Raw genomic sequence first — 144,179 nt, 5'->3', positions numbered from 1 at the left:
ATTTATTTTCAAATATGTCGTCTGCTATTCGTCCCTCTACAACTTACTTAGGCGTTGGGTCAACTCTTTATATGGAGACGCCGACTGTGACAGATTTAGTTCTAAGTAGTTCGAGGTCACTTTGGGACACCACGTCTGTCATCTTAACCTCCATGCCATCCACTGTTGCGATGACGACTGAAAACTCGCTGCAGTCCTCTACGCTGATGGATAGTGCAAGTTCTGTGGTAACAGAGGTGATATCAACGACACTGACCAATACAAACCCAGGCGGAACTTTAAGTAGTACATTAACCAGCAGTACGTTATCGCCTAAGCCGGAGTTCAGCTCGTCATCTGACGGATTATTTACCACATCAACTACACGTGTTAATACACCTGTCTATAACTCCACGCATCATGCCTCTACCATTACAACATTAGAGACGTCATCACTCGGAACCAGTCATACAGAACATGTGACTTCTCGTTATTACTCCTCATCCTCGTCGTCCGTGGTTTTAGCTCCAACCAGCAGCACTGATGCTGGTATGACGTCATCAGTGATGTCTGTGACACCTGATCCTTCCTTAATCGCAGAATTGGACAGTCTTCGGAACAAAGTCCAAGGTTTGTAAAACTACAGTTGAAATATTATCATTGTAGGACGAATGTCAGAGAGGATATCACGTGAAATTTTCAAAACATATTTAAATCAAATATGCCACAGTGTTAAAGGGAATTGCAGTTTTATTTACTTCCGTATTTATTCGTTTTGGTCTGCTGTTACCCATAATACTGTTGGCTCACCTGTGCAAGTTTTACCTGTATAATTATAGGCGTGTAAGGAGACACAGTCATGAAAAATTATCAAGAATGTCAACACTTAGTTTATGTCGGTTATCCTGACCCATTTATAAGAATTTATTAAATAAGCTCCAGCCATGACCGCCTAATACTACCGCCATTCTCGCTACCTCTATCTCCCACCGCTTGTTTACCTGTGTTTATTTTTATGTGGATAACATAAGTATGTAAGTGGAGTCGTCCTTTTGTGAGCGTTAGGGTCGAAGGCGTCGTAACACAGCCTTAAAATGACATAGCATTCTGAAGTGAATAAAGCATGAAATTTGTCTGTAACATAACACGGGATTGTGGTGATTTAATGTGTTACTACTGCTTTATAATTAACTATGATGTACTATTTGGATACAAAGACTTTGTAAACATTATAATTTTGTCATTATATGACCTACTGGCATAAAACAATTAAAGTAACGTTTTCATTCTCATTCATGAATCTAATCGGACCTACCAGGAAGTGATCAGATATAAGAAATGCTATCAATTAATGGTTCATTTCATTACAACATCAATTACATTGCCCTCCCACGTGGGTTTTCCGCGGGGATCCTACTTTTGTTCCAGATTTCGACCCCCGCTTTAAATATAGATGTTGATATAAGAAATTAGGAAAGTTAGAAGAGTCAACACTAAATTTTAAACAGATTTTGTTGTTTGTAACAAACTATACAAATTCACGATATTTTAAAATCTTTTTATTTTACAGAATTAGAAGACTCCAATAATGGCTTACAGACTGCTATAATTGTGCTTGCAATAGCGTTGGCGGTTATCCTACTGATAATCCTCGGATATATCTTTCTACGTCGAAGGTAGGTCCTGGTCTGTGTTCATAGTCCCAAGGATGTGATCACTGAATATTGTTTATTGTTCAACTACGTCATATTTGTCAGTACCTGAACCTTTAGTGTTTTAATGTTTTAGTTAGAAAATAAGACAAGTTAACAAAGTATTCAAAATGAAATATCTTAAAAATATAGAATATCACATTATCATAAAATGCATAAGGAAAATACTAAAATATGACCAGGTATTCTGGGAGACAAATGTCTCTTGCTTTTTTGACACGCTAATTATGATCAATCCAAATGCATGCACTAATTTCACATTCTTAAATGGAAATGCATTTAACAACAACGAAACAGGCATATTACCGTGTCTGTGGACATAGCATGTTATCTGCTGTCATCAAACGCATAATGAAAGGAGCTGTTTCACTGTGGCCTGTTGAGAATTTTTGTCATTTGTTCTTTCTTTTTAATTTATTTATCTTAGGGAAACAGATGTTAAAAATAATTACTCATTAAAAAGTTTATTATCACATAGAAATGTAGTCACACATAAAGCGTAAGTAAATTGCACATGAAATTCTGTGACGTAGTGAAAAAACACCGAAGTCGTATTGGGGACTCGTTGTAACGTACAGTGCCTTGTGATGTAACGGGTCCGATTTCCTATCGATACATAAGTTTACAAATAGAATTGTATTGGTTCATACTGCAGTACTTATTACAGGTATAATTGTTAGAATCGATCATCATGGACCAAATATCGATCAGCCGTAGAATTATACAAAGCTTAGTCTGAAATGCATTGATACCAGACGTCGATAGCTGGTGAACAAACGACACAGAATATAAACGGACACAGACTGACAAGGACTATGCTAAAGATTTAACCATCGTATTGGTCTTTCCAGGAAACATTTTATTTCCTTGTGTGATTTGATCTTAGATCTTCCGTTCGGTACTCATTTAATGCTCGAAGATTGTTTTATACCCGAGTCCTGTTGAGAACGTGATACAAAAACCTCTGGATTGACCAGGATTAACAAGGCGGATGTCCTCGATGAAACAGCTTTAATAATGTTCTCGAGGGTTGAGACTGAAGATGGTGAAATATTGTTTTTCTTTCTGACCTTGTTAGATATGTTTTTTCTTGTTCCAATGTTTCGTATCATTGACATGACGTCACAGATATACATTTGAATCCCCCCTCTCAACATTAGTTAGCGATAAGGAATATTAAAATCGAGAAAAAGCGGATAATCAGGATGAGAAAAACCCTTCCTTAACTGTAATACAGTTTTCCAGAATTGATTTAGTGTTATACGCAATGAATTCATAATATTACTAAAGGGTTGCTTTTCATTAAATACCGTTCTTTACATTTACCTTTGATAACCACAGATTCCCTTTGTCTTTGACGACGCCCTGACAGCAAAGTAGTTTCCAAGGCGAATGATAAGTTCATACTATTATTTGCAAATACAGTGCATACTTATTATGTCACATTACATATAGATGTATAATTGCCTCTTCACATTTAAACCACGTAATGAAAATATAAGTAATGAAAAGACTTATAAACACCATGTGTAAGTATTGATAATATATACAAAATGGTTGGTAAGTTTCATCTATAGACTGGGATGATCAAATAGACAAGCTTGTAACTAGGCTTTGTTTTTGATGTTGCAGGCGAGCGGCAAAACGAAAAAAGAACAGATTTGCCGGCATCGACGCTGATCTCACTACACCTGTGGTAAGCAAAACGAACCTTTCAGATATCAATAATTGTGTACAAAAGCAAATGACGTCGTTGTTTAACATACATCGGTTTCGTCTTTTTTTAATTAGAAGTAATAATAATTATACCATAGAATGGGATACGTTTCCATCCAGTTGTTTTATCATTAACGTTGAACTAATTAACCATTTTCCTTGCCTTACATGTGGTACTTTTTCCCCTCAGATTCAGCGCCCCAAGCCGTCCTTTGGTTACAGAGATAGTCAGGACGTGTCATTCGGCGGTAGAGTCAGTACAGCTACGCTGGAAGAGAGTGGAGAAATGTCGACATTAGGAACATTTTCTACACTTCCCAAGACTGGAGTACACAATAACAATATGGATACGCCATCTTAGTTCTACTGTCTAACCCCTACAGATTGGAACATATACTAGACCTTATGACGTGTGATCAGTTTAATGATGAAGCCACATTTTAAAGGCAAAAGTCAAATCATTTATCTTAATAAACGTAAATCAACATGTGATGGTAAATACAAGTGAAGAGAAGCACCATGGTCTTTATTCAGTGTGAGTGACGTGTTAGAGTATACCGTTACATGGAAGACAGAAGAGTTCTAATGATCAAATGGTAATTATCTTGTTACAATTTTCACGTGATACCTTAACACAGATTTATGCTGTCCTCTACTCGCCATATAGAGATACAAATCTGGGATACTTTACGCTTCATCAGTTTCTCCTCAAGAAATAGAGAACATGTAAATAAAGTGCTTATTGGGCCAATGAGGTCTCACAATATCCTAGAAAAGAAACTAACTGTGCCATTTGTTTCTGCAAATGTGGACAAATGTATTTGGAGATAAGTTTTTCATGGTGACATGATAAACATGCCGTGGAATAAGTATTATCCGGGACGTCCCTGGTATTATTAAGCTTAATGGGCTATTATTTTCTTGCTTCACGGAGATAAATAACTATGTGGATTACACGCTGAGAAGTACATGGAATAATGAATATATTAAAGCAGATATCTTTGTGTGATAATGTACGAAGCTATCCGGTTGTGTCTATACTGATATATGCATTATTCAGAGCTAATGTATGTTGAAACATGGTTGTCAGCGTGATCGCATATACAAGGTTGAAGTATTGTTTTAAAGACCTGTGATGTTGCCATAACTTACTTGCCGGTATGTGTGTGATTGCCGGAAACCTCTACACAACATATATACCTATAGAGTACCTTCTTAGTGACTTTATTTATGTATTTCAATGTAAAGCGATATTTGATATTAACATTCTTAAATATAAGATAAGAAAGCAAACGAGGAAATTGTCCATGCTCAACACTTCATTTTTGTTACTAATTTTCTTTTCGTCCAACACTCCATACCAAGTTCAACATATACCCATGTATATTATATACCGATACTACATTCAATAACTACATAGTTTGGCTCATTACGTCAATGTAGAACTATACGATGAAGTGTGTGACTATTAAAATCACTTAAGTAGCATGTGCGAGTGTAATTTAGATTGGAGAAATTTCATGATCTAATCCTCGATATAATCTGACGTTTGCCCAAAAATGGCGGCCATCTTTTCGGTTTAAGCAAATGATCGACATTAACAGTAATGAAATGAGAAATGTATTATAACGATATGCTAAGATGTGTCATCGAGAGTACGATATTCTTTGTGACATCTCCTGATTCGCCTTGTCTCCGCTTGAAGTAAGTCTGTCATTAATTTCAGATTGTCGATAAGGAGGATAGTCGTTACAGTAGGAGATATTCTCAATCCAGGGATCTACTTCCGTTTGCCAAACGGAATATTGTGATATTGAATATCACAGCTAAATGAAATAATACCACAATGTATTGTCTCCTACCTTTACTGGATATTACATATATAGAGAATGATACATAAAGTCCATGCTTTATTTGAAAAAACACTGTGACAACTTCAGATGAGTCTCCCGTCATGATCTCTTGCCAATACCTCTCTACGGTATCTGTTGTTTTATAGATTTACTTTGTTGAACAAATACCTTTACCATTCAGAGATCAACATGACGAATTTCATGTATGTATACTAGAAATCAATGTAAGCAACAAACTAAGACAGTCCGATAATTCACGCACAGAAACATTTCAAGTCTTTTCATATGTCTACATCAGACCCGAATATAGAGACAACTTAACTGGAAAGTGGGCGTAGCTTCTACGTCATCAGTGGTGGAAAGGGGCGTTTTTATGGCTGAAGAACATGTGAGTAATCGTTTCGAACAAAAAAAATGCAGTTCTTACTTTTTGTCGAGTTTCATTCATATTGAGAAAATTACTTCACTTTTGGAATCAAATTATTTTAGAATGGAAATAGTATGTTTGTTTTCATTCTGGGGATTAGATGATGAATTTTGTCGTTTTAACACGAGATGAACCAAAATTGATTATCTAATCTCTAGTACATGTATACAAACAAGCAAAATATCCTCAAATTAATACGTGTTTGAATGCAATACGATAGTGATAATTTCATGTCGGTGTAGCATTGCAATTAGTATTACGTGTGTGAGTGTAATATTGTAGCAACAATTACGTGTGTGAGTGTAATATTGTAGCAACAATTACGTGTGTGAGTGTAATATTGTAGCAACAATTACGTGTGTGAGTGTAATATTGTACCGACAATTTCATGTGTGAGTGTAATATTGTAGCAACAATTACGTGTGTGAGTGTAATATTGTACCGACAATTTCATGTGTGAGTGTAATATTGTAGCAACAATTTCGTGTGTGAGTGTAATATTGTAGCGACAATTACGTGTGTGAGTGTAATATTGTAGCGACAATTACGTGTGTGAGTGTAATATTGTACCGACAATTACGTGTGTGAGAGTAATATTGTAGCGACAATTACGTGTGTGAGTGTAATATTGTAGCGCCAATTACGTGTTTGAGTGTAATATTGTAGCGACAATTTCGTGTGTGAGTGTAATATTGTAGCGACAATTTCGTGTGTGGGTGTAATATTGTAGCGACAATTACGTGAGTGAGTGTAATTTTAGGCGACAATTTCGTGTGTGAGTGTAATATTGTAGCGACAATTTCGTGTGTGAGTGTAATATTGTAGCGACAATTTCGTGTGTGAGTGTAATATTGTAGCGACAATTACGTGAGTGAGTGTAATTTTAGGCGACAATATCGTGTGTGAGTGTAATATTGTAGCGACAATTTCGTGTTTGAGTGTAAAATTGTAGCAACAATTTCGTGTGTGAGTGTAAAATTGTAGCGACAATTACGTGAGTGAGTGTAATATTGTACCGACAATTACGTGTGTGGGTGTAATATTGTAGCGACAATTTCGTGTGTGAGTGTTATATTGTAGCGACAATTACGTGTGTGGGTGTAATATTGTACCGACAATTACGTGTGTGGGTGTTATATTGTAGCGACAATTACGTGTGTGGGTGTAATATTGTAGCGACAATTTCGTGTTTGAGCAGTGTCCTAGCACAAAACATTTCAATCTGTATTATCATTTTTGTCATCCTGCCTTTATCTGCGTACTATTTGTCTGTGTCTGCTGTATTATAAGATGTCTACTGTATCATAAGACATTTTACTGTATAATAAGACATTCTACTGTATAATAAGACATTCTACTGTATAATAAGACATTTTACTGTATCAAAATACATTCTACTTTATCATAAGACATTTTACTTTATCATTTTAATACATTCTACTGTATAATAAGACATTCTACTGTATAATAAGACATTTTACTGTATCATTATACATTCTACTTATCATAATACATTCTACTGTATAATAAGACATTTTACTGTATAATAATAATACATACACATTCTACTGTATAATAAGACATTCTACTGTATAATAAGACATTCTACTGTATAATAAGACATTCTACTGTATAATAAGACATTTTACTGTATCATAAGACATTCTACTGTATAATAAGACATTCTACTGTATCATAAGACATTCTACTGTATAATAAGACATTCTACTGTTTTACTGTATAATAAGACATTCTACTGTATCATAAGACATTCTACTGTATAATAATACATTTTACTGTATCATAAGACATTCTACTGTATCATAAGACATTCTACTTTATCATAAGACATTCTACTGTATAAGAAGACATTCTACTGTATCATAAGACATTCTAATGTATAATAATACATTTTACTTTATCAATAAGACATTCTACTGTATCATAAGACATTCTACTGTATAATAAGACATTCTACTGTATCATAAGACATTATACTGTATAATAAGACATTCTACTGTATAATAAGACATTCTACTGTATCATAAGACATTCTACTGTATCATAAGACATTCTACTGTATAATAATACATTTTACTTTATCATAAGACATTCTACTGTATCATAAGACATTCTACTGTATCATAAGACATTATTCTGTATTATAATACATTCTACTGTATTATAAGACATTCTACTGTATCATAAGACATTCTACTGTATAATAAGACATTCTACTGTATCATAAGACATTTTACTTTATAATAAGACATGTATCATAAGTCGTTTGATGTATTATAAGAAATTCGTATTTATTATAAGACATATGTTGTATAATAAGACATTCTACTGTATCATAAGACATTCTACTGTATAATAAGACATTCTACTGTATCATAAGACATTCTACTGTATCATAAGACATTCTACTGTATCATAAGTCGTTTGATGTATTATAAGAAATTCGTATTTATTATAAGACATATGTTGTATAATAAGATATTCTGCTGTATAATAAGACAATCTGCTGTATAGTAAGACATTCTGTTGTATCATAGGGATTTATTCTGTATCATAAAGACTTTTTGTTCCATGAGTTAATTTGCTACGGATAGGACTGTTCAAAACAGAAATAAAGCACATCTTCAGCTGATTTCAGTTATGTACGTTTCTTTACTTTTTATGGGATTAATAACTTAACGTTAATTTTTGAATAACAACGATTATTAACGATGACTGATTATGTCGGATGGACAGCGGACAGATCGACTGGTGACGGAAAGAAAATGAAGAGACAAAGCAACACTTGACGGACATAGAAAGGGTTACGGACGGACACAACTGTCATAAAGAGTGATACATTACAAAAAACTGAGGGAAAGGGACGTATTGGCACATGAAATTATTTAATAGGAAACAAATTTAGCAAATCCCTGGAAGTTATATATTTGGAGAAGAAAAAGTCAATCCTTAAACCTTTAATGATACAACTTTTTAATTGTTTTTGAATTTGTTACTTTATATCCATAAGGCTGATGGCGTGCAACTCTTAAATGGATTGTATAACTGACCGAATCGTCTCGACGTCTGATTTAGGGCTAGAAGGAATGTGTACGACCATGCACTATTATATATCTAGTCGGCTAGGAGAGGATTTGTGACTGTTGTCACTGGTCATATATTTAGTAACAAACAGATGCATTTCTGAACAACCCTATATAAAGAGAGTACTTATATAGGCTTTGCCTGCTGTCCAATCATCGTCTTATGAAAAAAAAATGAAATTGAAATCTAATAACCGTACTCTAATGATAAACATAAACCTATAAGTCAAATCTTATATCTCTCTTGTATTAGATTTATATCCGTTTCGTAATTAAATCACGTGTAAAGTCTTTGTTGCAAAAAAAAGATACATTTGCATATAAATATCGCCTATTTCTTCCAATAACCAATTCCTAGATTTGTATATACTTAGCGACAAATGTCTCTTTACAGCATACCTATTACATAAAAACCGCTCATTATCAAACAAAGCTATGTAATCGATTTATCAAAACATCTTATTTTCTGCAATGAACCACGTGTTCTGTCTGCAAATGTGTCAAATATATTTGGGAGTTATTTTTCATTTGATTACATGTTTATGCGCGACACGTGTTTAAGTTTAAAGATATCGTGTCAATCCACCTATCAAATCTCCAGACCAAAATACAAACACATGTGGTGTCATTGATTATAACTCGTCGAACAGTCTCTCAATTATACCGGAAGTAACCCAACACGTGCAGTTATACATCTCGGATTTGTATAGTGTTTATATAGAATATTGATCTTAGTTTACTTATGGGTTAAACATTGAAATAAAACGAGGATGTTTACAAAGTATTGATGTGAAAGTATGTACCATAGATAAACAAGACACAGGTGGCGAACAACATTACTTTAGTTCTAACCTGTAAATATTTCCTGACTGCCTTCAGTTAGTTTTGGGTGTCTATGTTATGTAGTGTCGGAATGAAATATTATGTGTAAGTAGAGTTGTACCCTGTAAATAATTACTGGCTGTCTTTATTTACAGTTATTTACGGTCTGTTATGCCGTGTAGAAATGAAATACTGTGTGTATGTGGAATAAATAAAAGAACCTATACCTTGTATATGCAGTCTTTACAATGAATTTTATAGCTTCGTTGTAAGTCGAGTATCAACAATTAGTTTATAGACGGATGTTAATTAAGACTTACTTACACGACAGGAAAAAATTCGAAAGCACCGAAAATCATTTTTAAAAGAATAATCTTTGTGATAACTCTTGTTTCCATGAGTTCAGTAGGTAGCGGATAGTCACTTGTTTCTACATCAAATACTGAAAGTAATGTAAAAATCAAATTCAGAAACATTATGGGGTAAAACTTTTACGGTCGACATAATGATTTCATCGAGTGTTAGTATGCCTTGGTGTTACATTGGTGTCCATCTTGTTTGATTTGAGAATTTTGCTTACTTGGATTTACCAGGAAGTGGAATACGCCTTCTCTTTTGGAACACCTGGACTTAGTGTCATTGCACTTTTTCATGAGATTCCTGTTAATGTTTCATTTGTTTATATTTGGCCCGTTTCATCGGATTTGTGTTTGAGTTATGGCTCTGTTAACATATCGGCATTCTCTTTGTGGTATTTCTTGTGACAGACAACAAGAAAATACACGTATCAACATGTGTATTCTATAATAACCTTTATTTATCCCGTTATCATAAGGTGTGTACTAATATCTGTCAAAAATGTGTTCACTACATATGTATTTTGAATGCATGTTACCTGCTCTTTGCTTATGCTATATGCAAATGTAGCATGATCAAAATGTACAAATATATAATATATACCATTTACATGTCGTACAGAATACACGTGTGAGCGCAGAATACACGTGTGAGCACAGAATACACGTGTGAGCGCAGAATACACGTGCGAGCACAGAATACACGTGTGAATGTAGTTTATGCTACATGTATCATTATAAATATGCCTTTCCAAGGAAAGACAGACAAAGAAAATGTTTTTAGGGTTCATAATAGTGTTTTACAACCCGTCCTTATTATTAGTCTGTGTGATGTGTCTTTTTATTTTCATTGCTGTCTAAGACACTTTCGAAATGATTATGATAGTTAAAGACACCTGAACTGTTAAATTTGTAGCGCGACTTATAATTAGAGAAAGAAATGAAGGAAATGCCACTCTCGTACATTTATTTTTACATTTTATTTATCCATGAAAGAAGGAAAGATAAAAGATTCATTTTTGTCTTTGTGTACTCAAGAGTGACTTGGTATGATTGTTTTGCTGTTCAAGAGAAATACCCATAATCTATAGTAAAGTATGTCATTGACCAGCTGTACTAAACACTGTACCCCACACGAATACACTAACTGATTCTTAGCTAGGGTACTTCACAGCATTCTAAATTAATGGGTTAATTCTTCGTCTGTTTATTACAATTAGCAACATCAATATATCACTCCTATATACAGCGTGCTAAGTTTAGATTATGTGAGTATGACGTGGAACAAGACAAGAGACTGTAACATTGGTAATGGTATTGAGAACAAAATAGTTTTTGTTATTTTATAAATGTCTTTTATATGATAATGTTAGAGAAATGTAACTCGATAAAATGAAACAAGATATGTAGGACGTTTCTGACACACTTCAGTACATGGGTTGAGAGATGTAGGTTGATAAAAAATAATGGGGAAGTTTTACTGTTGTCAAGGAGATCTCTTTGGGAAATCTTTCATTTCCTTATGTGATAAGAAATTGAAGTATTTGTTTCTCGTTGTAATACATGTTTGTACCCCTTTTTTCACGTGGAGAATGCGACGCCACCTAAATGGTTTACAAAGACATATATGTCGGGTTTCGTTGATAAAAAAGAAGACGTTTATTCTTCCGGAACACATAGTCATATTCTGCTTGCACTTTTTGTTCGTATTTTGCGTAATTTGTATTTAATTTGACTTTGGATCAGGTTTCCGGTGACATGTAGGAATTTTTTCTGAGATTATACGACGATAAAACAGTCATAAGAAGTAAGGAGAGTTGCCTTACAGTCAGTATAATCTAATACTTTTGTCAAAGCGTTGTATACATTTCTATATGTTTGCCATAAAATTATTTCTGTATTCAGAATTGTGTAATAAATATTTGATTTCAGTTTAATTCAACTGATCTGGCTATAATACTTGTAACTTTTCCCGAACACACCATCGGTCCCCAGACTCGACGAGCTGGATTAAGAAGTCGAAGGGAGGTAAATCGGTTTGTATGAAAATGGACAACTATATCTGAATTACTGGCCTTGACACTGTTAAAGACCTATCACACTGATATGTCATACCAAAGTGATAGATATCATTATCTGAATTACTGGCCTTGACACTGTTAAAGACCTATCACACTGATATGTCATACCAAAGTGATAAATATCACTAATATGTTGACTTTATTTAACGTTAAGACTCCGTGACATTGGAATACATGAATTCGTGAACGATACATGAAGGTTCCAGTAGATTATTCAAATTGTTACGTATATCGAATGTGATAGTTATTAATTTGTAAGCTATTTGATAAATGCAATATTTCTCCTATGTTGATATATATGAATGTTATGAATATATCAGAGTGAGTTGACCATCGGGTATGGCCATAACATTTCTTGGTAGAATTTCGAGGTTTATGTAAGTAAATTTACGGTAATGATATATATAATCGATAATGATTTGATTTATATAAAACAAATAAGTAGAAATATCCTATACATGATATTATTATTCATAATAGAGCGTATTTCATGTCTAACAGCACTTGATTTTAATTGCCTTATTGAGAATTTTCCATTTCTGGATAGTATCTACCTGCATTTCTAATCAATTATATGACATTTATATATCGCGGTTAATTCAAGAACCTGTTCCCATTATCACGATTGTTCGTACAAAAAGTCGTCAACTTACGGACAAATTCGTAACACGGGGTTTCAAAGGATGCAGGGTGATGGAAATCATGGGGAAGTTTTAGGGTCGTCTTTAAGACCTCATTGAGAAATATTCTATGTCTTTGTGCGACATAAAGCTGGACATTTTTGATGCTCGCTAGTCTGTCTGTTGGTTCCGTTGTTGCATACCATGTTCTCTATCAATCTTAGTCTGTCTGTGGGTTCCGTTGTTGTACATGTATATCTTGTTCTCTTTTGATCTTAGTTTGTCTGTTGGTCCCGTTGTTGTATATCCTGTTGTCTTTTAATCTTAGTTTGTCTGTTGGTCCCGTTGTTGTATACCATGTTCTCTTTTGATCTTAGTTTATCTGTTGGTCCCGTTGTTGTATACCATGTTCTCTTTCAATCTTAGTTTGTCTGTTGGTCCCGTTGTTGCATACCATGTTCTCTATCAATCTTAGTCTGTCTGTTGGTCCCGTTGTTGTATACCATGTTCTCTATCAATCTTAGTTTGTCTGTTGGTCCGGTTGTTGTATATCCTGTTGTCTTTAAATCTTAGTTTGTCTGTTGGTCCCGTTGTTGTATACCATGTTCTCTTTTGATCTTAGTTTGTCTGTTGGTCCCGTTGTTGTATACCATGTTCTCTATCAATCTTAGTCTGTCTGTTGGTCCCGTTGTTGTATACCATGTTCTCTTTCAATCTTAGTTTGTCTGTTGGTCCCGTTGTTGTATACCATGTTCTCTATCAATCTTAGTCTGTCTGTTGGTCCCGTTGTTGTATACCATGTTCTCTATCAATCTTAGTTTGTCTGTTGGTCCCGTTGTTGTATACCATGTTCTCTTTCAATCTTAGTTTGTCTGTTGGTCCCGTTGTTGTATACCATGTTCTCTTTCAATCTTAGTTTGTCTGTTGGTCCCGTTGTTGTATACCATGTTCTCTATCAATCTTAGTCTGTCTGTTGGTCCCGTTGTTGTATACCTTGTTCTCTATCAATCTTAGTCTGTCTGTTGGTCCCGTTGTTGTATATCCTGTTGTCTTTCAATCTTAGTTTGTCTGTTGGTCCCGTTGTTGTATATCATGTTGTCTTTAAATCTTAGTTTGTCTGTTGGTCCCGTTGTTGTATACCTTGTTCTCTTTCAATCTTAGTTTGTCTGTTGGTCCCGTTGTTGTATACCATGTTCTCTTTTGATCTTAGTTTGTCTGTTGGTCCCGTTGTTGTATACCTTGTTCTCTATCAATCTTAGTCTGTCTGTTGGTCCCGTTGTTGTATATCCTGTTGTCTTTCAATCTTAGTTTGTCTGTTGGTCCCGTTGTTGTATATCCTGTTGTCTTTAAATCTTAGTTTGTCTGTTGGTCCCGTTGTTGTATACCATGTTCTCTTTTAATTTGAGTTTGGTTTATGACTATGTTGGCGTGTTGATATTTTCTTGTTGTTAAATTAAATTTTGAACCCAATAATGAACTCCTGTAGTTAAGGAAGAACAGCACTACATTTCAATATCCTTCTTTCCTTTCTTGTTCTGCTATAAGTTCAAGGACCTTAAACCTTGTTTTGAAAACATATCTATAGGTTGAAAAGCAGATAGCTACGTACAAATAGATGTTACTGTGTTCTATACATATTTCACAATTGTTAGTGCCCAACTATCTTATTTTATAACACGTTATAGATGTCTGGTGTAGGAAACATTTAAAGAATAATACAAAAAGAAAAAGACCAAGGGTTCCAGAGAAGTGAGCGTCTTCTGCTTCATCGGCGACACCCGCTATATCAACTTAGGCAATAAAAGTACGTACAAATCTATTGATTTTCATCATCGCATGAGGAAGATTTACATGTAATGTCACGCTCCGAAATAAGAGCAATCATGGAGCGATCTAGCGTACTCCCCAACATGATGACATGAGGAAAGTTTCACTCTGCACTAGGAAATGGAATGCCTCTCAATGAGATATGATATTGGATGAGTGTTATAGGGTTGGATTTCTGATTGACCTACAAGCCTTTAGTTAAATATCAACAGTAAACACATATTCAAGGAAACAAAAATGGTACGTGAACTTGTAGATAAAATAGCAATACATGTAGAAATACATCATTTCCGTACTCAGAAGACACATTTTCACTAAAAATTCTAAAATATTTTACTTGTAAGATGTCCTAAGTATCATAAAAAGGATTCAGTAGTCTAAATGGCCTGGTCCTATTAACTTTACATCGAAGCTGTGTCTTTCCCCATTTCAATAGTCTAAATGATCTGGTCCTATTAACTTTACATCGAGGCTGTGTCTTTCCCCATTTCAATAGTCTAAATGATCTGGTCCTATTAACTTTACATCGAGGCTGTGTTCTTCCCCATTTCAATAGTCTAAATGATTTGGTCCTATTAACTTTACATCGAGGCTGTGTTTTTCCCCATTTACGTAGTTAACCCTTCACATAATTGTACCGAATGACCCCGAGATATTCTGTCTTTTACGGCCTTGATAGACAGTTATGTTTTTAAGTAAGTGTATATCTATATCGGCATGTGGGGTTAATAGTTACGGATCCATCAAATTTACAGGGAACAATGCGTGCACGCCCATAACACGACCGACCCCTACTGCATAAATACGAAGATAAAATAGCGTGGTGACCGAAGCATTATTACCTCTGTCCTCTACAATGAGTTCGGGTAGGGATATGGTAAGTCCTACCTTACTTTCCACCACAATGACATTTAGACAAGTGGACATCTGATATAGGAATATTTTTTGGGAACGTTAAACCCTCTTCCTCTTTGGTTATCATTCTGGGATCTCAATTGTACTCATGCATTTATATTAGAAAACTTCGTTCGCATATTTATATCGGTATAATATCATCGGTCCGGTGACGAAACACGGGGAGGTGTAACTACATCATGTTTTTTGGCAGCATTATCAATTCTCTCTTCTGGTATGAAGTGTACTTCAGAAATCAGCCGGAAGCATTTGTGTTTAGAGACGGACATTTCAGTGTTCTATACGTAAGCAGTGTATCAATATAAAAATAGTCGATTCCAGTCTTACAAGCTCAAAATCAAACTGTTTTACCCAGTCAACCGATAATGGATTTGTTTAGGTTTTTTAAACTCTCATTGTGGACACGTGTCTATTGACAATGAACGTTAAGATATATTTACTCTAGAAATCGCGGATATATTTCAACCATATTAGTCATGACTTATGTCCATAAACCGCAGATTTGACATGTGTCACTCATTACTAAATTGTAACTTTCTTTCACACTTAGGACGCGACAATAAATGTGTCGTTTTCTTCATAAGGGATTTCTGAGAGAAAATCGCAAAAATAAAAAACACAGTAACTTCCTCCTTTCAAATCGCCAACAATATCCCCCTATACGTCATTATCATATTAGAAAGATATTTGAGAGTGGAATTACAAAAATATTGTCCAAAATTGGATGTCAGTCAATTTTCAAAATTGTTAAGCAATGTTGAGCTCTTAAATAAAAATGAAATTTGATATTATCGTTTTTTATCTGGTATCGTTATATAACATTTTCACGAAAGGAGGGTCGGTTTGAAAAGATGATCGCCCCGAATATAACGATGATTGTACATTACTCACTTCTAAGTTACTTTCTAAGGTCTAACTTTTCATATATATCATTACCGGAACACAATTTTAAAAAAATCGAAATTTTGATCACTCGACATTCACGCGTCCTTAAACTGACTTCCTTGGCAACTTTTGTTTTAAAATCTTCTCATCAAAAAGCGTGTCTTCATCAACTGTAGTCAGTACCGATCGATACCATTGTATTGATCGATGGCACGTGCATTAACCCTGATTGAATTTCCGATTAATACACGTAAGTAATGTATTATTAAATGTATCGTGTATATATCTTACCAATATTCTTCTTCCTGTTTACAGGTTTTCGGTGTGAGAAAGTCCTTACTTATCTTACATTTACAAGTAATGGACTTTACCTAGTATTAGCAGAGACGTATATAACACATATATATGTCTCTAGTATTAGCAGAGACGTATATAACACATATATATATGTCTCTAGTATTATATAACATATATATATATGCAGAGAGAGACGTATATAACACATATATATATGTCTCTTGTATTAGCAGAGACGTATATAACACACATATATATGTCTCTAGTATTAGCAGAGACGTATATAACACATATATATATGTCTCTAGTATTAGCAGAGACGTATATAACACATATATATGTCTCTTGTATTAGCAGAGACGTATATAACACACATATATATGTCTCTAGTATTAGCAGAGACGTATATAACACACATATATATGTCTCTAGTATTAGCAGAGACGTATATAACACACATATATATGTCTCTAGTATTAGCAGAGACGTATATAACACACATATATATGTCTCTAGTATTAGCAGAGACGTATATAACACACATATATATGTCTCTAGTATTAGCAGAGACGTATATAACACATATATATGTCTCTAGTATTAGCAGAGACGTATATAACACATATATATGTCTCTAGTATTAGCAGAGACGTATATAACACATATATATATGTCTCTAGTATTAGCAGAGACGTATATAACACACATATATATGTCTCTTGTATTAGCAGAGACGTATATAACACACATATATATGTCTCTAGTATTAGCAGAAGAATGACTGACGCTTATTTGTTTACACTGATACAAAATACACACAACTTATATCTGTTCCCTTGATGAGGAAAATTTAAATACAGTTAGACTGTTTCACATTTAATTTATAGCTATAAACTTATTTAACAACACTTGCGGACATGTTATTTTAACTTATCCGAAAACCTCCTGTTGGCACGGATGTCCACGCGCTAGGCATCTCATCAGTGTCAGATATCCGATGTCTTACTGTGGATGAAAACCGGAGTACCTGTAAAATCCCACGTGGTCAGACAGGTAACCCCTACCTTTTCAGGTCCGTTCGAGAAATCGAAACCCGCGGACCCTGGACGTCTTGGTGAAAGGCGAGTACGTTACCACTGCGCCACTCGACCATCCAAAGGAAATTTTTCTGCATCTTTGACAATTTCAATAATTCACAGAGTAGCCCATACCATTCAATTGTGTATTGTGTGTTATTCAGGAGCTAATGGTTAACTCGACGCTCTACCGTGGGAGGAAGACTGTAGGTTTTATCAGGAGAGTGACTTCTGCATGCAAGCTACACAATTATTTATGTTGTTCACACTGGCATGCAGACATAACCGGCTGGTAATTAGGGGGTCAAATAGATCGCTGAACTTTTCTGGCAGAAGTACCTTGTGCTGCACTAAACATAGGCCGGAAGTAACGCGAAGGGCTAATATAGGTATTTTACTGTACTGGTAACATTTTGTTCCTTTCCCGAATACCCCTGTCGTCCCGAAAAAGTTCTGAGAATGCATATCCGATATCATTTTTCCACTGAAATTTAAGAAAAGACAATTTCATTATAATATTTACTATCACTGCATTGGTTGATGATACTGTAAACCCTAGCTTAAAGATCATATAAAAATAAAAACACCTAACAATAACGACCACCTCAAAGTAACGACCTCCTCAAAGTAACGACCACCTCAAAGTAACGACCTCCTCACAATAACGACCACCTCAAAGTTACGACCTCCTCAAAGTAACGACCACCTCAAAGTAACGACCTCCTCAAAGTAACGACCTCCTCAAAGTAACGACCACCTCAAAGTAACGACCTCCTCAAAGTAACGACCACCTCAAAGTAACGACCTCCTCAAAGTAACGACCTCCTCAAAGTAACGACCACCTCAAAGTAACGACCTCCTCAAAGTAACGACCTCCTCAAAGTAACGACCGCCTCAATAAAAAGACCATCTCAAAATTAAAACCACTTGATGTCCTCCCGTAAAAATCCCCTATAAGTCAATACGCTTCACTATTCAGACAACCTCACAATTAAGGCGAATTTTAAACAGTCCAAGCGACCAGTTTTGCATCAATTATCGCCTCATTAATCAGACCTACAACAACCAGTTACTACACGTCACCAAGCTACAGATGTACTGGTGAGTATTCTATTGTGTACGGGTGTCATTTGTCAGCTGGCCTCTATGTGAAAATTAATGTAAGTTTATAAAACTTCAGTTCAGTGACAGAAGATATGGACAAATGTGTCTGTAGGCGAAGTCTGCCTGCTTTGCCATGCTCTCTATTCAGACCATCCCGCTTTAGGGGTATATATATATTTTAGCCTGGAACAGTCAGAACATTGTTTTATATTTGCTATACTAACCGCAATTTTTCAGTCTGGAATTTCATCGACTTTAATACATTAAGTATATATTGTTTATTGGTGTGAAGTTCACTATTAAAAAGAATGGCTATAGTACCCACTATTGGACGATCCTCAAGCTCGTGATTGCTGTAACACAATATCTATAAATAATCGTTCCGATCTTCCCTAAGGATGTTTCTGACCAAATATCATCAAAACACCTTAAATCTCAACAAAATGATTTTCAAGTTAATTCCCCCTTTAATTCCCCATTGAGGCCCTGTCCCTCGCACGACCCCTCTGTCCCTCTGCCCCTCGCATGACCCCTCTGGCCCTCTGCCCTTCTGTCCGAAAAGGCCAGATCCACTTCTACAGTAATGTAATTGTGCAAATAAGAGCTAATTACGTACACATTATACACATGATATGCATGTAAATACACGAAAGTGCAATTGACTGGCTGTCTTTTAGGTTCCGTATTGGTCGCAAGGGTTATTTTATAAGTGATAGTAATTAAATGTGATCGGCCATATGGATTATGTTATAGAGTAGCTAATGTCTATATTATGGCCTAACAGAAAGACGCCGTCGGGATAATAAGGCATTGTGACAGGACTGATTAAAACTCTGTCGATTATCATCCGCATGACAGCTGAAAACAGCCAGGAGAAGGTCATCAAAGTATGCCCCATGGGCCAGGTAGGTAAGATTGCAAACTTCCATTGTTTGTAGCTTATTTTTGTCACCTTTAAATTTGGCTTAAAGCATAAATCCTGTCCAGCGATTGCGCAAACCACAACACTGTTTGTAAGGATAGCTATTTCTACAGGGTATTGTAAGAGATAATCCTATTTTTTAATCACTGATCGTTTAATGTTAGTCGGTAAGACGAGAGGCCCGCCGCGGTCTATTTGTTGTAATGACCGTGTTGGTATAATATATGCAATATAGCTTGTCGGTGGCGATGGATTAGCGCATTAAGTACCAGGCGACAGGTCCAGTCCAGTCGACACTGATCAGTTAGTTACCCAGATTGGGAGGTCGGATTCGAGAGAACTGGATACTTCCCGCTGCAAAACAACTAATAACGGTAAGATTTTTTTCAAAAAATCTCAAAAGGAAAAGACTTTAACAATAGCATTAACTGATCACGATGCTCTTCCAAATAAGTCATTTTATTTTTAGACGGCATTCGACTTAAAATAGACTTTTCCAATGTATTTTTGGATATGAAACCCTGTGTGTACTGGTAAAGCGCATGGTTTGTCGTTGATAAGTGAACAGGCAATGTTTCGATCTAATTAACAAATATAGTAGCACGCATCCCCGCAAGAGAACTATAAAATATCCAGGGTTCCGTGTAACGGCGCCACACGCAACAGTCATTGTAGACGCTGCCTATTCACTAATACATCTTCTTAAACATTATAAGTAGTGAAACAAGTATTTGTTTTACAGCTGATGTCCAGACGGTGCTGTCCGCGAGTTCTAAAATCTGATTGAAAGGACGTTACATTGTGAATTAGTCTACAATACAAAACTGTCGTTCTAGGAAATGTACTAGTTTCTTGTGTCCCATGATGTGACGATAATTCCTGTTTGCTGGATTAAATTAAGTGTTAACGAGCTTCCACCCGTCACCATGACGGACCTGTGTTTGTTGTCGCCATTAAAGCGGAAGTTCATCGAGAACTGGATCCACGAGGTGACGAGGAGTTACGCGGACGGTTCTATCTGTCGGGTCGTTCTCAGCTCTATCGCCTACGACCCAGACGACAGAGAGGAGTGTGCTCGTCCAAATGACCACAGCCTACAAGACAAAATGATCCGCATATCGACAAACGATAAACACAAAAAACACGTGGATTATACAACAACCAACAACAATCGAGTGCAACAACTTCCGGCCGTAACATTTTCGTATGTTAATGCGGACAAGCATAAAAAACATGATAACAATGGCGTTTCTATGTTCGGATACGAAATGTACAACGACAAAAATAGGGACAAAAGCGATCAGCGAGATGATAACAAACGATTTATTATCGTCGACCCTCAGATGATTAACCCTTCCGGTCAGTCGTCAGTCATCCGGAAGTCCGTGACGAAACACCACGAGAACGAAACCCAACCGACTCGAGTAAACAGGGAATCTTCTTTCACATACAGGAAAGAGTCAAAGGAATTTTATGCCAAGTGTAAGCTTCATTCAAGTAACAGGAATGGTTTTGTGATATCTCGGTCTAACTTCCGGAATCAAGGTACGTGGAAAAATCACAGTTTTCTTGATTTGCCAATAAGATTTAGACATGATTCTCAAAAGGCCACGCGAGCTTCTCAACTGACACTTAACTCCAAAGAGTCATCCGCCATGCAGAAGACTGACGGAAATGGCAACTCGAGAAGGACTGAAAGTCACAACCCAAAAATGATAACAACAGCTGTATGGGCGTGGTGAAACCATATTAGTATGATAGCATGTGAGTTGACTCAATGACAGTCACGTGTAGTTTTTTGTGGTATGTCTGTCTTTTAGTGCCGTTCATTATCAAATGCCTGAATTTTTGTGACAGTGCGTGAAGGGATTTAGTAACAACACATGCTAAACGTATAATTAAAGACAAGAACATTGCGTTATATACCCTAGCATGCAACGAACATTTCAGTATTACGCTTGAGATATACAGTAATGCTTCAAAATCAGGAGTTCAAATCACATGTAGAAATTATTGAACTGACACTTTGTTTTATATACAAAGAGGTGTGAATAACAGGACGTACCATATATGCTGAACGTGTTTAGAGAATACATGGTTAATGTCTAAAAACATAAGCTGTATTTTGACGAGGATGAAGAAAGACACTTTTGTCTGTCTGTCCCAAACCGAAATACAGCTTATAATTTAAGACACTGGCCATGTATTTTATTTATCCTGCAACACAAATTAAAAATCAGACCATCAAAACTTCAACAGTTTTGTTGAGAAATCTTTGTTTACCTGACATTGACGTTACGCTGAATTTTGTCTGAAGATGGACGCTCCGCACACAAATATATATTCAAAGTTCATCGGATATAACAGCGATTTTATGAATTTTCATGAATCAATTTATTCCCTACAACATGTAAAATCGCTTATTTCAACAACTATTCATATTTCTGAAGGCCATATTAAAGTAAATTTTGTCGAATTACCGCACGTGCTGAAGTACAGATGTTTTCCGTAACTGCCGAATACAGCAAAACTATATGTGCAGGTGTATTCCGACAATGGCAATACTAGATGCAGGATAAAGATACTTAGTACAACGATGCCAATGTCTAGGATGGAGAGTGACACTTTCGGGTTCGTCTATTTCATCTAATTTCACATTGGTTCTCATCATATTTGTTGAATAAGGTTTTATGGGCAGCATTTTATTGTCATTTAGATGTTCTTCTAATCAAATCAGTTTGTATCGTATCGAAGAATAAAATATGTGTTAAAGAGCACCACGACTTTCTTATGATGACCGGTCAAGACCATCTCGCAAATCTCGTTCCCTGGACCTTACGGTCGACAGAGCGAGGAGCGACAACGCGAGGCGAGGGAATGAGATCGCGACGGTGATCTTAGTCTGATCTCGCTTCCCTGCCCGCTCTAAGGGACCAGGGAAAAAAGATCTCTACGGCGAGGGAAATTAGTCTGCTCTCGCTCCCTCGTCTGGCGTTGTCATTCCCTCGCTCTGACGACCTAAGGGACCAAGGAAAAAGATCTCTACGACGAGGGAAATTAGTCTGCTCTCGCTCCCTCGCCTGGCGTTGTCATTCCTCGCTCTGTCGACCTTAGTGTCCAGGGAGCAAGATCTCTATGACGAGGGAAATTAGTCTGATCTCGCCCCCTCATTCGGTTGACCTATAGGTCGAGGGAGCGATTGCGAGTTATATCTTGTAGTGTTGCTGTAGAGCAGTAGAGTTATGATTTAAATCTTTGATTTTAAAGCTATGACTTTAACCTAGTTGTCCTAGCTTGAATATGACCAGTTAATTAGACTCTGTATGTTTAATTAGCTTAGTGCTCGTATCACCAGTTATGATACATACTTTCATCCTGTTGTGATGAAGTAAAACACTTGTTGCGATGTCACCAATTATTACACTTTGATATCAATATAGAAATATTATCAACTATTGTAACTGCAGTGTTTCTGATTGGTGACTAACTTCAATCTTTCGAATGTTTCCTGTCATTTCGTTCTATTCACACGAAATCATTTTACGGGTGGTTTTCGGGTTTTTTTCTTCACACGTGTAGGTCTGTAGATCGATATAACCATATGGCGAGAATCTGTAGGATTTCACCCTTAAATTTCGTTGTATTTTTGTTGCTGCATACATGCACAATTTATTGGAATATTCATTTTAACTGTGTTCATTTGATATTTACGAGGAGATGTGTATTTGAGAATTCCATGCTGTTTGACGTACTACCAAATGAGGCGGTATTCCTTCTTGGGACAGGCCATCGTCACGTAATGAAACAGATAATTAGTATGGTCACGTTAAATACATTATGGTCTCATTAAAACAAATGATTAGAATATAGTTGGTTTTCAGTTCTGTGTGTCAAAGCATCCATACCTCAGCAGTTAGAAGTATAAAATATCTGTTTGTTGAGCTCCATGGACTCTTAATTGTTACATGTAAATTTCATGTGTCAAGTTCTATCTATATTAATGATTACCGACAAAGACACCCTTGCCAACACGTTGCTAATTTTACTTAATCTTGTATGTTAATCCATTCTTAAACTCACCCTTGTCAGCTATAGCGCTTACGACAGATACGTAACTGTATTGTAGGTAGGTAGGTAGGTATGTAGGTAATACCTAGAATTACACCTGCCTGTCGTAAGTAGGTATAATACAGTAGGATAAATTACTGTATCAATGACTTAAAGAAACCGACTTAAGTAGAATGGACCTGTAAACCTGATTACAACTGAATGTATATTTTGTATAGTATTAATTACTTTCTACCTGCCGTGAACGTCGTGTACAAGAACGCCGAGAGGTGTTAGTACATTCAGTAGGCGACAAGTTAGGGATATACATTATCTTAACTATCACGATTATCTCCCTTCCATCTATGTATATATCTGTAATGTTTGTTGATGTAACAATGGCCTTTTTGGAATAAATAATGTAACTTGGATTTCATATTCAACCACACAGTACTACATGTAAGATTTTAAAAAATTACAGTATAAATCCATTATTGATCAAATTTTAAACAATTCAATACACGGAGACCTGTAAGACAACAGGTGTTAATTTCCCTCTTACTTACAGTATCAGTAAAGAGTAGGGCTTTGGCAAATCGATTAATTAACTAATTGATTGATTAATTAATTACACCAACATGTTACTAATTTGATTCACAAACCTTCCATATCAGGCATTGCCCAAAGCTACACTTTCAGTACGTTAGGTATTTTTTTTTCACAGTAGCATACACAGATTTTATGTAATATCCGACGTTCCGAAGTAGTTCTCTTCCGCATATTAAGTGTCTGGATATAACCTTGCGGCTGATATTTATGGATGAGGAGCTGACGTTTTCGCTTCAGTTAAGTTATGCTTTGGATATCAGAGGGTTGGGAACTTGTATCAAAAACACCACTAACATCATGTGTGTAACCATATCATGGTTGTGTGTATATAATTGTTAGTTTACCGTCAGTATGTGTGTTACCATATCATGGTTGTGTGTATATAATTGTTAGTTTACCGTCAGTATGTGTGTTACCGTATCATGGTTATGTGTATATAATTGTTACTTTATCATCAGTATGTGTGTTACCATATCATGGTTGTGTGTATGTAATTGTTAGTTTACCATCAGTATGTGTGTTACCATATCATGGTTGTCTGTATATAATTGTTAGTTTACCGTCAGTATGTGTTACCATATCATGGTTGTGTGTATCTAATTGTTAGTTTACCGTCAGTATGTGTGTTACCATATCACGGTTGTGTATATATAATTGTTACTTTACCGTCAGTATGTGTTACCATATCATGGTTGTGTGTATATAATTGTTACTTTACCGTCAGTATGTGTTACCATATCATGGTTGTGTGTATATAATTGTTAGTTTACCGTCAGTATGTGTGTTACCATATCATGGTTGTGTGTATATAATTGTTACTTTACCATCAGTATGTGTGTTACCATATCACGGTTGTGTGTATATAATTGTGAGTTTACCATCAGTATGTGTGTTACCATATCATGGTTGTGTGTATATAATTGTGATTTTATTGTCAGTATTTGTGTTACCATATCATGATTGTGTGTATATAATTGTTAGTTTACCATCAGTATGTGTGTTACCATATCATGGTTGTGTGTAGATAATTGTTAGTTTACCGTCAGTATGTATTACCATATCATGATTGTGTGTATATAATTGTTAGTTTACAGTCAGTATGTGTGTTACCATATCACGGTTGTGTGTATATAATTGTTAGTTTACCATCAGTATGTGTGTTACCATATCATGGTTGTGTGTATATAAGTGTTAGTTTACCGTCAGTATGTGTTACCATATCATGGTTGTGTGTATATAATTGTTAGTTTACCGCCAGTTTGTGTGTTACCATATCATGTGTGTATATAATTGTTAGTTTACCGTCAGTATGTGTGTTACCATATCATGGTTGTGTGTATATAATTGTTAGTTTACCATCAGTATGTGTGTTACCATATCATGGTTGTGTGTATATAATTGTTAGTTTACCATCAGTATGTGTGTTACCATATCATGGTTGTGTGTATATAATTGTTAGTTTACCGTCAGTATGTGTGTTACCATATCATGGTTGTGTGTATATAATTGTTAGTTTACCATCAGTATGTGTGTTACCATATTATGGTTGTGTGTATATAAGTGTTAGTTTACCGTCAGTATGTGTTACCATATCATGGTTGTGTGTATATAATTGTTAGTTTACCGCCAGTTTGTGTGTTACCATATCATGTGTGTATATAATTGTTAGTTTACCGTCAGTATGTGTGTTATATAATTGTTAGTTTACCATATCATGGTTGTGTGTATATAATTGTTGTAGTTTACCATCAGTATGTGTGTTACCATATCATGGTTGTGTGTATATAATTGTTAGTTTACCATCAGTATGTGTGTTACCATATCATGGTTGTGTGTATATAATTGTTAGTTTACCGTCAGTATGTGTGTTACCATATCATGGTTGTGTGTATATAATTGTTAGTTTACCATCAGTATGTGTGTTACCATATCATGGTTGTGTGTATATAATTGTTAGTTTACCGTCAATATGTATTACCATATCATGGTTGTGTGTATATAATTGTTAGTTTACCGTCAGTATGTGTTACCATATCATGGTTATATATAAGTGTTAAACTTTCTGTAACCAAATAGAAGAGGTCAAATTGGTATTTTGTTGATCTGCCGGTCACACTGTATTTGTCGCATTAGTACATGAAGTTTAATAACTTTCTTACTTGAATTCAATGATAATTAGGCACTGTTTCATTCACAATGGCGATGATAGGAATTACATTTTGAATTGTTCTTTTGTGCGCGATCATTAAAATGAAACGATTAAACAATACACAAAAATAATTGATAAGTAAAGCCGACCAAAACCATGATCCCAAAAGAATGGTGAGACGAACACTCTGATCCGTGGATAATTCCGTCCTCCCTGCTACCTCTTCATACATGTATGTCCCAATACAGATATCGCGTTACATCGTTTTGCATTTGGTTGGATTATAATTCATTCCTTTGTTGAAATACTTTAGAATAGAGTTAATACATTGATTTATATGGTAAGTAAATGTATTTGATATACAACTACCTATATAGTTGGCACAATCTACTGTTTACTAAGTTTATACTTGACTAACACATAATTCCATTTTAATTCTTTTGTTAATCATCTATTCTTTTGATAGAAAATAATCATTAAGTCTTACGATTGATGAATTGGGTGGTAACACGAGTATACAAGGTGAGAGACAGGCACTGACATACACTTTGAAATGAAGTCTACCTCTAATTTAGTTACGGGATCTTATGAAGGAAAGACTGTCTCATTGTTATGGGAGTTGTCTCCCTTGTACCACAATTAAACACTTTCATTGAATTCGAATATGTAATATGCGATTCGTTACTTTACCAAATCTACCCGATTTCAACCTCGGATCCAGCATTTCGGGAGAGAGGGCGGACATTTTTTTAAACTGAAAAATGATTTTTTTGTTGAGGAGAAGGGATGTATTGTTTTTGTGTGTGTGTGTGTGCGTGTGCGTGTGCGTGTGCGTGTGTGTGTGTGTGTGTGTGTGTGTGTTTCTAAACGTAATGAACTTGAGTGTCATGCTGAAGCTGTTCATCCACTTTTCATCCATGACCCGAAGACCACCTATCCTTAAATACTCCTGTTATTGCTATTACTTGGGATGTGATCGAGGTATCATTCTCAAATTGTGGGTGCCAATTTGGGCCTTCTGGCCTTTCTTTAAAAAAAAAGATACTGTGACGTTAAGCAGTCGTGATATGATACATGTATGTAATGAAGGTAAAGTCGGAGGCCTTTCCGAGTTATAGAGGGTAAAGCAGGGTAAATTTCATAACTGACCCAATTTCGACAAAACTACAATTTCTCAGGAGTCTGAATTCATAAATGAAAACATGACATCATAAATGGATTTTTCTTGTGTGTAATTAGGCATAAAATAGAGCATATCTTAAGCTGTTTTAAAACTTTTCGTCCTTAGGCTATTACCAAACACAGAATACAACATACTGTCGGTAAAAGTATTGTGACGTCACAATACAGGTAACTAGTGAGCGATACAGTGACAGCGTGTGAGGTATAAATACGAGAAAAGAGTACGTGTTTGCTAGAATCGAGTCGAACAAAAAACTGAAATGTCACATGATCAAAGAGTTAGGTTTAGTACCAACAATAAAATCTATATTCTCTACCCACTACTACAAACATCAATTCTAGGTCTACAGTTTGATTTTGTTGTGAAAGCTCAGCAAAGATAGGAAATAATGGCTTCTCACTGAGCACCAAAGTTTTCTACCGTGGAAGTAATCATGGCATACAGGTGTTTGTAAATGTACCTAGTCATACATCGACCTGGTAAATATTGTTGAAATGAGTTAGGAATAAATAATAATTTGCTCTCCAGTGATATAACCAGAGATATGTTTATTTCTCTCGCCGTAATCAATCAATATAAGGAGAACCTTATCAATTTGTTATTTGTAGACGTAACCGATTCTGAAAAGACATGTTTGTTTGTGGAACCGTGAGCTTGGATGTCTACCATCAGTCACTGTTCGCTGCTCAATCCTGGCCATCGAGATAAAGTCCATCCCGTAGATCTCCATGATCTCCCGCAGAATTCTGACAGACGTACTTGAACCCACCATTCCCATCGCTCTGCTTAGAACACTGGCTCCCTGGCGGACAATCACATAATACCTGTAACAATAAAAAAATTCAAAACATTTGTACACTGAAGTTTTCAATTGTAAATATATCACTTTGAAGACAGCCTAACGTCCACTTAAGTCACCAGTTCTTATTACATACTAACTCAGGAACATATCATTGGTCTCATGATATCATAAAAATTGTCGTGTCATAACCAGGTTCTCACATCATAAATTAACGCTACGTCATAACCTAGTTTTCACATCATAACACGCTGCTACGTCATAACCTGGTTCTCACATCATAACACGCTGCTACGTCATAACCTGGTTCTCACATCATAACACGCTACTACGTCATAACCAGGTTCTCACATCATAACACGCTATTACGTCATAACATAGTTCTCATATCATAACACGCTACTACGTCATAACCTGGTTCTTACATCATAAATTGCTACTACGTCGTAACAAGGTTCTCACATCATAACACGCTACTACGTCATAACCTGGTTCTCCCATCATAAATTGCTACTACGTCATTACCTGATTCTCACATCATTACACGCTACTACGTCATAACCAGGTTCTCACTTCATAAATTGCTACTACGTCATAACCAGGTTCTCACTTCATAAATTGCTACTACGTCATAACCAGGTTCTCACATCATTACACACTTCTACGTCATAACCAGGTTCTCACATCATAAATTGCTGCTACGTCATGATCTGGTTCTCACATCATAACACGCTACTAAGTCATAACCTGGTTCTCACATCAAAACACGATTCTAAGTTATAACTTTATTCTCACATCATAACACGAAACTACATAATGATCAGGTTCTCATATAATAACATGAAAATACTTCATAATTTGGTTCTCAAATTATAACACGATGCTACATCATAATTTGGTTCTCACTTTATAACACAATGCTACATCATAATTTGGTTTTCACATCATAACACGATGCTACATCATAATTTTGTTCTCACATCATAACACGATGCTATATAATAATTTGGTTCTCACTTCAGAATTTAGTTGATCATGTCATAACTTTGCTTCTTCCATCAGCTTAGTTTATCACGTCGTTCTCGCGACAAAAAATTCTAATGTCAGAATATTTTCGTAGTTTATCACGCCATAACTTTATTCTTAGTCGAAAATTAGTGTCACATATTTTTTATTTCATAATCCAGTTCTTACCTAATTCAATCTAGTAAATAACACCTGTAGTCTAGTGACTGTTTCATTGTCTAATATTCTCCTCCAAAGTCTAGCTGTCACGTTATAGCTTTGATCATAGTCTCTTAGTCCTCGCTGAGTTTATCACCTATTTGTCTCTTTGTAATCATGATCTCAAGTTATCACCTATTTGTCTCTTTGTAATCCTGATCTAAAGTTATCACCTATTTGTCTCTTTGTAATCATGATCTAAAGTTATCACCTATTTGTCTCTTTGTAATCATGATCTAAAGTTATCACCTATTTGTCTCTTTGTAATCCTGATCTAAAGTTATCACCTATTTGTCTCTTTGTAATCCTGATCTCACTCCATGAATTATTTATCACTTTTCAACCAAGATGTCATTTCATAGCCTAATTATAACTTCACAACCCAGTTTTTGCTTCATAAATTATTCATCAAGTTTCACCTTAACCTCATTTCAAGGTCACGCGGTATATCCTAGCTCTAACCGTAACCTATCTGAGAGATTGCTACTTAAACAACAATAACAATAATACATTTTTACATTCTTTATTACACTAGATAACAGACTATACAAATATTCGTTTGCTGTTATTGTTTTTGTATGACAACCTACACATTGACACATATACACACTGACACATATACACACTGACACATATACACACGGATATCACCATTTTATTGTCTACAACAATCTACACACTGACACATATACACACTGACACGTGTACACACACAGATATCACCATTTTATTGTCTACAACAATCTACACACTGACACGTGTACACACACAGATATCACCATTTTATTGTCTACAACAATCTACACACTGACACACATACACACTGACACATATACACACTGACACATATACACACGGATATCACCATTTTATTGTCTACAACAATCTACACACTGACACATATACACACAGATATCACCATTTTATTGTCTACTCAACAATCTACACACTGACACATATACACACGGATATCACCATTTTATTGTCTACAACAATCTACACACTGACACATATACACACAGATATCACCATTTTATTGTCTACAACAATCTACACACTGACACGTGTACACACACAGATATCACCATTTTATTGTCTACAACAATCTACACACTGACACACATACACACTGACACATATACACACTGACACATATACACACAGATATCACCATTTTATTGTCTACAACAATCTACACACTGACACATATACACACTTACACATATACACACTGACATACACATTGACACATATACACACTGACACATATACACACATATATCATCATTTTATTGTCTACAACAATCTACACACTGACACATATACACACAGATATCATCATTTTATTGTCTACAACAATCTACTCACTGACACATATACACACAGATATCATCATTTTATTGTCTACAACAATCTACACACTGACACATATACACACTGACACATATACACACAGATATCATCATTTTATTGTCTACAACAATCTACACACTGACACATATACACACTGACACATATACACACAGATATCACCATTTTATTGTCTACAACAATCTACACACTGACACATATACACACTTACACATATACACACTGACATACACATTGACACATATACACACTGACACATATACACACATATATCATCATTTTATTGTCTACAACAATCTACACACTGACACATATACACACAGATATCATCATTTTATTGTCTACAACAATCTACACACTGACACATATACACACAGATATCATCATTTTATTGTCTACAACAATCTACACACTGACACATATACACACTGACACATATACACACAGATATCATCATTTTATTGTCTACAACAAAATACACACTGACACGTGTACACACACAGATATCACAAATGAAACTAAAGCCTCACTTAGGAAGGAGTTCACAAAGAAAATTAATTGTATGATAAACTTCTTGCTGTCTGGTTTGGACAGTATTTTTTCAGCTGCGGTGACTTCAGTTGGCACTAAACTGGAATCTCAGTCGCCTCCATTTCGATGTCCACCACGTCGCCAAAAATGTGCTCGTGGTGGTACCCTTGAGTAGTGTCCTTAATTTACCTCCAACAATCACCATGTAATATGATACCAGGTACTATATCTTCTGTTTTCAGTGATATGACTTCAAGTTTAGTCAAAACTGCTGGCTAATCATGATGTCTCCCGGTTCTTTCCTGGTGGACAAACATTATTCACGAGAGGAGCTACAAAATATGAAAATAACCTTACAATACGGTGATCAAAATATGATCACAATATTAGATATCATATACTGAGGTATAAATAAGCCTTACATTACTGCATTATAAAACACTCAGGTAGCAATGCGAGCGACAAGGTCTGTAAGCAATTCTCACGGGCGTACACGAGTGAACTCGGTAAACATATAATCTATTGATGCACATTGAAACCAAACTTCCAGCAAACACATTCTAATTAGCCAATTACATATACACTTGGAGAGAGAAGAAAAAGATTGTTAGTGTACTCACCATGACTGTTATTCACGCTTCTTCAAAATAATGGCACCTGCACTTCCATGCCACGTCTACCATTTACAAAGCTGGGTAGACTGTTTACTATGGAAGCCCCGAGCTCCCAGTTGTACAATCGCGTGTAACGCAAACATAAATGCCCGTAATTACGACACTCACTTCATCTCCATGTCACTTTGTAACCTATTTATCACTTTATTACATAATTATCACTGTATAATCTATTTATCTCTTTATAACATAGTTATCACTTAATAATCCATTTCCACTTCTAAGCTATTTATCTCTTCATAGCCTGTTTCTAATTTTAAAGCCTGTTTATCACTTCATAACGTATTCATCACTTTATAAATGATTGAATCTTTGGTTGTCAACATTTTCCTTAAACTTGGTGCAAGCTCTTCCAACATACTATACCTATGTGAACTAACTATGCCCCTCTGTTGGCTGACTTTTGTTTTCCATACGGTCATAAAGACATTGCAAAGTCGTTTAATTTGACTTTCAGACATACTGATTACGTCTTGTCCTATAATAACACGATATTGACCACGTCCATTGTATATACTTTCTAGATTTGGATATCAGTGACACGACATACTCTTCTATATAAGTTCTCATTGAGAAATATTATACTTCTTTGTGCGATATGAAGGTTGACGTGTTTGATTCTCTTCAGTTTGCTTGTTGATTACGTTGTTGTCTTCCTTGTTCTCATCTGAGAACGTAACATTACTTACTTGGATTGACCAAGATTTACTTGGTGTTGTCTATGCAGTAGAAGTAGCTTTCCCTTCCGGAACACCTAGTTTTATTTTCCTTGTAATTTCTCAGGAGTCTTCGTGTAAATAATTTTTTGTTCGTAAGTTGCAACAGTTCTCACTTTTAGGTCTGGCGTTATAACCTAGATCTCACTATAGGTCTGGCGTCATAACCTAGTTCTAGGTCTGGCGTTATAACCTAGTTCTAAGTTCTAGGTCTGGCGTTATAACCTAGTTCTCACTATAGGTCTGGCGTTATAACCTAGTTCTAAGTTCTAGGTCTGCCATTATAACCTAGTTCTCACTTCTAGGTCTGGCGTTATAACCCAGTTCCCACTTCTAGGTCTGGCGTTATAACCCAGTTCCCACTTCTAGGTCTGGCGTTATAACCTAGTTCTAAGTTCTAGGTCTGGCGTTATAACCTAGTTCTCACTATAGGCCTGGCTTTATAACCTAGTTCTCACTATAGGTCTAGCGTTATAACCCAGTTCCCACTTCTAGGTCTGGCGTTATAACCCAGTTCCCACTTCTAGGTCTGGCGTTATAACCCAGTTCCCACTTCTAGGGCTGGCGTTATAACCTAGATTTCACTTCTAGGTCTGGCGTTATAACCCAGTTCCCACTTCTAGGTCTGGCGTTATAACCTAGATTTTACTTCTAGGTCTGGGGTTATAACCCAGTTCCCACTTCTAGGTCTGGCGTTATAACCTAGATTTCACTTCTAGGTCTGGCGTTAATTCTCACATCATAGTTTGGCGTTAACATGATTCTGTTCCATGATCTACATGAGGACTTATATTCACACAATTCAGACAACGATGTACAAGGATCTCCTTGTCAGTTCCGTTACACTGAAATAAGCACGCATACATCTATATCAATAGAAAAGTACATGCATTGTATAGTTGATGTTTTATCAAACATGCACCACTTTCCAAACATTTGTTTTTAGCGTAACAAAATATGCCAGTATTTCAAAACTAATAAAACTTTTATATGATAACGGTGTTTTCATATTAACTAATACTGTTTTGTCAATATGTAATTACAGCTGTCAAAATGTAAAGTAAAAAAGTCCCCGTTGGTGACTCTGTGATGAGGACTAAGCGACATCATTTTCTGGGTAATGAATTACACTCAAATAAATATATACGTTTTAATAACTATCTAGAGTTGTACGGACGCCCGGTTAATGTCACGAATGTACAATGCAACTAAAAAATCACATTTCTTGAAAAGCTACTTGTGTACCACGCAAGCATGGAATCAAATTGTATTCTATGATAATAGCAACACTGAAACTTTGGAATACCAAATCAAAACACTTTATGGGCCATCAGAACACAAAGGACACTTAATTAAACTACAAACAAAAGAAACTGTGGCCACCAATACAAAAACAAACAATACAACAAAGAAGCACGCGGACACCAAAAGTAAGACACTATAAGAGGGAGCCATGAAACCACGAAAACATAAGGAAACAAAGATTAACCAACAAAAAGAACTATGGGCACAACTGAAAAGGAGGCAATGAACAACTGTTGTCGTGAATACAACAAACAATGTACAAAAAAATACCCACAAATTAACACACGTAGCCATAAAGATACATTTAAGGAAAATACTTTAAAACATTACATGTTTCAAAAACAAAATGAATACCAATATGTCATCAGAATCATAACTCAAACTAGTATTCCATGAAAACAACGCAAATATACGACCACTTGAAAAAGATACAAGCGAATAAGGCCAGGTGTACAGGAAGAGCAAACATCTTCTTCTTCAAACGACAACACTCATAATGTCAATCTAGCCCATTCCATGTTCAAAATATCACGTTCCCAAGTGAGAACGAGGAATAGGACATTTATAATTAGTTCAATGATACAAGGCTATCTATTTTAAATTGATGAAACAGCATGTCAGCTTGATTTATCTAGTGATGCATAACCTCACATTCTCATCATAGACTATTATTTACGTTTGAACTTTCCTTATAAGTATATGACAAAAGACGATCATACTTTTATTGACAAGAGAATGAAAATATAAATCGATATTATACAACATATTATTACCGTATATCTTTCTGAACAGCTTGCAAGACTTTTTTTCGAGTAGGGGGTAAGTTATATAGAAAAAAAGTTTCGTGTTACCAGAGTACTAACTGTGATTTGTTACATTATACAATAATATTCATTACACGTAAGAGGACATCTGTCACCAAGTCAGTGTCTGAATTAATTATCGAACTCATGAAATGTACGTTCTTAAGATTAATCATGGTAAACTGCCTCAGAACTTTACTTGACGAGTAAGTGCACAATTGCAAAACAGCATGCACTTCTTAACAAGATCATGCAGATCGTCGGTATGCCCAACAATAAATGTACAAGCCAGTTAAATATTGATAAATGGATAGATAACCCATCTGTTGTCGTGGTGCAAACATGACAAATGACCACAAGAAAGTTTTTTGCTGCTAAATTTGTCAACTGATCTTTCAAAAAAATCATTGAAACATTATGAGATACACAGACTAGTTTCAACTCTTAAAAATGTTAACTTTGCTACACCAAAATAAGTAAATACCCAAGCTTAAATATATCTATATATTGATAACAATGAAGCTCCTTTCCTTATGTAACAGATGGAACATGTTCACTAACAAATATCATAATGTAGCTGATACAGTATCATTTTTTCATATGAACTTGTCGGCTTGTTTTGTTTTAAATCAATACCATATGTCTGTTTTCTATTCTAGTATGTGAATGATCAATGTAAGGATGTATGTTAAAGTTAACAAGAAACAAGATAAATTTAGGCTCTAAGCATCTCTGACGACTCATATAAGGAAAAAACATATATGACGCATTTGATTAATGTTTTGTATTAACAGGTGTTATTAATTTGTGTGACTTTAGTACAATTATACGTTGTAAATTGATTTTTTTTCTAAATACAAGTTTCAGATTTGCGTCGCTGGACTAGTATTACTGATTCCAAAGCTTCCTTAATTATCACATTCTCTACTTCAAAGTCTGCCTCAGGCTCTTTTGAAATATTCAAGTCGCTTCTGCGAAAACCTTCCCAAGAATAAATATACTTTCAAAGATTCTGCCTCTTGGCCTCTTTTAGGCGTCAGATTAAGAATTCCAAATGGCGCATTCATTGTCGCCTGGTTTTAAACAGGATATTCTCTGCTTTGCTATTTCCTTCCGCTAAGAAGCATAACAATGTTTATATACAAAGACTAAAGAAGTCTTCATGCTTACACGTACTTTAATGACACAACAGTTCTCAGTCAAATAATAATTAAAGGCATAATAGTACTAATAAAAGTATAAATGGCACTAATGTGTCTACAAACACGTAACTACACTTAGGTGTAAACAAGATAATGTTAGTGAGAGAAACGTGTCTACAAACACGTAACTACACTTAGCTGTAAACAAGATAATGTTAGTGAGAGAAACGTGTCTAAAAACACGTAACTACACTTAGGTGTAAACAGGATAATGTTAGTGAGAGAAACGTGTCTACAAACACGTAACTACACTTAGGTGTAAACAAGATAATGTTAGTGAGAGAAACGTGTCTACAAACACGTAACTACACTTAGGTGTAAACAGGATAATGTTAGTGAGAGAAACGTGTCTACAAACACGTAACTACACTTAGGTGTAAACAAGATAATGTTAGTGAGAGAAACGTGTCTACAAACACGTTATTACACTTAGGTGTAAACAGGATAATGTTAGTGAGAGAAACGTGTCTACAAACACGTAACTACACTTAGGTGTAAACAAGACAATGTTAGTGAGAGAAACGTGTCTACAAACACGTTCTTACACTTAGGTGTAAACAGGATAATGTTAGTGAGAGAAACGTGTCTACAAACACGTAACTACACTTAGGTGTAAACAAGATAATGTTAGTGAGAGAAACGTGTCTACAAAAACGTAACTACACTTAGGTGTAAACAAGATAATGTTAGTGAGAGAAACGTGTCTACAAACACTTAACTACACTTAGGTGTAAACAAGACAATGTTAGTGAGAGAAACGTGTCTACAAACACGTAATTACACTTAGGTGTAAACAACATAATGTTAGTGAGAGAAACGTGTCTACAAACACGTAACTACACTTAGGTGTAAACAGGATAATGTTAGTGAGAGAAACGTGTCTACAAACACGTAACTACACTTAGGTGTAAACAAGACAATGTTAGTGAGAGAAACGTGTCTACAAACACGTAATTACACTTAGGTGTAAACAAGATAATGTTAGTGAGAGAAACGTGTCTACAAAAACGTAATTACACTTAGGTGTAAACAGGATAATGTTAATGAGAGAAACGTGTCTACAAACACGTAACTACACTTATGTGTAAACAGGATAATGTTAGTAAGAGAAACGTGTCTACATATACGTTATTACACTTAGGTGTAAACAAGACAATGTTAGTGAGAGAAACGTGTCTACAAACACGTTATTACACTTATTGTAAACAAGATCATGTTAGTGAGAGAAACGTGTCCACAAACACGTAACTACACTTAGGTGTAAACAAGATAATGTTAGTGAGGAACGTGTCTACAAAAACGTAACTACACTTTGGTGTAAACAAGATAATGTTAGTGAGAGAAACGTGTCTACAAACACGTTATTACACTTAGGTGTAAACAAGATAATGTTAGTGAGAGAAACGTGTCTACGAAAAGATAATTACTTTATTGTTAGGTTTTCATTAAAACATCATTTATGACTCAAAAGTGTCAACAAAAAAGTATCATATTTAGCATACAGAGTCGGCGAAGCTGGTAGGTTATACCTGAGAATTAATGTCACTACATGTAGCTGAATACATTTTTATATCGTGTTGTTTAATTACACATAGGGCAGATGCAGCAGCTGGATGACCACATGACCCAAACGATATTTTCGTTATATTGTTTGATTTTAATTAGATTGTGGCATGTTTTGATTTGAATCTATAACAATACCGCTATATTGTGTTGAGCGTCATATCTTTTATATGAATTTATAGATTTCATTATTGTAGGCTTGGGTCAATGAAAACGAATTTCTCTTTCGTTCTTCGTAGAAAATCACAGATTTTAATTATTATAATAATTATTCTGTTGCTTGGATACTGGACAAAAGACACGCAAGTGAATAACGCATTTTAATACAAGTAAGATTAAATAGAGCCATACAATACAACAAAACTGTATCATACAGCTGGTTTGTCCTTCTAGGACTCGTCAATGATGCTACATCATACAGCTGTTTTGTCCTTCTAGGACTCGTCAGTGATGCTACATCATACAGCTGTTTTGTCCTTCTAGGACTCGTCAGTGATGCTACATCATACAGCTGTTTTGTCCTTCTAGGACTCGTCAGTGATGCTACATCATACAGCTGTTTTGTCCTCCTAGGACTCGTCAGTGATGCTACATCATACAGCTGTTTTGTCCTTCTAGGACTCATCATCGATGCTACATCATACAGCTATTTTGTCCTCCTAGGACTCGTCAGTGATGCTACATCATACAGCTGTTTTGTCCTTCTAGGACTCATCATCGATGCTACATCATACAGCTGTTTTGTCCTCCTAGGACTCATCATTGATGCTACATCATACAGCTATTTTGTCCTCCTAGGACTTATCATTGATGCTACATCGTACAGCTATTTTGTCCTCCTAGGACTCGTCAATGATGCTACATCGTACAGCTATTTTGTCCTCTTAGGACTCATCATTGATGCTAATAGCCTAAATTTTGAGACAGACGAGACAACTGAAGAAAAATTTCAAAATGAGACTGTTAAGGCCTATGAGTCTCTTGTTGAATGTTGGATTATGGTTATGTTGACCTGAATCTGGGATAGATAAATGTTTTAACTTAGTTCAGTACTTGTTAGACAATTGTCTTGTTTTGCCATGATCTATTTTCTACACAATTGATTTCATTAAACAATCTTTTGTTTAGAAAAGTAAAACGTATAACATATATATCATATTTAATATTTCTATTTCTAATACTAATCTTGGATAGGGTTGGTTGTACTTGGTTTGCTGTGCGCAATAAGTTTAACGGCTTATATGTCCCTAATTGTCACAAATACGTATACGAATTTAGTCAGAATTTGAAACTAGCATACAACAGACGTTGGGAAGTCACATAACGTCTTGATTACAAAAAATGCATCAGATCTTGTTTTTAAAGTGCATTCATCCCCAATCATGTACAGTAATCAAAGTGTAATTATTTTGACACAATTCTGGCGCAAAAGCTATAATTTTTAAAAAATGACAATTCAATATGAACATATCAAAAGAGAGGAACATTTAGTATTGTATAGCTATATCGCTGTTATATCATATTGCACATAATTGATAAAACGAACATAGTGTTTAGTGCAATGTCATTGTAACGACATCTGGAACCTAAAGTATGACGTAAGTATATACATGATACATCAGATATTATACCTAATGGGAATTTTTCAGATTAGATAAGGACAACAATGATTTCGGAACTTCAGAACAGAATCGATCGATCCCGTTGAAATGGGTTTTTTTTTTTTTTTTCTTATTTTGTTTTTTTTAGGCTAAACGTACTCAGTACGCATAGCCTATTGCGACGGCCTTTCAGACAAAATTTACCAATCCTGGCCTTCTCATTGGCTGAAATATCGAAAAGAGTTAGAGCCCTCTAGCGGCAATTTTCAGCTTAAATAATGCCGCGATCTTTCAAATCGCTATTTTAAAAGCATCCAAAATAAGTTTATATTTTAATAACAATACGATTACTATATATTTCAAAAAAAGAAGCACAGTGTGGTTGGACTATTGATAAATTTTGAACAATATATTTTACGGAATTCTCGACATGACGTAAGCGTACAGAACACGGTACGTGCAAGTTGATAAGAAGCTAGTCTGCGGGCTTGGTTTGAATTATCAACTAACACTTATAAACAAACAAAACTTTCAAACAGAACATCAATTTTGTTTTAATCCTTGTCGTTGTGGCAAGATCGTCTTAATATATAACATCACTTTACCTCATTAGACGTCATCGAATTGGGCTGTTCGTTCCACGCGCACACCCGCCGATATGACACTTTTTCAGGTTTTTCACACCCACCGCCATGACACTTTTTCAAGTTTTTCAAGATAAAAAGTTTGCGCTTCGTAGGCAAGGTACATTTGGTGCTCATGATTTATGAATGATATGTTTTTAATACTGTACTGATCATGATGTTGACTTTGTTATAACTTATATATTTTGTCTTTTAGTTTTATTTGATGAAGGTTGATTGTGCTGATTTCTCAAGGTTTGTTAATGTGTATCAAAGTTCCTTGAAATGAAAATATTCCTTCAAACAAAGCGCGTATAAAAAACCCAAAATATTCATGTTTATAATTATCAATTAACTAGAACGAAATATTTACATAACAAATTTATTCATTTAGCGTGTCATGGTGACATTATGCTTTGGAGATCAGAAATAGTAGTAGCTATAGTGAAAATATTGTAAATTTTGTATATGTATGGAAGTCTGGTTTAATCTCAAAGAACTCTGTCTTTATAGATATAATGACTGGAAGAAAAGTCTAACCATGATACTTCATGGAAGATAGGCATTAAATACATTTAATGTAATTACTTACACTTTAATCTATCTGAAATGCTGTGTACACCTTATCTACTTTCCTCAACTACAAATATAATTATAATAAGTAAGGACTATTACTTTGCAATACATTCAAAATAAAGAAGTAGGTATAAAGTCCTTCCGATTTGTTTAAATCCTCATATTGATAGGATAGTAATTGCAACATCTTGGGTATTTCAAAGGTTCTATTTAGTCAACTTCATCATAGAGCTATTTATCATTTGGCTTATTGGCGATAAATATAGGGTTGTGTGTATTTTGTTATTTTGTTTTACCTATTTTGATTTGTTCACATTATTGTCGTCAAATTTGAAATAAGAATTATAGATATAAAAAAAAATAGCCTCTGGTTCTCTTATTTCAATAATTTTTGCATTCCAAAGTGTAGGAGTATGGGGAAAGTAATATAGCTTAGCGGTTATTTGTGAACATTTTTCAATACGTTTAGCCTCTCAGTACTTTCAGTACTTTGATTTTTTTATATCACAACTTCAGGTTATGGACGTTTGACGCGGTCGACATAGTTTTGTGATTTACTCTGTGTTGACTAAATGATTCACTAGTTATGGTAAACGTCAATAAAATCATCAATGAAATCTTAGCTTATAAAAAAGGAAGAAAAACAAAATGTTGCGCCATTAGTAACCCACCAGTATTTCTTTGTTTGTCTACATCTATTTGTTAAAGAAAAGAATTTTTTTTACAAATAGGTTGATTCTGATTACATAAGGAGACAATTTCTGGTATGTGAAACAATTATTCATCCCCCATCCTAAAATCCTTGTTCGGCTTTCTTTATAAAAAAAAAACATATAACTAAAAATTGGGGAATGTGATCGTGTTGTTTGTATTTGAATTTCATGAGGAATGGATTCCCTGACTGCTTGACTAAGCATTCAACAGTTGTTTACAAAAATTAGCTGTGGGATGAAAAACACTTTGCCCAAAAGACAAATTAACCTTCACACATGGGAAGCTTCGTCGCATTAACCCTTTAGTCAATAAAAATATCAGACATTAACAGAAATCAGTTAAATTTTGTTTTAATATCATTTTAACGTTATATTACACAATTATGTTACTGCATGTGTAAGTATAGTGCTTTCATTCTGATAAACCCATTTCTAATAAGAGAGGTAAGCATTATCTACTAGAATTAACCGAGAAGCTATTATCCTTGTCTCGGTTTCTTTCTCCTTTTATTGTCCTTATTATGTGTAGTAAAAATCAAACTTCGTTAACGTGTCAGTACTTTCTTGTCTTTGGTAGTATTTAACTTTTACACAATTAATTGTTTAAACATCACTACACTTAAGTGCTATTTGATGCCATCATTCAAACAATCCTATCAACACATTTAAAAAGACTATATCTATTAAACGCGTTTTAATATAACCACAAGGATGTTCAAATCAGAGAACATACGTTACCAGACGAATAACGAGTTCACGAAAAGAAATGTTAGTTGAATATTTTTCCATAGGCACAGGATATAAAGTAATTTGACCTTTTAATGTTATTTGTTTTTTTTTAAACAAAACCATAACGATTTATGTAATAGTATTCAATATTCCCAAATTATCGAGTATTTAATACGATTATTGATAATTATCAATATTTCATATGGTAGTCTTACAACGCCTTTCCGCAAGGTATCTGTAAACACCCACTCAGATAGAGCCAGGAAAGACAAAAAGATATCATTATGTGTAATATTTAAATACAGTATGTTTCAGACTTTGATACTGATTTTAACATTTACAACATCTGGAAAATTGTTTATGTTCACAAAATATAACAGCTTTTTACATTATCAACACACTGAGAAATAAAAGTTGTATAGTCAGTTATACCTAACACTTGTTTATCTTTACCATGTGTCTAGTTTTACATAAGATTATGTTGTCAATAGTTCAGTATCTATCCTATTTCTGTGGTAAAACATCTATGCAAATCCTTCATCATGATGATTCGCTTGCATATTACTAACATAGGAATAGATTTATCATGAACATTTAACATTGTAATAACATGTGTATAATTAAAATGTATATGTATCACCATGAAAGTATATATACAAAAGAAGCAATGTCTAAATCATTGTGTTCATTGATAAAGTTGAAAATGCACTAAAAGTTTCCGTATTTCACAACATTAGAAGTAAAGAATTAGCTAAAATTATTCAAAATAGAAATATTACATTTGGAATCATAGAAATAAAGACCCCCTTAAATACATTATAATCTATATATTTTAATCCTATAAAAATAGATTGATGAAATTGCACACAGCCATCACAATTATTCGTCCAAGTAATGTGAAAAATGTTAATGATAAAGACTCACAGTTTCGGTATTTGTCTCATATTTCGTCTCTGTGACGATACCTTGGATGAGTGGTACCAAAAGAAGGATTAAGAAGATGGTGCAATAGGTCTTCATGACGACCGAGAAGAGGCGACTTCGAAGTAGGTATCGGATGTACTGTTGACTCTCTTCAGTTACTTGACCAAAGTTACACCTGTCACAGGAACTTGATGGGATTTATATTGACTATGGGCGGAGAAATCAGCCGTAAGACAACACGTCTCACATGCTAGGTATGGATCAAGGGGACGGGCCTGGAGTCCGGTCGACATATGGTACAGGCCAGGTATTATACTGTGGGCAAATGTGCATACATACATGTTTGTCTTTCTTGTTGACAGAGAGGACTCGGAGACATAAGTTGATTGAATCTATTTAATCTTTTGTCTTTCTTCATATTTTTCTTTCTTGGTTTATTACCATTATAAAATACTTTTGTAATATCAAAAACGATCAAAGACCTTGTCCATTCATAAATTACATGAAAGTATTTATAATGCATGGTATAGAAGAACAGAGTATAAGATGACTTGATAAAAAGAGATATATCTATAAATTACAATGCCTAATTGAATAGCATAGACCATTTTACTGTAACTCTTAGATATGGTTTCAATTTACCAAATAAAACAGCCGTCTCTGATATCCCGCGTACTTAAGCTTTAATATATCCGAGTTTACTAAACTACAACTTATCTACACCTTTCTAACTCAGTGGAGGCAGTCATCAATGAAACGGCCTTTATCTTTGAAGATTTGGTATTTTATAATATCCGAGTGAAAAAGCTAGCATTTCATAGGAAGTTAGCAATCGTAAACGGAAAGTAAAGTTGTATCGTTATTTAATCTCTGCTTTCAGGTTTTTGTTTGCAATGCTTCACTTTTGCATTGATCTGGAAATCTCATCATACCAGGCCTGTTACAAAGATGAAAGGCTTTGTCCCAAAACTGGATTGTCACAAGACACCTCTTTGACAACAGGTGAAAGTTCAAAGTCACATCTCTGTTACAATAGGAAGAAACCTTTGTCCCAAAGCTGGATTTGTAAGAATATAACCCTGTTACAATATCCGAATGTCATAATTCTGGACTTGTCACGAGACAACCCTGTTACAATATCTGGATGTCATAATTCTGGACTTGTCACGAGACAACCCTGTTACAATATCTGGATGTCATAATTCTGGACTTGTTACAAGACAACCCTGTTACAATGTCCGGATGTCATAATTCTGGACTTGTTACAAGACAAACCTGTTACAATATCCGGAGGTCATAATTCTGGATTTGTTACAAGACAACCCTGTTACAATATCCGGAGATCATACTTCTGGACTTGTTACGAGACAACCCTGTTACAATGTCCGGATGTCATATTTCTGGACTTGTTACAAGACAACCCTCTTACAATATCCGGAAGTCATACTTCTGGACTTGTAACAATTAAGACGCCTTTGTAATAACAGAAGTAAATCCTTGCTTCAAAACTCGACATGTCCCAAATCTTCACTGTTGCAATAGGAGGAAGGTTTTGTCATGAAACACGGCTTTTCACTACCAGTATTACAATAGCTGAAAACTCCTACTACAGGACATATCGATAGACGCTTCTGTTACACTAGGTCCGCTAGTATGTTCTTCAACTTTTCTTTCTAAAAGTTATGTAAGCTGTCATTTTTCCATAAAGTTTTTAATGTGTTTTAACTAGATTATCAGTTCCTTTCTGTTCCGTTAATACGTTCATGTGCCGTCAGTTATACTTCCCTGTCGTAAAATTGGTTCTACTTTCTGTCGCTATTGAGGGTTACGTTATTCTCTTTCTGTAACATACACTTGTAAATTACTTATCATGCTAGCCAAGGGTGTTCATTACGATGGTCCCAATTTCTAATACTATTAAGTAGCGACATTAGGTTATCTTTACCTAGTCATTTAGTCAGGTTTGATGTGCCTCATTTATGTATCAATATCAAAGTTTTAAATACTGCAATATATAGAACAATATATACCGGAATAACTTTGATTTCGGTAGAAAATGCCAAGTACACAGATTTCAGAAGGAAAATGTTTTCTTCGATTGTGTTATATCTTTGAAACTACCTGGTATGTTTTTACCATTCTATAGCGTTAATCGGAGCTATTGGAGGTGGCGGATTTTGTTAATCTCTCTGTAACAATAGACGACATTTTTGCTATAGGTATTGTCGTAATGATTCTGACAAGCTGGCGTGAATCGTTCATTCTAATATGGTATTATGTTGTCAATCTCAATGTTTGTTTTGGTCTATTTGCTGTGTCTGATATAAATTGAGCTATAACTTTTTGATAGTTTTGGTGATCCGGGACCAGACAACAGACCATATGGTGGTTTTGCTATCTATCAACATCCTAGACAAAACGATCGGCTGATACCAAGTCCGTGACTTTCGTCAATTTACAGTGTATGATTAATTTCTAATTATTATCGAACGCAGCTTTCTGCTGCTGTGTGGCTGGTAAGTTATCGACTGGCATTCCAAGACTTGGTACTTAGTGTCAAGCGGGATTTCAACAGGTTGAAGATAATGAGACAAGTCATACTTTGATGTATGAATACATACAGCTGACATTTGTCATCCTACATGTCTAACTCTTATTGTATAAAAATATGTGTATAACCTCAGAAAGAAGAAATATCTAAAGCTGGAAAATCGAAAAAAAAATCAATTCCGATAAACACCATATAAAATGTTTAAGTTCGTCATCAAATGACGTCAGTAACCTACTTTATAATCAGTTATCAGCAGTAGAAATGAGTGGACAGTCGTGCGAGGCAAATTTATAGAAGCCGTGTTTAAGCGACTTTAAATTGTTGTAAGTGCTTCAGTACATCAAACTATTTCAAAACAGTAGCTACATTGTCCTCTGTCTACTTACATTTACCCTGTTATATTGATGTACCTGCGAGCACCATTGTGGTTCTATATGCCCGACATTCCAATGAACAACATTGATGGCATAAAGATAATTACATGTGTAGGTTCTTATAAAAAAAACTACGTAAGGATGTTGTGCTTTTGATGTGCTGCAGATTTAAAACAATTAAAAACAAGGTTAAAACCCAAACAAAAAGAAATTATCTTGTAAGCAAATAATTTTAAGAGAACTTCCCCCCTCGTTTTAGGTGATTGAGGTATTTACGTGGTGCATTCCTGGGCTATGATACCTTCAACGTATGATAAATGCGAACTGTACCAACATATTGATGTAGTGTTGTTAGCTTACCGTGCTTAAGAGTAGAGTTTTCAAGGATAATCCAATGCTGAGTTTCATTTGGTTCAACAGAACAAGATATTCGAATGCTTGTTTCAAAGATATTCTGTATCATTATTAGACGGCGAAGAAATCAAGAAATTCTCCGATTCATTCTTTTCCAGTTTGCTTTTACATGAGTGTGCATAATGAACAGACTTGTCAGTTGAACATGGATCACAGTGAGAGTTTATAAGGAATGTTTTTAGGCTCAAAACGTACTCAGTACGCATAGCCTATTGCGACGGCCTTTCAGACAAAATTTACCAATCCTGACCTTCTCATTGGCTGAAATATCAAAAAGAGTTAGAGCCCTCTAGCGGCAATTTTCTGCGTAAATAATGCCGCGATCTTTCAAATCGCTATTTTAAAAGCATCCAAAATTAGTTTATTTTTTAATAACAATACGATTTCTATATATTTCAAAAAAGAAGCACAGCGTGGTTGAACTATTGATAAATTTTGAACAATATAATTTACGGAATTCTCGACATGACGTAAGCGTACAGAACACGGTACGTGCGAGTTGGCGCCATAATGAGAAGCTAGTCTGGGGGCTTGGTTTGAATTATCAACTAACAGCACTTATAAACAAACAAAACTTACAAACAGAACATCAATTTTGCTTTAATCATTGTCGTTGTGACAAGATCGTCTTAATATATAACATCACTATACCTCATTAGACGTCACAAAATTGGACTGTTCGTCCCAAGCGGACACCCGCCGATATGACATTTTTTCAGGATTTTCACATCCACCGCCACGACAATTTTTCACGTTTTTGAAGATAAAAAGTTTGCGCTTCGTAGGCAAGGTACATTTGGTGCTCGTGATTTATGAATGATATGTTTTTAATACTGTACTGATCATGATGTTGACTTTGTTATAACTTATATATTTTGTCTTTTAGTTTTATTTGATGAAGGTTGATTGTGCTGATTTCTCAAGGTTTGTTAATGTGTATCAAAGTTCCTTGAAATGAAAATATTCCTTCAAACAAAGCGCGTATAAAAAAACCCAAAATATTCATGTTTATAATTATCAATTAACTAGAACGAAATATTTACATAACACATTTATTCATTTAGCGTGTCATGGTGACATTATCTAATGCATTGGAGATCAGAAATAGAAGTAGCTATAGTGAAAATATTGTAAATTTTGTATATATATGGAAGTCTGGTTTAATCTCATAGAACTATGCCTTCATAGACATAATTACTGGGAAAATAGTCTAACCATGATACTTCAAGGAAGATAGGCATGTAAATACATTTAATGTAATTACTTACACTTTTATCTATCTGAAATACTGTGTATACCTTATCTACTTTCCTCAACTACAAATATAATTATAATAAGTAAAGACTATTACTTTGCAATACATTCAAAATAAAGAAGTAGGTATAAAGTCCTTTCGATTTGTTTAAATCCTCATATTGATAGGATAGTAATTGCAACATCTTGGGTATTTAGGTTTTATTTAGTCAACTTTATCATAGAGCTATTAGTCATTTGGCTTGTTGGCGATAGATATTTGATTGTGTGTATTTTGTTTATTTTTTTACCTATTTTGATTTATTCACATTATTGTCGTCAAATTTGAAATAAGAATTAAAGAAGATATAAAATCGCTTAAAATTAAGAAAAATAGCCTCTGGTTCTCTTATTTTAATAATTTTTGCATTCCAAAGTGTAGGAGTATGGGGAAAGTAATATAGCTTAGCGGTTATTTTTGAACATTTTTCAATACGTTTAGCCTCTCAGTACTTTCAGTACTTTGATTTATGTATTACAAATGAAGAATGTTGATACATGTTCCATAAACAAGTGTACTTGACGATCACCAAAATTACGAAATTTATTGATTTACTGGTCTAGTGTACCTCCCGTCTTGATTTTGACCTATTTTTCGATCACGTTGGTTTATTCTCACACCCTTAGCATCACTGACTATTCCTAGAAGGACGTTACAGCTCTACATGTATGTTACAGTTTGGTTGTGTGTTTGGCTCTACCGTATCAAACTCTAAATTTGTAACAAAAGGTGTGATTCACTTATGTGTCTTTTGTACAATATGTGTATCGAAAGCTGATTTTTAAGCTATGGTTTTAGTAGAATAAATCAACATTATCAGAATTAATCTCAATTATATGATCAATCTCAACATTGGAAACAAGTAATGCCTCTGTCATAGTAGGATTATAATTGACTAACCACTTATCTGGGCAAAGTCTAACTTTATCTAATTCATTATTTATCGTTGTTTCAATGGTTTTAGGAGTTATCTGAATAAAAAGAAGTGTCGTCTGTATTTACTACTAATATTATGTTACTGGTATTACATGAACACCAAAGTTACCAGCTATATCCTTGATATATAGTATGAATGAAAGGGGGCCTAATACCGAGCCTTGAGGAACTCCGGCATTAGTAGATTTAACTTAGGATTTAGTATTGACAACTTATGTTGTCTAGCACTAATATAATTATCTAACCAATTAAATAATTTACCCGAAATACCGTTATTTCTTGGTTTCACCTTCAACACATTGTGCCACACAAAATTGAACGCTTTCGATACATCACAGAAAACTAAACATGCAGGACGTTGCTTTTCTCTCTCTTAATTTTCACAAATATGGTGAAATATATGTAAGTCTATAATTTGATTCACTGCTGATTAATAAGGATGAAAACCAGATTTTGATATCTATATATTGGGAATGTTCTAATAAGTGATTATTAAAAGATTTTAAAATTAATAGTTCGAAAACTTTCCCGACAGTGTTGAGTAATGATATTGATCTAGAATTCGAAACTTCATGTTTACCCACCTTTTTAAATAATGGCATGACTAATGTTTTTCCACTGTTTCGGAAAATACTCGTTTCCAAAGAAGTTCTAAAGGTAGGAGATAGAGGAAAGACTATGGATACGTCTGTATTTTTAAAAGTTTTATGGTTAATTAGGTCAATACCCACAGCTTTCCTAATGATTAACGATTTTACAATGTCAAGGTTGTCCGTTGAAAGGTACGTCAGGTATGGTGGCGTCCGTCCTAATTAGATTCTACAGCTGGTACGTCAGGTATGGTGGCGTCCGTCCTAATTAGATTCTCCAGCTGGTACATTAGCGTTTAAATCGTCGATAGTAATTTTTTTAACAAAATAACCATTAACATGTAAGCCTTACAGTCATCTGTTATTTTAATTTGCTCAAATTCATTTCTAAGATGTGGTATAATATATAAGATTTTTAAAAAAAACAGTAATTTGTCTATTTTTCTTATCTCTCGTCTTCAATTTGAGTTAAGCCAAGATTTTATAGGCTTTACTGTCACTATTTTTTCTGTTTACACTCCCCAAAGATAAAAGAAAAATTGGATGTAGACACTTGTGTGGATTGCCCGTGAAAATTGGTCCTGCTAGTTTGTGAGGAGAGGAAGCAGGGAGGAATAGATAATTAAGATAATGAAGTTTTCAACAAGTATGGAATAAGTCACAGGCTGGGGTATTTGGCATTACACTTGGTATAATACAGAATAAAAAAACATAATATGATATTATACGACATTTGATTGGTCAATAAAAAAATAAAGCTAGATAATATTTTTTTCAAAATCAGTCTGATAATAACCATCACTGTTCATGGAAATGCATCATGTCAGTGATCATAGATTTGCTAGTCAAGTCAAAGTCTTCATAATTATAAAAAAAATATCATAAATTTAAAATCACAATTTATGATGTATCAATTATAATTAGATATCAGTATCACGCGCTCTCAGAAATACCATCATTTTGTTTAAATGATCACAAAGTATTTAAGTACCGGTACAAAGGATGATCATAACGCAATGATCATGTATCTTATTACAGATCAGGATGGTGTTTAAATGATCACAAGGTATTTAGTACAAATAATGATCACAAAACAATTTTCATACTTCAACTTTGCTGGAATTTCATGTCAGTTCTTACTCAGTTGTCATTTAGCATGTGAAAAAATCCGTACAAAACGCCTTTATTTACAAGTTGAAATTGAAAACAATCTAGATCACCGTTTCGTGTCGATAAAGTAACGCCATGTACCTCGCACGCGCAATGACAAAGCATTGATCCAGTGATCGACTATTTTTATGTGTTAAATTTTGTTTTCTTTTCTATATTTGGCGACAGCTTGAGGTATATAGTTCCCAGCCAGTAACCTTGTAAGATGACCACAGCACGACGTTATCATCTGACTATTGACCATCTTGTTGTTGAGGATATTCAGGGCTCTTGTTTATAGAATGTTAAAAAATAATGATTAATCCTTAAATCCTTGAATTCATCTAACTGTTAGTTGTACGATATGAGGGTGTGTGTTGGAGGGTGGAGGTGGAGGGGGGGAGGAGTTGGTGGGGGGGGGGGGGTTGCAATTCGCTGCCAATACTATACATATATATCGATATTCCGGTGTGTATTCTCAGTAAAATTGATTTGTTTTAAACATATCTTTTTATATCACATCAGTAGCAATAGGATTGGGCACATGTTTTACAACTTATATAATGGCCTTTCCAAACATATTAATGCACACACATTATACTTACACCGTGGCAGAGAGAGAGAGAGAGAGTAGGAGAGAGAGTGAGGAGGGGGTAGAGGGGGAGGGAGAGGGAGAGATAGAGGAGGGGGGAGAGAGGGAGAGGAGGTGTATAACACATGATTTATATGTTGAGAATACGCTGTACATATGTAAAATATTTCTTTTAGAAAAAATATAGTCTGTGTACACTCCAACGAACAGCAACAACAAAAAATGATATCAACACATAAACACACACAGATTGATATTTAAACTTATGTAAACGTCAAATCGGACAACCTTTCAGCTATTTTGTTATTACATCAGCTTTCGGGTTTTTCATTTCAAATTATCTGACGAGTTTGATAAATCCTATATTGCATACACACTAATATAAGATTCTATGAATCATTTTACCTTTATTTCTGAAAAATAAGAGAAAACTTATTTTCCTATAGTTATGACAGACTTATAGTTGTATAGTCTATAGTTTAATGCTTGTTTGAAAGAAAAACCTTTTTACAAACTGAATGAATGCTCCTAGAGCATTCTTGATAAGTTTGCAAAAAAAAGTGTTTCCTTCACACCACACCAGCATGAAACTAAAATAGCTTCCTGTTAAAAACAGCATGTCATCATAATCCAAACTCACAGTCAATAAACTCTAGCAAAATATGAACAAAAGAAAGATTTATTTGGAGACTCCTGAAAAAGTACCAGACGTATATGTAGGCGTATTCAGCTTCATCGACTACACTCGCCATGTAAATCACGTTCTCAAATGATAAAAAGATATAAAACAACGAAACTAGCGAGCATCAAACACGTCCAGCTTCATATCGTACAACGGAACCAACGGGCAAACTAACGAGCATCAAACACGTCCAGCTTCATATCGTACAACGGAACCAACGGACAAACTAGCGAGCATCAAACACGTCCAGCTTCATATCGTACAACGGAACCAACGGGCAAACTAACGAGCATCAAACACGTCCAGCTTCATATCGTACAACGGAACCAACGGGCAAACTAGCGAGCATCAAACACGCCCAGCTTCATATCGTACAACGGAACCAACGGGCAAACTAACGAGCATCAAACACATCCAGCTTCATATCGTACAACGGAACCAACGGGCAAACTAACGAGCATCAAACACGCCCAGCTTCATATCGTACAACGGAACCAACGGGCAAACTAACGAGTATCAAACACGTCCAGCTTCATATCGTACAACGGAACCAACGGACAACCTAACGAGCATCAAACACGTCCAGCTTCATATCGTACAACGGAACCATCAGGTACACTAACGAGCTTCAAACACGTCCAGCTTCATATCGTACAACGGAACCAATGGACAAACTAGCGAGCATCAAACACGTCCAGCTTCATATCGTACAACGGAACCAACGGACAAACTAGCGAGCACCAAACACGTCCAGCTTCATATCGTACAACGGAACCAATGGACAAACTAGCGAGCATCAAACACGTCCAGCTTCATATCGTACAACGGAACCAACGGACAAATTAGCGAGCATCAAACACGCCCAGCTTCATATCGTACAACGGAACCAACGGGCAAACTAACGAGCATCGAGCATCAAACACGTCCAGCTTCATATCGTACAACGGAACCAACGGACAACCTAACGAGCATCAAACACGTCCAGCTTCATATCGTACAACGGAACCAACGGACAACCTAACGAGCATCAAACACGTCCAGCTTCATATCGTACAACGGAAACATCAGGTACACTAACGAGCATCAAACACGTCCAGCTTCATATCGTACAACGGAACCAACGGACAACCTAACGAGCATCAAACACGTCCAGCTTCATATCGTACAACGGAACCATCAGGTACACTAACGAGCTTCAAACACGTACAGCTTCATATCGTACAACGGAACCAACCGACAAACTAGCGAGCATCAAACACATCCAGCTTCATATCGTACAACGGAACCAACGGGCAAACTAGCGAGCATAAAACACGTCCAGCTTCATATCGTACAACGGAACCAACCGACAAACTAACGAGCATCAAACACATCCAGCTTCATATCGCACAATAAAATAGAATATTTCTCAATGGTTCGCGATGACGACCGTAAAAGTTCCCCGTAATTTTCATCAACCTGCATCATTTGGAACCCTGTGTTGCGAGCATGTCCGTCAGTTGACGACTTCACGAATCAGCTGCGACATGTAAACACTATAGGCTGGGGATAGCAGGGGTTGACATCCAGATACGGAAAATTCATAAAAGGGAAATTGAAACCATCACGTTTATCGTACAGCTTGGTGGGAAAATGTCCATCTTTGTTTCGTTTCAGAAAAAGATCGAGATAAGCGGCTAATGTAGAAGAGTCTGTCGTGTCTTTTGATTTCCAGCTGATGGGTATATACGATGGACGTGTTTAATAACTTTCGTATAAGTGTACTTATAGACGCCAACAATATATCTAAATATAAAAATTAAACGACATTTTAAAGCTCTTCAATAAATTCAGCCTCATATGAAAATTAAAACAAGTCAGCCATTAGAGGGACACAGGAAGTTCCCATAGGTGTGCCAATAGCCTATTGGAATACCTAACCACGCTACTCGACGAATATAGATAAAAAAAAACTCTTTGAAATCCACACACTACTAATTCCGCTTCTTGAGTAAATATTATCAAAATAAGACTGTAACACATGTTTGATAGTACTAAGAATGGAGGTAAGTTGTTTTAACAGTGGGTATGGGTTCTTGGGAAGCTTAGGAATCCAACACAAACGGGGACGGTCTGTATCTTTATCATTAAAAGACATGCTTGGCCAGTAGGTCGTCTTTGGAAGAAATGTATAGATGGGGTATGTATCCATGGCAAACTTGATTCTGCTCATATACCAAAGCTAATAATTACTTTCTTAAATAGGGTTCAAAAATCAAAAATGACACATCAATGTATAAAAGAGTATGTATGATTTGGGTCAAATTTGGCCCCCTCTTCAAATTTGATGAAATACCTATATTGAGTAAGGATAGTAACGTAATTAATGAATTGGGCGATTTTAGCATGTTTTCTTTCTCGGCGCATGCGTAGCGGCACTTCAAATATAGGTGTCACACCAGTATTTTTTAAGAGAAAAATGACACAAAGCATTACAAAAAGATTCTGTAACTTTTAATTATCATACAAATATGCTGCTTAATATTGATGTAATTAAATCACTTATGGAAGTTATCAACTAATGGCTTTTGCTAGCAAAGGCTTAAATTAAACTTTTAATATATTTACATTTGGTACCTTAGCAACGAATTATATCACATACCAACGGCATGGCTATAAGATTTATTACTGGTAACAACATTTTCTATCGTCCGAACTTGTGAAATGAAAACAAATCATAGCATATGTGACATAATTATATGGACTAACTTTTTTTACAAAGGTATTATAATGCAAACATTTGGGAAGTGACAATAATTTCCCTAGCAACAGAATGTGTCGCATAGCAACAACAATACCTTATATTGATAACAACATTTTCTTTCCAGTTTCAAGATTTTTCTTCTGCTGTACTTAATGAAAACAAAATATTTCTCATGTTTTCAGTAGCTAAACTTTCTAATAAAGGTATCACAATATAGATATTAGAGTATTGATCAAAGTTGGTGCCCTAGCAAAGTATTCTTACACATGGCAAGAATATGACCTAAACTGTTATTTTTTTTTTATATTGTTTCACTGTTTTTTATTGTACGTTATTTAATGAAAACAGATCATTATCACTTTACATGGACTAACCTTTTCTTATGAAATATGTATAATATAAACATTTTGATACAGATCAAAGTTAGTACCCTAGTTGAGTTTATTTTAGCACCTATTTCTACACATCGATACGATGTCATTGATTACTGGATAGAAATGGCCGAGATGTGCTGTCTCATATAGTCTGTGCGTTGGAAGTGACCTGTCCACCGGGCGTACGCTTTCATTACACATACTTAATTAGTTACTTGTGATGACGAGAATGTTATTTTTACTGTTATTTGCTAGCACAAATACAATAGGTATAATTGGTATAAGGATAAATTAGACACCTTTCTGTACATGTACAATACACACATGCATACACTTTGTACACCATTTAATTGATGCAAAACTTGACCTAAATACACAATGCTATTTTAGTGGAAGGGTTTCAATTTCATATCATACGGGGTATACATGTACATAATACATCTGCACACAGTGCAAGGGACGTAACCTTTCTAGCCAAGGTAAAATGTTTTCAGAACAATACCGCAATTTAAACGGTCATTAACAAGTGTATTGACATGCCCATGGATGAGTGTCAAAGCGGGGGTGGGGAATACATCACGATATCCTGAATGTCGAAACATGACAACGCAGGGGCGAGAAAAATATCATTTCTATTTGACAATATATGATGTGTTTTAAATCAACCTTGCAAATTAGATGACTGTATGTATAATTTGAAACAAAGGAATTCGAAGGACACTATACAAATATTGTATCAAAATTGATTGATTAATTTACCATGAGGAATTCATTTTGGCAAATGAATTTTTTTTAAACAACAAAATTGAAAAAAAAATCCTTTGTATTGCTGCTGAACATCGAATCTGTTTCCTTCAAATTAAATCGATACATTTACGTAATTATTTATATCTAAATTACTGCAACACACAATGGTTTGTGTGTATTCGAGAAATATAGACACTTCACTTCTTGAGAAATGTGTTTGGCTCTGAAAAGAGCCGCTTTTAGGGCGAGAAACTCTTATACTCGGATATACATAATATATTGAAACGAATACTCCCTCGTACCTTGTACATGTAGCAGACGTCATCATTTGTAAGGTCTCATGCATATATCAAACAACAAATCTGTTCTGCTGAATTTGACCTTAATGTCATATTTTGATTAAATAGTTATCATTTATATTATTTATCTTTATCAATGTACATTCTGAAAATCAAGAGCAAATTTGATTACATTGAAATAGTTAAGCCCCAAACGTGAGTAAGGGTTCTCTCTTGGGGTTAGGTTTTGGGTTACATAATCTGTAAAGGATTTATTCATACGGATAATGTTAATGTGGTGGAATTCATGGACAGATGAAACAGGCTAAATCTGGTAGTTTCTTCAAGCTCAATTTGAGTAGAAATTGAAATATTACTCTATGAAATTGATCTCTGACTTCTGCAAGGCTACTGCTTACATGTGATCTAATCTAAAAATAAATTAGGGGCTTTCCTGTTCTGACGTCACAAGACAACATGGCGTCCACCTTTCACTTCAGCAAGGAAACACCCCCAGATACAGTTTTCAGTGATATACAGATGGTTAACAAATTTCAGGATGAGGTACGATGGTTTCACGTGATATCTACATAATGTTTAACATGTAAACAGAGGGTCTAACACATGATTACTGATACAATGCATGAACGAAGAAAAGGGGCGGCATGTGATCATGATAGTGTATCTGTATGGGTATATATACATAATACCAGATCTCACGATGTACATTTTATTTAAGTGATATACGGCAATACGTTTGTAATCATATGTATTAAAGGAGCGAGTCGGTATGGCATAGGGTTGTTCATAGTGTTATATCAGAGACGTATATATCACGACTCTGGTTATATACAGCGTCTGTCACTATTCTGATGGAAGCATGCTTCTTCGGATCAGTTGCATTAGTAGAGAGACAAGGGTTCGATCCCTGTTCCTGTTAGAGCACTGCATTTCACACAGTTCTTACATATTGGCCTTCAACGAAATCACATGTTTTTTGGTACAATTAGAGTATCAGAATGAGCTTTAGGAAATCTCATGGAAGAACAAGTAAAAGTAAATTAAAAGGAGCTGATCATTGTGGCTTGTACATGTCCATATAATGTTAGATAGGCTTTGTCATTCAGCTGATGGCTGGAATGTGTATTTTGCGTTGTTATTCCACAAAAGCCTCCATAAAAACCCTATGGGTTGTGTTACATATGATTATAATTAGTCTTGGACTGAGATTTAGGAAATCTTATTCTTATATTGACAATATATCATGTGTCTTCTTGTATAATCCTTATATTGACAATATATCACGTGTCTTCTTGTATAATCCTTATATTGACAATATATCACGTGTCTTCTTGTATAATCCTTATATTGACAATATATCACGTGTCTTCTTGTATAATCCTTATATTGACAATATATCATGTGTCTTCTTGTATAATCCTTATATTGACAATATATCATGTGTCTTCTTGTATAATCCTTATAAAAATATACTGTATATAAAACGGTGATTTAAATCATTTTCGTGTTGTTTTGAATTTGCATGGATTCTAATGAGGATATAATTTCTTATTTTTTTTTAGCAATTCTGTCAACTTGTGGAATACTCTCTAGAGTTTCTTGCTGATCCAGGAAAGGTAATTTAAAAGTCTTCTTAAACATTAGTTACTATAACAGTGAAATTCAAATCACACTGAAACAGTAGTATGGAAACTCAGTCATGCAGTATTTGTTGAATAGTCATTGATATGTTTCTCAAATCTGAAGACATGCATGATTTTCTGAAATAAACATCTAACATTTGTTCATAAGACTTGAATGGAAAACTCAATCCTGCAGAATTCAGATGTTTTATTCTTGATAAAGTTTAATATAAATATGTGTATGCTCAAGATTTTGTTTTAAAAACTTTAATGCATTATAATTATGATCTACACTTTTCATTAGCACTGTGTCTTTATTTTGGATACTGATATAAGTAACTACAACCACATATAAGTCATTACAGCAATTGTTTATGATGTTCATAATGAACTTAAACTTATTTGACATGCAGTCACAAAAATTGATGGAACAGTTGGGTGAATTTGCTGAGAGCAATGGAGTTGGGGCCTCCGCACTGAAGAATGTCTTTAAAAGTCTACTTCTGGTACCCAACAGTAAGTATATAAATATCATACCTGTAAAATGAAAGCAAGATAGTGCCTAACAGAGAATTGTGCAACATATGTATGTAGGCCACCATGAGATGGTGGGCTAATCAAATTGCCCAATGTCAATGTTCTATCTATCTGTTCTCTGTCCATAAACAATTTTTAGCTCACCTGGCCTGCAGGGCCAAATGGAATAGGCCAATAGTGGAAATAGGGCAAATTCTTTAAAATCCTACTCCTTCTGTAGAAATGATTGGATATGGCCCAAATTTAGCCTGAAGCATTGTGTGGGGAAAGGGAAATAATTTTGTATAAACGGTATGTCTCAGCCCCAGGGTTGGGAGGGGCAGGGCCTGATGTCATAAATAGGACAAATTATTTTAAACCCTATTTTTCCTGTGGGAAGGATTTGGTCTGAAGTGTGAATAGTTTGGCTGACCCCATAAGGACTTGGGGTTGTGGTTCATTAGGAAAATAGATATGTTTTGTTGTTGTGTGCTGGGATATTTAGAGTTTGTGTTCCTTTAGTTTCGATGAAGCAATTTCAGCCAAATCTATGTGAGCAATACAGGCCCTATGGGTCTCTTGTTGTTATTGCTATTTTTTAAGAAGTACTGGATGGATCTCTCTCAAATTTCATATGCAGGTTCCCCTCCTAGTTATGTCTGCCTGATTTTGGGACTGATCAGAAAAAACAAAATGGACGACAGGTGTCCATCTTGGATTTACAATGAAACTTTGTTATCGCTATTTCATGAGAAGTACTGGGTGGATCTTTCCTAAATTTCATACATAGGTTTCCCTTTGTTCCATATTTGTGCCCATTTGATTTTGGGTCAGATCAGATAAACAAAAATTTACCGACAAACAGCCATCTTTGATTTTAACAGATTTTGATCTCCATTTCTTGAGAAGAACTTGATGGATCTATCTCAAATTTCATATGTAGGTTCCCCTTCTTCACTAGTTGTGAGTGCATAATTATGAGACTGTTTTAAAAAATAAAAAAAATTGACAGACGACAATTTTCAATTTTTGTGAAAAAAGATTGTTATATCCATTTCGTAAAAGTACTAGATGCAACTATTTAAGATTTCATCTGTAGGTTCTTCTTTGTCCTTAGTTTGATTTAGGGAAAGATAAAAAAAACAAAACAGCTGACAGGCGACCATCCTCGATTTGGCAGTTAAAGAATATTATTGCTATTTCTTCAGAGAAATATATAGATTTTGTATGAGAGGAAGGAGAGAAAGGAAGGGAAAAGATAAAACTATTTAAGAACAAATAAAAAACAAACAATGGTGGACGTCAAGATCCTTCTGGGATCTCATGTTGATTTGTAAGTATTTGAAAAAATACAATTTGAATTAATTTTCATTTGACAGGTGCCCTGAAGAAGAGTCTAAGCCCTAGTCAGCTACAGGAAGATCTTGTCAATCTAGGTACATACAAAATTATGTGTGACAATCTGAAACATGTGTTTCATGATTTCAGCACAGTTATGACCATTTGTATATGTTTAATGTTGTCAGAAAATAGAGTTTGAAGACTGTGAACTTTCAATTATCTATTTCATCATTCTTTTATATCCGGAGTTCTCTTGAAACATTTGTTAGTGCCAGAACAGCTAATCTTAATCAATCATGAACAGACAGGTTGTCTTGGTACACAAGCAGTAAATTCAGCCATTGGGATCTATTTTAAATGATTGATAAAAAATGATTAACAACACAACAATGCCCTATTATGTACGCAATATGCATTACTTTCCCGGTGGTTGACCCAGAAATCTCTCTTTCTTTACCTATTAATTTGCTTGTTCCCTGTTACTTTGGTCAATCTGATGGAATCATTTCGAAACTTCTGGATAAAAAGTCAAAAGCGAAACAAAAATTGATGTTATTAAGATTGGTACAGTTGTTGTCTATTTGTAGCCTGTAGTAAGTACATAACATTTGTTGTTGGTTCCTACTTCAGGATTGTCTACAGAAAAAGCTAATTACTTCTCTGATCAGGTAAGAATATCTTATTTGACATAGCTTAAGTGACCTATTGCCATTGTCTTTTGTCAGCTTCTTCTGAAAAAATAACTCAAATACTTTCAATGAAATTTTGCTGAATCTTTCCATGGTGTAAGTTGACCTGGGAATTATACATGTATGGTCCCAATTCCCTGGGGCCTATGGGAAAGGGTTTTACATTTGCCTTACATGTCCAATGTAGTTGAAGTTATCATATTTTGTCAATAACACGGTTTCTATGGCATGATACAATATCAAAAACAACAGTATTACAGAAGTGAGGGGAGTGTGAAAAGGCTTTGTGCCTCTTGTTATGGATGGAGTGATTGAGACAAGTGTATTGTTTAAACATTTAAGCCAATCACAGGCATCTCCCTCATGATCAATTTATGTTGTTACAGTGGAAGGCTAACCTGGCTGCACTCTCTCGCAGTGCCCTTGGTCAGACCCTAATGGTCAATCAGTTACTGGACATGGAGTGGAAGTTTGGAGGTGAGTATGTATGTGATGTCACCTGGTTATACAAAACTACATTTGACAGTTGTAAGTATAGCTGTACTGTGTATACAGTTATACAACATCTATCTTAACATGTATATATCATTTGAAAAGTCAGTATGAAATAAACAAGTTACACATGTATATTGATTTTGGTCATGTAACACAAAGTTACACATGTATATATCAGGTCAGTCCCAACACCAAAGTTACACTTGTATTTATATCAGGTCAGTCCCAACAACAAATTTACACATGTATATATGAGGTCAGTCCCAACACCAAAGTTACACATGTATATATCAGGTTAGTCCCAACAACCTGTATATATCAGGTCAGTACACATGTATATATATCAGGTCAGTTACACATGTATATATCAACAACAAAAAGTTACACATGTATATATCAGGTCAGTCCCAACAACAAAGTTACACATGTTTATATCAGGTCAGTTCCAACAACAAAGTTACACATGTATATATCAGGTCAGTCAGGTCAGTCCCAACAACAAAGTTACACATGTTTATATCAGGTCCCAACAACAAAGTTACACATGTTTATATCAGGTCAGTTCCAACAACAAAGTTACACATGTATATATCAGGTCAGTCCTATACCAAAGTTACACATGTATATATCTGGTTAGTCCCAACAACAAAGTTACACATGTTTATATCAGGTCAGTTCCAACAACAAAGTTACACATGTATATATCAGGTCAGTTCCAACAACCAAGTTACACATGTATATATCAGGTCAGTTCCAACAACCAAGTTACACATGTATATATCAGGTCAGTTCCAACAACCAAGTTACACATGTATATATCAGGTCAGTCCCAACACCAAAGTTACACATGTATATATCAGGTCAGTTCCTATAACAAAGTTACACATGTATATATCAGTCAGTCCCAATATTAAAGTTACACATGTATGTATCAGTTCAGTCCCAACAACAAAGTTACACATGTTTATATCAGGTCAGTTCCAACAACAAAGTTACACATGTATATATCAGGTCAGTCCCAACAACAAAGTTACACATGTATATATCAGGTCAGTCCCAACACCAAAGTTACACATGTATATATCAGGTCAGTTCCAACAACCAAGTTACACATGTATATATCAGGTCAGTCCCAACACCAAAGTTACACATGTATATATCAGGTCAGTCCCAACAACAAAGTTACACATGTATATATCAGGTCAGTCCCAACACCAAAGTTACACATGTATATATCAGGTCAGTCCCAACACCAAAGTTACACTTGTATTTATATCAGGTCAGTCCCAACAACAAAGTTACACATGTATATATCAGGTCAGTCCCAACACCAAAGTTACACATGTATATATCAGGTCAACAACAACAAAGTTACACATGTATATATCAGGTCAGTCCCAACACCAAAGTTACACATGTATATATCAGGTCAGTTCCAACAACCAAGTTACACATGTATATATCAGGTCAGTCCCAACACCAAAGTTACACATGTATATATCAGGTCAGTCCCAACACCAAAGTTACACATGTATATATCAGGTCAGTTCCAACAACCAAGTTACACATGTATATATCAGGTCAGTCCCAACAACAAAGTTACACATGTATATATCAGGTCAGTCCCAACAACAAAGTTACACATGTATATATCTGGTTAGTCCCAACAACAAAGTTACACATGTATATATCAGGTCAGTCCCAACAAAGTTACAAAGTTACACATGTATATATCAGGTCAGTCCCAACAACCAAGTTACACATGTATATATCTGGTCAGTCCCAACAACAAAGTTACACATGTATATATCAGGTCAGTCCCAATACCAAAGTTACACATGTATATATCAGGTCAGTCCCAACACCAAAGTTACACTTGTATTTATATCAGGTCAGTCCCAACAACAAAGTTACACATGTATATATCAGGTCAGTCCCAACACCAAAGTTACACATGTATATATCAGGTCAGTCCCAACAACAAAGTTACACATGTATATATCAGGTCAGTCCCAACAACAAAGTTACACATGTATATATCAGGTCAGTCCCAACACCAAAGTTACACATGTATATATCTGGTCAGTCCCAACAACCAAGTTACACATGTATATATCTGGTCAGTCCCAACAACAAAGTTACACATGTATATATCAGGTCAGTCCCAACACCAAAGTTACACATGTATATATCAGGTCAGTCCCAACACCAAAGTTACACATGTATATATCTGGTCAGTCCCAACAACCAAGTTACACATGTATATATCTGGTCAGTCCCAACAACAAAGTTACACATGTATATATCAGGTCAGTCCTACTTTCAACACAGCCAAAGTTACACATGTATATATCATAAATGGAAATTAATGAGAACATGAGTTACACATTTGTTGTATATATGGTGATAAATACAGGCAATGGTTACAACAACACATATATGTTACACATGTATATATCAGGTCAGTCCCAAAACAAGGTTACACATGTATATATCTAAGTCTCTTTACACATGTATATATCAGGTCAGTTTTCCCAACACCAAAGTTACACATGTATATTAAAACAAAAAGAATATATTACTCATAGAAATCACAGTAGTTTTTATATATTGGATCAATTCTCTGCATTTTATTTCACGCCATAATTCTATCCAGGAAAATTACTTCCCCACAATTTAAAAGGAAACAATCTTTATAGTAATCACCATGTATGTCTGTTTCAGAGCTGACATTACCTCAGTTTTACTCATTCCTCCATGAGATGGAGAAGGCCAAGGCCAGCCTGGAGTATCTTAGCTGATTAATGTGAGAGTTAATTAACAACACAGTGTTCACAGGAACTGATCGGGAGAAAGCCTGTCTGATTGGGAGAAAGCCTGTCAGACATTCATTCATTATACTTAACTGATGTAGTGCAATCAGCATTACAACTACATCATATAACATATGTCCTAGAAAATCTTTGAAAAGTGAAAATACTTCTTATTAGGTACATAAAATCCCAACAGAATTACAATAAAATCATTTCCCGTCTTGTCTTAAAATATAAAGTTTCAGATATACATGCATGTCAATGTGTAGCCATATTGAGGCTTTAATGTCAGTTTATGGAAGGAGAGTGTTGTTTGTGTTTCCTGTTGAAATAATTGAAAGCAAAAAGGTAGTATGTATACATTGTGTAAAATTGTTGATATATTTATATATTGTGTCCAGAATTGGTTGATAAATTGAAGATTAACTTGTAAAATTACACGCCTTGTTCATTCTTTGTTATTAAATTGGTATTAAAGTATGTAAGATTCAATAACTTGTAAACAACAAAATTGCCAAGTGCAAAGTATTTGGCAATAAATCACTCTCCTTGTACATTTGTATAGACATCATTTGATACCAAAACCAAAATTTTAACAGAACACAAAAATTAATATGATAAAAAATCTCTTACGATAAAAAATCTCTTACGATAAAAAATCTCTTTAAAGCTGTATTTCAAAAGATGCAAACTAAGGAGTACCTGTGAATTTAGTTTTGATTCTAAAAATGTGTGCCTTTTCCCTCAAAACTATTGGAAGATTCTTCAGTTGAATTCAGCTGTTAATTGTATGGGTAGATCCTTGTGTAATTATCCACGTACTTGATTCTGATCTGAAATATTTTCTTTTGTTACTCCAGTAAGAGGATAAGCGTAGATTTATTTTCACAGTAAACATTCACAATAATCAATATTCTCAGCATTGGTTAGAAAAGAAAATACATAGACCTTATAAAACCCATTTAATACAGGCGCGTAGCTAGCCTATAAAGAATGGATTCAAAATAATCTAGGGGGGTCAGGGGGCATGCCCCCCCCCCCCCCCCCCCCCCCCCTTGAAAATTTTGAAAGAAATGGTGCAATTTGGTGCGTTTTGGGGCCTCCGGAGAGCTTTCTTGACCAACGAAAATCCATTTATTTTAGCATAAAAATGGAGATAATAGCTTTACTTTCGTTTATTTCAACTAGTCTACATTTCACAGCAAGTCTAACTTGCGGCCTTTGCTGGCCGCAAACTCGTTAATGATAATATCAATATCTATTTCCATGTGTCTGTAGGCGTGCAACAGGGCTAGTCCAGACATCCGTTCTGTGAGCATCGTTGATCTCATGTAGTTTTTAGGCGTCTCATGATACTAAACTGCCTCTCGGCGGTAGCGGTAGACACTGGCATCGTAATTAGTACAACTAGACAGGTGAAGATGTCTGGATACAGAGTCTTGTTCGTAGCCTTCAATGTGTCAGTAAGATTTGAGGGTTTTGTCCCCTCCAGCTCCCATCTTACTTTCCATCGAGAAACCTCATTTCGGAAGGCTTCCCGATCCCCACTGAGGTCACTCTCATACTCCTGGAAGATGGAATCCTCGTGATCTCGGCTGAGCTCAGGAAGAAGGCTTGGGATGAGATATTGAGCCTTAAACCTCTCATTGCTGGATACAAGACGGTCTTCTAGTTCCACAACTAGATGATCAAGAAATGGATAGAACAATGCTCTTTTCCAGTATTCCGAAACAGAGTCGGCAGGCACATTGCCACGGTGCTGTTGGCGTCGAGCTGTTCTAGGCTTTGAAGGCTCGACTCCTTGGTCTTCTGCCATGGCAACTGCTTTGTCGTAAAGCCCATCCCACACAGCATCATCGGCTCTCTCTGCACGAAATATGGCTATAAGAACTCGACTCTCCTTGGCTGCTTCGATCAAGTCGATATTCTGCTTCTGTAGCAGCTTGTTTAGAGGCATAACACCCTGGAGGACGAATTCAACCACAACTAGAGAGATGATGAAGTCGAACCCAAGGATACTGCATCTGTAGCTCCGTGCTTTTGAGTCTCCCTCTCGTTCTAGCACCTCCAGTGCACTTACAATTGATGTGTATGCAGCTTTGAAAGTGTAAAGTGCGTCAGCCAGACTAGCCCATCGCGTCTCACACAGACTTTGAAGACGTGTTCTCTTCTGCATCTCTTCCTGTGCCACGGGATCGTTGCCAAGCTCCTCTTTGAAAGCTAAAAGACGTTTGGCAGAGTACTTGAAAGCAAATCCGATTTGTTGTACTGTGTCCAACAAGTTTCTGACGAGTGCCTCTTTACAGGCATGCACAATTGACAAATTAAGGCTATGGGCTTTGCAGTGCACATACATTGCTTGGGGAACTACTTGCTGGACCCGAGCTTGCACACCTCGATGACAACCAGACATATTACTGGCCCCATCATACCCTTGTCCCCTCATCTTGGAGATGTCTAATCCTGCGTCCCGCTGCCGCTCAATAAACTTGTTAAAAAGAGCCTCTCCTGTTGTAGATTCTGCTTGCACAAAGCCCACAAAGTCTTCACGCACGTCCTGTTCAGTTTCAGAATAATATCTTACACACATAGCAATTTGTTCCATAGTGCTCGCGTCAGTAGCTTCATCTGCAAGAAATGAATAACAAATAGCATCGTTGCACTGCTGAACTATCTTGCCTTTTATGTTATTTCCCAACAAAGTGATTAATTCGTTTTGGATCATAGGCGAAGTGTAAGTAACCTTAGATTTAGAGGACAGGTGTGTTTTCAGGATTTCATCCCTGTTGGCCTTGTCTTTCAACAGGACAGTAAAGTTACTATTGTTGTCATCATGACCTCTAAGTGGAATATTTTGTCGACAGCACAGAATGATGACCTCTATAACAGATCTAAGCACCTGTCTATTTTTAGCAACAGTTTCGACTTTGTTTCTCGACAGTTGTGCTGTAATGCTTGCTTGTTTCCCTTCGATGATTTTCATAAAACCACTAGCACTAGCGCAGCAGCTATGATGACTCGAACCAGGCTCGGTATGTCTCTTGATGTACTTTCCAAGGTTAGACCATTTTGATACTGGGGTATTGATGAATGTTTTCTCCTTTGGAGATGAAGCACCAAACAAAATACAGGGAGCACAATACACTGAATTCTCGGAAACTGAATATCGAAGCCAGTCATACTTCTCTAGCCAATCTACCGAGAACTGACGCTTCGTTCCATACTCAATACTGAAATAATAAAATAAAGAAATAGTGTACGAACTTGAAATGGAACAATTTTGCAACCAAATACATAGAAAACCAAATACATAGAAAATACATAGAAGCAGGGAAGCAAATGATTCCATTTTAATAGTATATATCTAGTATCTTACTAGTATACTTATGATACTGGTACTTCAATAACGTTTTCAGATATATGAGTATATTCACTATACTTTATTCGTCTTAATTATATAGTAAACATGTCATAGCGCGCTAATATAATTATAATGGAACCAAACATCGAACAAGTGGAAGAAGCAGACCGTTTACAATCGAGTGGTAAGAGACGGGCTTGCGTCTATTTTCCCACATGTACCACTCACAAAAAGACCTCAACATAAACCATCGATTTTGAGACCTCGGGACTGTGTTTAGAGATTTTAACGGTATTTTTCTATACAATACTGGTTGACTAAACTACAATTTTCTATTGATCTGCAACCGTTATAACTTCACATCTTTAAATCAAATTAATCAGAATCAGTTTACCTTGACGGAAACTTAAAAGTTTTGGCCCATTCTTTGTTGTTTTGCAGCACTTTCACATTTATCGAGTCATCTGAAGCCTTTGTTAACCTTGCTGGATCAGGATACAAGTCATCGGGACTGTACGCAATCCCCACGAGCTCATCTTTATCTAAAGTCATAGGTTCAGGACCCTCCTTCACACCAGACGTACCGGGCGCTATAAATATACATATGGAATACATATGACGATACTTGGACAAGTGTTAGAATTTTTGGTGCATAAAATTGACTATAGAATCAATTTGATTTCGAATATTTAAAGCATGGATTGCAATGAATGTAATGTAAAAGTTTGAAATCATACTGTCCTTGAATCTTGAAAAGTTTAAACAAAATTAAAAGTTACAATTGTTGTCATTATTAACTATACATGTATAACTTAACATGTACTGACTATTGTTTGTAGCTTTTTATGTTAAAAGCATGTTAAAGTAAACATACATGTACTAGGCTCGGTTGCATCGGTGCCTTTTTCAGACAGCCCAGTTTTTGGACCTACGCTGAAGAAGCTGTCAATTCTCTTCTGTGCCATATTTCTTGCGTAATTAGAACCTGGAAGAATAAATTGTGGCTCCGTACATGTATGAGATCGGAATACTTTTACCTTTATGCGCTTCCGTAGATGAAAAAAATGACGAGCGTTGTGTTTACCAGAAATGTTTTTTTTCATAAAAATTCCATGTATCAATATAACTAATCTACCAAGAAGGAACTATTTCAAAAATGCAGAGTAATACGACAAATGCACCAGAATTTTTCACATTTGCATCATGAATTCACTGATTCAGGTTGGTTAGTTCAAAATGTTGTCAGTCTCGCTAGAATCGGTTCACAGACATGGTCAAACATGTCATTACTCAACAAACAGACCGAAACAAATAAACACTAGGCATACATAGTAACATTTTAGTTATAATTACCTCTTTTCTATCGCTGATTCTGCTGATGACTTCTTTAAGAACTCGATGTAAACATTTGTTTACATTTCGAAAATACGGCGCGTGCAAACTTCCGACTTTGAAGAGCTGCAAAGGCCGACAACTTTTAAAAAAAAAATACTACGGTATGGTGTACGATTTAGGCTATGTGATTTATAAAGTATTCAGTGTGGTAATTATCAGATCTGGCGAACGCGGCTGAATTTCAAACCACATTTTTTTTACTAAAAATTTTTTTTTGGTCAAAATAATGTGGATTCAGCTGCGTACTCGCGTATAGGCAGCTACGCGCCTGTAATACATGTAACTATGTAAGCTTATTAGGGTCGGTTTTGCTCCTTTGCTCTTGCTTTTTCACAAATAAGTAATAATGTGCATAATCATCTTCGTTTTCAAATGGCATCAAATGGCATTTGCGAATCAGATACAATATGTGTCATGATCAGTGAGTATATAAATTATGGATATTACCGTTTGAAAGCAGAGCTTACCTTCCGGTGTTACGTTGGTCCGCCATCTTGAAAAGACTTGTCCATCGCACGATCACGACAGTGTATATGATAAAGTTGAATATAATTGGGCTCTACTGTATATGCCTTGTTTGACACTACTGTATCTAATTCTAAATTTGTATTAAAAGGTGACATTCACTCATATGGACCAAACAACATCGGCATGCGTAGTCTCAATTAGGAACGTGACGTTATTTAATTCATTAAGATAAACATGACAGGTGTCGTCGATGAAGCAGAAGACGTTTTCTCTTCTGAAACACCTATTCTTTTTTCCCCATGCAGTTTTTCAGAAGTTCTTTGTAAATATTTTGCCCTGGTTTTATTGAATTTTGCTTTGAATTATGGTTCTATTGACATGTTGGTATTTTGTTGTTTTTGACATGTAAAACCATTAGTTGAGGATGCAGGTTGTTGCCAGTAATTACCACACTGTTCCAAACTGAGAACACGATAAAACAACGATGGATTCTATCTTCAATTGCTTGTTGTCGATATCATTGTTTTCGAGCAAGATGTCAGCAACTTACAGATACACTCACGATATTTGAAAGATTTACATTGAGACTCCTGGAAAAGAACAAGGAGAATTCGATCATGTATTCCGAAAATGTTAATGAATATTTGTAGACCACTAGATTTGTTTATTTTCTCGTGTAGCATATGTTAAGTAAATTGGAAAAAGAATATTACTCAAAGGAGACAAAATAAAACAAATGATAAGTTCCGTTTAATTTAGTATAACATATTGGCATTTTGAACAGATACACTTAACAGAATAAGCATTGACAAACCATATAATATTGTTTAACAATAACAATTCACAAGGGTTACGTGTAAACAATTGCCTCGTCTGTTAAGTCTTATTAGTAATCTTTAAGCAATATTTATGTATTTTTATTCTCAAAATGAGACATTTCCAGTTTTATTGTATCTATAGTATGTCTTCACTAATTTCTATGTGTAAAATGTATTGTTTAGAAAAATAAGACGGCTTGTTTACAAAATTAATACTGATGGCCTTCTCGGCTTAGACGTAATACAATAACGAAATGGGTGTCTTTGTTTTGACAAAGCAGTTTCCACTCTAGACGATGTGGAGATACTAACCATCTACGAGTGTGCTACTGGGTGTTATCGTCTCTCTGTCGAAGGCAGGGTTGATATGCGCGCTGCCAGTCAATTTATTGCTCAAGGGAAGGTATGTTTACCAAAAAGAGGAAAAGTTCAACAATGACATACTAGTGGTTAGAACACTAGTCGGTATGATAAAACCGTAAAGAAAGTCAGCAACTCTACCCTGGGAACGACAATATTCACAAGTCAGTACGGTTTACAGCATGATGGAGACCAATGATATGCAAACACGTAACGCAATTATTGAACCCGGTTAGAACTCAAAGCATTGTCGTAGGTTTCAAAGCAGAGCTACTGTCCGGTAATATACTGCGCCTGAGCTGATTTATGAACATCAAAATCAGTTCAAATACCGATAAGGGGTTCGGTAGAGTTTATGTAACATAAGACCAACACTGAAATGGATACTATGGAGTCTTGGAACACAGGTTGACAGATTGAGACATGCTCGATAGGAAAATCAAACAAAACTTGTCCTCGAGGCTCTTGGATTGTCCAAAAGGACGAGGGCTTACGATTCTGAGTGGATTACAGTCGTTTAAACAAGGCATTCCGGATGCATACCGCTTTCTCGTTATGACGAGGCCTGTGGACCTGAACTGTTGACAGACAGATCGATAGAAATTTGAGACAAGGACATGGTTTTTGAAGTTCACAATCATGCCCTTTGGTCTGGCATCCGTTCCCGCAACGTTCGCGAGATTGGAAAAGTCACACATCTACCTAGGTTCATTGATAGTCATTATACCGTTATATTGTTTGACAAAAAGTATTTACAGGGAGGTAATTTTGTATAGACGGCTAATTTATATCATGATATGTGTTTACACTGTAGCAATTTATAAAAAAAAATGTAATTTTTCGTTCGTTTGAAATAAAAGCAGTTTATTGCGCATTGACATTGGAAGTGTTGCCATTTTGTTTGTAACGGATTCTAGGTGTGGACTGTCAGATAGACTTATAACAGACTTAGTAATCTCGTGTGTTATGGTGATAATTATATTGTGGCAAATTACATGTTTAATCATAAATTTGTTTTTCTTTAATTGATAGCTTTGTAAAGTTACTTATTCAAGTCCAGCCAAATCGAATATGTCATCATATTGATACCGATGGTGACGGGCGGCCAGTTTTGTTTACAGCACCTAGGAGATATCTAGTTTTTTTCCTACTCCGATCGGTTCGCTGTTAAATGTAGTATACTGTCTCTTATACTATATATCTACGAGAATTACTTTTTAGTGGACGTCTCACATTGACCACACAATATGTATTCATACGCGTGTTTAGCCTGATATAGTCCTATCTGGTTTACATAGAGCTAAACGGGAAACTGAAGGTAGAATGGAAATACAGACATATTGTAAATAAACCAATACAACATAAATCCTACAATATCAATTCACATACTTCAAATAATTGTCACGTGATAAATGAATCCTTTAACGCCGTGTTACAGCTACACCGGCGATGTTGTACCTGAACATGGTATGTAACTGACATTAATGTCTGTCATCACTAGCTCCTCGTGAATAATCATTGTATAACAACATTTCAATTTAAAATCTTTGAGTGATTTTCGGAAAGAAGACGAAAGTATCACACACACAAAGAAAACAATTGTCAGATTTCCACACTCCATGATATTTGATACTGTGATAGCGTACGTAAATCCTTGAATGAAATCAACGTTAGTAAATAGGGTTACCGGTGTAATGTACATGATCGTATTGACGACTGCAGAAGGTAATGAAAGGACAAGATGCATTGAAGACAGACCAAGTACAATTTTTGTATTATCAAATGATATTGTCTCCGCTTCCGAGTTTCCGGTTGGTAAAGAATGTGTGCAAAGCCCTCTTACCAAAAGAGTGGTCAGAAAAAGTAGAATGAAAAGAGGTACAAACTTAAAGCAGCAAGCAGATAGCCAGTTCCATACCAGGAAACTGTTTAATAGAGGGACGCAAAAGCCGTGTTCGAGTTCATAGGTCCACATGGCATGTATGCTGACAACTATCACAGCTATTGAAATGATAACTAATGCGATTTTTGACTTGAACACTTTACAAAAGTTTTTAGCGGTGTGTGGACGACAGACATAAATATATCTATCAAGCGCCATGACTACTAATATCCAGGTCTGACAATACATTATCATCCTGTACCCGAATTCCATTACACGACAACCAAAATCTGACAGATTTTCAGCTTCGGGTTGACGAGCCACCTGGGCGATCCATGGGCCAGCGTGTATAAAAATTAATATCAAAGTATTATCTACAGAATAGGCAGCTAGGTAACATCCAACCGATAGAGGTCGCCTCCGATGATACACTATTATAGTCACAATGTTCCCGATTATTCCTGTTACAATTAATACAGGGAGTATGTAGAAAGAGATCTCCATTTCAAGGTGCTAAACAGACGACTGGTCGAGAGCCGCGCTAGTTGTTAACACTAGCTAGTACCTGTTTACTCTTCGTAGTCACTGCAGTGTATCAACCAATCACAGCGCCTCTAGGTTGTATAACATCTTTGGTCATAGCAAAAAATGAAGCAATGATCTTCTTGACATTGAAAATTTCGAAGTTATGTGTTTGAATTATCAAATGTGCAATTTGTATAGCATTGCTAATCCATCGATAATGTATTTAATGGTAAAGAGTTTTTTTTATTTGAATTTTATTTATTTTATTTTAATATGTCTTTTCTTCAACTCTGTCTGATAGTATGTGTTTTGTTTGATTCATTCTATCTTGGAGTCTAATGGTCGTTTCTGGATAATCTTACACATACTACACTTTTGAAAATGTTATAAGGTTTTCCTATAATCTAGCCTGGATTAATTAAAAAGTCAAGGTTTAAGGATTATTGCAAAGTAGCAAGGACAACGACGACTGATACTTGTTGCTGAATAAATGTCGGGAATCGCAAATAATTGAACTTAAAAATGTAACAATTTTCCAGTTTCCAAATTGCCCATCGTATATATCAGATTACATGTTGAAGTCATCTCTTTTTTTTAAAATTTCAAATATAGCATAAAATTTACCTTTAAAAGAAGACATCAATCACCGACGAAACGTCATAACATTGGGAACGATAATAATTACCAGAGGAAAAAAATCACAGAAAAGACTTGAACATTTACCACGAAGGGCCAACATCTCCAGAAACGAAGTCAACCATTACCAAGAAGAGACACCATCTCCAGAAAGGATGTCAACAAGTACCCCGAAGAGACACCATCTCCAGAAAGGATGTCAACAAGTACCAAGAAGAGACACCGTCTCTAGAAAGGATGTTAACAAGTACCAAGAAGAGACACCATCTCAAGAAAGGATGTTAACAAGTACCCAGAAGAGACAAAATCTCGAGAAAAGACGTCAAAAATTAACTAGAAGAGACAACATCTCCAGAAAGGGCGTCAACAATTACATAGACGAGACAACATCTCGAGAAAGGACGTCAACAATTACATAGAAGAGACAACATCTCAAGAGAGGACGTCAACAATTCACTAGAAGAGACAACATCTCAAGAGAGGACGTCAACAATTACATAGAAGAGACAACATCTCGAGAAAGGACATCAACAATTACATAGAAGGGACAACATCTCCAGAAAGGACGTCAACAATAACATAGAAGAGACAACATCTCGGGAAAGGACGTCAACAATAACATAGAAGAGACAACATCTCGGGAAAGGACGTCAACAATTACATAGAAGAGACAACTTCTCGAGAAAGGACGTCAACAATTACATAGGAGAGACAACATATCTAGAGAAGGCGTCAACAATTAACTAGAAGAGACAACATCTCAAGAGAAGGCGTCAACAATTACATAGTAGAGACAACATCGCGAGAAAGGACGTCAACAATTACATAGGAGAGACAACGTCTCTAGAGAAGGCGTCAACAATTAACTAGAAGAGACAACATCTCCAGAAAGGGCGTCAACAATTACGTAGACGAGACAACATCTCGAGAAAGGACGTCAACAATTACATAGAAGAGACAACATATCGAGAAAGGACGTCAACAATTACATAGGAGAGACAACATCTCGAGAAAGGACGTCAACAATTACATAGAAGAGACATCTCGAGAGAGGGCGTCAACAATTACATAGAAGAGACAACATCTCCAGAGAGGGCGTCAACAATTAACTAGAAGAGCCAATATCTCGAGAAAGGACGTTAACAATTACATAGAAGAGACAACATCTAATTGTCGGTAAGGTATTCCTAAATAGTCTCTCCCTGCTGCCGTTTTGTTTTGATAACTTAAAGACTCTTGTAAGCTACAATATCGATGTCTCTATCTCTCAAATAATCCCACAATTCATCTTAAGTTTCCTGGCAGTTAGCTTGGACTATTTTTTGGAGCACACATCCGAAAAACTTCGTCATGTATTGGTTAAACTTTACAACGGAAATTTCATGAGTCCTTGTGTAAGGTACATTGGTACATTGCAATCAGTATTTTTGCATTATGTTCAGACAAACTTTCCTATGCTTTTCTAATCCATTGCTACAAATCTGGATCTTGGAAGAGGGAGGATGGATATCTCACTGTGGTAGACATTGGGTGATGGTCATCTTCAGAATCACGTAGTATGATTTCGTTTGTTTACAGGCAGACGACGAAGTGTCAACAAAAGTAGTTCGTTAAGTACTTCCAAACACCATTTGGAAGGAAGTAGGATATTAAGACCGGGAGTTTACGAAAGGCAAGCGAGTCATTTTATGGGTATTTCAACATAGACCACGCCTTTATAGAAGTTATAGGATATTTATAATGGGAAAAATGAGAATGATGGTTTAATTAAAACCCGTACGTATGGGTTTCCTGCTCTTACATTGATTAAGGCGTGGTTCACGGTGCATTTCACAAATTATTCGGTATCATAAGTAACGTGTGTCGCCATATTATTGTCAGCACGCTATCGGAGTTGAACATACCCATTTTCATATCGCAAATAGATTAGACAGGGATTGTTATTGTCAGAAATAATGGTAGATTAGTAGATGGCGAAGTAGTCGATGAACAAACCGCAGGAAGCCGCTCAGTGAATGCAAACACATTAATTATCTACGTATTTCATAATTCATTTCTTTATGAGATCGGTGATCGCATGACGGTGCCAAGAAAATTGAGAAAAACACTGACCAGAAAATGAAAAACATTCCGCATAATAGCTTTTAGGATGTAAGATATTTTTATTCTTGTTGCTGGACAAAATGTATTGTCTTTATGGATATTTTTTCATTTTACAAGCAAAAATGACAAACGAAATTTGCGAAAATGTTATCTTCTCTGGAATCGAAGAAAACCTCATGAGATGTTTTATTTTTCTGCTGTCCGCAATGAAAAATTCAAAATTCAATTTAGCTCTGTAAAGTACTTCTTAAGAATGGTCATCAGTGCTTATATTCTTGAAAGAATCGATCAATGAGTTGTAAGGTTAGTGTACTGATTTATTTCCCTATATAATGTATGTAATGTGTCCAGCTCAATTTGGACCAATTGTCCCTTTTATAGCTATGTCGCAGTGTTTACTTTCAAAATTTTAATACCAATGGTTGAGTTATATTTTTTTCAAAAAAAAAAAAAAAAACCAAAAAAACAAAAAGCAAATACTCAAAGTTCATCAGAGTTAGTTGAAAATGTCTCTTTAATCACACTCTGCAAATTTCTGATGTTTTATTTTATTTTAAGAATTCTACATGATTTAATGAATATTAATTACAGTGTAGCGTGGTATTGTGGAGCATGGGGAAAAGAACCGAGGTTAAAATACCGTAATGGTGAAGTGAAACATTATGATGAAATGAACAACAACAATGATTTGATTTCTTTTGATTGTTTGACTACTGGGACAGTTCCGGTTCCAGTCAAGTTACTATTTAAGTAGTAAGGAAACTACATGCCTGGCGACGGGCAGAGTCACAGAGACGAAAAGCCATCATCATCATCATCATCATCATCATCTTCATCATCTTCATCATCATCATCATCATAACACGTCCTGGTGTAAGATAGAAACTGGTGCAGAGACATGCCAAGACAAATCAGAAGTTTGATGTTTTTTATTTCTTTGTTTATTTCTACATGTACGGAACATCCGAGGGAAATATTTCTCTGACACTGTGGGATACATACAGTAAATCGCCAAAACATTTATAAGGAATACTGCACTGCAACAAACATCAGCACACTGGACCAAGATAAAACTTTCCAATTTACACAGTTCTTAAAATGAAGTTTACACTTTCTAATAAATAAATAAAAAAAAATATACAAAGCTATTTGATCACTCTGATCATGTACAGCATTTTTTTTACAAACTTGCATGCAACAAAAAGATTGTGCATTTTTTGTCACCAACAAAACCTTGCACAGATATTGAAATAAACCACATTATGTAGGATTTTGCAAAGTGATTGTGTTGTAAACATAACACTAGTTTTATCATAGGTTGATTGTTATGTATGCTAGATTTGATGTGAGATACAGACAACACAAAAATTTATCTTCTTGCATCATTTCGATTTATATTTTTTGATGTTTGCGTAGATTTAAATGACTAGACAAATTCATATGTATTTTCTTCATTAATGATAGACGTCTTGTCGTTAACTTCATAATACCACAATAAATTTGGTGAATCTGTTTTATAAATTACGATTTCATGGAAAACTTCAAATCAGCTTCATTTAAGACCTGAGAAAGTGTTACAGCTACATTTAAATCTACAAATCTTATGGCTTTGGTTGTACTGCATGTGTATAAATAACAATAAATAGATATAGGAGAATCATCACTGGTTTGGCATCAAGGTGAATATAAATTGTTCATATTGAGGAACCTCCACATAAAACACTTAACATATTTAAATGACAATTGTTTTATAATTAATGCTGGTATTGTTTAATAAAGGAGAATATCACAGTGTGTTGTGTAAATTAGAAAAATGGCATTTTTATAGAGATATATATATATAAAATGACTTGCAAACACATGTGCTCATGTAACATTTACATACTCTCAGCCTATTGGAACAGAACATCAGGCAGGTCAATAATTCAATATATAGTTACACATGTGTACTAGCAATATTGTGGAAATAGCATTGTTTACTAGACAAGGAAATAATTCTGTAAAAGAAAATGTAAATATATATTGTAAAAATAGATTCTCTGTAAAAACAATGAGAACAAAACCATACAAACACACACCATGCCCATACACAGAAATATCAGAGTAGAGCACACAAAAATGGGTGTAACCATCTTACCCTGTTCATATACTAGTTTACTCTAGGTTCTTTTCGTAACAGAAAAATCTTTTAAAAGATATTCATGTTTAAGGTTTGAATAATTCAGAGATCACAAAACATATTTATATAATCAAATTTCATAATTTATGTTTCATAAATCGAGATAATTGCAAAAATGTAAAGGTTTGATTTTTACCTTGGGAAATTTTACTGGTTCATATTCAGATACAAAATCTCTAAGATTAACAATGGGCTTTTAAAAAATAAATGAAGCTTAAGTGTCTTATACAAATTCAGTTTTCAGATGTAAATACTTCACATGCATTGTAAACAACGAAAAACTAATGCTTAAGAGCCCATTAGTGAACAAATCTCTGGAAACGCAATTGTTGTTGAACTCTTTTAACGGATGTTTAACCTCCTAGATAGTGTCAGGGAAGGACAATTTACTTGAGACAAATTAAAACATTAACTGAATTTTAAAAATGGATAATTTCAAGGAGAAGGTATGAAATCTATACAAAGTGTCATATTCTTTTCCCATGTTGTAACATTTCGAACGTAGACTGACGAGTCTATCAATCAACACACACACACTATGCAATTGATTTCTAGTAAGCATTCAACAATCTGACATTGATTTAACAATTACAAAATTAAAGAACAATGCATAATTCTGAACACACATCACAATGATAAATGAATGTAACATTCTTGCAAAGTACTGTACACTTAAATAGGTTGTTACATTTTTATGAAATACTTAAATGAAATGTACAATTTATCACAGACTTCTTCCCAAATGAGTCAAAAGTACCCAACTTTTTATAGTTGTGATCAATCTTTACATCTAAGTAAGCTCCTTTATAAATCAATGCAAGATATATACAAAAGTGATGACTATATCATCTTATAAAAAGGAAAACAATCATGAATTCCACATATCACAGAAAAGGCACTTTAATGAAGTCATGATGGGATTGCTGAACCACATGAAAATCAACAGATGGGACCTGATGGTCATCTACAACTACCAAAGGGAGAATACTCAATACAGTATGATACTTTCTTAGCACGGAGAGCTATGTCTGAGTGATGACGATACACCTGCATTCCCAAATTAGGAAATCTGTCAGCAAGAAGTTGTTCTTCAATAGGTGAAGGTAGGGGAAAATTTGTCTTCTCTTTTGGCCTTGACACCAGCATGTATCGACTGCAATGAATAACGAAAACAATTAACAACAACTTTGACACAGATGTATATTTCTAAAGGAATATTTGATTTGAAAATACTTGCAAACATTTGGAATGGATTAATTTTCTGATTGATGAGTTTAGCATTATTGGATTGACCAAGATTAACATGGCGGGTGTTGTCAATGAAGATACCCTCCATTACATTTGGATTTATTCTCTGCGTACTTTATGATGATTATCTGTGTAAATATTTCTTTTGTTCATATTTTGCCATAGTTTATCAATTTGGGGTAAGAATATGTTGACATGTCTATATTTTCTTTGTTGTTGAAGACTTTTAGGCTGTAGGTATATATAATCATTATATCCTAGCCTGTATTTACCTGCACTTGCTGGGTATTGACCTGCTAGTAGATGGTCTGTATGTCCTACTGGGGTTTCGAGGGTCAATCATTTTCGGCTCCACGTTAAAGTCAACAGTAGAACGCCTTGGTGTTAACTTTACAGGTGGGGGTCCATTTTTCCCCATCACAAATCTAAGGAAATGGAAATATTATCATAGCATTTATGACTTTTGTATGCTTTACTCAATGTCAACCAAAACAGTCATCAATATTCTGAGAGTGCTAATATTACCATGACTTTCATATTTCACTACTTCAGACATATCATTCACTACATACATTCCAGTTAACTTGAAATCAATGTAAAACAAGCAGGGCCAGATTTATGACTAACACCATATCTTTCATGATAAGTGGAATATCCCACAGAACTCGAGCTCATTCCTCAATAAATGATATACTATCAGTCCCTGTCTTGTCATAAGGTTCTGTTTCCCAATTTCTTCTGATTATATCCATGCATTTACTTTCACATTGTTCTGAATGTATATCATAAAACAATTTGAATGGAAATATACTGATCAATATATCAACTCACCTAAAAGGTTTCTCTGTTTTCAGTTCGGTCTTGTTGGCGACAGTTGGTGGAACAGGAAAGGGAACAAAAGCTGTGTGTGGCCGCTGAGGAATGGACTGGGGGGGAGAAGGAACAGAACGCCAAGGTGGGCCGGGGCTGTGTGTTCCAAGGGTGGACAATCTTTCTAACTCTCTTTTGGCAGCAACAGCATAAGTATCTGATCGAGTTGTTTTTGATCCTACAAAGTCAAGTAATGCAGTTAAAGTGTGAAATCTGTTAATTTATATATCTTGATGATTGCAACTTGCAAATACTATACATTATAGATATATATAGTTTCAAAGAACCTGATCCTAAATGTTAAAAGACCCCCCGCCCCCTCTGCTATTAAAAACCTACATGCAAAGAACACACCTTGAAGCCCTGTGTCATACAAACCTTGGTACATTTGGTCCTGTGTAGGGTCATCTGTTATGACTTCACGGCTGGACATTGACCTCTTGGCACCTCCTCTCTGGGACTCCCAGGCCTGGCGTTTCTGGGCAGCACTCTTACAACGTAACTCCTTCTGCATTCGCAGCAACATGTGTCTACAACCAATTTAAACACATAAGTATTTAGACAACATAAGAAGACATGCAGCCTATTCTAGGTACAGGCTAATCTACCTGGTACCACCTTTGATATTTAAAACCACATTTGCATATTGTTCTAATTTTAACAACATTTTTTAAACATTTTTGTGTTTTTACAAAGCAATATTAAAATTTGAACACTACATCAATTTAGATTGATGAAAATAAAATGGATGTGTAAAAATGTCAAAATGTATTGGTAAAATGACGGCAGAAAGAACAGATCAATGGTGCTGAAATGTTAATATACCAGTTAGCTTTGTTATCAACTTAAGTCACAAATGGCTAATACATTAGCTTCTATAAGGAGATTGTATGTATCATTGTGTAATCTCTTTAGTGTTATACCAGCATGTCATGTACAAAAATCAATGAGATTATGTCTGCAAATCTAAATTATTCAGATAAGAATTTTTTAAAAAATCGATGGATATGCATAAAACATGACATCAGTAATAAATTGATGTGCACACACCTTCCACATGGTGGTGACATGAACATCAAAAGTTACAATCCTTTTAAAACGTGATGCTAAAGTGTTTAAGAATTTACTTTGATATATGTTTATGTGATTCCACTTCTGTTCATAAATATCAAGATATGCAGATTTTTGATAAAACATACAATATTCCATTTGTGCCATAAATCAGAAGAAAAAATATTTGTATAAAATTATGTTATCAATCATATCCACACTTTCAGATTTCTTTTACATCTTTTTTATTATATTCCAAATGAATAAAATCAATATGGCAATAAAAATTCTGATAGAAAACAATTGAAAGAGGACATTTCAAAAGTAGTATGAACATTGCTCTTGGCAGGGTAAGCAGAAAAAACCAAAGACAGGAAGTGTGATCCCCGCTGTATAATGTAGCGTCATCTTGAACAGCACTTAAGTATATAAAGTTATTGATTTTACACCATCGACGACTAGACGTAATTGTTATTTGGTCCAAAGTGTGTATATGTACAAGAACAACACACTTAACATGTAAGGTGGGCCAGGTATCGATTGAACCTGTTCTGATGTCCATTACTGCCTGCTACCATGGGTACAAGGACACACAATTATTTTGTCAAAATTCAATGAGTATATAGTTCTGTAGAAACTAGACGATAAACATTTGAGTATGATTTACTGGACATTAGAAGGGACACCTGTTACCTGGTCAGCTTAATTGTCACCATATCGATGATGACTTCATGAGTGTTATACACACTAAATAGGATGAAATAATGATGTAACATTGGTTATGGAAGTTATTTAATGATATAATTACACACTCCCTTTAACATGGTATATTATGTCATCACTGCTATTTGTTATTATTTTTTTAAATAACTGTCCATTTACAATAATGATAATATGTCATCTGACTACTGAAATCAATAACGGTCTCACACATGGCTATAAATACAAGAATCACCATTAACAGCTCTTTACTTCCTCTGTCAATTGTTTTGTTTTTAATAAAATTGATGTATGTATTATTTTTAGATTATTTCTGTGTTCTCAGCAGTAGTTCTCCTGTCTTTTAATCCTGATGCCTCTCCCAGTCTTTATAATACATTCGCTAATTCAGTTTATTTGATTTCATAAAGCAAAGCATGTGCTTCACTTGCTTTTTTTAAATAAATACCTAAGAAAATACAAAAGTAGAAGTGTATGGTGTTAGTGCACCTCTCTGTCTGTATTTTACCTGATGTTTTTCACTGATTTGACTTTAACTTGTCTTCCTGATTTCTGTTGAAGTCCAGAACATCACTGACGGGTCCTCGAACAAATCAGTCACGTGATGCAATTTATTTCTTTATCTGACATATACTATTGCAGTATCTTTTTTATAAGTTCATTAAAGCTGATTTTTAACTTGTCTTAACTAATGTTCCAACTGCAGCTGAGTGTAGACTAGTCTTTACACAGTATTGTACAAGGTTTAGACTAGAAATTCACTAGTTAGACTGCACTGGTTAACTACTAGTGTTCAGACAGCTAATGAGTGAAAATCCCTAATTTATATTATGGGTTTAGCCAAAGGTCACCGATCTGTGCTTTTACCTGTACAGCTGAAGAGGTAACTTATCTGCTAGTACTAACTGTTTTGTATCATTTGATAATTTGAATTGAATCATTATAATGAAAATGTTTCATTTTCAAATTGGGAGAAATATGTATTTTGAAAATTTGAATGAAAGCTTAAATAACTATTTAAGAATAATTGAGAGCTGATGTTTTTGTACTGTGTGTCAAATATCATGATTTTCATGCAGGATGTCAGCAACTGATAGAAAAACTAACAACACATAGTTTTAGGAGATGCAGGTGACAAAGACGACAAGTGAATTTTACAGTCGTTATAATCTTTTTGTGATATGAAGTTGAACGTTTTTAATGCTCGTTGTTGATGAAGCAGAAAGTGCTTACTGTTGTGAAACATCTGGTCTTCATTCTCCATGTATTTTTTCAGGAGTCTCTGTGTAAGTCTTTCTTTTGTTAATATTTTGCTCTAGTTTCATTGAGCTTGAGTTTGAATTCAGATTCTGTTAACACAACAGTATTGTCTTTGCTGTACATAGAAAGAATCTTCCATCTATCTGCCTTGTTGTATCTAGAATTGATGGTTATTTGACAGTTTGAAATGGTAAAATATTAAAACGTGGATGTACAGAGTGGGTGGATTGTTTTTTATCAATTATCTAAAAAAAAAACCTAACCATTTAGTCCCTTTTACACATTTTCAACTCATAAAAGATTGGTTGTTTATAGAAAAGTAACTTTGCAATACACTGTCTTACGAGATATCATCAGCAAAATACATTTCAATGCTCAAATATTGCTTTATTTTAATGGATATTTAAACCTCCAGCTGATCACATCTAGGGCTGACTGTGAAGATGTTTTACTGACAGCATCATTTGTACCTTTGCTGTACCTAGTAGATATGTAGGTGTGTTTGCCCTCCTGTAGTTTCTAGGCAAGAGGTCGTCGTCCTTCCATTAGATTTACCTGAGCCAGGTGTTCTACCTCTACCTTGAAATAAATATCAGATGTTGTTGAACACCTTTCCAGTTTCCTGTTTTGAGTATTAGCTAATTACCTCCTACACTTACCTGGATCCAACCCCAATAAAAGTACATGTAGCATTATTATGTTTGTCTAGTTTCCCTAGCTTAGTGATGTCCTACATTTTGTACTGTATCTAGCATGCGATGTGTTCTTTTAGATGCACAAAGGTAAATCATGTATGAAATATGTGTTGTTTTAGTAAGTATAGAGTGCTTTACCAAACAATTTATGGAAAGCCATATTGAACGCGATCCTGTTCAAGATTTTTTAGTAAGAATAACGAATACTTGCACAGTATATAAAAAAAGCCGCCTAAGATTGGCTTGTCGTTAAAGAGTGGTCATAGAAAAGATTCGCAGTTTTGATAAAATTGTATCTTTCTGTTCTGTTAGCTGCTGATATAAATGTTATTCTAACAAACATGTATCACATCATTATCCAACTTCACACAAAAACATACACTGGTGTATACACACTTTTTTTGTGTGTTTCATTTGTTAAAAAGCCGAAGTAATTCCATTTTTCTTTTCAATATTGTTGTCATTCTGATGTATTGCCTTACCTCTCTATTGCCCTCTCTTGCCAGTTACCCTCAAAGTTAGTGCTGTCATTCCTGTACAGTTTGTCTTTGGTTAGTGCTGCTGGTGTTCTGTGGGTAAAACCATGTCATTTACAACACACCTATTTGTTATTAACTTTCCAATTGTAATATCCTTCACCTATTGTATATTGGAGAGAACTGGCAGCCAATTAATTAGTTTGTATGCCTTCAAGTTAACTTTCTTTACTTTATTAAAAAAAGAAGCCACATTTTTTGCAGGTTGTGCACTACTTGGTCAGAATTATAATATCAGGAATCTTATATCTCTTGAAAGCTTAAGATATTTGACTTACCCAGGCATGCCCTGATATCGGTCAAAAGCGTCATCAAACGCATTTTGAAGATCCTGTGAAGACAAAGTATACAGGAATGAATTAAACATTGACAATGATTGCTGATCTACAGCTAGAGACAATGTAATAATCAGCATTAACAACAAGTGCAAATCACTTTCCATTGATAAAAACCACATCAACAGAAAACTGCCTTTGGTGAAAGTTACCTTACCAAGTTTGGTCCTTGACCACAGTTTCGAAGGACGCCTAAACTTCCACTTAAACAACTTTTAATATCTATATGTCAAGGGTATTCACAAACAAACTTTACTGTAATTTTGATATAGAAACAATGGCTTTTGATGGAACACATAATATGATGTGCATGGTACAGCCTCTGAATCATATGAGCTAATATGTGAATATTCAATCTTTTCATGCAGTCAGCAAATAATTAGCTAAATGTGACCATACTTTAAAATGATTAACAGCCAAACAACTGTTTACAAGAAACAATAAAGCATGCTTAACTTTTGTTTTATTTCATTTTTGATTTGTCAATAAATAACTTTTCAAAGATATCACCTTGGTGTGATGAGTCATTGAGAAGAAAATTGCGAAGTATAATCAAATAAATAGGTCTTACATAAATCTTATTTATCAAACACTATGGCTTTTTTAACGGTATCTTGAACACAAAACTGCCGCAGAGAAACAATATCTTCAAACAAAATTATAAAAAGCTTTGTTCACTTTGAAATGACTCCTATAATGTCATTTCTTACAACAGATTCCTAAAATGAACAGAGAATTACATGTTGTAAAGTTCATATAAGTACATATCCCTTTTGTTGTATATTTTATTCACAATACACTATTAAAGAATTAAATAGCAGACAAAAGGAACAAAATTGTCCAAGGTTAAGATATAAACACAATGCTTATATAAAATCCTACAGAGACTGACATAAAGCTCCAAATACAAAAAAAACGCAAGCCAAAATATCACAAAACACACTTAAAACATCGGTAGAAAAGCTTAAAAATCCTTTCAAATTGTCTGTTAAAATTTGAATGGACGATTACAAGTAGACTTGAACATGAAAGTATTAGTATTCAAAACTTGATATGCACACCTGCAGAGATAAGCGGACTGGGGACGTTGTGCACTGTTACTATCTCTAATTATAACTGAAAACTTCGAAAAGTGAAATACGTCTCACAATTAATGTATATGAGAATAGCTCCGTTGGTCCCACACAAGACTTTTTTTCTGACAGCTTAATATGTTTTTGAATTTGTTTGCAAATAAACACATTCAAGATTGCAAATAATTAAAGTTTGAGGTAAAAAGGATAATTCCATTTATGAAATTGAATTTTGACCAACATATGTCGGCCTTTGGGGAAAGTGTCTAGATCCCTTGCTCTTTAAACAAGTCATCACATTCATATACACATTACAAGAAGGTGATTTATTGTGATCACTGGTTTGTCTGTTCAAGCACCTTCCTAACCAAATGCACATGACATCACAAAAATGATAAAGGTTTAGCGTTTTTACAAAGAAAAAGAAGAAATAACATAAATACTTATATAACAATTATTTCAAAGAAAAGGATGGAAAATCAGATCACAGAAAAAAAACAAAAACAAAAAAATTCAAACACTCAGTAAAAAAACAAACACTCAATATATTTATTTTTGAAGTCCATTTTACCAAATTATTAATATCTACAATATCATGCAAACATTCAACAGAAGCACAAAACATCATCCTGATTTTAGTGTGTATTACTGACATTTTTATCAGGCGAAAATACAAATACACATCCAAACAAGCAGGTAGCAGTCTATCAATCTGTTAGTCTGTTATCATCAACGTCACTGAGCGCACATTCAGCATGAAGTACTTACGTCAATGTTGTCAGGAAGTTCTAATATAAGCTCCAACTGTGAGTCGGATAGTTACAATGTAAATTTCTAGTACAAATTTCCAGTAACAACACTGCGTGATGAATGATTATGTTGTAAGTCTAGTGTAAACCTGAGAATTCCATTAGTTTGTACATTTGTAAATCCCTAGCATAGTGCTCAAATGTATACCAATGTATAACATTTGGACGTCTTGTATGTTTGGAAGTTAAGCATAAAATTTTATTGTTTGTAAGAATGTTATGTTGTTATACATTTTTTTAGATCGCAATTAAGGAAATTTGTCAGGTAAGCATAATTTTAATATGTTAAACTTCAGATAGTTTTACTACTTTGTGTACCATTCATCAGATAACCAGTTACTTTTGTAAGATAGTCACAAGGTATCCTGTCTGGAAATACTCATCATTTCTAAGTTTTCGTATCTGAGAGTTTTAAGTTATAATTGATCTACTTGTGTTTTACAGATGTAATATTATTGAAATTTGTCAAAGTTAACATAAGTCCTAGCGAATATTATATCAGTATAATTGATGTAGTTGTTATATTTCATGTCAAAAAATAAATTACCAGCACACCATGTGGAGAAATTGTGCTCCTGACTCAATATTTCAGGGTTTCTGGAGTTAAATCTGTCAAAACATTTGGATAGGAAACTGAATATATTACTTATTGTTTATCTCAGTCTTAGCCTACATGTCAAATCGTTATCACTCCAAAAAAAAAAACCAACTTAATGACATAAAAAACCAACATTACTCCTGTCACATACAGGAAAAAACATCCTGTATCCTAGTAATGTTACAGACAATGATTAAAAACTGCTGAAAGTTTGTAAAGAAGTGCATATGCATCTGTGTTTACAATGTTTACAACAAAGAATGAATATATATGTATAACTTGTAGATTTTACGTGTGTGTTATACAACAGAGTGCGGACATTAATATTTCAGTGTTGGTCAGTATATGTATATTACTTACATTAATGTCCTCTGGGATGGTTATTACAAGTTCCAGTGGTGTATTTGATAAAGACACCATTATAAAATAAGGTATGTGCTCACTAATTATGTATCCATCCAGGTTAGAAATTCCATAAAACAATTTCGGGTATCCGTCTAGTTACAGTATAATTAAGTCATCGACCAAGATCATCCTGGTCCTTTTGTCTGTCCATGTTTTCCTCCATCAATTACACACTGTATCCTTCCTATATATCAATATCTCAATAACTTATACATGGAACAAGCTGTTTGACTGTCACAAACCTAATTTATTCATCCAGCCATGATATATGGATCATTGGTGAGCAATGTTATACATGATAAAGTTAGTTTCATGATCGTTCAATAGAAGGTATGATTTATAAGTTGGCTGTACTATACAATTCTGATAGGTCAAAAGATGGCCTTGTATCAAACCTGTTGCTGTCTTTTCAATTTTCTCCGCTAGGGATAAATTGTATCATATATGTACACTTTGGTCGGTGGTAAAGTCCACAAAGAACTGCCTCGTTGTTTACCTTTCATAAATACCACCAACTCAATCAAACCAGGCCAGAATGTATTATACACCCAACATACCATTAGAAATTAAAATGTCTCTATCACAAATCAGTTTTAAATTTGACGGTCATTTCAATCCCCTGCTATACATTTAAAAACCTGAGGCATATACATTCACAAAGTCGACTGTTGGCAGTAAACATATATTTCCATCCTTCTTTATTGATCCCCGACATGTCTGTGTACCCTCCCGTCTCATAAACTTTTAGTCCAATCCAGTAGAAACAGAATCGATTTGCACTTTTAAAGTCTTCTACAAACATGAGATCACATGAGAAGGTATTAAATTTGGTTTCTGTCATAGAAATGAATACTTCTGAATTTTCAATGTTGTATACTTTCTCATTCAACAGACACACACTGGTGTCCCTGTCATGCTGATTATGTTAGACATGAGGACAAAACCAGCCACCATTTCATATTTATCTAGGTTAAGAAACACACTTCTTGTCCAGTATTTGTTCAACAAAGTGTTGTTCAGACTCTCTGTGCCTTTAGAATTAGTGGTAGAAAGTTAATACTGATATTTGTTGGTGTGTATATACATATGTCCTGGCAGTACCAAAGCTTACAAACATAATGTTTGTTGCGACATAACATTTCTATAACCAACTGTGTTGAAATACACCTTTGCTTATGAATCATACTTTAACCACTTGACAGTGGTGAAGGAATTAATAACCTCCACTAGTAATGGTAAAGAAATTACAAATGTATGTTAAGTACTACGCCTGACACAGCATAAGGTGTTTAATCTGGGGCCTAGCCTGCAGTATTCTAGTACTCTGGATTTAATAAGTTGTTACAACAGTAACTTTGCCCCACTTCATCCCACTAAATCAACTCCAGGGTACCTGTCAGAGAGATTCAAGTACATTTGAGACTGAAATCCTATTTGAGTGTCACAGCTTTATGCTTATGATGTACATCATTTAAACCGCCCTTTCACCTATAAAGTCTTGTGTTGTAACTTTACCTGGTACCACTGTGTTACCAGTCATAAGAAGATTACACATCGAAAAAGGTTTCACATGGTCTTAGTGCTTTTAAGCAGTGTTATGGATTATCACTTTACGATAACTGTATATCATTAGAACGTTAAGAAAATAAAATGTATTGGTTTTATGGCGTATTGGACATACAAACAGCCCGTACAAACGGACAAAGAACAGGATTTACAAAGTATTGAAGTGACAGTCAGAAATCTGACCATGTGTATTACCCTATATGATCAAATTGATCAACCACATTGATAATCTGTAGTCCTGGTCAAACAGAGGTACTTGTAAATATCTCGTATAGTGATTTTGTGTTCTTTTGATACCAAGGTTATAATTTGTCAATAGAACAATTACGGTAATATCAATTCACATTTATCATGTACATTGTGTATGGGTAGTTTCTTATACAATAATCAATGTGTTCAACAAAGTATAAAGGTCAACTCTTTCTCACCAAGCTTTTAATGAAACCTTGGAAAGAACATTCGATAACAACAGTCTTAACATACAAGAGTTCAAATTGACATGTAACAACTGTAGATAATATTTGAAATAAGCTTTATTCATCAACAATTGTAAAACAAATATTCTAAGTAATATTATTCTAGGCCCGAATGGAAGGATGGAAGCGTGTTAGGGGTCCCACTGTGGAAGGGTCTACAGTATGATAGAATTCATATATAGGTGATAGGTGAGCATGTTACAGTATTGTAACATTTCATGATAAGAAAAAAACATCTTTTCAACAGCATACAATATCAATTAAATATAATGACAATTTAAATCTTATCCTAAACACATTGTTATGGTAACACACTGCCAAATCATGACAAATTGTCTTCAAGGTATGGTAAAAAAGCATAACGTTACATTAACCTTGTTTTTTTAGAATTAATATGTTGAAATTCTTTTAACAGCATATTCAATATCCAAAATTTACTGACTTATTGAACTATATTCTAATTTTTGGATTACTTCAATTTTCATTCCTGTCACTTTGGTCCCTTTCTAGTCACAACATGCATTAGTCCCTAATGTCCCTGATTACTCTTTGACAGACAGAACACCTGTGTAATGCTTGATTTTTTTTTTTTAAATGCTAAATACACATCATCTATGTGAAGTTCATAAAAGTTCAAATGCAAAGGTCAGAGTTCAAGTGAATGAGAAAAGGAAACATATCAATGGGAAACCATTTGCTGCACTACATGTGACAGCTGTTACTATCTAAATCCAATTTGCCAATTATCATCAAAAATGTGTCAAAAATGACTTGTTTCCACAGGCCCTGAAATCCTTCAGTGAGAAACCACATGCTTACTACACTGACAAAATTGTTTTTTACTTACCCATTCTAAAAGTTTCAATATATCTCTCAAAAGTGAAGGAGAGTTCACTTTAAGTTAATTTGAGAATTTTTTTTATCAAAATTGGCAAAACACTTATGCTGGTCAGGTACAATTATAGTCATACACACTACTATAGAGCAGATCAAAGACTACAAAGAAATTACTAATTCTGATAGATAGTCCAACACCAAGAACCTTTCTTAACTCAATGGCAATACTCCTGGAACAAACTGTGTCCTCCTTCAAATTTAGATCAGTCATATCATGTACTTTGACAAGCCTATAAGGACATACCTTGTATTTTTGACAAGCCTATAAGGACATACCTTGGTTTTTTTTGACAAGCCTATAAGGACATACTTTGTATTTTTGACAGGCCTATAAGGACATACCTTATATTTTTGACAAGCCTATAAGGACATACTTTGTTACCCTGTACCATTTGACACAGACTCTTTTACATTACCTCATATATCTTGTATCATTAACAACAAAGACTGTTTACTACGCGAATCAAATCCTCTCTCTCTCTTACCAAACTACAGTGTTAACATGTCATTAATGAAGACTAACACATGCAACAATCATTAAAATACCATTAATTTAGTATTGAACTGAACTCATTAAAACACCCTATCAAAACTTGTTTGTAATTTCTTAATGGTCATCTGTACATCCATATAAAAAGCCATTAATAAGATAATATACTGACATTTGATACAAATTAAATCATTCAGTTCAGTATTTAAAAATCAGAAACTGACATTAAATTAACGGTAATGGACATTATTACTCATGTTGCAGTTTTCATTAATGGCCAAAGTTTTTTTTTATTTTGAATTTGAATAGTAATGAGCATCCTCTCTTGATTTTTTTTTCAGGTCTACCTTAACTGCCATTAACCTCAATAATATTACATTAATGCTCATTACAGCTGTTGTATTCCTGATCAAATTAATCTACATAACAAAATCAGATTTAACTGCCATTAAATATATTTAATGGCCATCATCATCATCATCATCATCATCATCATCATCATCATCATCATCATCATCTCATCATCATCATCATCATCATCATCATCATCATCATCATCATCATCATCATCATCTCAAAATTAACTTTAATGGTCTTCTGAATGAATTGGTAAACAATTAAAAAATTAAATATGTTATGTAATGGCCATTAATTTGTTTAGTTTGACATCCACTATAACAAATTGCCAAGTACCTAACAGTAAAGAGCTGTGACATAAGTAGTCAACATCTAGATGTTGACCGGTAAGCATTGTTCTCGGACAAACATCTGGAATTTCAGATTTGTGTTAATTGTCATAACATCAGTTTCGTGTTATTCAACCCTACATTTATATTTGTGTACCATACTTTATCCCACATTGGTGAAATTATCCAATGATACTTCCTGATATTACATCTAGTCACACATGTAGTCACTGGAATTTCCTTGATTTATGAGGCGTTTCTTCATATTTTATCTAGCCCCAAGTACATGTAGTAATGTTTGTCTTCAATTCTAAGCTAGTCATACCCACAATAACTTCCTGATTTCTAATCCAATCACATGCACATTCTTGGTTCTTATGTAGTCTTATGTAGGTCCACAATTCTAATCTAATCACAGAAAAGTTCAAAGTTTTTATCATCACAGGAATGCTGTTTATCCTTATCTAGAACAGGAACTTTTCCAATTCTTTTCTACTCACAGGAAAGTTCTCACCTTCTAAGTAGTAAATGGCAAATTTTTAATTCTTTTTGACTAACAAAAATGTCCTTGATTCTTATCTACTCACAGGAACGTCATCACTTCTTATCTAGTGACAGCAATGTTCTTCACTCACTCAGATTGTCCATAATTCTGACCTACTTTTTGGAATACTTATAATTCTGACCTACTTTTTGGAATACTTATAATTCTGACCTACTTTTTGGAATACTTATAATTCTTACCTACTTTTTGGAATACTTATAATTCTGACCTACTTTTTGGAATACTTATAATTCTGACCTACTTTTTGGAATACTTTTAATTCTGACCTACTTTTTGGAATACTTATAATTCTGACCTACTTTTTGGAATACTTATAATTCTGACCTACTTTTTGGAATACTTATAATTCTGACCTACTTTTTGGAATACTTATAATTCTGACCTACTTTTTGGAATACTTATAATTCTGACCTACTTTTTGGAATACTTATAATTCTGACCTACTTTTTGGAATACTTATAATTCTGACCTACTTTTTGGAATACTTATAATTCTGACCTACCTTTTGGAATACTTATAATTCTGACCTACTTTTTGGAATACTTATAATTCTTACCTGCTCACAGTTTTCTTTTATTCTTATCTAGTCACAGAAAAGTTTTCAATTCTTATCTTATCACACTTATCACAGGAAACATTCCTGACTTACTGACAGGAATGTCCTCAATTCTTATATGGTAACAGGAACTTTAGGAATGTCCTCAATTCTTATATGGTAACAGGAACTTTAGGAATGTCCTCAATTCTTATATGGTAACAGGAACTTTCTTTATTCTGATCTATCTACAAGAATGATCTTAATTTTGAACTACTGAAAGGAATCTTTTCAATTATGATTTAATCACAGAAACATCCTCAATTCTTATCTAGGACCAGGAATGTTTACAACTCTTATCGACTCACAAAAACATCCTCAATTCTTATCTAGGACCAGGAATGTTTACAACTCTTATCGACTCACAGAAACATCCTCAATTCTTATCTAGGACCAGGAATGTTTACAAACTCTTATCGACTCACAGAAACATCCTCAATTCTTATCTAGGACCAGGAATGTTTATAACACTTATTGACTCAAAGGACTGCTCTCAATTCTTATCTAGGACCAGGAATGTTTACAACTCTTATTGACTCAAAGGACTGCTCTCAATTCTTATCTAGGACCAGGAATAATTACAACTCTTATTGACTCAAAGGACTGCTCTCAATTCTTATCTAGGACCAGGAATGTTTATAACACTTATTGACTCAAAGGACTGCTCTCAATTCTTATCTAGGACCAGGAATGTTTACAACTCTTATTGACTCAAAGGACTGCTCTCAATTCTTATCTAGGACCAGGAATGTTTACAAACTCTTATCGACTCAAAGGACTGCTCTCAATTCTTATCTAGGACCAGGAATGTTTACAAACTCTTATCGACTCAAAGGACTGCTCTCAATTCTTATCTAGGACCAGGAATAATTACAACTCTTATTGACTCAAAGGACTGCTCTCAATTCTTATCTAGGACCAGGAATAATTACAACTCTTATTGACTCAAAGGACTGCTCTCAATTCTTATCTAGGACCAGGAATGTTTACAAACTCTTATCGACTCAAAGGACTGCTCTCAATTCTTATCTAGGACCACGAATAATTACAACTCTTATTGACTCAAAGGACTGCTCTCAATTCTTATCTAGGACCAGAAATAATTACAACTCTTATTGACTCAAAAGACTGCTCTCAATTCTTATCTAGGACCAGGAATGTTTACAACTCTTATTGACTCAAAGGACTGCTCTCAATTCTTATCTAGGACCAGGAATAATTACAACTCTTATTGACTCAAAGGACTGCTCTCAATTCTTATCTAGGACCAGGAATGTTTACAAACTCTTATCGACTCAAAGGACTGCTCTCAATTCTTATCTAGGACCAGGAATAATTACAACTCTTATTGACTCAAAGGACTGCTCTCAATTCTTATCTAGGACCAGGAATAATTACAACTCTTATTGACTCAAAGGACTGCTCTCAATTCTTATCTAGGACCAGGAATGTTTACAACTCTTATTGACTCAAAGGACTGCTCTCAATTCTTATCTAGGACCAGGAATAATTACAACTCTTATTGACTCAAAGGACTGCTCTCAATTCTTATCTAGGACCAGGAATAATTACAACTCTTATTGACTCAAAGGACTGCTCTCAATTCTTATCTAGGACCAGGAATAATTACAACTCTTATTGACTCAAAGGACTGCTCTCAATTCTTATCTAGGACCAGGAATGTTTACAAACTCTTATCGACTCAAAGGACTGCTCTCAATTCTTATCTAGGACCAGGAATAATTACAACTCTTATTGACTCAAAGGACTGCTCTCAATTCTTATCTAGGACCAGGAATAATTACAACTCTTATTGACTCAAAGGACTGCTCTCAATTCTTATCTAGGACCAGGAATGTTTACAAACTCTTATCGACTCAAAGGACTGCTCTCAATTCTTATCTAGGACCAGGAATAATTACAACTCTTATTGACTCAAAGGACTGCTCTCAATTCTTATCTAGGACCAGGAATAATTACAACTCTTATTGACTCAAAAGACTGCTCTCAATTCTTATCTAGGACCAGGAATGTTTACAACTCTTATTGACTCAAAGGACTGCTCTCAATTCTTATCTTTGACCAGGAATGTTTACAAACTCTTATCGACTCAAAGGACTGCTCTCAATTCTTATCTAGGACCAGGAATAATTACAACTCTTATTGACTCAAAGGACTGCTCTCAATTCTTATCTAGGACCAGGAATGTTTACAACTCTTATTGACTCAAAGGACTGCTCTCAATTCTTATCTAGGACCAGGAATAATTACAACTCTTATTGACTCAAAGGACTGCTCTCAATTCTTATCTAGGACCAGGAATAATTACAACTCTTATTGACTCAAAGGACTGCTCTCAATTCTTATCTAGGACCAGGAATAATTACAACTCTTATTGACTCAAAGGACTGCTCTCAATTCTTATCTAGGACCAGGAATGTTTACAAACTCTTATCGACTCAAAGGACTGCTCTCAATTCTTATCTAGGACCAGGAATAATTACAACTCTTATTGACTCAAAGGACTGCTCTCAATTCTTATCTAGGACCAGGAATAATTACAACTCTTATTGACTCAAAGGACTGCTCTCAATTCTTATCTAGGACCAGGAATGTTTACAAACTCTTATTGACTCAAAGGACTGCTCTCAATTCTTATCTAGGACCAGGAATAATTACAACTCTTATTGACTCAAAGGACTGCTCTCAATTCTTATCTAGGACCAGGAATAATTACAACTCTTATTGACTCAAAAGACTGCTCTCAATTCTTATCTAGGACCAGGAATGTTTACAACTCTTATTGACTCAAAGGACTGCTCTCAATTCTTATCTTTGACCAGGAATGTTTACAAACTCTTATCGACTCAAAGGACTGCTCTCAATTCTTATCTAGGACCAGGAATAATTACAACTCTTATTGACTCAAAGGACTGCTCTCAATTCTTATCTAGGACCAGGAATGTTTACAACTCTTATTGACTCAAAGGACTGCTCTCAATTCTTATCTAGGACCAGGAATAATTACAACTCTTATTGACTCAAAGGACTGCTCTCAATTCTTATCTAGGACCAGGAATAATTACAACTCTTATTGACTCAAAGGACTGCTCTCAATTCTTATCTAGGACCAGGAATAATTACAACTCTTATTGACTCAAAGGACTGCTCTCAATTCTTATCTAGGACCAGGAATGTTTACAAACTCTTATCGACTCAAAGGACTGCTCTCAATTCTTATCTAGGACCAGGAATAATTACAACTCTTATTGACTCAAAGGACTGCTCTCAATTCTTATCTAGGACCAGGAATAATTACAACTCTTATTGACTCAAAGGACTGCTCTCAATTCTTATCTAGGACCAGGAATGTTTACAAACTCTTATCGACTCAAAGGACTGCTCTCAATTCTTATCTAGGACCAGGAATAATTACAACTCTTATTGACTCAAAGGACTGCTCTCAATTCTTATCTAGGACCAGGAATAATTACAACTCTTATTGACTCAAAAGACTGCTCTCAATTCTTATCTAGGACCAGGAATGTTTACAACTCTTATTGACTCAAAGGACTGCTCTCAATTCTTATCTTTGACCAGGAATGTTTACAAACTCTTATCGACTCAAAGGACTGCTCTCAATTCTTATCTAGGACCAGGAATAATTACAACTCTTATTGACTCAAAGGACTGCTCTCAATTCTTATCTAGGACCAGGAATAATTACAACTCTTATTGACTCAAAGGACTGCTCTCAATTCTTATCTAGGACCAGGAATGTTTACAACTCTTATTGACTCAAAGGACTGCTCTCAATTCTTATCTAGGACCAGGAATGTTTACAACTCTTATTGACTCAAAGGACTGCTCTCAATTCTTATCTAGGACCAGGAATAATTACAACTCTTATTGACTCAAAGGACTGCTCTCAATTCTTATCTAGGACCAGGAATGTTTACAACTCTTATTGACTCAAAGGACTGCTCTCAATTCTTATCTAGGACCAGGAATGTTTACAACTCTTATTGACTCAAAGGACTGCTCTCAATTCTTATCTAGGACCAGGAATAATTACAACTCTTATTGACTCAAAGGACTGCTCTCAATTCTTATCTAGGACCAGGAATAATTACAACTCTTATTGACTCAAAGGACTGCTCTCAATTCTTATCTAGGACCAGGAATGTTTACAAACTCTTATCGACTCAAAGGACTGCTCTCAATTCTTATCTAGGACCAGGAATAATTACAACTCTTATTGACTCAAAGGACTGCTCTCAATTCTTATCTAGGACCAGGAATAATTACAACTCTTATTGACTCAAAGGACTGCTCTCAATTCTTATCTAGGACCAGGAATGTTTACAAACTCTTATTGACTCAAAGGACTGCTCTCAATTCTTATCTAGGACCAGGAATAATAACAACTCTTATTGACTCAAAGGACTGCTCTCAATTCTTGTCTTTGACCAGGAACGTTTACAACTCTTATTGACTCAAAGGAATGCTCTCAATTCTTATCTTGTCAAAGGAATGTCATTCTCATCTTGTCACATAATGATCATTAATAATAACTTTTTTACAAGTGCTTCCCCAATTCTTACATAGTCTAAAGTATGGCCTCGCCTTTGATCTGGTTTACAAATGTACCTCCTTTTGACATGTATTCTGTTAATGTTTTCCTGAATATAAGTTGTCATTGACGGTATCTGTAGGAATTCACAGAACTTGTACTTTTTGTGTTTTATTGGTTGTAGTTGTGTATCTAACATGAAAAGGTATGATAATATGAATACATCATTAAAATATAGAAGCAGACTTACATTAGCATGGAAATGTACTTGTGCAGTTTGGGGCCGTACTCGGTCAGGGTCTTTTTTGGCTGTAAAGAAAAATTAACAAATATGAACCATCTGACTGTGAACTAACATTACCAATTAAATCTGAAAAGACTGTTACACTGATGAATACCAGCAGTGTTAGATGTTAATTTTCTTGTTTAAAGCACCATTCACATGCAAAAAAATATATTGTATCCTGAATTTATTTTCCAAACTCTACAAAACAATATGGAAGTAGAAACAATATCACGGTCCAATCTCAGGAAACTGTTTTGAAGTGAACTTGATCTCTCATCATTGTATTAGTTATCAAAATAGCATTCAGTGAAACATCCTCGAAATTAACAACATTCAAACCAATACTACAGAAGCGCTTTAAGCTTAGGCCTTGGTAACGGTGGTACACGTACCTTCTGGTGTATCTCTGCGTGTGACAGAGGAGTAGGGGCGAATTATCTTTTTCTCTTCCAACATGAGAACACCTCCATCTTTGACAGATCTCTTAGATCTGCTCATCCTTCTGACAGCCCCATGGTAGACCTCTATCTCCTCCTCCTCAGGATCAGAGTCCAGGGCCTTCATGTATTTTTCAATGTCCTCCTCTGTTATTTCTGGCATTGGCGATTCTTGTACTGCAGGGACAGAAACAAAATTTTTAAAATTTATCTCATTTTTTCAATACATACAAATATACTGGGATAGAAATATTTGTTATCCTACCTCTTCTCATTATTTTCATACAAATATATTGGGACACAAACAATTGTGATCTCATCTGCAAAGATGTTGTAAATATCATTTATATCACTGTCATCATTAATTTTACTTGAAATAAATGATTCAGGAAATTTGATGCACAAAATCAATATTAAACCATTATGAAATTCTCTAGTTCTCTAAAACAGTTATCTTAATATTGAAATTTCCAAAATTATAAGCCCAGTGTGATTTTTTTTCTCACACTTCAATGCCTTGATGTTTCTCATCTGAATTCTATATGAAAGATCAATATATTCTGAGGTGTAAACAATCAAAGATCCAAAATTCACAATTCATATCAAAGGCATATATCATTACACATATATGAGCTTATCTGGATTTAACCCGCAAGCTATACAAAGGGGAATAACTCATTTACTGTTTCTGAACAGCATAATAACTATTTTAGGGAAAAAGAGAGATTGCACATTTTAAAGTTATTACAAAGTTTATTTTTATGGTGCCCTTGCACATAAAAAGTCAGCTTATACTATATCTGAAAGAAATAAGTTGATCATCGGAACATCTGTAATACAATAAACAAATATACAAGGAAGGTACATGAATCTATCTGACTGTATTTAAAAGCAACACAACATTGTATATTTTTCTCTGCAATAAATAAATACAAGGAAGTGAATTCATAAAATTAGTACTTTTGAAGATTTTCTGAAATATCAAGCATGTACAATGATTAGAATACTTTTCAAACAAAGCCCACACTGAAACCACATAGCTTATGTCACAGGTAAAAAAATGGTTATTTACATTCAAAGTTTAAATAGCTCAAAATCATAAATAAAATTTAAATATGTACAGACAAGGAAATTTTTCAAAAAATCTTGAAATATATGTTGATTGTATCAAGCCTGTTATTTTCTGATGAAGATTTAAATCCACCAGAGTATATGCTCATTTGGGAAACAAAGTTGATCATTTCTATTTATGAATTAAATAAATCAGTGCTGGTCATTTAGCTAAAGTATTCAACCTTATCATAATATAATTCTGACTTCTCTTGACACTTATCGTTTTTAACGTATCTACTCTCTGTTTGAGAAATCTTAAAATCATCTGCTGTGAAAAAATAATACATTATATTTTGTTATGTTGTACCAACAATTATTGTCCAAATGTAATGGGTGACAGCAGAAAGTAATAATAATGGGTGATGTCAGAAACGAGTAATAATTGGTGAGAACACAAATGAATAAGATATTTTGGTGAATTACATTCACACCACCCCCTCCCCCATCCCCCACCCCCCCACCCCCCCCCCCCCCCCCCCCCCCCCCCTGGACAAGTTTTTTATTTGATGCAGGTCAAAGATCAAATTATAGATCAAAATGACATACTTCTGATACATAAGATGTGCCTTACTGTGGTAAACCCATATCCCAGGTATAAAATTGCCATTATTACTTGTGCAGAAGACAGGGCACAAACTAATGATAGTTGGTGAGAACACAAGCTAATGATAATTGGTGAGGACACAAACTAATGAGAATTGGTGTGAACACAAACTAATGATAATTGGTGAGAACACAAACTAATGATAATTGGTGAGGACACAAACTAATGATAATTGGTGAGAACACAAACTAATGAGAATTGGTGAGAACACAAACTAATGAGAATTGGTGAGGACACAAACTAATGAGAATTGGTGAGGACACAAACCAATGATAATTGGTGAGGACACAAACTAATGATAATTGGTGAGAACACAAACTAATGAGAATTGGTGAGAACACAAACTAATGATAATTGGTGAGAACACAAACTAATGAGAATTGGTGAGGACAAACTAATGATAATTGGTGAGAACACAAACTGATGATAATTGGTGAGAACACAAACTGATGATAATTGGTGAGAACACAAACTGATGATAATTGGTGAGAACACAAACTGATGATAATTGGTGAGAACACAAACTAATGAGAATTGGTGAGGACACAAACTAATGAGAATTGGTGAGGACACAAACTAATGATAATTGGTGAGGACACAAACTAATGATAATTGGTGAGAACACAAACTGATGATAATTGGTGAGAACACAAACTAATGATAATTGGTGAGAACACAAACTAATGAGAATTGGTGAGAACACAAACTAATGATAATTGGTGAGGACACAAACTAATGATAATTGGTGAGAACACAAACTAATGAGAATTGGTGAGAACACAAACTAATGAGAATTGGTGAGGACACAAAAACTAATAATGAGAATTGGTGAGAACACAAACTAATGATAATTGGTGAGAACACAAACTAATGAGAATTGGTGAGGACAAACAAAAACTGATGATAATTGGTGAGAACACAAACTGATGATAATTGGTGAGAACACAAACTGATGATAATTGGTGAGAACACAAACTGATGATAATTGGTGAGAACACAAACTGATGATAATTGGTGAGAACACAAACTGATGATAATTGGTGAGAACACAAACTAATGAGAATTGGTGAGAACACAAACTGATGATAATTGGTGAGAACACAAACTGATGATAATTGGTGAGAACACAAACTAATGAGAATTGGTGAGAACACAAACTAATGAGAATTGGTGAGAACACAAACTAATGAGAATTGGTGAGAACACAAACTAATGAGAATTGGTGAGAACACAAACTAATGAGAATTGGTGAGAACACAAACTAATGAGAATTGGTGAGGACACAAACTAATGATAATTGGTGAGAACACAAACTAATGAGAATTGGTGAGAACACAAACTAATGAGAATTGGTGAGGACACAAACTAATGAGAATTGGTGAGGACACAAACTAATGATAATTGGTGAGGACACAAACTAATGATAATTGGTGAGGACACAAACTAATGATAATTGGTGAGAACACAAACTAATGAGAATTGGTGAGGACACAAACTAATGATAATTGGTGAGGACACAAACTAATGAGAATTGGTGAGGACACAAACTAATGAGAATTGGTGAGAACACAAACTAATGATAATTGGTGAGGACACAAACTAATGATAATTGTTGATAGCACAAACCAATAATAAATGATTTACTGCAGAAAATGATAAAATGGGTAAAAGCAGATTATATTGGATTATATAATATAATATATATATTATATAATAATAGGTTATATCAGAAGCTTAAGCAAATAATATGTAAAGAAAGACAGAGCTATCTGATTAGGATATAATGTTACAGGTCAGGGTATAATGTTAGTACAGCTCAGGGTATACAGAATTTAACACAGTACATGAGTACATATCAGCTACTGTAAGGTTACAGGTGTTAGGTTTTAGGAGGGTAAGCATTCAACCAAGACAAGGTAAGAATTACGTGTGTGAGGATCTTGTGGTGCATCATTTTCCCGCGGCAGGATAATTTTGATTGGCTTGGAGCTTGATTTGCGCTGTTCGGATAACCTTTTGAGGGTGCCCTGTGGAGCGGGCGCCACAGACTTGGGCATGACCTCGCTCCTTTCCCATCGTCGCTGCACAGCCGTCTCTACATCAGGTGAGAGGTTCTCTTGGTCTCTCTCTTCCTCTGCTGATTTTTGTTGAAGTCCTACATATCAGTGATTACTATTATAGGGACCAATAGAGAGTGATTTTGCATCACCTTCATACATATGTACATGTTGCAGTACAGGGAACTGACATTCAACAAAGTGAGGTGATACAGAAATACAGCTAAATCACACATCCAACATGCAAGTGAGATTGATAAAATGACTTTTGTCTGAGGACATGACATGCATTGAAAAAATCCCCTTGTATAGAGATTATGACACAGTGACTATTGCTATGCTTGGATACATACACTACTGTCAGTCTTAGAGGCTATTTCATGCAGTGACGTCTATTGTTTATGATAACCTGAGTCAATTTCATGCTCTGCTATCAAATGTTTTTGTCATACTCTGTTATATAATCCTTGTAAATAAAATTAATGTCAAAGCATTGCTTTAAGCCTATTTTATATGGTTATCAACATCCACTGTACTTGTGAAACATTCCTAAGTGTGGCCTGCTTTAAGCCTATTTTATATGGTTATCAACATCCACTGTACGTGTGAAACATTCCTAAGTGTGGCCTGATCTGATACACATATCATTTTAGACTAACCTAAGAGGACATGGCTGTACTTGTACCTCATCATAGAATTGTACTAATAAACAAAACACATTCTGATGTCCTGATACCTTTCTTTCTATTATGATCACGGGTCATGTGAATACTTCATGAGGATCAAGTGATACAAAAATAATACCTTTATTATCTGGCTTTTCTACATCTTTAGTAGGTGATGGAGGCTTCGGCTGAAACACCAGAATAAATTAACTATTAATATGATGTGTGATATGTCAACAACAACATAGACGTATCTTAATCTCAGGAATTACACCTTACTATGTGTCTTTTCATTCTTTAATATGGTATCGTATGGTAATTCTTTTGATAATATGCAAAATGCACCTAAAAAATCACAATAGATATGTTGTTAGTGGCTTTTAAGTATCCATGCATTGTAAAACATGACATAGAAAATCTGTAAATTCTCAAAATTAACTCAAATTGGATATTTTTACCCCAAATATATTACTCTTCCCAAGGAGAGAAAGGACAAGAGGCCCATAGGGTATGTATTGCTCACCAAGTTTTGCTTGGCTGAAATTGCTTCAACAAAACTAAAAGATAAGAAATTTTTAATATCCAAGTAAACAACACATGACATATCTATTTTCCCATTGTGCCACATTGTGTCATAAGCAAAGCCATCATGCTTTAAAACAAATTGACACAGAATCCTCACATTCCTACAGGAGGAGTAGAATTTAAAGAATGTGCTTTATTTCCCCTATATGGACTTGCCCCTCTTGGCCCCAGGGGGCCAAGACTTATCATTCATACAGAATTGATTCCCAATCGCATAAGAATGCTTCTGACTAAATTTTTACAAAATCCAATCATTCCTACAGGAGGAGTAGGATTTTAAAGAATTTGCTCTATTTTCCCTATTGGGTCCTGCCCAGTTGGCCCTAAGGGGCTGAGACCCACCATGCCCATTGATACAAAATTTTCTCCCCTTCCCCAAAGGATGCTTCTGACCAACTTTGGTAAAAATCTACTCTTTCATAACCAGTAGCAATCTGTAGAAAAATGAAAACAGATGATGGATGGACAACAGAGGATCACAGTATGGCATAAACTCACTGGTCCTTCAGACCAGGTGAAAACAGATATTTTACATTTCTTATTTCAATATAACAATAACTAAATCTGAAGTAAACAGAACAAGCCATGAAGACTTCATAGTTATTTCAACCAGAACCACACCAAAAACAAGACATATTTATGAAACACTATGACCCTGGTTCTCAACAAAATTCTGAAGTGGGACATTAAAACTTTGTGGTCTGAGGCATGTGCTAATTGCATGACACTTTGTGTCTTCGTGTCATTTCTTTATGTCTTGTCACAAGGAACACACATGGCAAATACGAAATCCTACCTCTTACAGTGCAATAGTTATGGGCAATATAAAAGTTGACAACAGGCAAACAAACAGACAGACAATTAAACAGCACAAAAACAATATGCCCACGATCTTTTGATCAAGGGGAATGAAACCCAATACATTCATGTAAACTATCTGAAGGGTCCATACTACAATATATCTTTATTCAAGGCTTGATTGAAACAGGTTTATACTAAATCAGAACCTGGGCTACATGTAAATGCAAAACTTCCAGCTTCTCAGCATCCTCTATATCAGAGCTATTGGACAGTAAAATTAAGAAGATATTTAGTAAATAATATATGTTCCAAGGGGTGTCCACTATGTGATGTAACTGTCAATTATGTTTGATTAAAGTTGGAAATTCAAAACTCTTAAGTGAAAGTTTGACAACATTACACCACCATTGCTGCCAAAAATAACACCATTGTCTTGCTTCAGTGACTTTTCATCACAGGTAATACAATCAACCATTCAATGATTGCTGAATGCAGTTTCAGGTTGATTTGAATGAGAACTGAACAGATTTTTTACAGACACTAGTTATGCTACAAGTTCTATGTTCACGGAGAGCATCAAAGAAAAGTAAAGTTAAATTGAAGACAAACTAATGAAGTCAAACTAGTGATTGTATCTTGAAAATCCTCAAAATTCATGCTACAACAAAAATTATCACAATTCAAGCAAAAATCTAAGTATTCAACCAAAGCTGTAGCAGATTTCTACATGTAGCCCTCTAAAACTGGGCAATAACCAGTAGCTTAATAGCAGATGAGACACTAAAATAACTGCAGGAAGCAAATTGACTAATCACATAAGACTTCAAAAACAGGTATTAAATTGGTTGAAAAATAAATTCAGATACTCATGTTGGCTTTTTCTAACAGCAGTTCCTGCAAATTTACTCATATTATTGAAATGTTATTAAAAATGTTTCAGATCCTAAATCTGCAGTACATAAATGATAGATACACAAATGGTACATATCGTTATGATATAACTGTACATTTTCTCTCAACATAAAATTCTTCCTACCTCTGGAGGTTTAAATTGTTGTGGTGTAGGCAAATCTAGCATATTAAGCTGCATCGGAGTTTCCTCCCTTTTGTCCTGTGCTGTTGTTGCTGTTGTCTCTGTACTGGAAGGTGGCTGTTCTAAAGGTTTCACTGGAGGAGGCCCTGGGCGATTTACAATTGGCTTGATGGGTCTTGGTGGTTCCATGGGCTTGCGTGCAGGTGGGAGGTCAAGCTTGGTGCCCATTAAGCCTACTTGTTTGGGACCCTGAGGTTCCGGGTCCCACATCATGTCCTGGAAGTTGTCAATGTCCTCCTGTTGGAACATGACCATCGGGTAGCTGCTTTCATTGGCATCGTCCTTCTTTTGGTCAGGTGCCCTGGGCTGGAGACATACACAGCAATCAAAGCCAAACATAAGCTTGCACTGTGGCACTACTATAACATCCTACCTGTAACCTGGTCACACTATAACATCCTACCTGTAACCTGGTCACACACTATAACATCCTACCTGTAACATGGTCACACACTATAGCATCCTACCTGTAACCTGGTCACACACTATAACATCCTACCTGTAACCTGGTCACACACTATAACATCCTACCTGTAACCTGGTCCCACACACTATAACATCCTACCTGTAACCTGGTCCCACACACTATAACATCCTACCTGTAACCTGGTCACACACTATAACATCCTACCTGTAACCTGGTCCCACACACTATAACGTCCTACCTGTATTCTGGTCACACACTATATCATCCTACCTGTAACCTGTTTACACACACAATAACATCCTACCTGTAACCTGGTCCCACACACTATAACATCCTACCTGTAACCTGGTCACACATAATATGTTACCTGTACTCTGGTCACACACCTTACTTTGTAACCTGTAGGTAACTCGTACTCAGAATAATCATTACTCATCTAGTAAACAACAGGTAACTTATACTCAAAACAGAAATGCCTTACACTGTATCCAGCAGACAATTCATACTCAGCACAACCAGGACTCACCTGATAAACAGCAGGTAAGTTATACTCAACACAAAATTGACTTACACTGTAACCAGCGGACAATATATACTCAGCACAACCAGGACTCACCTGATAAACAACAGGTAACTTATACTCAAAACAGAAATGCCTTACACTGTATCCAGCAGACAATTCATACTCAGCACAACCAGGACTCACCTGATAAACAGCAGGTAAGTTATACTCAACACAAAATTGACTTACACTGTAACCAGCGGACAATTCATACTCAGCACAACCAGGACTCACCTAGTAAACAGCAGGTAACTTATATTCAAAACACAAATGACTTCCATTGTAACCAGAAGACAATTCATACTCAGGACAACCAGGACTCACCTGGTAAACAGCAGGTAACTTGTACTCTACAAAAACATGACTCACCTTGTAAGAAGCAGGTAACACAACACAACTTTGCCTAACTTAGAAAACCAGCAAGTAACACACATTCAATACAATTTGGCCTCACCTAGTTACCAGCAGGTAACTTAAACTCAACACAAACTTCACTCACTTTGTAACCAGCAGGTAAGTCATATTTCTTCTTCTGCATCTCTTGTTGAAGTCTCTGTTGTTCTATAAGCTCCTGTCGTGTCAACTTCTGCCCTTTTTTTGGATGTTTCCTGTCCTTCATCATCTGCTTTTTCCTCATCTCCCTCTCCTGCTGCTGCAATCGTTTCAACTCCTCCTCCTTCAAATTTCAACATAAACAATATCAACACTGTAACTTTCAAAATTCCCTCATTTTATCTACCTCAAATATTCCTGAAAATGTGACTCTATGCCTTTGTTATATATATTTACCGTTAGAGTTGAGTGGGAGTGGTCAGACTCCCGCCTAGAAGGGGAAGGAGAAGGAAATCGTCTTGGTAATCGTTTAGACTGTGGCCTCATAAGACCCTTGACATCCACCCTGGCATTGGCGAGGCTGTATTTGCTGCGACGCCTTGGTATCTCCTCTTCTTCTTCCTCATACTGGTGCTGGGGCCTGGGACGTTTGTCTTCCACTGGGGTAAAAGTTTCTACAAAAGGTATAATAACAACAAAGCTTAGTCAAACATGATAAACATCTGTATATAAAATGGAACACATTGGAATATAACGCATGTACACTGTGTCTATAGTAATTAAGATATTATCATATTCTGAAGCTATAGAATTGAAGCATTAATTAGTAATGATATATAATACATTGTAGTACATCTCAAATACACTTTGTGTTATGTGGCACATTAAGGTTTTATGATAGCCTTGTTGTGTCTGTCATAAGTCATTATATTTGTTGATATTTCTGATCAAACTACAATACATGTGGGCTTTATTACCAGACATTTAGGCTGTAATTACCAAATAAAATATGACAAGCTTATAGGAAGCTGTTGCCAAGTATCATGTCGGAATCAACTGTCCCACAGACAGACAAAAACTTTAAATTTTTTTTAACTTTGGATCAATAACATCAGTTAGAACTTTAAGAGTATAGAAACACTGACATCATCATACTTACCATCCTCTATATTTAGATTTGTAATATGACAGTACAGTAAAAAAAAAATTGAACTGTTTCAAGGCTTTGATTTTATTTCAGCAAATACCCTTATTAATTACTTATTACAAATGACTTTGTCGACATACACTGATCAGTGGTGCATCTCTTTATGTCATCTATATTTTTGAGAAATGAAAGATTTCTGCTGAAAATGAAACTGAACATAATCAGGATAAAAACTTAGGGAACAGATTCATTTAATACTGCTCAGGAACATTGTACTACTGTAATAAAATCCATTTAAATACAACACAGCGTGCTACAAACTTACAACAAAAAGCAAATACTGATTGTATAATTTTAATACAAAAATAGGATAACAGAATATCAAAAGAAACTCCCATTACCGTACCCGAGAGTAGACAACAGAAACATAGATTTACACAGCTACCACCCAAGGAAAGTAGGTACACTGACCTAGATTTACACAGCTACCACCCAAGGAAAGCAGGTACACTGACCTAGATTTACACATTTCATCTACCACACTATAGAGTATAGACAACAGAAACCTAGATTTACACAGCTACCACCCAAGGAAAGTAGGTACACTGACCTAGATTTACACAGCTACCACCCAAGGAAAGCAGGTACACTGACCTAGATTTACACATTTCATCTACCACACTATAGAGTATAGACAACAGAAACCTAGATTTACACAGCTACCACCCAAGGAAAGTAGGTACACTGACCTAGATTTACACAGCTACCACCCAAGGAAAGTAGGTACACTGACCTAGATTTACACAGCTACCACCCAAGGAAAGCAGGTACACTGACCTAGATTTACACATTTCATCTACCACACTATAGAGTATAGACAACAGAAACCTAGATTTACACAGCTACCACCCAAGGAAAGTAGGTACACTGACCTAGATTTACACAGCTACCACCCAAGGAAAGTAGGTACACTGACCTAGATTTACACAGCTACCACCCAAGAAAAGTAGGTACACTGACCCAGATTTATACATTTCATCTACCACACTATAGAGTATAGACAACAGAAACCTAGATTTACACAGCTACCACCCAAGGAAAGCAGGTACACTGACCTAGATTTACACAGCTACCACCCAAGGAAAGTAGGTACACTGACCTAGATTTACACAGCTACCACCAAAGGAAAGTAGGTACACTGACCTAGATTTACACAGCTACCACCCAAGGAAAGTATGTACACTGACCTAGATTTACACAGCTACCACCAAAGGAAAGTAGGTACACTGACCCAGATTTACACATTTCATATACCACACCAGGAAAGTAGGAACACTGACCTAGATTTACACATTTCATCTACCACACTAGAGAGAGTTGACAAAGAAACCTAGATTTACACATTTCATCTACCACACTAGAGAGTGTAGACACAGAAACCAAGATTTACACATTTCATATACCACACCAGGAAAGTAGGAACACTGACCTAGATTTACACATTTCATCTACCACACTAGAGAGAGTTGACAAAGAAACCTAGATTTACACATTTCATCTACCACACTAGAGAGTGTAGACACAGAAACCAAGATTTACACATTTCATCTACCACACTAGAGAATGTAGACACAGAAACCAAGATTTACACATTTCATCTACCACACTAGAGAGTGTAGACACAGAAACCTAGATTTATACATTTCATCTACCACACTAGAGAATGTAGACACAGAAACCAAGATTTACACATTTCATCTACCACACTAGAGAGTGTAGACACAGAAACCTAGATTTATACATTTCATCTACCACACTAGAGAGAGTTGACAAAGAAACCTAGATTTATACATTTCATCTACCACACTAGAGAATGTAGACACAAAAACCAAGATTTACACATTTCATCTACCACACTAAAGAGTGTAGACACAGAAACCTAGATTTACACATTTCATCTACCACACTATAGAGTGTAGACACAGAAGCCTAGATTTATACATTTCATCTACCACACTATAGAGTGTAGACACAGAAGCCTAGATTTATACATTTCATCTACCACACTATAGAGTGTAGACACAGAAACCTAGATTTACACATTTCATCTACCACACTATAGAGTGTAGACACAGAAGCCTAGATTTACACATTTCATCTACCACACTATAGAGTGTAGACACAGACACCTAGATTTACACATTTCATCTACCACACTATAGAGTGTAGACACAGAAGCCTAGATTTACACATTTCATCTACCACACTATAGAGTGTAGACACAGAAGCCTAGATTTACACATTTCATCTATCACACCAGATAAATAATAAATTATTTATTCTACAGAATGTGGTTCTGATAAGAAGTTAAGTATTAGACTGTAGTAAGACCATGTCAGTATACATGATGTACTTATGTATATATGTATGTAGTTACATGTTGGTAATTAAGGATAAGGAAGTTTATCAGCTCTAGGTAATTTACCTACTTCAACATTACATGACAAATAAGTTGAGAGTGAAGATCACATGCTTGATCTGTTGATATGAGATTTAGATCTGTCATCATTTTAATAATTGAGTTGAAAATTTATTGATTAATTAAACATTATATGATGGCCAATATACATTAGGTCACAAGTGTATTGAGTACAATGTATTACCAGGCAGTAATGTTAAGACTATGGAGCCCTGAGAATTAATCTACTTGGATTTTAAAATGGTCACATTAACTTTAATACGTAAAACATTTACTAAAATTGGAGTAGGGGTGGGGGTGGGTTGGCGAGGAGGGGTAGTAATGTCCTTGCTTGGGTTTTTCCCTGCTACAATTGATTTTGGATTATCAATAACAGCTGAAAGTTTTTATCAATATAATTTCAGGAAATATTTCTGATACTGACATTAACTATTTTGTACCATACAGGGTTGATTTTTATGGTCACCATAGTGACCAGTGAGGTCAATTTCTTCAGAAACGTGATGTTTAGAAAACTACTCACAGTTAACACAGTACAAGGTTTACAATACAGAGTTGATTCTTATGGTCACCATAGTGACCACCAAGGTCAATTTCTTCAGAAACGTGATGTTTAGATAACTACTCACAGTTAACACAGTACAAGGTTTACAATACAGAGTTGATTCTTATGGTCACCATAGTGACCACCAAGGTCAATTTCTTCAGAAACGTGATGTTTAGATAACTACTCACAGTTAACACAGTACAAGGTTTACAATACAGAGTTGATTCTTATGGTCACCATAGTGACCACCAAGGTCAATTTCTTCAGAAACGTGATGTTTAGATAACTACTCACAGTTAACACAGTACAAGGTTTACAATACAGAGTTGATGGTCACCATAGTGACCACCAAGGTCAATTTCTTCAGAAACGTGATGTTTAGATAACTACTCACAGTTAACACAGTACAAGGTTTACAATACAGAGTGTGGTCACCATAGTGACCACCAAGGTCAATTTCTTCAGAAACGTGATGTTTAGATAACTACTCACAGTTAACACAGTACAAGGTTTACAATACAGAGTTGATGCCTGTGGTCACCATAGTGACCACCAAGGTCAATTTCTTCAGAAACGTGATGTTTAGATAACTACTCACAGTTAACACAGTACAAGGTTTACAATACAGAGTTGATGCCTGTGGTCACCATAGTGACCAGCAAGGTCAACTTCTTCAGAAACGTGATGTTTAGATAACTACTCACAGTTAACACAGTACAAGGTTTACAATACAGAGTTGATGCCTGTGGTCACCATAGTGACCACCAAGGTCAATTTCTTCAGAAACGTGATGTTTAGATAACTACTCACAGTTAACACAGTACAAGGTTTACAATACAGAGTTGATGCCTGTGGTCACCATAGTGACCACCAAGGTCAATTTCTTCAGAAACGTGATGTTTAGATAACTACTCACAGTTAACACAGTACAAGGTTTACAATACAGAGTTGATGCCTGTGGTCACCATAGTGACCACCAAGGTCAATTTCTTCAGAAACGTGATGTTTAGATAACTACTCACAGTTAACACAGTACAAGGTTTACAATACAGAGTTGATGCCTGTGGTCAACATAATCGACCCTCATTGTTACAGTGCTTAAATTACGAAAAGGACAATATTACAGTGCATGTTAATTTTCTGAAATTACTTGCAAATTCATTTTTTCAATTTTCATCAACATATATATTGTTATCTTTATTAATTCACTTTGCTTGAAGGTTTCATCTTAAAGTATTTTAAAGATCAGAGCCATGTACACTACTGAATAATCAGTTTATTTCAGACAGTCTCAAGTTTGATAAGTTAAAGTAATGTAATTTGAAATGTGAAAAAATGGATTTGCAAAGAAAAAACAAGTTTATGAATTTGCAGAATGAGATATGCCATCTGATTTCCTTGAAGAGCAGTGCATGCAGTTCACCCCATCTACTTGTACACTGTACTGTTGTGTTACCTTCCTCACGAAGTCGTCTCCCTTTGATATCCTCCTCTGGTGTGGGAAGTCTAATTGTGGACAACAGATTTGATCCCTTTTCCTTTTTTATTTCATTTAGCACCATAGCTAATTCTTTATCCTCATCATCAGTGAGAGATTTACGAGAAACCAACATTTTACTTGTACATGTCAATGCTGGTAGTTCATAGTCAGGTATAGATTGAACTTTGACCTCTGTTGGTTTTTCTCCAAGTATCTGTTCTTGTTCAGATTCTGAGGAAACGCCAACTTCAGGTTTATCAGTGATGTCAGATTTATCAGATACATTATCATTTTTTTCTGTAGCAAGCTCCACTTCAGTATCAAAAAACTCAGAATTGAACTCGACAGAGTCAGATTCATCCAAAATGGCTGTTGTCTGTATCAGAGTTAGGGGTGTACGGTCAGATGCGTCCAGCACATTTGGTATATCATAGTCAATGGTTTTCTTTGAGAATTCTGGGACAGAATCAGCAGGAAGTTTATCCAGTGTATTCTGTGGGGGGATATAATCTACAGAAGCTTCAGGTGCTAAATGTTCAAAAGGATCAAGGCTTGCTGTTGTACACAGAATAAAGGTACACGATGATGATGAATAAAGGTAAACATAAATACATATATACATGCTTCTATTCTATATAATTATTAACATATATCATAAATCTATTCACAAAAATACTGCAGGCATTGTCAGGACAAAATTATAATATATGCCAATTATATACATCTAGATATAAGCATTAAGTACCTAGTATTATGGACATGCATCTCCAATGATAAAATTATGTTCATGAATTCATAAATTTCCCTATCACTGAATTTTATTGACAGAGTATATTTTCATATTCACGTCCCTTTTCAGATTTTTTTTCAATATATATCTTCAACTTCTAGTTATTTTTTTACATAGATTTAAGTAATGCATGAACTTGAGGTTGGATTAAGTTGATGTTGTACTAATGGGCCATAATGATATTACACCAGTAAATCCTACACAGGTCGTGTGTGATAATGATGTGACATTAGAACCCAGGTACCACATAGGGACTTAATGGTGTATAACATGGATGATTATTTGTGAATTAGACTGTGTGTACAATGTAAATAAGTGCTAATGAATTCTGTGCTAATTCATTACAATATATTACATTAAAGGGAACTTATAACAAAAGACATACCAGGTATATGAATTAATTGAAACAAATAAATCAAATAAACATTCTGAAAAAAAAAACTAAAGTTAAAAATTTCTAGCTAACTTCTTATAATTCTTTTAATTTAAAGGTTAAAGATGAATGAACATTTTATCTAGCAGCATCTACCTAATAATGTATCTAAACTATAAGCACAACATATATTACGTAGCAGCACCTGAATCATATAGCCTAATAGAAAATAAATTGAAGTCATTATAATCAATACACACCACATCTTGATAGATCACGGCAATCATTGACTTTTAGATTGTTTACTGAACTTGTACTGGAGTCTACTTATCGTTTTGTAGTAAAAGCCTGATCAGATGACCACCTGTACAACTGATATAGAATCTTACCTACAACTGGCTCTGGGGCAAGCTTTTCTGGTTTGGCTTTATCTTCTACAACGTCTGTTCCCTGAAAATTGAATAACTTTAAGTCAAAATTCAATGAACAAATGAATATAAATGTTTATAAAACAGTCTAAAACTAGGAAATGTCTATAAGATATAAATGGACATATTTCCTACAAATTTTCATCAATATTTGACCAAATTTGATCAATAACAATTGTGACCTTGACATCAACTTTGAAACTTCAGCTTTTCCCAAGAATTGTTAAAGTTGACATTTGCATTCATTTGTCATCAAAATCCCTAAAAAGAAAGGAAGTTGCTTGATTGAAGAAAATGATTTGTAATGTGACACAATATAAAGGGACAGACATGGATATGTCCATGTATTGTACAGCTAAGTATATATGCCTCTCCCCCCTCTGCCCCACTATTACAATGAGGTCTGTAATATCTTGTCCAATTATTACACTGAGGTCTGTAATATCTTGTCCCACTGTTACACTGAGGTCTGTAATATCTTGTCCCACTGTTACACTGAGGTCTGTAATATCTTGTCCCACTGTTACACTGAGGTCTGTAATATCTTGTCCCACTATTACACTGAGGTCTGTAATATCTTGTCCCACTGAGGTCTGTAATATCTTGTCCCACTGTTACACTGAGGTCTGTAATATCTTGTCCCACTATTACACTGAGGTCTGTAATATCTTGTCCCACTATTACACTGAGAGTGGTAATATCTTGTCCCACTATTACAATGAGGTCTGTAATATCTTGTCCCAATATTACACTGAGCGTGGTAATACTTGACCCATTATTACAATGAGGTCTGTAATATCTTGTCCCACTATTACACTGAGGGTGGTAATATCTTGTCCCACTATTACACTGAGGGTGGTAATATCTTGTCCCACTATTACACTGAGGGTGGTAATATCTTGTCCCACTATTACACTGTGGTCTGTAATATCTTGTCCCACTATTACACTGAGAGTGGTAATACTTGTCCCACTATTACACTTTTGTTTTTTTTTCAAACTGCACCCAGTGAAAAGTGAACCTGACTTTACAGTACTGATTAAATGTCACTCACCTCAACATGTGGTACCCAGTCCACAGGTGTGGCAGGTTTACTAGGAGGTGTACCCGGGGGGGTGGGGCCAGGTGACATCCCAAAGGTGGGTAAAAGGAAGGGGTCCTCCTCTTTTGGTCCATCCTCAATATCAGATTGTAAAGGGGTGTCATCATCCAACATAATGTTTACTCGTTTCTTGCCTCGCTTTGGATCTGATACAGAACAATTCCACAGAGATTGTAGTGACATTGACAATACTCAGATAATGTCATATACAATTTATATCTACAGCATGTATCAGTTTAAAACTAAAAGCTGATACAGACAAATGCCTCTAAATAATATGTGATTTATTTATGGCTGACAAGCTAATACATTTGATAGCAGAATCTTCACTGATACCATCATGAAATATTAGAAAGCTTAATAGACACTTCACCCATGATAACGGGACAATCTCTACAGTATCAAGTTGATTTATTATTCTGAATCTACACCGATCAATAATCATGTTTTTTACAAAAATTAATAGTTTTATAGATTAGCTATAATTACATATTAAGTATTTCTACATAAACACCGACTGAAATACCATGTTACAGTAGTCACGTCATTACATAAATGTTTAATTAGTCACATGACTTTTATATCATATTTACTTTATAAAGCTACAATGATTTAATTTCTATATAAAAGGAGCAGGTTCGCGTCCCTCTGATTTCACGATAGTAATCCATGTATTTAAAGTATACAGAATTTTGATAAAATCCTCAGCCTGCATTGTTTTTCATGTCAGGATATGGTGCATTGTTGTAGATTAAACAGCGATGATATGTTGTTTCTACACCTCAACAGGGTACATGAAAATGGTTCTGGTAATGTGTATTTGTTTGTCACAACATTTGCCATGACTGTACACTAAGTGGAGACAGTATTTTACCAGACAGAAGCTGGTTTACCAGTAATATGACAGTAGTCAGCTCACATTTATTTAAATTTGATGTTTAGCTTACATCTCATACACTTTGGCAGTCTGGAAGGAATTGTGTACAAATTTCATTTTTATAAAAAAAAATACTTGATAAAGGGATAAAATGTGATAACATCCTGATCCTTTGTTTTTATATTACATAGTCTTAAGTTATATTACATGTACAATGTATAATATATCCAGGATGAAAAATTTTTGCACAGTGGTCATGACGAAATTCCAATGTAGAACATTACATATACAGTACATGTACAGTTTGGTTTTATTCTCCCACAACTCGGAGATACAATTCTGTTTTTGGTGAGAGAAGATCTTGCCAATTTTGTCACAAATTCCCATTGATTATGGTACAATGTATGGAGTTCAATTTATCGTGACAATATTAGCAATAGGAAATTGAGGGACAGTAGAAAAAAACACCTCTAAGCAATATAGACAGATATGTCCACTCTTAGTGAAAGTTTGTACTGATCTTGACTTATTGATTTATTTTTTATCATTATTATTCAATTTAAAGTAAATAAAATAAAAACGAAAACTACCTGAAATAGAAATAAATGGATTTATCCTGCAACATTCACTTCTATAGTGGGAATACACCTGCCATATATAATTTTGTTGTATTCGGCAGTGACAGAAAACAGCTGTATTTTAGCATGTACAGTAACTCAACAGAATTACTTTCTGAATTTACTTTAAAATTACCGTAAATAATAGAAATAACTGTTGAAATAAGCAATTTGATATGTCATGATGAATAAGATTATTTACGATATTTACCAGTCGTGGTCATATCTATTGAAGTTTGGAGCCACATTTCTGTGGAGAGCAATTATTTTGGCGTACGTCATCTGCCAAAATTCAGTGTAATATCAATGTCAGGTAAACAAAAATTGAACAATAAAACACCATTGAAGTTTTGATGGTGTGACTTTCTATCAATGATGCAGTATAAATAGAATTTATGGTCAGTGTCTTAAAACATAAGCTGCATTTAGACTCGGGAAAGAATGACAAAAGTGGCGCAACAGATGCTCGCCATTGTTGTCTACCTTCACCCTCACCAAAATACAGCTTATATCTTAAGACACTGACCTTGTATTCTCTATTCATTTCTAGTATAGAACACGAAGAATTTTCTAAGAAGAAACTTGAAATGCTACTGCCATGTCTTGTAGAATGGTTGGATGCTAAGATTTGAAATTTGGAGTTTTGGTATGTTTCATTGTTACATTAAGAAACATTTGATTCAATATTGATACAAATCTATCCTTCAAAAAAAATTCTATTTATACTCAGCACACACTTCTATAGAACTGTGAACTTTGAAAACTGGAACAAAGAATAAGTGCAATAACAAACAACAGGTGAGAGGTTTAGAGGCGTGCTGGGCAGGTAAATATAGAGGTTTATAACAACAGGTGAGAGGTTTAGAGGCGTGCTGGGCAGGTAAATATGGAGGTTTATAACAACAGGTGAGAGGTATGGAGGGGTGCTGGGCAGGTAAATATGGAGGTTTATAACAACAGGTGAGAAGTATGGAGGGGTGGTGGGTAGATTACTATAGAGGTTTATAACAACAGGTGAGAGGTATGGAGGGGTGCTGGGCAGGTAAATATGGAGGTTTATAACAACAGGTGAGAAGTATGGAGGGGTGCTGGGTAGGTTACTATAGAGGTTTATAACAACAGGTGAGAGGTATGGAGGGGTGCTGGGCAGGTAAACATGGAGGTTTATAACAAGAGGTGAGAGGTATGGGGGGTTGCTGGGCAGGTAAATATGGAGGTTTATAACAACAGGTGAGAAGTATGGAGGGGTGGTGGGTAGGTTACTATAGAGGTTTATAACAACAGGTGAGAGGTATGGAGGGGTGCTGGGCAGGTAAATATGGAGGTTTATAACAACAGGTGAGAAGTATGGAGGGGTGCTGGGTAGGTTACTATAGAGGTTTATAACAACAGGTGAGAGGTATGGAGGCGTGCTGGGCAGGTAGATATGGAGGTTTATAACAACAGGTGAGAGCTTTAGAGGCGTGCTGGGCAGGTAAATATGGAGGTTTATAACAACAGTTGAGAGGTATGGAGGGGTGGTTGGTAGGTTACTATAGAGGTTTATAACAACAGGTGAGAGGTATGGAGGGGTGCAGGGCAGGTAAATATGGAGGTTTATAGCAACAGGTGAGAGGTATGGAGGGGTGCTGGGCAGGTAAATATGGAGGTTTATAACAACAGGTGAGAGGTATGGATGGGTGCTGGGAAGGTTACTATAGAGGTTTATAACAACAGGTGAGAGGTATGGAGGGTGCTGGGCAGGCAAATATAGAGGTTTATAACAACAGGTGAGAGGTATGGAGGCGTGCTGGGCAGGTAAATATGGAGGTTTATAACAACAGGTGAGAGGTATGGAGGGGTGCTGGGCAGGTAAATATGGAGGTTTATAACAACAGGTGAGAGGTATGGAGGGGTGCTGGGAAGGTTACTATAGAGGTTTATAACAACAGGTGAGAGGTATGGAGGGGTGCTGGGCAGGTAAATATGGAGGTTTATAACAACAGGTGAGAGGTATGGAGGGGTGCTGGGAAGGTTACTACAGAGGTTTATAACAACAGGTGAGAGGTATGGAGGGTGCTGGGCAGGCAAATATAGAGGTTTATAACAACAGGTGAGAGGTATGGAGGCGTGCTGGGCAGGTAAATATGGAGGTTTATAACAACAGGTGTGAGGTATGGAGGGGTGCTGGGTAGGTTACTATAGAGGTTTATAACAACAGGTGAGAGGTATGGGGGGGTGCTGGGCAGGTAAATATGGAGGTTTATAACAACAGGTGAGAGGTATGGAGGGGTGCTGGGCAGGTAAATATGGAGGTTTATAACAACAGGTGAGAGGTATGGAGGGGTGCTGGGCAGGTAAATATAGAGGTTTATAACAACAGGTGAGAGGTATGGAGGGGTGCTGGGCAGGTAAATATAGAGGTTTATAACAACAGGTGTGAGGTATGGAGGGGTGCTGGGCAGGTAAATATAGAGGTTTATAACAACAGGTGTGAGGTATGGAGGGGTGCTGGGCAGGTAAATATAGAGGTTTATAACAACAGGTGAGAGGTATGGAGGGGTGCTGGGCAGGTAAATATAGAGGTTTATAACAACAGGTGAGAGGTATGGAGGGGTGCTGGGCAGGTAAATATAGAGGTTTATAACAACAGGTGTGATGAGAAGGATGGAATGGTGCTGGGAAAAGGATTGAACTAGAGAGGTCTGTAACACAAGGATAGATGAAATTTAACACACGAGGTGCCCACAATATGGGACAAACCATCTTACATATCTTTCTTCCTTTTTTCAGGAATTTTTTTCTCCTAGCATCTGCTTTTTCTGGAATAAAACAGCATGCAGTGTTCATATATCTTGAGTATAATTATGACTTTCTAATGTGAAATCCATGGACTTATATGTACTACTGTACAGTTATCACAGTTACAATATACTGACTCCTGATTATCAAAATTTCAAAGTAGTGACTGCCTCAGCACCATCTTTAGTATCCCACCACCATGTACAGAATGGCTGCTAGCGGCCCTCATGAATATTTTAGTTTAAAATGTGATAAATACCACTAAGGACAAATGATAAAATTACAGTACACTGTTAAAGATATATTTACCATCCTCCAGAATTAGTAGAAATAAAATTTAGATATCAAAAATCCAAAATGAATTATTATTATTATAAAAGGATGGTCATTTCATAACGATAAAGACCTAAGTCCATACTGAACGAGTTTAAAATGTTACAAGAACATTCCTTTAGGAATTCTTCAGAAATAGTGAGGACAAACTTTAAACCATGTCAAAATTCAACATGGCAATTGCCATCCTCAATTATCCCATGAAGATTAGAATGATCTCATTAAGATTAAAATGTGGCAGGAACATTGTCAATAAAAATCCATTGTGATACTGATCATTTCCATAAAGTTCTGGGACAATCCCTTCAGTATTTCTGTAGAAATAGCAGTAACAAGAAACAGTGCGTGGGATGGACTGATGGAAATACAGACATAGCAGGGACAATATTTGATGTAGAAGCCCATCATCTGATAATTGTGGGCCCAAAATATATCAATATTACAAACTGAATTAATGATAAATATGTAAACAGAATGTGACAACAATTCTGGCAGGGTAATATAAACAGTCAGATCCTGTCACTGTGATTATACTGTACTTTATAGTAGGACTGCCACTACTACACCTTACACTACTATGCTAATACAGGATTATTGGTACATTTATTGTACATGCAACTAAAACATGCAGAGTACAAACACTATAAATATATGTACTGAAATAGATACTGAAATCAATAGACCGTGTAATAACTCAATGACAGTAAGAGTACATTGGGTTTATTTAGTGTGATAGTAAATTACCTAATTACCTGACTACCTGACAATTGAAACACAGGTGACTTTTATTGATTTCATAACCAAAAGATCATTTTTTTCCTTACTGAATGACACCCTCTTATATTTGTACATTTACAATATACTGTCCATGATAAACTTTAATCGATTTTGGCGCTAAATTTTTAAAACTCATTTCTCTTAAATTATAATTTCATACTTTCAAGAATGGCAAACTTACGTTTCAAGGCAAGGGTCCTCATGGTGCGATGCATCTGTTTGAGGAGGTCGTATTTGGTATAGCCTGATCCCAGGGTGAGATCAATCTCAGAGAGTCGACTGGGACTGTCAGGCGGTGAGAGGTAGGTGTCTGTGGGAGCCAAGGAATAGTCTGACTCGGACTCGCTTGTCTGAAATCACATCAACAAGAAATCCACAGGCATTAACATTCATCTGACTATAAAGACCTACTGAAGGAATATACAGTATGAAAAAGGCCAAAAAGGCCTAAAATAAATTGCTCATCTAATCTACAGTTTATAAAGAAGATATTGTTGGTTTATAAAAATATTTTCTGCAAACCTGAAATCATATTCTTTACACATGCTACTTACACAAATGCCATTACTCCCAACCTATTGCTTGTTGAAAAAGAAATTCTAAGATCTTAATTCATTTGACACTAGAGACCGTGAACATAGGTCAAGGTCAATAAGTTGAATAAATTTGGTAGTACTTCAACCATTTATGCTAAAGAACTAAAATTAACAGCCTGGACCTTTTTTTCTTATTGAGAACAAGAAGAGAAGATTTAAACACATCTGACCCCTGTGACCTTTAAAAAAAAGAAGAGGTCAATCACATGCACAAAATTGTTAACTCTTCATCCATTCATACTACAGGCCCAATACCAGCACCCTTGGGCCTTTTGGTTATTGAAAATAAGTCTTTCAAAGATTTAAACACATTTGACCCTGGTGATCTGGAAAGGGGCAGCTTTTCACCAAGGCTTGCTACATAACCAATACCAGCACCCTTGGCCTTTTGGTTATTGAAAATAAGTCTTTCAAAGATTTAAACACATTTGACCCTGGTGATCTGGAAAGGGGCAGCTTTTCATCAAGGCTTGCTACATAACCAACATCAGCACCTTGGGCCTTTTGGTTATTGAGAAGAAATTGTTTAAGTCTTTCAACACATTTGACTACTGTAACCTTGAAAGTGGATCAAGGTCATTCATATCAATTAACTTGGTAGTCCTTCATCACAGCATGCTACAGACCCAATATCAGCACCCTGTGCCTATCAGTTATTGAAAAGAGGTCATTTGAATGGAAAGTTTACACACGGTGCATGATGCAAGACGACGGATGAAACATGTCGACTTTGGGTCAGATGACCTAATAAATCTGCCGTCTCATCAAATATTCCTATTTTCTCATTATTTTTGTCTCTAATTGCGAGCAAAGTACATCACAAAGTCAAATAACATTAGAATTATTCCTTGAGAAGAACTGATCAAGAAGATCATGCAAGCTACTAATCTGATCTAGAAATGACATCCTAGATGTAATAATACTTCTGATTACAATCACTTCCAATTAACAAATGTTTTGTTGCAACTCTTAAAGTTATAAAAACTCTAAATGAAAGCAAACGTAGCAGTTGTAATGCTTTATATAATAACACATTAAGCGTTGTTACTACATTAAGAGTTGCAACAATGCCTTACTAGATAACCTGTGGTCAGTATCACTGAAACGCAGATGTTTCAATGTATTCTTGTACCCTTACAAGCACCCTACCTCTTTATCCTCTTCTTTCGGACCAGCTTTCTGTTCTATAGGGAGTTTTCCCTCCAGGAAGTCCTGTGAAAACTTCAGTTTATAGGGTACCTGGAAATGGAAATTCATAAACAAATGAAAACAATCCTAATACTTCTTATACTCAGTACAGTATGTGTAAGGTGAACAGATAATCTGTCCCTGGGATATATAGATAATCTGTCCCTGGATATATAGATAAGATATACAGATAATCTGTCCCTGGGATATATAGATAAGATATATAGATAATCTGTCCCTGGGATATATAGATAAGATATATAGATAATCTGTCCCTGGATATATAGATAATCTGTCACTGGGATATGCAGATAATCTGTCACTGGGATATCTAGATAATCTGTCGCTGGGATATATAGATAATCTGTCACTGGGATATATAGATAATCTGTCCCTGGGATATATAGATAATCTGTCGCTGGGATATATAGATAATCTGTCACTGGGATATATAAATAATCTGTCCCTGGGATATATAGATAATCTGTCACTGGGATATATAAATAATCTGTCCCTGGGATATATAGATAATCTGTCACTGGGATATCTAGATAATCTGACCCTGGGATATATAGATAATCTGTCACTGGGATATATAGATAATCTGTCCCTGGGATATATAGATAATCTGTCGCTGGGATATATAGATAATCTGTCACTGGGATATATAGATAATCCGTCACTGGGATATATAGATAATCTGTCCCTGGGATATATAGATAATCTGTCGCTGGGATATATAGATAATCTGTCCCTGGGATATATAGATAATCTGTCACTGGGATATATAGATAATCTGACCCTGGGATATATAGATAATCTGTCACTGGGATATATAGATAATCTGTCCCTGGGATATATAGATAATCTGTCACTGGGATATATAGATAATCTGTCACTGGGATATATAGATAATCTGTCACTGGGATATATAGATAATCTGTCACTGGGATATATAGATAATCTGTCCCTGGGATATATAGATAATCTGTCACTGGGATATATAGATAATCTGGTACTGGGATATATAGATAATCTGTCCCTGGGATATATAGATAATCTGGTACTGGGATATATAGATAATCTGTCACTGGGATATATAGATAATCTGTCACTGGGATATATAGATAATCTGTCACTTGGATATATAGTTTGGTTTAAAGAAAGAAAACACTGACCAGATAGGTCTCCAGGGTCAGCTCATCTGTGTTCTGTAGTCCGCCCTCATACAGCACATCAGGATTCTCGTAAATATCAGACTCTGTAAGTCATCAAAGTCAGAATCAGAATCATGCAATCAACACCAAAGGACAGTAATACCAAACATTCACCCACCTTCTGTTTTGACCCTAACTGACAAAGGTGTAAAATGGACAGAAACTAAACAGCAGAGAAAATTTCCTCACATGCATTATTCAAAATGCCCATAAATAAAATAAACTTTTTTTTCAGTGTCCATAAATGAACAGTACATGTCCAAAAATATATTTTATTTAACAAGAAACTTTTGATTTGTGAACATGAAACATTTATTGAATTTTTTGACATACAACTTTTGAGTGTATGTTAACACAACTAAGACCTTAGTCCTTTGTACTTTATTGTTTGTGGTCTGTTACCTGTATCTGTATCATAGTCCCCCTCGTCACTAGGCAGCTTTAAGTACGGACAAACTGAAAGATAAGATGTGTTCACTAGCAAATATTATCAACTAAATATGAAATATTGTGTCATTTCTCCTTCCTTGTTCTCTAACTCAGCTAACTCTTAAAGTGGTGAGCTTAACCATCAACATTTATAAGCTACATAACTTAACATTTATTTAATCTATACGCACTGAAGTTAACAGATTCTCTTATAGTAATTGAACAGTGAGGTATTATCACTATTTAATTAACCTACCTGGAATAAAGCCTACACAAAGTCTGGAATAAAGCCTACATAAAGTCTGGAATAATACCTACACAAAGTCTGGAATAATACCTACACAAAATCTGGAATAAAGCCTACGTAAAGTCTGGAATAATACCTACACAAAGTCTGGAATAAAGCCTACACAAAGTCTGGAATAATACCTACACAAAGTCTGGAATAATACCTACACAAAGTCTGGAATAAAGCCTACACAAAGTCTGGAATAAAGCCTACATAAAGTCTGGAATAATACCTACACAAAGTCTGGAATAAAGCCTACACAAAGTCTGGAATAAAGCCTACACAAAGTCTGGAATAAAGCCTACACAAAGTCTGGAATAATACCTACACAAAGTCTGGAATAATACCTACACAAAGTCTGGAATAATACCTATGTAAAGTCTGGAATAATACCTACACAAAGTCTGGAATAAAGCCTACACAAAGTCTGGAATAAAGCCTACATCAAGTCTGGAATAATACCTACACAAATTCTGGAATAATACCTACACAAAGTCTGGAATAAAGCCTACACAAAGTCTAGAATAAAGCCTACATAAAGTCTGGAATAATACCTACACAAAGTCTGGAATAATACCTACACAAAGTCTGGAATAATACCTACACAAAGTCTAGAATAAAGCCTACACAAAGTCTGGAATAATACCTACACAAAGTCTGGAATAATACCTCCACAAAGTCTGGAATAAAGCCTACACAAAGTCTGGAATAAAGTCTATGTAAAGTCTGGAATAATACCTACACAAAGGCTGGAATAATACCTACATCAAATCTGGAAATATACCTACACAAAGTCTGGAATAATACCTACACAAAGTCTGGAATAAAGCTTACGTAAAGTCTGGAATAAAGCCTACGTAAAGTCTGGAATAAAGCCTACGTAAAGTCGGGAATAAAGCCTACATAAAGTCTGGAATAAAGCCTACATAAAGGTTGGAATAATACCTACACAAAGTCTGGAATAAAGCCTATGTAAAGTCTGGAATAAAGCCTACGTAAAGTCTGGAATAAAGCCTACGTAAAGTCTGGAATAAAGCCTACATAAAGGTTGGAATAATACCTACACAAAGTCTGGAATAAAGCCTACGTAAAGTCTGGAATAAAGCCTACATAAAGGTTGGAATAATACCTACACAAAGTCTGGAAATATACCTACACAAAGTCTGGAATAAAGCCTACGTAAAGTCTGGAATAAAGCCTACGTAAAGTCTGGAATAAAGCCTGCATAAAGTCTGGAATAAAGCCTACGTAAAGTCTGGAATAAAGCCTACATAAAGGTTGGAATAATACCTACACAAAGTCTGGAATAAAGCCTATGTAAAGTCTGGAATAAAGCCTACGTAAAGTCTGGAATAAAGCCTACGTAAAGTCTGGAATAAAGCCTACATAAAGGTTGGAATAATACCTACACAAAGTCTGGAATAAAGCCTACGTAAAGTCTGGAATAAAGCCTACATAAAGGTTGGAATAATACCTACACAAAGTCTGGAATAATACCTACACAAAATCTGGAATAAAGCCTACGTAAAGTCTGGAATAATACCTACACAAAATCTGGAATAAAGCCTACGTAAAGTCTGGAATAAAGCCTACGTAAAGTCTGGAATAAAGCCTACGTAAAGTCTGGAATAAAGCCTAGAATAAAGCCTACACAAAGTCTGGAATAAAGCCTACACAAAGTCTGGAATAAAGCCTACACAAAGTCTGGAATAATACCTACACAAAATCTGGAATAAAGCCTACGTAAAGTCTGGAATAAAGCCTACGTAAAGTCTGGAATAAAGCCTACACAAAGTGGTTTGCCTACCTTTTGTGTGATCTATGAAGTAGATATGGTTTTGGAAGCCCACCAGGAGGTCACATTGAGCATTAAGGAAGCACAAGGAACTGAGAGAATCTTCCATAGTGATCTCTGTCAGCAACACACAGAATTCATCCCAAATCTTTATGGCACCATCCATACTAAAACCAGAAACAATCACACCTAATCAATACTACAAGGTAGCAGTACATATAAAACAAAAACCCCTGAGCACAAAAAGAGAAATTGTTGAGAGTAAAACTAAATTATGTGGTTTCCTTTTTAGACATAAAAGAATCATGGTAAATCTCAGTAGCAGATTCCATTGTGCATTATAGAGTGATGAGTGTTCACCTAGTAGATAAGAATTATCTCCAACACGAGCTCACAGACTACAACCCTAGAACATGGATAGTGTAATAGACTGTACCTGGCAGAGCAGAATATGCGGAGAGAGGTTGAGGCATCCAGTCCAACGATTGGACTGTTATGGTCCAACTTTTTACCATTGTTGCTCACATCCTTCTCATCTGCAGCTTGTTCTTCATCGTCTCCTACTCAAAAGAAATGTCACAGAGATACACATTAAACACGTTCAATTGATTTCCAGTTCAGCGTACAAATTATAAATATGTTTAAGTTTACCAATTATCAATGATTTCTTTGTAGGTGTCATAAACCTGACATAACATCACACAGGGCTCTGGGCTTTGATAACTAGAATTTATCTTTCATCCAATCAACAGCCAATGAGCTCCAGGCTTAAAAATGCTTAAATAATCCTTTCCACCCACAAAACATACAATCATGATCAGGGTTTTAGCTTTCTTTGAGAGACACCCTTATACAGAAAATTCCACTAATGGACTCAAGTCAATCTTCCTTACTTTATATAAACTAAGACAGACTATTGCTACAGGTTTAAGAACATGACCTCAGACTGGCTTCTGCAAACCCAACCAGCAATGAGATCTAAAACTTCATTTCAACATACACAATAAACCATTAATGGGCTTTAGGCTCAGAGAGTCTCATTCAGATCTCAACCACAACCAGCTTCACTTCAGCTACCATCCCACGCCCAAGCAGCTTCACTTCAGCTGTCACCTGCACCCAACCAGCTTCACTTCAGCTACCATCCCACACCCAACCAGCTTCACTTCAGCTGTCACCTGCACCCAACCAGCTTCACTTCAGCTACCATCCCACACCCAACCAGCTTCACTTCAGCTGTCACCTGCACCCAACCAGTTTCACTTCAGCTACCATCCCACACCCAACCAGCTTCACTTCAGCTACCATCCCACGCCCAAGCAGCTTCACTTCAGCTACCATCCCACGCCCAAGCAGCTTCACTTCAGCTGTCACCTGCACCCAACCAGTTTCACTTCAGCTGTCACCTGCACCCAACCAGCTTCACTTCAGCTGCCATCCAACACCCAACCAGCTTCACTTCAGCTATCATCCTGCACCCAACCAGCTTCACTTCTGCTGTCATTCCACACCCAATGGATAACAGACTTAAAGAGCCTGCAGAATTCAGATCTCCTAGCACTGATGAACTTACACCTCCAGGAGTAATCATCACTTCATGATAAGCTGATCTGATGTCAGGTATGCAGAGGATTTTGACACAACTTTCACCTTTAAATATTAACAATGTACTGACCTTTCGACTTCAAAGTCATAGATTCCTCAACAGGAAGTAAGTAGTGGAAGTAAACCGCACCGCCCTTGTGACCAGTCAAGAAAGAATAATCCTGAAACAAGTCACAGACCATGTTTAGATATCAGCATGTATTCACAGGCAACAAAGCTTCATATGGAAATATAACATTACAATAACTGCCCTGCTTCTAATCCCTATCCATGGTTACAGTAAAAACTAGAAAATATTTACAAAACACGAATATTCCCCATACAAACCAGAACCTGATAAGTTGTAGAACTTCAGGTTATGCTAATTTGAGGATAGTTATTCACACAATCTGTTGATAGGCTCTCTAGGTATGACATTGATGTGGAGGAGGATATCACATGACAGGACAGATGGAGGGATAGGGGTAAGAATATATGCCCTACAATACAATAGCAAGAACATAAAAAAATGATTTCCCAGGATCTTGTTGGATGTAATGAAATGTGTGTGCGAACAAACATAAAGAGAATATTCTGTTAAAATCATTAAGTTTTTGTTTGAAAGGTCAAAACAGTGACCTAAAGCATATTGTACCAGATTAAGCTGAGATCCTCAGACAGAGGTAAACACCTACCAGTCGAGTGAAATGCTGGACATCCTGCCCACAACATACTTCATGTTTAAGTGTGAGGTTGGGCAGATCCCACATCTGGAATAGAGCATGGTTTGTCATCTGGCACATGGTGATCAGCGCCTCATGAGCAACATCATGTTTCATCATCTGGATCTGAAAAACATATACACAGATATTACAGGGCATAATTCATTATCTGAATCTAGAACACAGACATGTAAAACTTACAGGGGAGCAACATTATTTTTATCGTAAATATAACAGGGCAACATCATGTTTTATCCTCTAAATCTGAAAAATAGACAGAAAAAATATGCAGATTTTCTTTGGAGCGTAGAATTAGTAAAGAAGAAATCCTTTCTTTCTTATAATCACCTCTACCTGGCTGATATTGTATACTTTTTATAATAAAATCTCTATCCGCTTGAATTCTAATGAAAGGTGTACAATTTTTCTGTCTCCATTTTCTACATATAAATAAAAGTGGGAAAACGCCCTTAATGAGGTATGAATCAATAATATATACAAATAACTACTGTATGAATGTCAAGGTTGTTGTTAATTCATTTTCCCTGTAATCATCACATTTGACCCTGACCTTGTCTTTGTTGGCCTTGAACTCCATGTACTTCTGTCCACGAATCACAGGGTCCATAAATAGAATCCGACCATCCTACAAAAATATAGATTGTAGTATTAGTAATGTGGATGAATAAATCAGATACAATATTAAATTCAAACTGAACATCAATTTGGATTTTTTATTCTAATTCAATGGTATTGAACAGTATGAGAGACAACTTCATACCTCCATCCCTAGTAGTAGATAGGTATGTCGTATAGGACAACAGTTGCCTTCATCTGTCCACATGGTCGCCGAAGAATTCAAATCACACAGACTGTAACAGTCACACACCACTTCATTCCCTGTCCCGTTCTCTGTAGCACGATGGAGTGGTATTCCTTTTGGACCAGTCCTGTATCAAACAAAAGTTCTTTCAATAGTCTAAAATATTTTTTTTCACATGGACTCTTTTGTTTGAGGCATGAAATGGATTTACGTACCTTGTGCCACGCTCCTCTCCTCTTCCCTTAGACCCAACAATATAGGGCAATTGCAGGTCATGGACATTCCACACAGCAATACGACAGCTCGGGTCAGTCCTTGAGAAAGGTCAGCATCAATATCAATGTTACTTACATATTTTCAGAATTCAAGCAATTGCGTATTTTTTTTCTTTATTCTAAAAAATGTGCGACACAAAAACAAGATGAATAACAACAAACTTCAACATGGTATCACATTACATTTACAGAAGTAGGTTCCAAATGTGACCTTGAGAAATGTCAAAGGTCATGACCTTACCTGGAGGTATAGACCCAGATCTCCTGAGGATTTATAAGAAGGAATACCACATCAAACTCTCTACTGTAACATATACTCATCACAGACTGCAGTGCAGGCACCACATGTGGGGGTAGCACCGTCGTTAGGTTCTTTGATGTCTTCCTGTTGAACAGTCTAACACTGAAGAGGAGATAAAACATATTAGGTGATATAGGCTACCGTAGAAATGGTTTTAACTTTCTATAATTCTCCTGTGTATCTGTCTTGATCAGATGTAGCAGATAGCACTGATATCTATATCAGATATGTGTACTTCAGTTTCTACAACATTACCAAAGACTTATGTATTCTTCCTCATCAATTCTTCTTAAAGTACAAATGTACCTTGTTAATAATTTTTGTAAAGAAACTGTCCAGAATTACCCGGGTCAGTTTACCAAGGCAAGAGGTCAACAGCCTTCTGATATGTTTTAATTTATCACAAGACTTAGAGAAAAAATAATCTGGACCATTGACCCTAGGACATGAAAAGCAATCCAAAGAAGCCATTTAGGTAAGGAAACATTGTACATCTTTCAGGTTTGAGTTTGATTGGCCAAAGCAAGCTTGAGTTATGGCAGATAGTAACTGCAGTGACCTTGACCTTTGACCTTCAAAACTGTAATGCAAGCAAACTCTTTTAGTAAGAAAGTACTGTATGAAGTTTGGGTTAGATTGGCCAAAGCAAACTCTAGTTTTCACTTCCGTCGCCATATTGGTTCAGTTGTCTGGGACATTTTAACATTTGACATCAGTAATGCAAAGCTTCTAAATGACCAAGTTCAAACAATGACCTCTCTAATCTGATATGTCAACTGTTTACTACATTTTCTAAAAAAAATTTGATCTATCACTTTATTTAATTCATGAAAAAAATGTATTTTTTGATGACCAAATACATTTCTTTTAAATATACAATTACCGTAAATTTTTGCGTATATTGCGCACTTTTTCAAGCTAAAACTGTCGTGTCAAAAATAGATATATAGTATATATAAATACTAACAGCTTACATGTAATTGTCACTACAACAGAAAATTGGTAAAATAAAAAATCTAAGACTTGTTTCATTAATGGAAATTCAATGACATGTTAAATGTGAGGCAGAACTTTTAGCATCATATGGGAAAAAAGTCAACTTTAATCATCTTCATGTATCTCTTAAATGTGCAGTGGAAAGGGGAGGTAACCTTACCTGCTGTCATCTCCCAGGGACACAACCCTGGTTGTTTTACCCTCATGACCTGATAAAGAAAGGCGTGTGACTCGGTTGCGACTGAGTGCCCAGAAACTGTAGAACTGATTCAGTGACCACAGTGTAATGTTACGACATGTACTGACATACAGGATGTTGTCATCTGTAAGACCCATCCACAGCACACCGTCCGATGACACCGTAATACTGAAATACAAAATACAATCACAGATGCTGTATATTAATGATATCTATTACAATTTTACTGTAGAAAATGATTAATTGTTTAAATTAATATAAAATGTTGCAGCTATTTTCAAAATTTTAAAAAGTTTTGACCAGTAAAATGTTAGCCATACTTGTAGACGAGTTCCATAGTGTCAAGTGACCACATCCTGATAGATCCGTCTAGAGACGCTGTAATGATGAGGGAGGAGGAGTCAGGATGAAGGAGTAGGTTGGTAACAGCTCGGGAATGACCACGGAATGAGTGTACCATACCTCCCATCAGGCTCCATACCTTCACTGTTAACATTAAACATTAGATAAAGACTTCACACAAGCTACAAAATATCTTTTAGGTTTTATCTTATATCCAAATGATTATCAAGTTGATCATACAATATTTTTGAGATTTCATTTTATTTTTCAGCTAAATTTATTATTTCAAGTTCTGACAATTTTACTGAAAATACAACTTTCAAAAGAATTGTACATTTTTCATGAACAGAAAAAATTAGCATACAGCAGTTGCTTTATAAATTGTAATACATTGTATAGTTTGTCATTATGTAAATAACAACATCATGATTATAGTTGATAAGACAAGCAGATATTCTCAGAAAATTGACAGCTGGTTTACCAGTGAAACAACATAATTTTGATAGACTTTTAGTCGATAGCTTGATGAAGAATATCTAGTTAATAAAATTATATTCCTACCAACATCCAACCTGCAACAGAAAGTATCAACTAAGTAATTTTAGAGAATGCTGATAGAGGTTCGTGCGAGAAACTGGTCTTTATAAACAAGAGGTTTAAAAAGAGAAGTAGTTTCAAAACTTAGGATTTCTCTATAATGATGTTTACCTTCACAGTCAACAGAAGAAGTGATGAGGACTTTGGCACTCTGGGAATAAACACAGCCTGTGATGGACATGGTGTGGGCCCTGTACAGATACACAACAAATTTAATAGTGTGTGGGCCCTGTACAGATAGATACACAGCAAATCTAATAGTCTGTTGGTCCAAATTTGAAGACAGAAAAGTCCAAAAATTAAAAATAACGTCATAACTACACAGGAATTTATAAAACTGAAGTGTTTATGTGGAAGCAATTTCTTGTGATATATTTCACTCTAAGGGCGTTACAGAAACTGCAAAATCATATTTTTTTGTGAGGCTCAATTTCCACGGTTTTCATTGCCAATTTATTTCATGGATAAATCTTGCTCACAAAATCCACTAGTATTACAATATTTGACAAGTCTGATCTGTTTATCATTTTATAGACATATATATTTGTAGATATTAGATACCCATGAATCAATCAATATAAATCCTCCCCAAAAATCCATGATTCTACAGAGAGAGCAGCAAATGATCAGCACATAGTTAAATAGATTTTCTCTTACTGATGTATGAAGATATTAACTTTTGGTGTTTAATAGGTCTTCATGTTTCATATGAGAGTGGGAATGATATACACAGTAATTCGGCAAGCGTACTTTTCATATTTAAATAGTCGTTTTCCCTGGAGATTGTAGACCTGAAGGTCAGTATCAGAACAGAAGTACAAATGTTGAAGGTGATGATCCAGTTCCACTTTCTTTACCCAGCTGCCACCTACATTCTCCAGAGTCTTCCTGAAAACAACATATCATACATACTTGTATATATACACCATCATATACACCATCATATTATATCATATTATAGAGAAAATATAAAATATACTAGTACTACAGAATTGTGAACACCTATGAAGTAAATATTGAACTTATAAACCATCACTTAGGTGCTGCAGTTCATTTTTTTTTAATGATCAGTATAAAATACATACTAGTATATCGCAGGTATTTGTATCTATGGACAAAAGTGTAAACATTTTGCATTGTCAATTTCTTAATCATCAACAGACGAACGTGTGGACCACAGACGAAAGGCAAAGGTGAAAGGTGATTTCAATAGTCCAACATCTGATGACGACAGTTTAAAAAATCTGAAAGCTTCTTGGTTACTGATAAATCCTATATTTTCATTGTCCTAAAATTTCATGATTTTGCATTTAAATGCATTATCTGCAAGTTGGCAATTGATTTTGCAGGGTAATCTTTCTTGTGAAATCTATTAAAATGCATGACAATTTTTACTTTTTGCAGACACATGAATTTATGGATTAGAAGTGCCCTGTTTCCCACAAAATCAATAAAAATAAAACCAAACCCTTGAAAATCAATTATTTTTCAATAACATAATTATTTAATGGCACACAACTCAATTATGATAATGAACAACAGACTGCAATATTCAGAATGAATAAATTTGAAATCTGATTGCACATTGTACCATTGTTAGGATTAAGTTCATTTGAGCTTAGGTGAACATTTTTGTTATAAGATTGACTTATCTTTGTTTCATAAATCAACTTCTTTACAGTCATCTATACATTTACTGTATCTAACCCTCATAGTTACCTACCTAAATCAACTATACTTACTCTATATACTTACTCTATCTAACCCTCATAGTTACCTATAAATCAGTATACCTACCTAAATCAACTCTCATAGTTACCTACTATACTATACTTACTCTATCTAACTCTCATCGTTACCTACCTAAATCAGCTATACTTACTCTATCTAACTCTCATCGTTACCTACCTAAATCAGCTATACTTACTCTATCTAACTCTCATCGTTACCTACCTAAATCAGCTATACTTACTCTATCTAACTCTCATTGTTACCTACCTTAATCAGCTATACTTACTCTATATACTTACTCTATCTAACTCTCATTGTTACCTACCTAAATCAGTATACTTACTATCCTAAATTACCTACCTAAATCAGCTATACTTACTCTATCTACTAACTACTCATCTTACCTACCTAAATCAGCTATACTTACTCTATATACTTACTCTATCTATCTCACATTACCTACCTAAATCAGCTATACTTACTCTATCTAACTCTCATCAGTTACCTACCTAAATCAGCTATACTTACTCTATATACTACTCTATCTAACTCATCGTTACCTACCTAAATCAGCTATATTTACTCTATATAACTCTCATAGTTACCTACCTAAATCAGCTATACTTACTCTATATACTTACTATACTTACTCTATCTAACTTTCACAGTTACCTACCTAAATCAGCTATACTTACTCTATTTTCTTACTATACTTACTCTATCTAACTCTCACAGTTACCTACCTAAATCAGCTATACTTACTCTATCTAACTCTCACAGTTACCTACCTAAATCAACTATACTTACTCTATATACTTACTCTATCTAACTCTCATCATTACCTACCTAAATCAGCTATACTTACCTACCTAAATCAGCTATACTTACTCTATATACTTACTCTATCTAACTCTCATCGTTACCTACCTAAATCAGCTATACTTACTCTATCTAACTCTCATCATTACCTACCTAAATCAGCTATACTTACTCTATATACTTACTCTATCTAACTCTCACAGTTACCTACCTAAATCAGCTATACTTACTCTATATACTTACTCTATCTAACTCTCATTGTTACCTACCTAAATCAACTATACTTACTCTATCTGACTCTCACAGTTACCTACCTAAATCAGCTATACTTACTCTATATACTTACTCTATCTAACTCTCACAGTTACCTACCTAAATCAGCTATACTTACTCTATCTAACTCTCATCATTACCTACCTAAATCAGCTATACTTACTCTATATACTTAAACAATATAACTATCACAGTAACCTACCTAAAGCAGCTATACTTACTCTATATACTAATCTAACTCTCATCGTTACCTACCTAAATCAGCTATACTTACTCTATATACTTACTCTATCTAACTCTCATCATTACCTACCTAAATCAGCTATACTTACTCTATCTAACTCTCACAGTTACCTACCTAAATCAGCTATACTCTCACTCTATATATACTTACTCTATCTAACTCTCATCAGTTACCTACCTAAATCAGCTATACTTACTCTATATACTTACTCTACTCTCACATTACCTACCTAAATCATACTCTATATTACTCTATCTATACTCTCATCACTTACTCTATCTAACTCTCACAGTTACCTACCTAAATCAGCTATACTTACTCTATATACTTACTCTATCTAACTCTCATCATTACCTACCTAAATCAGCTATACTTACTCTATATACTTACTCTATCTAACTCTCATCATTACCTACCTAAATCAGCTATACTTACTCTATATACTTACTCTATCTAACTCTCATCGTTACCTACCTAAATCAGCTATACTTACTCTATATACTTACTCTAAATCTATCAGTTACCTACCTAAATCAGCTATACTTACTCTATCTAACTCTCAACTCTCACAGTTACCTACCTAAATCAGCTATACAGCTATACTACCTACAGCTATACTACTATATATACTATCTATCTCACATTACCTACCTAAATCAGCTATACTTACTCTATATACTTACTCTATCTAACTCTCATCAGTTACCTACCTAAATCAGTTACCTACCTAAATCATCATATACTATACTTACTCTACTAACTCTCATCATTACTCTATCTAATCAGCTATACTCTCTATATACTTACTCTATCTAACTCTCACAGTTACCTACCTAAATCAGCTATACTTACTCTATATACTTATACTCTCACTACCTAAATCAGCTATACTTACTCTATATACTCTCTCATCATTACCTACCTAAATCAACTATACTTACTCTATATACTTACTCTATCTAACTCTCATCGGTACCTACCTAAATCAGCTATACTTACTCTATATACTTACTCTATCTAACTCTCACAGTTACCTACCTAAATCAGCTATACTTACTCTATCTAACTCTCATCGTTACCTACCTAAATCAGCTATACTTACTCTATATACTTACTCTATCTAACTCTCATCATTACCTACCTAAATCAGCTATACTTACTCTATATACTTACTCTATCTAACTCTCATCATTACCTACCTAAATCAGCTATACTTACTCTATATACTTACTCTATCTAACTCTCATCAGTTACCTACCTAAATCAGCTATACTTACTCTATATACTTACTCTATCTAACTCTCACAGTTACCTACCTAAATCAGCTATACTTACTCTATATACTTACTCTATCTAACTCTCATCATTACCTACCTAAATCAGCTATACTTACTCTATATACTTACTCTATCTAACTCTCATCGTTACCTACCTAAATCAGCTATACTTACTCTATCTAACTCTCACAGTTACCTACCTAAATCAACTATACTTACTCTATCTAACTCTCACAGTTACCTACCTAAATCAGCTATACTTACTCTATATACTTACTCTATATACTTACTCTATCTAACTCTCACAGTTACCTACCTAAATCAGCTATACTTACTCTATCTAACTCTCATCATTACCTACCTAAATCAGCTATACTTACTCTATCTAACTCTCACAGTTACCTACCTAAATCAGCTATACTTACTCTATATACTTACTCTATCTAACTCTCATCGTTACCTACCTAAATCAGCTATACTTACTCTATATACTTACTCATCTATCTACACTACCTAAATCAGTATACTTACTCTATCCTAAACCTACCTAAATCAGCTATACTTACTCTATATACTACTCTATCTCTCTCATCAGTTACCTACCTAAATCAGCTATACTTACTCTATATACTTACTCTATCTAACTCTCATCATTACCTACCTAAATCAGCTATACTTACTCTATATACTTACTCTATCTAACTCTCACAGTTACCTACTAACTCTATCTAACTATACTTAATCAACTATACTATAACTTACTAAATCAGCTATACTTACTCTATTACCTCATCATTACCTACTAAATCAGCTATACTCTCATCGTTACCTACCTAAATCAGCTATACTTACTCTATATACTTACTCTATCTAACTCTCATCATTACCTACCTAAATCAGCTATACTTACTCTATCTGACTCTCACAGTTACCTACCTAAATCAGCTATACTTACTCTATCTAACTCTCACAGTTACCTACCTAAATCAGCTATACTTACTCTATCTAACTGTCATCGTTACCTACCTAAATCAGCTATACTTACTCTATATACTTACTCTATCTAACTCTCACAGTTACCTACCTAAATCAACTATACTTACTCTATATACTATACAGTTACCTACCTAAATCACTATACTTACTCTATATACTTACTTACCTACCTATCTAACTCTCACTCTAGTTCACAGTTACCTACCTAAATCAACTACTATTACCTACTTACTCTATATACAGTTACCTACCTAAATCAGCTATACTTACTAACTCTACTTACCTACCTAAATCTAACTCTCACCTACCTAAATCAGCTATACTTACTACCTATCAGCTATACTAATATACTTACTCTCATCTCACAGTTACCTACCTAAATCAGCTATACTTACTCTATCTAACTCTCACAGTTACCTACCTAAATCAACTATACTTACTCTATCTAACTCTCACAGTTACCTACCTAAATCAGCTATACTTACTCTATATACTTACTCTATCTAACTCTCACAGTTACCTACCTAAATCAGCTATACTTACTCTATATACTTACTCTATCTAACTCTCATCGTTACCTACCTAAATCAACTATACTTACTCTATCTAACTCTCATCGTTACCTACCTAAATCAGCTATACTTACTCTATCTAACTCTCATCGGTACCTACCTAAATCAACTATACTTACTCTATCTAACTCTCATCGTTACCTACCTAAATCAGCTATACTTACTCTATCTAACTCTCACAGTTACCTACCTAAATCAGCTATACTTACTCTAAGTGTAGCTCATAGTTGGCCAAGGGTTTCAGCTCCATAAAAGAACTACCAGCTACTTGGCGAAATGACCAGATCTGTATTATTTAACACAAAATAAACAACAAAATATTATATTATATATACATGAACTGATACTTGTAAATATGTGTATTACCTTCAACAAACTATTATTAAGTGTTTAATAGGACAGTTACTGTTACCGCTGTTCTGAATTCAATATTTTTGTTCAATATTAATAATTGAATTTGATTTATCTTTTAGGGCTCACACACTGACAATAACCTTGCAATCTGGATTGCTACTTTTCCTAATCATTAAATATACTGTATTTATGATGTTAAGAAACAGGTGACATTATGTACACGTACTCTCAGTTCCATATTAAAATCAGACTTTAATGTTTCATCAGAGTGACATATATAACACTTAAATCTTTGAAAGGACACCATTATGTCTACCCAGTAATGAACATGTGTGAATTACCTTGGTTCCATCAACACCCCCTGTGATGAGTTCATCAGTCACTGAGTTGAAGACCATAAACAACACTGACCTCAGTCCAGCACTAACATGACATGTTTCATCAAAATCTCTGTTCAATACCTGTATAACACATAACATGTGTTTATAATGACAGATAAAATCACTCACTGATACACCATCAACAATCACTCACTAATACACCATCTACAATCATATCCTGATAACACTATCTACAATCACATCCTGATACACTGTCTACAATCACATCCTGATACACTGTCTACAATCACATCCTGATACCCCATCTACAATCACATCCTGATACACCATGTACAATCACATCCTGATACACCATGTACAATCACATCCTGATACACCATCTACAATCACACCTTGATACACCATCAACAATCACTCACTAATACACCATCTACAATCACATCCTGATACACTGTCTACAATCACATCCTGATACCCCATCTACAATCACACCTTGATACACCATCAACAATCACTCACTAATACACCATCTACAATCATATCCTGATAACACTATCTACAATCACATCCTGATACACTGTCTACAATCACATCCTGATACACTGTCTACAATCACATCCTGATACCCCATCTACAATCACATCCTGATACACCATGTACAATCACATCCTGATACATCATCTATAATCACATCCTGATACACCATCTATAATCATACCCTGATACACCATCAACAATCACTCACTAATACACCATCTATAATCATATCCTGATAACACTATCTACAATCACATCCTGATACACTGTCTACAATCACATCCTGATACACTGTCTACAATCACATCCTGATACCCCATCTACAATCACATCCTGATACACCATGTACAATCACATCCTGATACCCCATCTACAATCACATCCTGATACACCATGTACAATCACATCCTGATACATCATCTATAATCACAACCTGATACACCATCTACAATCACACCCTGATACACCATCTATAATCACATCCTGATAAACTATCTACAATCACACCCTGATACACTACAATCACACCCTGATACACCATCTACAATCACACACTGATACATTGTCTATAATCACACCCTGATACACCGTCTACAATCACACCTGATACACCATCTATAATCACAACCTGATACACCATCTACAATCACACCCTGATACACCATGTACAATCACACACTGATACACCATCTGCAATCACACCCTGATACACCATCTACAATCACACACTGATACACCATGTACAATCACACCCTGATACACTATCTACAATCACAACCTGATACACTATCTACAATCACACCCTGATACACCATCTACAATCACACCCTGATACACCATCTGCAATCACACCCTGATACACTTTTTACAATCGCACCCTGATACACCATCTACAATCACATCCTGATACACTACAATCACATCCTGATACACCATCTACAATCACATCTTGATACACCATCTACAATCACACCCTGATACACCATCTACAATCACACCCTGATACACCATCTACAATCACACAATTATACACCATGTACAATCACACCCTGATACACCATCTACAATCACATCCTGATACACCATCTACAATCACACCCTGATACACCATCTACAATACACTGTCTACAATATACTAAGACAAAGACTTACCACATGTGTGCCTTTTTTAAATACATGGGCAGTATGTAGTTAATGAGAAACTAAATCAATCAAATATTAGCTTGATTTTTTTTAATCAGCAAAACATTTTCATCATTAATACTTCTTTACCAAACCAATAAATACTAACTATTTAACATAATAATGAAAAATCGAACCTGTGAATGATGATAAAAAAGTATAAATTTTCTTTTTTTAAGACAAATGAAACAAGAGGCCTAATGGGCCTGCAACCATCACCCGATATATACACATACCAGCCAAATATCATGCCTCTAGGCCTCTTAATTCATGGGTAGAAATTGCTTAAAGGCTTTAACAAATTTGACCCTGTGTCTATGAACAAAGGTCAAGGTCATTTCTTTTCGCAAATTTTGTCAAGCTTCATCAAAGGAACATGCCAGCCAAATATCGTGTCTCTAGGCCTTTTTAGTTCATGAATAGAAGTTGTTTAAAGACTTTGATAAATTTGACCCCTGTGACCTGGAAACATACGAGCCAAATATTAAAACATTTGGTCCATTGGTTATTGAGAAGAAGCCATTTAAAGGAAAACATTGATGCCGGATGCCAGACAATGAACACTGTGGCACAGCATAAGCCTTGGGCCTTTGGGCCAGGTGAGCTAAAGAGTAGGCAATATCTTTATACTCAATCCTATTGTTGTTTTAGTAACGTTTATTAAAGTCTGGGATTTCAATGCTAATTGCAGATACTGAAAGACATAAGAATATATAGTATTAAACACATCTAGAACGACATACATGTATTTGTATGGTACCTATAAATAAGTAATAAATAAATGCAGCATTAAAGACTATGAGTAACCTACCTTTAGTGAGAAATCTTTGGACAAGGCAAAGTAGCAGTTATACTTTTTGGCGTAGACAATATATGTCAGAAGTCTGTACTCATACTTAGGATACATCAGATTCCTCATCACTAAAAAAATTGAGTCCAAGAAATAATTTTGAAACTTAACTGTAACATGTAATACAACAACTAAAATGACAACCCTACTACAGCTAGGTAACCAGCCAATCAAATGTTATATGTATACTGACATGTACCACTGTTTATATATAACCTCTGTTATATCTACTGACAAACCCTTGTATATATATACTGACACCTACTCACATTAAATATATACTGACATGTACCACTGTATATATATTACCTCTGTTATATCTACTGACACACCCCTGTATATATATACTGACACCTACTCACATTAAATATATACTGACATGTACCACTGTTTATATATAACCTCTGTTATATCTACTGACAAACCCTTGTATATATATACTGATACCTGACCATATTAAATATATACTGACATGTACCACTGTATATATATTACCTCTGTTATATCTACTGACACACCCCTGTATATATATACTGACACCTACTCACATTAAGTATATACTGACATGTACCACTGTTTATATATAACCTCTGTTATATCTACTGACACACCCTTGTATATATATACTGATACCTGACCATATTAAATATATACTGACATGTACCACTGTTTATATATAACCTCTGTTATATCTACTGACAAACCCTTGTATATATATACTGATACCTGACCATATTAAATATATACTGACATGTACCACTGTATATATATTACCTCTGTTATATCTACTGACACACCCCTGTATATATATACTGACACCTACTCACATTAAATATATACCGACATGTACCACTGTTTATATATAACCTCTGTTATATCTACTGACACACCCATGTATATATACATTGACACCTACCCTGAGGCTTGTTATATAAATGTACACTTAACTTTTATACATAGTGACGTACAACCCTGTCATATACCTACCCATGCTATATATATTTATACCTAACTATTATACATACTGACATCTACCCATATAATATATATTTATACCTATCTATCATATATACTGACATGTTATATATATGACACCTACCCCTGTTATCCACATTGTCTCGTTTCCAAGAAGTAATCCCTTTGCTATCAAGGATGATGAATTGTCTCATTCTGCTGTTGTATGCCACTTTCCAATGATAACATAATATATTAAATTAACTTTCCAATATAAAAGAAAATTCAAAATTCAAAACTACCACACCAAAATGAATAAACTGCATGCCATCCATAAATTTAATTTAACACCAGATAAATGCTATTATTATATTAAATTTTATGTGTAGATTATCTGGAAAACATTGTTAGAAATCAATTTCAAATTTCAAAGAATAAAATTTGAACTCTTCAGCAAAATTAACTTAAATGAACTTCAAATCAAATAAAAGGCACCATGGTTTATTTTTTTCAGTATCTTATCAAATAAGTATCATTTTCAATTGCCTTTAAGCACACATACTCACATCCCATAATGTCTGCATTTTTCTTGCCATGCTCATAAGTAGCTCTAGGCTGTATACCAAAGGGAATACTAGTATAGTGTTCTGATATAAGAATTTGTTTTCCATCACTTTCATCTGTAGCTGCACTAGAGAGTGATGAAGAAGATTCTGTTCTTTCAAGTGTTTTTTCAACCTTTTCCTTTATTTTTTCAAATACTGGATCTTCATGGTCATCTATGAGTGTTTTTTCATCATCATCATCATTATCATCCTCTTCTGCATCAGCTTCATTTCCTTTTTCCTTGTCTATTTCTCGAAGTATTTCCTCAAACTCTTCCCCCTCAGGCACAACAGATAATTGATGTGTTAGAGTCCGTGGTCTAAATTCTGGCTGAAAGCTTACAGATGGAGTACTTTGAATGGGAACAGCTAAATTTTGAATACCTATTTGTTTATTGTCTGTCTCACCACTGCCAGAAAAGGACACATGTTTCTGTCCTGCTGGAGGAACTATCATGTCAGTGGCAACAGCCATCCTCTGTAAAGCAGATATAAAAATATGTATTAAAATAAAGATGAATTTTTGATTCAGGACTTAAGATCCTTAACAGGACTAAACATACATCTGGGTGCCTTGGATAATGGCAGTACAGCTGAAAAAGTACACAGAACAGAAGATATAACATCAGTCTCATGTGTAATCTAATGAAGGTGGCAGATCTATTCTGGTCAGTTCAGTGGTCCAAAATACTGCTCATAAAGAAACAATCCACTATCCTGCAAAATCTTCCAAATAATAGGTTACAAAATGTATCTTCATAAGCAGATTGAGGAGATGGTAAGCCTCAGTAGACAAGAGTTTGTTGACAAGATGATGTAAGCTTCAGTCAACAGGAGTTAGTTGGTGAGATGGTGTAAGCCACAGTAGACAGGAGTTAGTTGGTGAGATGGTGTAAGCCCCAATACATAGGAGTTAGTTGGTGAGATGGTGTATGCTTCAGTAGACAGGAGTTAATTGGTGAGATGGTGTAAGCTTCAGTAGACAGGAGTTAGTTGGTGAGATGGTGTATGCTTCAGTAGACAGGAGTTAGTGGGTGAGATGGTGTAAGCGTCAGTAGACAGGAGTTAGTTGGTGAGATGGTGTAAGCCACAGTAGACAGGAGTTAGCTGGTGAGATGGTGTATGCTTCAGTAGACAGGAGTTAGTGGGTGAGATGGTGTAAGCGTCAGTAGACAGGAGTTAGTTGGTGAGATGGTGTAAGCCCCAGTAGATAGGAGTTAGTTGGTGAGATGGTGTAAGCCACAGTAGACAGGAGTTAGCTGGTGAGATGGTGAGACAGTAGACAGGAGTTAGCTGGTGAGATGGTGTATGCTTCAGTAGACAGGAGTTAGTGGGTGAGATGGTGTAAGCTTCAGTAGACAGGAGTTAGTTGGTGAAATGGTGTAAGCCCCAGTAGACAGGAGTTAGTTGGTGAGATGGTGTATGCTTCAGTAGACAGGAGTTAATTGGTGAGATGGTGTAAGCCACAGTAGACAGGAGTTAGTTGGTGAGATGGTGTAAGCTTCTGTAGACAGGAGTTAGTTGGTGAGATGGTGTAAGCCCCAGTAGACAGGAGTTAGTTGGTGAGATGGTGTATGCTTCAGTAGACAGGAGTTAGTTGGTGAGATGGTGTAAGCCACAGTAGACAGGAGTTAGTTGGTGAGATGGTGTAAGCCTCAATAGACTGGAGAAAATTGGTGAGATGGTGTAAGCTTTAGTAAGAATGCACGGGTGAAAATACGGCCCCACACACAGATGGACAATTCAGTGCTCCTGAAAATTTTCAGGGCACATGAAAATTTAAAAAGAAATAGTGTTTGCAGATTTTGATTGATTTTTTTCACATACAAGTCTTCAGTTTAGCCCTTCAAGAAAAGGCATGCAAAGTGTGTTATGTTATATGATGATCTCTAAACCCAGAAATTTAAAAGAACTTCCGTGATGCAAACATTGCATCACAACTAGATATCTTAGAAAGAACTACTTCCAAATCATGGTTGAATAGAATTTCTTACATCACAACTAGTAGAAGATTAGTGTGTGATGTTTTGAAGACTGCAAAGTCACCTTTATCAGACAAATGACCACTGTGCAATGTACCAGCACTGACATGCATAGTGTACGAGGTGGTACGGAATGGACCTACTTTTTCAGCTGTACTATAATCCTATGTACACTAAGGTAAAAAATAGTGTGACAAGATGTCAATATTGTATGATATCACCATGGTAATTAAACCACCATTACAGTAGTGATATCAGGAATACAATAATGACACTACCATCATAGACATTTCAATCAGGTTGTGTTTGTTGATTTGAGGTTCATATTGGCAGCATTTACACATTTTTTTTAACTCAAAACCGAAATGTAGCAATTGAACTAGTTTTATGTGACGAATTGTACTTCTCCAGAATTGTATACCATATATCAACATTTACATTACGACAATGACACAAGCATTACAGTGATGATTTTATATTTAGAATGGAGATGTGTTGATTTTACATTATATTTGAATAAGAAACATAATATTATCCAAAAATTAAATTGAGTTTAAAGAACAGATGTGTGTAAAAGAGATTGCAAGTGTCCAGAACAACTTTTTTGAAAATAATCAACTTCAAAGTTCATTATTCTATATTATGTTTTATTCTAAATTTTGTTTTTACGATGTTTTTTTTTTCTAACACATTAATCATTTTCAGATTATAACATCAGCATCATACAGAAATGCATTTTTAATAGGGAAAAAAATAACCTAGTAGCATAACAGTAACAACACAATACAGGAGACCCCTTTCGAGAAACAAATATTTGTAAAATTCCTGTTTTGTTCACTTGTTTTCAAATCTGAAAATAAAATAGTTAACAATGTTTCATTTGTACCCTAACTTTTTTTTCTGGAAGGGACCAGTTATGACTTACATTGTTTAACCCATAATGTATATCCAATTCTGTTGGCTAAAGATATTTGATAGCATA

At 35.3% G+C, this 144,179-nt stretch overlaps 5 protein-coding genes across 5 annotated transcripts in view; 3 read left to right on the top strand and 2 right to left on the bottom strand.

The window, feature by feature from the left end:
• Positions 1 to 3,768, top strand: part of LOC132555902 (serine-rich adhesin for platelets-like) — a 6,459-nt gene extending 2,691 nt beyond the window's left edge. The window contains exons 2-5 of the mRNA XM_060220281.1: positions 1 to 609; positions 1,550 to 1,655; positions 3,324 to 3,387; positions 3,598 to 3,768. The exon at positions 1 to 609 is cut by the window's left edge and continues 648 nt beyond it. Coding sequence (XP_060076264.1) covers positions 1 to 609; positions 1,550 to 1,655; positions 3,324 to 3,387; positions 3,598 to 3,768 — 950 coding nt within the window. The remainder of the gene's footprint in view (positions 610 to 1,549; positions 1,656 to 3,323; positions 3,388 to 3,597) is intronic.
• A 16,854-nt stretch (positions 3,769 to 20,622) lies between these two features.
• Positions 20,623 to 21,438, top strand: LOC132555898 (uncharacterized). The gene has a single exon (XM_060220277.1). It carries the CDS (start codon positions 20,623 to 20,625, stop codon positions 21,436 to 21,438), a length of 816 nt encoding a protein of 271 aa, XP_060076260.1.
• A 34,801-nt stretch (positions 21,439 to 56,239) lies between these two features.
• Positions 56,240 to 63,697, top strand: LOC132555911 (COMM domain-containing protein 7-like). The gene is made up of 8 exons (XM_060220290.1): positions 56,240 to 56,326; positions 57,346 to 57,399; positions 57,819 to 57,921; positions 59,301 to 59,357; positions 59,893 to 59,930; positions 60,338 to 60,445; positions 62,820 to 62,907; positions 63,171 to 63,697. Exons 1-8 carry the CDS (start codon positions 56,240 to 56,242, stop codon positions 63,245 to 63,247), a joined length of 612 nt encoding a protein of 203 aa, XP_060076273.1. The 3' UTR covers positions 63,248 to 63,697.
• Positions 63,698 to 64,586: 889 nt separating this feature from the next.
• On the bottom strand, positions 64,587 to 67,585 carry LOC132555901 (52 kDa repressor of the inhibitor of the protein kinase-like). Its single transcript, XM_060220280.1, has 3 exons — positions 67,495 to 67,585; positions 67,015 to 67,210; positions 64,587 to 66,489 (listed from the first exon to the last, which is right to left on the bottom strand). Exons 1-3 carry the CDS (start codon positions 67,583 to 67,585, stop codon positions 64,587 to 64,589), a joined length of 2,190 nt encoding a protein of 729 aa, XP_060076263.1.
• An 8,136-nt stretch (positions 67,586 to 75,721) lies between these two features.
• On the bottom strand, positions 75,722 to 141,690 carry LOC132555908 (uncharacterized). The gene is made up of 39 exons (XM_060220286.1): positions 141,177 to 141,690; positions 140,756 to 140,842; positions 139,618 to 139,727; positions 137,088 to 137,207; positions 136,602 to 136,678; positions 131,231 to 131,368; positions 130,592 to 130,671; positions 129,862 to 130,027; positions 129,503 to 129,709; positions 128,287 to 128,448; positions 127,986 to 128,084; positions 127,729 to 127,897; positions 127,519 to 127,593; positions 126,921 to 127,073; positions 126,317 to 126,407; positions 125,078 to 125,201; positions 124,654 to 124,808; positions 122,531 to 122,584; positions 122,090 to 122,172; positions 120,873 to 120,962; positions 119,309 to 119,477; positions 117,987 to 118,037; positions 113,695 to 113,888; positions 112,602 to 112,662; positions 111,026 to 111,604; positions 105,853 to 106,070; positions 105,563 to 105,739; positions 104,018 to 104,380; positions 101,735 to 101,783; positions 100,801 to 101,028; positions 97,112 to 97,333; positions 96,684 to 96,742; positions 85,542 to 85,577; positions 83,644 to 83,696; positions 83,312 to 83,398; positions 79,483 to 79,634; positions 79,066 to 79,282; positions 78,507 to 78,659; positions 75,722 to 78,139 (listed from the first exon to the last, which is right to left on the bottom strand). The coding sequence occupies exons 1-39, from the start codon at positions 141,688 to 141,690 to the stop codon at positions 77,947 to 77,949; spliced, it is 6,015 nt and encodes a 2,004-aa protein (XP_060076269.1). The 3' UTR covers positions 75,722 to 77,946.
• Positions 141,691 to 144,179: the final 2,489 nt, after the last annotated feature.

The sequence above is a fragment of the Ylistrum balloti genome, unplaced genomic scaffold (genome assembly GCF_031769215.1).
Source record: "Ylistrum balloti isolate Yb309-2 unplaced genomic scaffold, AGI_CSIRO_Ybal_v1 Utg370524, whole genome shotgun sequence".
Lineage (NCBI taxonomy): Eukaryota > Metazoa > Mollusca > Bivalvia > Pectinida > Pectinidae > Ylistrum > Ylistrum balloti.
This window is presented reverse-complemented; position numbering and strand designations above follow the sequence as displayed.

Coding starts and splice junctions, on each gene's coding strand:
- LOC132555898 (XM_060220277.1), top strand. CDS start 20,623: ATGACGGACCTGTGTTTGTTGTCGCCATTAAAGCGGAAGTTCATCGAG.
- LOC132555911 (XM_060220290.1), top strand. CDS start 56,240: ATGGCGTCCACCTTTCACTTCAGCAAGGAAACACCCCCAGATACAGTT. Junction 59,358..59,892: donor GGAAGATCTTGTCAATCTAG/GTACATACAAAA, acceptor TTCCTACTTCAG/GATTGTCTACAGAAAAAGCT. Junction 59,931..60,337: donor CTAATTACTTCTCTGATCAG/GTAAGAATATCT, acceptor ATGTTGTTACAG/TGGAAGGCTAACCTGGCTGC.
- LOC132555901 (XM_060220280.1), bottom strand. CDS start 67,585: ATGGCACAGAAGAGAATTGACAGCTTCTTCAGCGTAGGTCCAAAAACT. Junction 67,211..67,494: donor TGCAACCGAGCCTAGTACAT/GTATGTTTACTT, acceptor GTATATTTATAG/CGCCCGGTACGTCTGGTGTG. Junction 66,490..67,014: donor ACTTTTAAGTTTCCGTCAAG/GTAAACTGATTC, acceptor TTATTATTTCAG/TATTGAGTATGGAACGAAGC.
- LOC132555908 (XM_060220286.1), bottom strand. CDS start 141,690: ATGGCTGTTGCCACTGACATGATAGTTCCTCCAGCAGGACAGAAACAT. Junction 139,728..140,755: donor AGACAATGTGGATAACAGGG/GTAGGTGTCATA, acceptor CAATTTTTTTAG/TGATGAGGAATCTGATGTAT. Junction 83,697..85,541: donor AACTTCCTGACAACATTGAC/GTAAGTACTTCA, acceptor TTGTCTTCACAG/GATCTTCAAAATGCGTTTGA.